Source organism: Anomalospiza imberbis, chromosome 3 (assembly GCF_031753505.1).
Source record: "Anomalospiza imberbis isolate Cuckoo-Finch-1a 21T00152 chromosome 3, ASM3175350v1, whole genome shotgun sequence".
NCBI lineage: Eukaryota > Metazoa > Chordata > Aves > Passeriformes > Viduidae > Anomalospiza > Anomalospiza imberbis.
In genome coordinates this window covers 112,209,714-112,353,892 of record NC_089683.1, presented here as the reverse complement: position 1 = coordinate 112,353,892, position 144,179 = coordinate 112,209,714, and the positions used below count along the sequence as shown (strand labels likewise).

Below are 144,179 nucleotides of genomic sequence, written 5' to 3'. Positions count from 1 at the left end.
AGAGCATAATTTCTCTTATTGACGCTGAGCTGATTATTTCCCAATTCATATTTATGCATTTGATATCTCCCTCTGCAGCGTAGCACTTCATACTTGTCATTAGTGAACTTCATCTTGTTGATCTGAGACCATCTCTTATATTTAGCATTTGGCATTCTCATCCCGCCTGCCAGACTGAGCAAATTTTATAAGTGTACTCTATATTTATCCTGAAAATCACTAATAAAAATATTGACTGAAATCAGTTCTGAAGATCTCTGCACATCTGCTTGGAATGCTCTCTTGAAATTTTCTTCCAGTTTGACATTGAGTCATTGGCAATAATGCTTTGAGAGTTTCTTCATCTATTTGTATACACACTGATAATCATGATTTCACATAAACTGCGTTTTGCTTGCTTATATGTATGAATTCAGGTTATCAGTGCCAAAAGTCTTATTAAATATATTGCCTACTCTTTCTCCCCCTCATCAGTACTTAGAATACAAATATTCAGGTCCTGCTACAAAACTGTGCAGCTATGTTGGAAAAAAGTAATTTTTACCCCTTCCTTCAAAGTTATTAATTTCATTAAATGAGAATTAAGTTTTCTTCTTTAATGAAGGAACTTATGAGGCATAAGCTATTCAAATTATGTTTAGAGTCCAGAGAAAAAAATAATAAAGCTCTGTGCCTTCACATTTCACTTTGTGTGCAGTGTCAGCACAATAAAAATATTTGCTGATGATGTAGATGCTACTTAATAACAGCACATAGGACTGAAATGATGCAAGTGCCTATTAATCCTAAGATAGGATTCCTGGTAAAAGGAGGAAAAAGGGAAAAGTGCTTAATAACCATAACTGTGTCAGTTTTACTGCTAGCACATAATTAGATCAGAAGGAGATGATTTCAAAATGTCCAGAGCATAACTGCTTTTTGCTATTACGATGATCTGTTTCTGAATAAAAAGCTGCAGGTCATCTTATATTTTTAAGTGTAAGAATCTTTTTGGGGCCTATGTCACCAGAGTGGTGGCAGGAGGCTGCTTCTTCCCAGCCTCTGCAGAGTATCTAAAACGAACAAACAAAAAAAAATGTACCATGTTTATAAAGGGTTTTGGATTTTTCCCTGCAAGAAATCTCTCACATGTAATGCCTGGGTTTCTGGCACAGGCTGGAGGATTTTAGGGATGCCACTGATCTGGAACGTAGCATCCGCATGCCAGCCCTCTCAGACAGGTGCTTGGGAAGATGCCAGGAAAAACAGCCCCACAATGGAAACAAAGAAATTACTCAACAACCTCTTCCCATAAAAAACGCGTGTTAAGGGAATGCAATCAAGGAGCCAATCTGGTAAACAGCTTGAGGGACAGGGCCAGCAAAGCCTGACCTGCGCTGCGAGCGGTCAGGAGGCAGGAGGGATTTGGGCGCTGCCCCCCAACAGCCCTGCCGGTTTGGGGGAGGCAGATGGTCACACTGCCTTCCTCTTCTTTTTGAGCTTCCTGCTGGCTTTCCCTGCTGAAGCTGCCCCACTGAGAGCAGCAGTAAATGTCATTTTGGAGGTGTCTGCGAGAGAATAAAAGTGGCCCCAATGCAACCGCCCATGAAAGGCGTAAGTGCAGACAGAGATGAATCACGCCAGCCCCGAGTCAGCTCTCGCACAGAGCCCGTGTAGGTGTTATTGTGACTGTGTCAGCCTTCAAAAGAGTCAACTGCACAAAAGCCAGGCTGGCAGTGGTTCCTGCTAGCAGCAGTTTGGGTAACACTGCTCACATCACCTTCTCACATTACACTCTGTTCCTTAAAGGAGGTTGGGCTGTAAACTCCTCCCGGCTCCACGCTAATTCCAAAGGATAGCATGAGCATCAATTAGGCACTACCGTGACTCAGAAAATGAAATATTGCCCTTGGTGGGAAGTCAAGACCGCGTGTTTTCCCCTGCCCTCACCAGCACACGCTGTCCTACCCACTAGGTGTCCCTGCCAGCCAGGGAAACACAGCGCCGCAGCCGGGGCTGCGTTTGCTTCCTTCACTTGGCGTCAGCTGAAAACATCGAACACAAACAACAACCCAGGAAACATGTCGGAAATAACTTCAATAACTTCTTCTCCTTTTTTCCTTTCTTTTTTTTTTTTTTTAACCCTCCCTTTTTGAAGCAGCTTCAAATTCACGCACAGCGCACAGGATGGAAAAGGCAGCTCTCCATTTTGCTCTGCAGTGTAACAGAAAGTTTTTGGCCCGAGGGAGAATGGTTTCACCTCCTGGGTAGCGAGCAGGTGATGGGCTACTTTAGCCCAAGCATCACCAGCTTAATCCCTCCAGCCTCATCTCTGGCTTCTCTAGGAGCCAGACAAATTGTACTGTAATCCCTCACCTCTATTTGCCCATCTTTAGATGTGCCATTTTGTCTCCTCCACCATGGAGCTGAGAGGATAAATGGTGATAATGTTCTTTCACTTCCCTATTTGAAAAAAAAAATTAAAAAAAAAAATCTGATTACAATCGATGTGTGGATGTTCAAATATCACAAAAAAAAATCCTGATTTGTGGGTAAATAGGGCTAGGTGGATGCAGGTGTTTATAACCTCAACATGGATTAGGCATAACACACACGTGCAGTGGCTGCCTCTGTAAAGAAGAGACCATTTTTCCCCTGCTAAAATTTGCACCAGTAATCCCTGGACAGTTTCCAGAGGTCAGCAGACAGTCGTGGAAGAAAGTGAAGACGTTAAAGGAAGCAGATCTGCAGATGTGGCAGCTTCTGCCAGCCCAAGAAGAGGGAGAGGAAGCAGGGAGGTAAAATCTTGAAGACATGCAGGGAATTTTTTGTCTTGAAAAAGGTTTTGTCTCTTCGTGATACTGAACTGGGGGAGAAGAAAGGGGCAGAAAAAGCCTGTTTGCTATATAAGGCGGAGAAGCTCATTCCACATTTTTGGAGTTCTCTTTCCTGATCTGCCACGGAAAGGCAACAGCATTTCCATGTCTCCTGGTGATGCTGCTTTACGAGCAGCCTGAAATCCTTAGAAAGGAGAAGGAAAACCGCAGTTTTTCTGAACCATCACACATTTTGTGAACCGGCTTTTCTGAACCATCACACAGGACGACTTCTGCCCCGGCAGCCTGCTCTGAGGGCTGTGTGTCCGGGAGCCATCCAGAGGGAGCAGAGCCGACTGTGCAAACACTGCACAAACACCAGGGAGAGCCATCCCTGCCACAAAGGACCTGCTCTCCAAACAGAGACGGCACAGGAAGAATAGCAGGAGGATTAGAAATCAGCTGAAATCAGAGCCCAGAGCTGCACGGTTTGGTGAGAGACAGAAGCCTGGTGTTCTGATTTCCAGCCCAGCAATCTGCTCTGCTGCTTACAGGGCGTTAATGGCACCACAGATAATTGCGTGTGGCTTGGTATTTTTAACTACCGGGAGATTTACATACAGGCACACCCCCCTGAACTTGGTTGCCCCCAAGGACAGTGTCCCCTCCTGGCCCCAAGACAGCTTGGAGGGTGCTCAGATAGGGACTCGAAGGTGACCTTCACAGCAGAAATGCCAGCCAAGCAAAGGGACAGGAGGAGGGTGACAGCTCTTGCAAAATCCTGCTGTTGAAACACGTTCACATCTTGCAACACAAAGCCAAAAAAACTCTTTGTCTTATGGATTTAAGACTAACCATAGGAAGAACTGTGGTTGTCTCATGTTAATCACCTAGGCAACTGGGAAAGCAGAAGTGAGCTTCCCTTTCTGGAGGGCTTTAGAATCTGCCAGTTCATTCACACGCCTTTCTCCGGCACAGCAGAAATACGGGTGGTTCTGCTGCAAAACGGTGCTTTTAGAAGAAAAATTGCACCTCCAAACAATCACTTTGGGTTCGTAGCTTTCCCTTTCCCACAGGTGTTGTCTGCCTGCAAGCCCAGGTAGTTATTTAATGACCCAGGATCTACATTAGAAGTACAGCCTTTTCCCTCATTCTGATTTCTCCTCCCTGGGATCCTCCCACTGGGGCAGCAAGGATTTGTTAGAGACCAAGGAACGGGGCTGGGAAATACCCTCTCCTTTCCCAGTCAGCAAGGGATGGATAAAAGCTGTGAAAGGGGTTTCACGCTTTGAAAGGGGTTTCACTCTTTGAAAGGGGTAGTTGAGGGTAGGAGGATATAGCCCAAAAATGAAGCAATGCCATGCGGGTGCAGAGATGGATAAAAGCTGTGAAAGGGGTTTCACGCTTTGAAAGGGGTAGTTGAGGGTAGGAGGATATAGCCCAAAAATGAAGCAATGCCATGCAGGTGCAGACCTGCAGCTTGTGTCACACTGCTGCAACACAGCTATCAGTAAGTGAATAATCCAACCTGCCACGGGGTCTTGCAGGATTCGAGTCCCAGCTCGTACCTTTATCGTGGGCTGGGGAGGAAAAAGGCAGGAAGGCTGTCTCTTAGCAAGGTTGTATTTTTCCTAGTGGCTCGTTCAAATCTGAAGCTGTTTTTGTGAAAAAATGCTAGCATTAGCATCTGCTATTTTATGGAAACGTGTACAAAAGCATAGGTTGAAAATTCTGTTGAAGTTGGTCTTTTGGCAGAAAACAAGGCTTTCAAAGCAAACAAAAAAAAAAAAAAATCCAAACCAGAAAACCGACAAAACAAAACCCCACAGACAGCTCCTACAGGCCTAAAAAAAAAAAAAAAAAAAAAAAGGTTAATTTTAATTTGATTGTTCCTAATATTGTCCAGATTGCTTTGCTTCTGATAGATTTTGGTAGTTTTTCACGGATTTCTTTATTTCTTAAATGGAAAAAAACATCCTTCCTGGATGGTGCTGTCCTAGAAGAAAAACATGGTTTTGGTAATGTCTTTATTTACATTGTTTCAAAACCTATTTTCCCTGAAAGGAAATGTTTATGAGTTTTGGCTTTTCTCCCTATATTTCCTAGGCAGTTGCTGGGGCTTTGCTCTGCCTGCCTGAGCCCAACATTAACTCCAAATCTTTAGTATTATTTTATCCAGCAGAAAAAAAAATAAATTCAGACTTTTCTAGCTCATCTACAGCTCCACAGAGGGGGTGTGAAGCCCTGATATTTCATTTGGGCAACATTTAGAAAACTTTGTAACGACTTTGCAAAGTTATAAATAATTACACAAAAGGTGCAAGGACTTGCAGAGACAAGCCAAGTTTATGAGGCCCAGAAACTGAGGGAATTAGAAAATTTTCCATCTGCTTGGATGAGTTTTGGTTTAAACACTAGAAAGTCAGATTCATCTGAACATACTGGGTGAATGGAAAAGTTACAGAGCTGTGGACAACATGATGCATTTCACTCCACAGTGGCTGATGAATAAGGCAGAGAGAAGAAAAAACACATGATCAGATTCTCTACCAATATTTTTAGCTAAAGCACAAAGCAAGCAAGAGCAAGAAGGAACTCGGCAACCTGGAATTTATCCCTTTAGAAGGGATAAATTAATGGTGAGGATGAAGGAGAAGCTGTGCCTGTGCTCACAGCACCTGAAGCAGAAGAGAGCAGGGAGCACAACCTGCAGAGCACAGAGTACATAGACAACAGGAAAACTCTCCTACATCCAACATGCAGCCTGCAAGGGTTGGGTTTATTTTGTTTTTTTTTTTTTCCAAGGCCAAGCAGCTGTAAAGGGGAAAGAACTGAAGGCCTGGAAAATTCAGGAAGTGAAAGGACCAGTTTCAATATTTCTTAAGTTTAGAATTAATAGAAGGAGAGCTATACTGCTTAACCACTAAGATGCAATTAAAAATGAAACACTAAAGGTTAATTATTGGTTATTTTCAACAATTGGAATCGGTGAATGAAATTTCTGATCACAATACATCTGTCTTTAAATTTTAACAACGATCATGACACTCACAGGATAAAGCCAAGGGACTGTCAGCACATGATGCTCTAGGAAGAAATGGAATCCAATCACTTGTGTGTGGAATATTTTTTTAACATTTTAAACCAGATAAAGGAAAATGCCATTTATTCATTAAAAAGGATAAACTCTTGAGAGCCTGATACAAGCCTCAGGATCACCAATCTGAAGGGAAGTTGTGTGTGCAGAGCAACTATCATCTTCAAACAGACTTGTTGAACCTGGGCCCAGAAATTATGAATAATTGGGCGGTCTTATGTACAAAGAAAGACTGGCATTAGCAGACAGAAAGTGTTAAAGTGGTGAAATAAAGGAAAGGGACATTGGAATAAAAGGGAGGAATCTGGCAAGGACAGATTCTGTGGCATTGGGATCTGGCTGCAACAAGGCTGAGGGAGGAGGGGATGTCTCCTGTATAGGAAGAAAATAAGTTAAATCTTCAGGTTACAAATGGATGTAATATGAGATAGAAGCCATATGTTGTCATTTCCACTCCCCTGCAAAAGACATCCTCCCTAAAGTCTTGATCAAGGAATGGGCTGTAAATCACAGAAGAGGCAGGATGCAAAGTTCAGTAATTTCCATTATGTGACACAAGGCTAACACTGTAATCGGTAAAAAAGTGGTTTGGGGCAGTCTATTAACTTCTACTCTGCTGCTCATCATTCCCACAAGTTCACAACAGAGTAAAAGGCAGTCAGATACCCAGCTGCCTATTAATAATTGATTTAATGTAATACATGAAGTGTGAGTAATCTGTTTCCTTGTTCCTCTGCTTCATATAATCCATGAATCATGGTGACCAGTAAAGAGGCTGATTGACCACTCAATGCTTTTTTTTTTTTTTTTTTTTTTTTTTTTGCTAATTCCAACTAGTGACTTGCATTTAAGAAAGTTAAATGGCTGCTAAATACTTTGTGGTTATAACAGGAACGCTATGGAAGAGGGGCACAATTAGTCAGTTCATTAGGTAGTGTTTATTTTTGGACAAGATCTTGTAACTCTGCCTTGTGCTGCTTCCAGTAGTCCCAAGTCTGCCCAACATTATAGACTAAAATAATTGTTGTCAAACATAGACCTCTCTCTTTTTGGCCCAGTGTCTTGTCTCTCCCAGACCTAAGAAAAGGTTTAACTTGCAAGCAGAAGTCACTTTTACTCTCACCATATTGCTACAGGTATCAGTATCATGGTATCTACTTACCCCACAGTCACAAAAGATTTCCTATTTTCAGTACCTTTTCAAGGTGAGGAACTGCTACTCTTCCTCTTTTACTGATAGGGAAACAAGGAGCTGAGAGTGTGTCAAGAACCTGGCTTTGCTAATTGTGCTATTTCAGGCACTTCTGCTTGTGAACATATGTGTGTTTTTCACCAATGCCAAGATTTTCACTCACTGAGTGTCACTTCCTTTGTTAGCTCCAAATGTGCAGAGGCTGAAAGGGCATCTTTACTAGTGAAAAATCTCTCAAGAACTCTTATAAATCATTCAAGCTTCTGGTTGAAAATGTTTCCTTTCACACACTTCTTAGTGCCAAATACAGGCCCATCTGGAATCATTATTAATTCTGTTGAACTGTTTAATTCCAAATGGTTCTCTTTTTTTTTTTCTTTTTTTTTTTTTTTTAAGAACGAACTACTTGATTCAGTATTTTATAACCATAATTGGAATAGCACATTAAGACTCAACAGCTCATTTTTTTATTCCAGGAAATGGCAAGCAACACATCTTGCACTCAATCAGTCACATTAATAGAGCAAAGCTAAAAAATCTTGTATCATGCAGCTACCCACTAGTTTAATTCCTCTTACATATTTGTTTGCCATACAAACAGACTAGAATGATCTTTGTGGGCTTAAGAATGCTTCTTAAACAATTTGGAGCACTTCTCTGTGTATGCTTCATTGAGCCCATCAGCCAGAGGACTGGAAGAATAGGTGCTCTGCCACTGAAATGGCTGAGCAAAGTGCAAAGCATGCTCCTCCAGATACAAACTCACATCAACGTAGTTATTTCTGGTTTACCATCAGGACTGAAAAATTAAATTCAGTTTGCAAGCAAAGTCCCATTCACATTTCAAAGAGAAAAGCACCAAAAAAGTAGTGTTTTTGTGCAAACATGCTTATTATTTAACTTGTTTTTGCACTAAACATTGCCTGTAGGATTTGAATGCACGTGTTTAAGGGAAGGGAACTGTGAAATCTTGGTGTCATTTATGTCAGCAGCACAATTCCTGATGACTAACATTCAGGACAGCTGGGAAGTTCTCTGCATAGCTCTCCACATGCAACTGATGTGGGGGACACTCAGGCTGCACGTTTGGCCCTTGACACTTGCCCTGAAGGGCGGTCACAGATCTCCAGACCACTCACAGGCTGCTCAGGGCAGGCAGGCAGGCTGCAAACACAGAGCCAGGGACTGTGGCTGCCCACTGAAGGGCACGGCTTGTATCCCCCACAAGCTGGGGATGAAAGCTCTGGAAGGTTTTCATCCCTAGAAGCTGGTGATTAATGTTAACCGTAGGTATGGAACCAGTCAGGGCTTAGAGCGATACAATTATAAATTCATAGCCAGACTGTCATGATACAAATTAGTCTCAGCATTCATTTTCTTTGGCAAAACTCCCATTCCTCGGATGCCTTTCTGGTGAAATTTACTGTGACATGAAAGATATCCAAAATACAGATAAAAGGAGTAGTTTTCCAAGTGCAAAATCTACTAGAAGCGTTCGCTATAAACTCCCCATAAAATAAGCTGGAAGGCACTTTTCATGTCTGGTCCATACTCCTGCTCAAAATAGGGTCAGCTTTGAAGTGAGATGGCCTTATCCAGATAGGTTTTGAGTATACCCAAGAATGGAGAGCTTACAACCTCTCTGAGCACTTATTCTAGCACTGGATCTTCTTTACCATGAAGTTTTTCTCCTTATATCTAACAGGGATCCACCCTGCTGCAGCTGAGGCTCTCTGCCCCTTGCCTTTCATAGCACACCCCCTAGAGAAGTCTGGCTCCATCTTGGCTGTAATCACTTATTAGGTAGTTTCAGAGAGCAATTAGATATTCCCTGAGCCATCTCTTCTCCAGATGAACAACCAGCTTTCTCAGCCTGTTCTTGTACTCCATATGCTCCAGCAACCTGAGCATCCTCCTGGTTTTTGCTGAACTTGACCCAGTACAGAATCAATCATACAGTGGTTTGAGTTGGAAGGGACCTTAAATGTGACATCATTCCAATCCCCCACCATGGGCAGGGACACCTTCCCTTAGACCAGGTTGCTCAAAGCACCATCCAGCCTAGCCTTGAACGCTGCCAGGGATGGGGCAGCCACAGCTTCTCTGGGCAACCTGTGCCAGTGTGTGGTATTCACATGTCCTCTGAACACAGAGAGACAGCTTTCTCAGGATTTCTCCTGAGAGACGCAGCAAAAAGAGAATCAATTCTTATCTCATTTGCTGCGCCTGTGTTTGTGCACATGTGGAATGTGGTATGGAGATTGTCTACCCAAGGTGATTGCTTGATTGGATTCTGGTGATGGTGTTTTGGATTGAGTGACCCATTAGCTCACAGCTGTGTCAGGACTCAGCAGAGAGTCACGGGTTTTCTGGTTAGTGATAGTTCTTGTTAGTGTAATATAGTGTAATGTAGTTATGGTATAATATAGTATAATAAAGTAATTAATTAGCCTTCTGATATCATGGAGTTCTGCGCATCATTCTTCCCACGTCGGGGATCCCAGCACCGACACCAGTGCCTCACCACCAAACTTGTTGTCTTCCAGGACTCCTGGGTCTTGCCCTGAAAACTGCTTTCTAGCAAGCCCAGCCCGTGCTGTTGTAGGACATTATTCCTTACTGGCTGCAGGTCTTTGCTTTTATTGGACTTGGTGAAGTTTCTCTCGACCCATTTCTCCAGCCAGTTGTCATCCCTCTTCAATGTCCTGGCCGTCAGTGCATTGACCCTTCCACCAGTTCTGGATCATCAGTGAACTTGGAGAGGTTTCATCCCACTCCATTGTCCAGCTTTAATGAAGACATTCGATAACATCGGACCCTGCAGGGAACCCTGAGGAGCACCACCAGTAACCAGTCACTACTTCAACTCTGATCTGCTGCATGGAATACCTGGAGCCCTGTGGTCCAGTCAATCTTCCACTCATCTTGCCCTCCTGCTCGGTGATGGAATCCAAAATGCAGGGAACTCTCAGAACTCCGGGCCTGTAAGCCAAAGCTAGAATTAAACACAGGATTTCATCTGAGACCTTGGAAAAGGCTTCCAAACTTAGGTGCTAGAAGCAAGAATGTGGATTTATAGTTTAAAGCAGAGACATGTTAAGCTAAGTAGAGGAAAGTTTAGAGTTTTAGAGTACAGTACTGTAGGTTTGTGTGCCATAACATGATTGGCTAAGAAAGTTTACACTGTACCATGAATCCATAAGACAAAATATTTAGGGATTAGGTCAAAACCATAAATATCCTTGTTGGCAGTGTTTTATTGGTTAATAAATCCCTAAAAGGTCTTTTAACTGGAGGTCCTGTGATCTTCTGAGCCATGTGGTGAAGCTGTGAGCCAAACTCACCCTTCCTGCCTATGTAGAAGATGAGAAAAATAAATCACATCATCTAAAGGAACTCGGAGGTCCTGTCTCTAACTCATTCAAAATTCCTTCACAAATCCTCACTCTCAGTCCTCTTGTTGCCAGCTCAGCACCCAGGATGCTACAGGAGGCTCTCAAAAGCCTGGTTGAAGTTCAGGTAAACAACACCCGCTGCTCCCCAGTGCCTGCTGAGATGGCCATGCCCCTCTGGCACTGCCCTTTTCAGTGCCCACCGGCAGCACGGCCCACGGTGCTGTCCCCAGGTTTTGCCACAGAGACCATGTGAAAGGATTCTAATGCCATTGATACAGCCACGAGGACTTGATTGAATACCAATGCCAAGAGACAGCAGCAAAGTAAATTTGGTTTGTAAATATTGCTGCAAAGTCATCATATCCATAGAGAAGGGTTTGATGTATTAGTAATCAACTTCCCTGGAATATTCCTGTAATTGTTATGGTTCCTTAGGCATAAGGAAACAATTTTCTGGATTTGGATCACTGTGTTAGTTAGTCTGACAAGCCCAAAATAAAGTACATTTTCACACAACAATCATTAGCATATTTGCCTAAGAAACAGTGTGCAGAATTCATGCAAAATCAACAGCTTATTGAAGTAAATACATATTCATAATTATTCTATGTGAAATATTGCTTTCTGAGTTTATTCAGTGAATGCTAACTACATTCCTAACAAATATACAAAAATAACAGTTCCCCTGTTACTATGGAGAGGGAGAGGAGAAGGTATTGTGCTAGAGGACTAATTGTAAAATCTTTGGAGTAAGGACAAGGTAGTGTGGTTCCCTCAGATACAGTGATAATAATTCAGCAGCCCAAGGTTTTACAGTCAAGGGTTTGGAGGGAGAAATGAGAAGTTGATGATGAGTTGGTCTAGAGATATACTGAAGGGGTGTTTCACGGGAGGGACATTTTCCATCATTCTGAGACACAAGACACAAGAAGGAAAGGTGTAATTCTCAGCTGAAGCGAAACAAACCCAGGACCAGCTTTGCCATTGGCAGCTGTGCTGCATCCGAAATGGATTCGAGCCCGCCGGACACAGCCACCCCTCTCAGAACCCATCCCTCTCCCATCTCCTGCAGCCCAGCTGGCAAAGCCAAGCGAGGACACATATCCTTGCAGGAATCAGCATGCACATGTGTGCACGTACCCACCTGCAGCCACGGGGCCACTCGATACCTCATCTCCATAATGGCATTTGCTAGGCGCAAGCAGAACGCGCTCGCTCTGATGCACCGGGCAAGAGCCAGCATTCCTTTTTTTTTTTTTTTTTTAGTGCCATGGGTGTGGAAGAGCCAGGCTGCGAGCCACGGTGATGAGAGCCAATAAGGCGAAGAAGGCACCCCGCAATATGGAGCGGCACTGCCAGGGATGCAGGGATGGCAGCACTGCCAAGCGTCACTGCAGCGAGGCACGGAGAGCGGCTCAGCGCTGCATCAAAGAGAGGACAAGGACAGGCATGCTACTTTTTACAGGGCAGCTACACGCAGCAATTACACCTCTTTGCCAAAGATTGCAAAGCACTCGGCGCCGATCCCTGACGTTCAGGTTCCCAGAGCCGGTATGTGGTAGTTTTCCATATGGCAGAGGGGCTTTTTCATCCCTAACAGTGCGCTGCACTCATTATTATGCAGTAGATTTTTTTTTTTTTTTTTTTTTGGTTTTGTTTTGTTTTGTTTCTGTACACCAGGCCTGGGATCTTACAAGGAAGTGATTATACTTGCCTAAATAGAGATCCTGGTGACAAGATAATTTACAACGCTCTGTTGCATAATCATTGAGCCAAGGTCAGGGAAACCATTGATGTAGCACAGGCAGGGCAGTTGTAAATAAACCCCACATCACGAAAGGGGCTACTGTCAGTGAGAACAGACGGACAAGAAAGGGCAGAAAAGAAAGAACCTCCAGCTCTCTCACCGTGGTAAATTCTTACTCCCCTCCCTTATCTGCACAGATCCCATGGTTGGCTAATTAAAGAAGGAGGTGTGACTATCAATCTAATCTCACTTGTTCTCAAATTTACCATAATTTCTACACTTGAGAGGCTGGTGAAATGAAACAGCACTACTAGAATTTCCCATTCATCAGCAGGAAGCAGAACAACTCTGGGAATTGGGCTAAAAATAATTAAGAAGCAGGATCAGGTGCTGTGCACATGCTGTACATGGGCATGCAAGCACACAAGTATTTACTGGAGGTAGAAGCAGAAGCACAGGGGGAGATGAGCACCACCAGTAATTTTATCTTAACATATGAATGCTTGCAGATGTACTCACAGCATACTTATTAGAGCAGCAAAAACGCCCAAGAAAACTTCCATCAAATTATGCTACAAACAAAATCGGCTTTTTAAGCAGATAAAACCACCAGCAGTACTTCAGGGGACACTTGGGAGCTGCTGGGGTGGCCACAGCACGCAGGGTGCTCAGCACATGGCCCTTACCCCAGCACACTGTGGGCACAGAGCAGGAAGGCTGACATATTCTGGAAGCATCCATGTTATTTCACATCCTTTGATTTGTTTTTGCACTTGTGCAGTAACACTAGAGCTTTTCAGAAAGTGCTGGGAGTGGCTTTTGCCCCTTCTCCATACAGGCAGGCTGGGAGGGAGATGCTGCCAGGGGCCTTGCTGTGCTCAGCTGGTCCAGGACCTCTCCAAAAGACAGACTGATCAGACACACAGATATCCTGCACCAGCAGAGCTGTTCCTCACAATCCACTTCGATTTCAAAGGGATAGCTGAGAAGGAAGATGTACCTGAGAGGCAGGACTAGGATGGAGGATGTAACTAAATAAGTAGCTCTTACCTGAGGAATCAGCTATCCAGCAAAATGATTTTTGAGAAAGATTTATTACTAGGAAATCTTTACTACTAGTCAGCCTAAACATACAGTCACTTGCCATGTTACAGGAAAAGCCTTTTATCTAGCTTGCAGCTCCTCCAACAAGGGTGTAAGGAGATGGTGATGGGCCAAATCCTCTAGCCAGTGTAAATCAATGCTATTTGTCTGCCTCTGCTGGAAGCCCCACTCTCTATTTCAGTTAAGAGCTAACACACAGCAACTTAATATGCATTTATGTTGATATTTGCACTTTGCAGGGTTTGGTAGGTTGCGTGGCTGGCACATGTCTGGCTGAATTTCACTTCCAAAAGATAGGGGACCTACTGGAAACTGCCATTAAGAGTAGCACCCCTCTGGAAGAGCCTTCCCACCTCAAACACCTCCTTGTGATTAATCTTTCAACTAGACAAGACACATTACTATCTTTAAAAAATTATTTTTTTTAAGGACAGAATGCATTAATGAACAGAGGAAAATGTGAACAAATTAAGCACTGCAAGACACAGGGAAAGGATACATGGACAGAGTGGCAGGGTCCCTTCAGAGACCACAGCAGCAGCTGTGGTGCTTCCTGGCAGCATTACTGCAGCCAGCCCTGGAAGCCAGACTCCATGCCAATCACTCCAGAGCATTACTAAGATGCATGGCATCTTGGTAAAATTCAAATCACAGCTTCTTTCCTGCACGTTGGAGTGGGATAGGTAGCAAAGGTTGCTGTAAAGAATGTGAGCAAGCAGCAATGATGGGGGTTTGTATCACACAAGCTTAATAATAAGCTGGAATAAACACTGTGTGCATTATTGCCTTTCACACTTTATCTGATCTTGCACTGCCAGACAACTTCAACTAAGAGTATCTGGCAGAATTCAAGATCATTTTGCAAAGACTTGTCATTCCCCTTCACCAGATCACTCTCAGTAAGACCTGATGGAGAGGGAGTTGGAATACATCATATTAGATTGAATATAAATGGTAATGATCATGCTCCTCCACAACACTTCCAATTTAAGGAATCAGTTAATTAACCCTGAATTGAACAGGCTTGCCAGTCAGGAATAGAGCAGTTCAATTGATAAGAGCTTCCTGACCCCTACTTCTCAAAGGCAAGATTCAGTAACCCTTATTTATGTTAAACATTAGCTTACCCTGTGAGGAACCTCCAGAAATCAATAGGAATTGCACTACATGAGTAAGGCTGGCAGAATCTGATACCAATTATAAACTCAGATTGGCCCTCAGCTGGGTATTTCTGTCTGCTCCTTTCTTTTTTATTTTTTCTTTCCATATTCCTCCTCCCCCATGTCTGCACCCAAGAAAATACAGAACGTTCCCTCTTATAAAAGGCACTTGAATGACTGTTTCTCCTCTTTCTCTTTAACCCAAAAAAGTATGAATATTTCTTGTTAAAGGAAGGTAATGTTTGACAAAACTTGGCAGATTTAAGTGTATGTCTAAACCTGGAAGGAGCTCAGCCTTTTTGACAAAATGGAAGCCACAATTTGTGACTTATAAATGTGAAGTGGTTTATTTCTTCTTGAAGGAAAAAAGTGTAGCTGAAACCACTAGAGAAAGCATTAAGGGAAGCAATCTGGACTTAAAAAAAAAAAAAAAAAAAAGAGATACAAGATCTACATTTTTTTTTCTTTTACCAAAGCATGTGAGGGAAGAGGTGGATAGAAACAAGGAGACATATTTTCTATTTGCAGTGCCTTTCCCCAAATTTTCCCAGAAGCAGAACAGGCTGTAGCTGGGCAGAGGAACTGAAAGCCTGAAGATACTGGTAAAGAGAAAAATACCCATGTGATGTAAAAGCGAGGTGGGAGAGAAAAATCCTTCAGCCTTTTATTTTGAGTCAGCTCAGAGTTAAATTACATCTTGCTGCGCAGGGAAACCACATCTCCTGAGAGCTGCAGCCTGGGTTTCTGTGTCTCCTCTCTGCTCTGGCCTCCTACGTTGGACTCCTTCTCCCAAAATGCCACTGCCACGCACCACCTACAGCAATCTCCTTGACTCAGCCAAGCCAGAACAGCATGTTTTGCTCTTGGAGCAGTTGTTGGGAATGGGGAGACTGGAGGATGGCAGGGGAGCAATTCAGCCTTCACCCTTCTGGCTCAACAGGCTGAAGGACAGTAAGCTCAGGCTGGGCAACCCTAAATGCAGGACTTTTTTCTTTTTACATCACCTGATGAAAGAGTGGTTAGAGCCTTAGAGGTGCTCATGTGGCAGAAACTGCATTTTTGGTCACAAACATGGTTTTAATGGGAAATTTAAAAGTGGATCTATTCTTACTAAAAAGGAATAGCAAAAAACCCTGGTGGGATCTCAGGAATGAAATCATGCAGAAATCATCCTTCCAACACTGTTGTGCAGGCACAGTGGATGCTGGTGTTTTCTGCTACTGAATGACTGTTGCTCATGCTGCCTTTTTTCCAAGCTGAGTGACAGATTGTGCTGGAATTAGATTGGAGGCATTGCTACCTTGAAGCTGTGTGTTTGTGACTTTATAGCACTGACTAGCTTTAAGTCTCTATTTTCCCTCAGTTTAGTAGGTACTTTTCTGCATGAATTAGATGCTTCCATTTTTTTGAGCTTGTTTTTCACATCAGACAGTGTCTGATTGCCTGAAACTATTGGATACCTAGCAAGCTGGGGAAAGAAAAAATTAAAAAAAAAAAAAAAAGGAGCTGTGTCTGGCTCTGGTATCGTTTTCTGCTCATGTCCTAAAGCCATGTCAGGTTGAAATAAGGTACACAGCATCTCTCCCATCCTCCTTCATTGGCAGCGTCCCAGTTTCTGTGGAAAAGAAAACCTGGAGCATGCACTGACAGGGAATTGCAGCATGGTCAAATAGGTTTCTGATACACAAGAGTGGGGCAGCAAGTCTGCAGGCTCCTCCCTGGCTGCAGAGACAGAGCCAGCAAGCCAGGAGTTCCTTATTTGTTCTGTAGACACAGACAAGAAGATTTACTGCTTAGTGTAGCATTGCCTCTGGGGCTGGAATTGGATTTCTCCCCAAACTGTTACTTCCTTTCAAGCTCCTCTTCTGAGCAGAAAATTTTAGAAGGAAATGCCACTGGATTACACAGCTGCTGTCTGCCTGGGCTTTAAATGTGCCAATTTGCATCAGTCTGTAGGCAGTGCTGAGAACAGGCTGGAAGTGACTGCAGCCTTCCTATGTCACTAGTGGCATCTTACTTGCAAATCTGAAACAATTGAAGGGAAAAGGTGAAGTAGGACTAGAGACAGCCAGCTCTGAGATACAACAAAAACCCTAAATTCTTATTTTCTTCTGAGAAAAGCATGTGTGAAACACAGCACTCTTGAGGGATGCCCTACAAGACATCAGGATGAAGCCTCAGTAACTGATGGAAGCAAAATGAAGTACAAAATGTCCCCATGAAGTAAAAACGTCCCCATTTTTGTAACTGGTCATGCTGGGAATGAAAATCGTCGAGAGCAAACCTGTCACTAAACACACGGAAAAACTTTTAAAGATATATTGTAACAGTATCAGTGCACTACGAGAAAGCTGATTCCTACTTGTTTAGCAGGAATAAATAAATAGGATAAGAGCTCAACTGCAGAAATGCTGGCCAGAAGTGAAGTGCTAAAGCTTTGCAATTACATTTTCTGTTAACAGATAAGCAGGGACATTGTCATGGGAAGCATCACCATGTAGCACCACTACAAAGCCTTCTAATGTTACCTTTACAGTGTGCAAGCAGGCTTCCATCCCTTAGAGAGACCTGCTCTCTTGCTGTTCAGTACTTAGGTTATGCAAGGACTTTGTACCTTGGCAGGCTCAGGAGAAGAGGAGGCAATGTGAACAGCCTGGAATCTGGCTGTCTGCCTTGCTTCTCACTAAAGTAATTCTGCTGTTAGGAGCTGTCACTTGGGAACCAGACAGAGATGTTGGGCTAGGACTCCCACATGAAGGAACTGCCTCGGATGTTGGCTGCACATCCTCAGTTTAGGACTGGGATGTATGTGTGAGTTAAGTGACTCAAATTTAGAACACCCTCAGACTTCTATGCCCAAAGGAAGGCATAAGCATGAGCTAGTGATGCACAAGACACCCAGATGTTAGAAGAAAACTTCAACTTACTGTCACCTACCCTTCTTCATAGGAGAGACTTTTAAAGGATAGAGTACAGGAAAAACCCCTGCATGTGCTCAGTGCTTCCTCAGAGGAGGGTAAATAAACCCTTTAGGCCTTGTTGAACCAAAAAAGCATAAAAACATTTAGTAATCACCATTCTAGGGGTGCCAACCTTTGCTGAACGGTAACTAGCGCTATTTCATTTCTAAACATTTATATCAACAATGTCATGACTGCAATATCAGCTACTTGAGTGCCTCTCTCCTCAATGATATGTGCTCCATTTCAGCTGGCACATTTGAGGACCCGTGCTCAGTATCTTGGGTGAAGAAGCACTTAAAAGGCATTAACTAGTAAATTAACATCCCTGTTTTCAAAGGGATGTGTGAGAGGACGAAAAAGGCAAACTCTCGAGGTAGCACTTAAAAACATAAGTGAAATCATACAGATTTTTTAAAAGAAACTAACTTGGACAGCTGCTGTTATGATTATCTTATGAGATTCATTAAAGCCCTGTTTGACATTCAAATAAGTTCTTGTTTCTGGTGGTAAGAAAGAAGGAGAGTATGTACTTTAAAGAAATTACAGGATTTAGAAATGAAGATGAAAGATTCAGAAATACCTTGTAGTTACTTTCTGATCCCTCTGCCCTCTTATAAACTGGAAATATTATGACAAGAGGCACAGTGACCTCTGATGTACCACACAGGAAAAAATGAGAAATTTAATAGGGGAAGCACCAAATTAGACACCTGAAAGAACAGGATGAATAAGAATATTATATCACTTGTCAGCATGGCATTGCAGAGTCCAACTTCATCTTTTTTCAGATTTCATTAAGGAAATTACTAGATAGGGCTGTTTCTTTCCCAGCCCTGCACAGCCTATCGAAAAGGCTACATTCACTCAGTAGTTGCATGCCAACAATGTGCAAGGCCTAAAGATTATTCCATGATGTTCCTACGGATTTGCAGTGCACCTCTCTCCCCCCATGCTAACTGGGCACAAGTGCTCCATGCAGCTCATTCTGTGAGTGGGACTGAGCCTCCTCAGAGCTGCTTCACAGGCACTCCCACAGCCAAGGCACAGATGCTCCTTGTGCTCCCTACATTAAACACACAAAGCAAAGGGATTTGTATCACCTGAGCTATCCATCTCCATCTCTGGCTCTGCCCCACCCACTCATCCCATGACAGCTCAGAAGATCAGCTACAATTTTCCACTACAGCTTTAGAGCAACTAAAAAATGTGGGTGCGTTCTGCTCCTCATTCATTATCCAGCAGCACTCAGGCTTCAGGTGTGGATCTTCCTGAAGCAAGATCAGAACTTAATACTTGCTTGCAAGTATTAAAAGATGCCGTTAGCCACCCAGGCTTACTCCTCTTGGACTCCCATTTGTTCCTGAATATCTACCAGCCATATACCAGAGTATTTCTTTCCATATGTGGTCTGTAGGAGGTAATGATCAAATACTATGATGATGAAGATGCTCTAAAAATATACAAAATCTAATCTAGTTTAGATTAGACTAAAATAAACATGGACAAGGATATGTTGGGATGTGATCCTTTTACTTGGAGCTTTCACCTTAGTGTGGTAAGAACTAGATTTTTTTCTTTCCTGGCATATTATAAATCTTGTGGTTTCCTTAGGCAAAAAGATGTCTTGAGAACAGCCTAAGTGGGTGAAAAATATAAGAACTGGCAGATTGAAGTGTCATGGATGATGTTCTGCTTTTTATCAGCTTATTAGGTGAGTTTTATATTTGATTATGTGCTGTTTGTGAGCCTGGGAAAAACACATTTTATAAATTAAAAAAATAAAAAATAAACCCAACATATTGCTATATATCTTCACCTGTTATATGCATGTAAATTCTTCTTAGAAACGGGTTCTCACATTCTGAGTGGTTCCTAAGAAATTGGTTTTGACCTTTAAAAGAAGTTTTAGTTATACAGAAGTTTTGAAGTGACAAACATTAAAGATTGAGATGCTCAGATATTGTAGTAGCTGGACTGACTGGCTCAATATCAGAAACCAGTAGGATTTTCCTCTTTCTCTTCAGCTCCTACAGGTTTGTATTGCTTGGCACCTTGCATTAGAATCTAGCTGAAAATAAAGTTCAATGAAAACCCACTTTTATCTTATTCAGGAGAGTGAATTCCAAATGGTTTGGAAGATGATTTGGTATTCAAGTACCTCCATTCCCACAAGCACTCCTTTCTGGAAATAAGAGACTGAGTTTGAAGTTAATTAAACATGAGACAAGATTCTAATTGGTTTGATTTTCTTTCAGAAGGCTTGATCAGCCCTTCACAATTTCTGGGACATGCCCCTAAACAAGGAATATGTCCCATCCCTGTTGCCATGCTGCTCCCGTGGGACTGAACAAGCAAAGCCTTCCAGTTACAAAGGGATGTTCAGCCTAGGCCACCGAATTCCAGTTGTACCTGTATGATCCCACTTGATTTTCCAAAGGCTGCTTCCTTAGATATCTGCTTAACCTGTCTGAAATGACTCACTGGAACCATTCTTAGCATATGCCTTAGGAAAAAAAATGAAAAGAAGAAGCAGAAGAGCGGAAGGAAAATAAAGAGAGAAAAGGTAAAATAACTATTCTGTCTTAGTTAATATCTCAGAGCCTTATTTCATCTTGCATTTAGTCACTGTAAACCTCTCAAGTATTTAATTACTCATTTTTTTCTGGTTTTGTTATTTTTATAGGGACTGTGCAGATTGATCTGGAGGATTTCTATTTTGGATGCCATTAAGTAAGTATTATCTGTTCATTCTGACAGCTGATCTCTGACAAGAAATCTGCTGTAATCATTCCTCTGTCTTTTTCCTGGGTTCAGATGGAAACATTTCACTTGAAATATTCTCACTGCAAATATAAGAATTTTTCTTTACACCTGACATTATCTCATGTATACTGGCTCTCTGAGAAAAAAAAAGCCCCAGGGTCTTTTTTAACACCTTTCATACAGCCTACACTTCAATAAAAATGAAATGTTTATCTCTTCAACTTTTATGCCTGGGACACATCCATGCAACAGGACAGTGCAGTTACAATGCTGCAGCAAGGATATTAAATGCCCACAGACGTGTCATGTCACGAAGACTGATTTAGTTTGGTTAAGGCATTTGATGCTTCCTTTTAATGTGGGGATGCTCCTAAAAGAATGTCCTGAACTTTGGGAACACCCTTATGTGCTATGTGATCTGAATTAATCTTCTCCTATATCACAACCTCTTATTTGCCTTTCCATACTTTCTATTTCTTCTGCTGAAAGTTGCACAGGAAGAAAGAATCACAGTAAGCCTTGTTTCTTTACTTCTTATGAAGGCCACTGTCTCTCTTGGAATCACAATACCATAGTGGAAATCTTCAACTCCTTTTCTTTTAGATACAAGAAACACATGGGCATCCACGTATATTTATCCAAAGATAAAACTCCTTTCCCCATTAAAGCTTATTTCTTAATCTTCTGCAATGACACCAGGAAATGATGCACTGCCCCACACATCCTCCTGGCTTCTCCCCTGCCTTCAGCTACAATTTGCAGTTACAGGGGCTCCAGAGCAGCTACACTTCCACGCAGAGTCACCCTCCTCCCCATCTCCAGGCCTGTGCAACAAGCGCTCCCCATCAGGTCCCTGTTCACTGAAGGGTCACGTCCCTCCCAGGACATTTTGATACCTCAAGCTTCATCTTTGTCTGTCAGGGAAGACTTCAAAGCGCTGCTGGGGTCAGGGTTCAGATCCTTCTCTGGAAAAACAAAAGAAGATTCTAACTGTAGCTTATGAGGAATGATGCAAAGCAACTGATTGCATTTTGTCAAGGAGAATGAACTAAGCCCGGGCTACCCAATAAACAAATCAGTTAAAACAATTTGCAAGTCATATTAACTCCACATTCTTTTAGGGGGTATCCTGAAGGACTTTAGAGAGACATTTACAGAGGAGTTGTACCTACCAGGAGACTGACTGAAACACTGAAAGACTACCAGTGAAATCTAAGCAGTTCCATACTGGAGGGAATTCTCTTCCTTTTCTTGAAATGCAGAAATTTCTAAGTGCTAAAGTGCAAGCAAAGACAACGGGAGTAGAATAGTCTAAATCACTCCTTCAGGAATTCCAGACACAATCTATCATGCAAGTCGGTACCCACACTAAACTGCAGAAAAGAAAAATGTTGCAGAAAAGGAAGGGAAATGCATAAAACTAAATGCTAGCCATATACACTTGTCCATTGTTGAGTTATAATTTATTCACAGTAGTACCAGAAAGTATTATTAATCTATAAACAATCTTGAAAATATGAGGAGAGCTGACCAAGCTTCCAGTTCACAAGCAGACCACCCAATTGTCCCCTGTGCCTGGATGAGATTGAGCAAAGGGAGTACAAAATACCCTGAAGGATGCTAAGATGTTTCAAAGGGTGTTTACCACTTAATAGAACAGAGAGCGGCACAGGCAAAAAGGTTGGTGACACAAGCTGGACCTGAGACAGCTGGGGAGAAAGGTTGGTTTGGGTAAATTTCTCAATGATCCTTCTGATGCCATATGCTTAGAAAAATAAGGAAAGACAACCTGAATTCCTTGGACAAAATCCCTTGCCTTAATGCCAATTTGCTCTAATGACATTAAATCTTGTTTTGAAACAGATGAGGTTATACAGGGTAAGGGCAGAAACTGGATCCCTATCCAGGGAGACGCTTACAGCTCTCCAGAGGATGATCAGTAATAACACGAATGCAGTTCTTGCTCCCTAAACCTGACATCAGTAATGGCAAGCCATTCCCCTTCCCACACTCTATTACAGCTGGTTGTTTTTGCTGTTACTGATAACAGCTGCTCCTGGTGCAGAGGCCTGGAGATGTTCCCTGGGCTCAGCCCCGTGGTGCCGAGGGCTTCACACACACCCAATAAATGGAACTTGCAGCCTCCCCCAGCCCAGGAGCTCAACTTCAACAGCACAAAGCAACCAAGTGGCAGGAGGAGACCGGAGCAAGACGGGAAGGGGATCAGCCAAAGGTCACCTCTTTGTCAGGAGGACAAGCAATGCCAGGCTGTGCTGGCTGCGGGTCTCTGGAGCCCTGGCTGATCTGCTCTGGTTCCTTGGTGCCACTGTCCCAGAGAGCTGACTCTGACCAGGCTGGCTCTTCCACAACAGAACTTACACAAATCCCCAGATTTCTTGTCCCTTACTTGCATTTTGTGATGCAGATGTTTATCTGCCCCTAACAGAGAAGTTAGGTTACCTAAACAAGCTGACTGATTATTTTTCCGCACTGATATTTGGTAAACCATTACTAAGCAATCTGGGCCCATGGTGCCTCTAACCAGGACGGCTTTGGCTCTTTCTCTGCTCCGTGCATCCTCTGCTCTCTCCTGTTATTAGCTGGTCATTGACACAGGCAAACAACTGCTGCTCCCAGCTCCAGCTGAAGGCAGCAAATGCCCAGCACGAGATCCAAAAGCACAAGGAACTACAGCCTGAACATCAGCCTCTGCTGGAAGGAAGGGTCAGCAAAGCACTTTCCAAGACTGATTAAAAGCTCTGCTCAGCTGCAGGAGGGTGGGAAATGGCAGCCAGGCTGACAGCTGGCACATCCTCACTGCAGAAGGATGGAGAGGTGGCAGTTTCTATCAAGGCTAGGAACACAAATCCTCCTTGATACCAGGAGTTATAAAATCTGTAACAGTGAATTAGGAGAGAACAAACACGTTTTGTGCTCTTTTTATTCCTTGAGAGAATTTCAGCTGTTTGTTGCCCATAAAATACACAGAAATAAACTTGAACACCCTGGAAAGAGTTAAAATAAATATATTTCAGGAAATTGAAGCGCTACAACATTTGTACTCCACCCTCCTCTCCCCACCCCCGACCAAAAAAAAAAAAAAAAAAAAACAGAAAAATAATGAATTTTTAAGAGGAGTCAATTATATTTCTTTGGGGATTTTTTTGGCATACACCACTCACATTTTCCAACTTCTCAACTGCAGATGCCAGAACTTACTTTTTTTTTTCCTAGAAAGCGGTATTTGAACATTACTAAATTACAGTTGAAGTGGGAACCAACACAACGCTAAATAAGAACACCAACAGACACAAATGCCAATGCTGGGGATGCAAAAAACCACTAAGCCATTTCATCTGACTAAACAGCATAAGAAACAAAAGCCTTTGAATTGCTAAGAAGCTAAATCACAAATTGTAGGGTTTGCTATTAAGTATGATATACCACAAGAAACTTTATCACAAACTATTAGAGCTGGCATTAATTTGTGCTTGGCTTCCACTGCATAAAGCCCAAGTGCACCCCTGAGAGGGGAAATCCTTGTGCCTGTGGAAAATAACTGCGAACTTTGCCCTGTGGCAAGTTTGTAAGAGGCTGACACAGGAAAAAAGAAGTGAGTGGAAAGGATCTGACTGGAAACACAATAGCAGACTTAAAAGGCTCTGATAAATGAAAAGTCATTCCGAGATTAGGGTCTCATTCAAAAAAATAACAAAGACATTTTCTGGTATGTGGCTGAAAATAGATTCCATATGAAAATGCTCAGTAGGGCTTATCAATACTCTTCATTCTCAGCAGTCTCTGAATACATGCAGCAACTTTTAAAATTAAAATAGCATTTTCAAAACATTCTGTAATTTAGACACAGAAGCTACACAATTAATATCTTCATTTCTTCAAACCAATAATGTAGTTTTAAATATTTTGATCTTACAATTCCTTCACACTTTTTTTCCCCTTCCCTCTGCCTGATCTTGTCCTCACTTCTTGTAAAAACACTACCAGCCAGGAAAAAGAAAACAACTTTCCTTGCCTGAAAACTGAACCTACTTAGAGTCAGTTGATTCCAATGTTCGAGAAGCTTTGCGGAAAATTTAGAGAAAGCACTGAGAAATGTTTATCATTTTCGTACAGTCTCTAGTGTCCAATGAACCTTTAAATCTCTGTTTGCAGGGTATATGTAACATTCTGAACTCTGTAAAGGACTGCTATGGACAGAATTTGTTTTTCTTTTCCGTTAAAAATCAAACCAAACAAAAAACCAAAACAAACAAACAAAAACCAAAACAAACAAACAACAAACCAACCAAACAAAAACAGAACAAAAAACAAAACAAAACAAAACACCCCAAAAAACCAAACTGATGGAATTTTTAAAAGACAAAGCAAATTAAAGTTTTCTCAGGCTGTCTGACATCTGCTCATGGTGCAGCATGTAAGAATTCTTTTATCAGCAAGAGCACACCTGGCGGGCGGGAGGTAAAAAGCCATTATCCTGTTTAATAGTAGCTACGAAGGCAGCACAGAGCTAGGCACAGGCTCAGAGCTCCCACGTTTCTCACGGAGCACACGAACCGGGGGGAAGAGCCGGCCAGCAGCGGCACACGGGCGATGCCCCCGCTCCAGAAAACAACACCCAGGCTCCGCGGAGCGATTTCGCTCAAAAAAATAAAAAAAAATAAAAATAAATTTTAAAAAAAATTCTCTCCGGCCCCGAGCGGGCCAGAGATGCTGCTGTCGAGCTTTGTGGCTCCTTCCACGCTTCCTTTGCAAAGCAAACGCCGGCCGAGCAGCGGGAGCCGCGGCCGGCGCCACCTGGTGCCCGGCGCCCGGGAAGCGTCCCCGGCGAGCGCCACCGCCACCGGCACCGGCACCGGCACCGGCACCCGCGCCCGTCGCTCGGCGTCTCTTTCTCCTTGGAGACGTCTGCGCCGAGCAGCGTTCTCAGCCACGAGGCGGTTCGAGTTTACCTTCGAAGCACTGGGGTTTTGGCTCAATGGATCCTCGCTGTTTTCAACCGCGCGGGTGCGCGGTCGGGATGTGCGCTTCTGTTAAACGCGCGGCGTGGGAATCTGGGAATCCAAACCACCAAAAAGTCAACTCTGCAGCCATGACTCAAGGGAATAATCATGAGGCATCTGCGGGACTACTTCCAGGAGTGGGAAAAGCAGCATATGTCTCCAAAAGTGCTTAGAGCAGTGCAATTCTGCCAATTCTATCGTGTATCTCCTATCTGCTGGTTGAGGATGCAGCTTTGGGAGTCAAGTCCTTCCATCTGAATCTGAATTCTAACCTAAAAAGAAAAACAAATTTTTAACTCTGACAGATAAAAAAGCTTGGGGAAGTGTGAGACATGTGGACTCCCAAAAGCAGATACCACCACAAGTAATAAAGCGGTATAGTTTTAATTTTTTGTGAATACCACCGAGAGACCATGGGCATGGGAGCCTGGAGATGACAAAACTGAACAAACTCTGGAATTTGCTCTTGGATGCAGTGGCTCACTACATTCAGCCTTCCACGAGAGACCATCACCCCCAAACTCCCCAGGGCTTGCACTTCACCTTCTGCCATTGCTGAACAACCCTGTGCAAGAGGCTGGAAAACAGTTCTGAATCACTTAGGGGAGGAAGGGGAAGAAGAGGGGATACTGACAAATCCTATTTAATTTCACAGATCTGTGGCAACAGTGGATAATTACAATTGCATTAATTTACATAAATGGTAACTACAATGTACCTCCTTCACCAGAAAAATCGCCTAAATGCAGATACAGCCACAAAATAACGATGTTCTGTATTACTCCTCTTTGTGCTTTTATTAATAGCTATAAACCAAAACACAAATCTAATTTATGGCTTGTTTCTTCCCATTTCCAAAATGATTCCGGGTTTTCTGCAAGGGTAGAATGAAGCAACCTGAAGTCTGAAATTGGGTTGTATGATACTACAGGAAACTCACTTCACAGTTCTTCTGTTGTGGTTTGCACCCTTATGTGATTTTTTTTTTTCCCTTGCTGTTCAGGCCAGTTTTTATCTTCTAGCAGGAAGTCAGCGTAGCATCTCAACTGCATCTTCAAACAAGACTCTTGCAAGCTGATGCTCACAAGTGGCTCTGTTTACAGGTTTGTTCTTGTGGGGAAGCAGGCAGGTCCTCCTTGTTGCTTCTAAAAGCATCTCTTCACTGCACTTTCCATCTGCACTGGCTTCTGTTTTAATCACTAAGGTCAAGTGTTTGTGGTCTTCCCACTCTGCCTGTTGCATTAGTAGCACTCTGAGACTTTCACTGGATGGGAAGAGTTTGGTGAATTTTTAAATACCATTATTGATTTCACATTAATTTTCTTTATGAACCAGGGAAAGCTCTTATGCAAGGGTGTAACAGCCAAGAAATATTTGACAAGTTGTTTAAAATCTATTGCCTGGAAGAAGCCTGATAGATCAATTAATTTATTTTCCTGATATTTCAGTATATCCTTTGAACATATTTTCACTGATTGCTATTATCCATCCTGAAGTATACAGCACAAAAGCAATCATGCATTGCCTACAGCAGAGGTAGCTACCTCCTGGATCTCTGCCACAAGAGATATGGATATTTTGCCCAAGGCTGGTTTTTTCCTTGCCTTCCATGAAACATGATTAGAACATAATGATTTTGTCTCTGGACCACTCCACACCAACTCTATGGCTTCTGTTTTAGGGCATCAAACCTGTAAAAAGAGCAGATTCTTCTATATATGCAAACTCCTCTACCTGTTACATCAGTTTATTTCACATTCCACCAATGCTCTTTTGGATACAGATCATTGATTGCTCTTTAGTGAATAACTTTTTAGTCATTCTTTGGCCTCAGAAAATTACCTCTGAATGTTTTATGCAAGAGTATTCATTATGAACAATTAATGTACTGAAAATGTCAGCACCTCAAAAAGGCATTATATAAAAGATGAGTAAATTTATGGGAATGCATCATTCAAACTTCCTGCACTTTTCATTCTTTTAAAATTTATGTCTTACATTGTAGTTCAATAGCTTGTAACAATTTGATGACCTGAATGGAATAATGTCAAAAATGTCTTTTTGTGTATTTTAGAAAAATTTTAGAAATTAGGAGTTTTCTCTACCACTATTTTTAGGTATGACATGTCACAGCTTTACAGGAATTCAAAGCATTGACTTTGCAACATCTCTTCACATGCTTTTTAATAAAAAGCAAAAAAATTTGGTTCAGAGGAAGCTTCAGTCTACATAGAGACATTAATAGAAAGTGAGGAAAATCTTTTGTATCAACTGGAGGGTGGAAGGACTACTTGTACCCATTTATATTGATATTTGTTAAGTTTTATAACGTAGAACACCCTGAATTTAAACCTCTTAAACTTCTCCCTTTGATACGTGGAAGGATCTCAGATTGTTTCACTTAATTTAGTAAGCTTTAAGCCTTTAAAATGATGCATGTTTCACACCACTGTCCAAATGCTCTAGAAAAGTATTTTAAGGGTACTGCCAGCTAATTAACCAAATCCAGGAGCAGCAGATTTTAATCTAATTTCCAGTAACACTTGGAGTAACAGTCTCAGTGCAGCTGGTTTGCAGTGCTGGAATGGAGAGGTCACTTTGGGTGATCAGCTAGAGAGGGCAGCACATAGCCCGCTCTTGAGTCACAGCACCACACCTAGGAGAACGTGAGCAGAGGAGCTCAGTGGTTGGCTCCTCTCGGAAAGAACAAAGCTCCCCCCTCAAAAAACCAAAAGAACCTTCAGCTCTGAGCTTTGCAAGTATCAGCTTCCTCCTCTGATTTACACAGTCACTCTTCTAGGTCACGGTACGAGTGCCATCTTTGTACCTTTGTGAGGGAACAGGTACAAGAAGCCTTGGGTTTATGAAAGAAAGGTTTGTTTTTTGAGCTTTATTCATCTCGCAGCTGACAGAGATAAGTGCTAAGTTTAATATTGAGTTAGTACTGAAGAGCTTTGGATTTTAGACAAAAGTCATCAGTTGCAGAAAGATTAGGAATAAATACAATGCCAGTTGACTCTCACTCATACACTACAATAAGGGAAATATTGTTGGAATAGGGTCTGTATTTCAATTCAATTATACTTGGCAGCTCAATTAGAATTGCTCACTATAATAGAGATATTTCCTCTGTCAGTGAACTGTAGTAATGGATATTCTTCCCTTTTTATCTCATATATGAGTGATGAACAGGATGTTTCTAATTAAAACCAACGCCAAACATTCCATTCCCCAATCTTCACCTTTTTATGTTCCTTCACTGACTGCTCTTCCACACCTCCAAAAATTGACTCATAGATTGGACTGCCTCCTTCTTTTTCCACACCTCACAGGCTGAGTATGGAAACCGTACATACACACGGCCCAACAGAGTGTGGTGCAACAGAACCAGTGACCTGTCAAGATGCTCATGCAGGCTGTGGAAACTCTGGGATTGTGAGAGCTGCACCTCCCCTTTCCACCCAAACGCGTTCAGAGCTATGCAAAATTCCAGCACTGAGCTGCCACAGCCCAGTACTGCCCAACACTGACTACTGCACCTGTCGTCATGTTGGAACAAAGCACAGAGAGAGAAAATTAGATTTGATGCTTAAAAAAAAACCCCTGACTGCATATTTTGTTGTGAACAACTATTAATTATTCCATACCCAAAGTGGTTCACAGAAGAAATGCCATCTACACAGATGTAAATGTGAAAAAACCCAACTTGCATCCAAATATGCCTGGTTTTGCCGAGCAGTTTACAAGACAAAGTCATCCATTTAATCACAGACAGTAATAGGATGACCAGCTTGATAAAAAACAAAGACAAGGATCAGCTATTAAGAAATGAAGATTACAAAACAAACAATAAAGGTTAAACATTTATAAACTTCTAGAGTAACAGCTTCTCTACTGATGTTGAACATGAACTTAGAATGACAGTCAGTAATCTGCTTCCATAAAACAGCATAGAGACATCACTTCCCTTTATCCAATTCCTACAAGGAAAATTCTCTAGAATATTACACTAGCCTTATTCAAGTTTTCCTTCTCATCTTAGCTGAGACTTGAAAATATATGATAATCTTGATTTCTCATTTTTCTTTTCTGATTTGCTGTGTAAAAACCATAAAAACTTAAGCAACAAGAAGATTTAAGACTCAGGAACTCAGTGACTCAGTAAATATGAGTTTGTAGTACTGGACACAGCCAAGTGGAGGAAAACCAGATTTTATTTAACATATTTAAATCAGTTGTTCTGTAAGCTGCCCTTACAGTGAATGCACATTTACATATACTATATAAATTTTGTTAAGGCCTAGATCACACTCATGCTCATCACCAAGAGTTGGTGGAGAGGATTTTACAGGGCCATTGATCTCATTTATAAACACGTTCTTCTGAACGGATGATCTATCCTCTCTGTCTGCTTATCAGCATAAAATAAGATAATGATAAGAACCTGACACATCAGGGATTCACCACAGAAACAGGGTCATTGGGGAATCAAAATAATCACTACCAAGCCTTTGATGTGATAAAGATGGGATAGGAAAACTTTCTAGATCTGGAATAACCTAAGATGACAACTGAGTAGACTCAAAAGGGGATACCTGCAGCATGCTATCCTTGAAATCTATTACATTTTGTCAGTTATTCCTGGGAAAACACCTCCTGTTGTTCATTAGCTGACCCTGCTGAGGTATAGGAATGTGTACACGGAAAATGGAGGATAAATAGAAGCAAACACATCATCACCATGTGGATAACTGCACAAACCATGCAGCACTGGAGAAAGTCACCTATAGGTACTGGCCTGTAAGACACTCCTTGCCAATTTATCTGTCACATGCCCTCAGCAGCAGAAGTCCAAAGCTCCTTGAAGGCAACAACAAACATCACCACCACGTGGCAACAGAGAGAAATTAACTGCTTGAAGTCATTACGTAGCTTAAAGTCCCTACTCGCTGCGTGCTCCCGAGGTGGTCACCTCTGAAGTACGTGCTGCCACCGGCCTGGACACACAGCTCAGCCACAGAGCAGAACGCGGGGCTTCAGCAGCAGCACAGCCATGGCTGAGAGCACTCCAATAAAACAGATCTGATTAGGAATGACTTTCACCCACAGGCCCAGGGAAGTACTAAAAGCGTGCTTCCAGGATCACAGTGAGCCAATCTGTCTGCAATCCTCCTCCGTGGAAGGGCCATCCTTTCCCACCGCTGTTCTGCACTACCATTGCCCATGTCTGAAAAACAGCCATGCCTTCAGCTGGACTCATTTGCAGTCATTTTACCTCCTTGACCTGCCTGACTGCTGCAGAAATGCTGGTTGACGGAACAGGGTACAGGGCAGGGGCAGCAAAAACATAAAGACTGTAAAGAGCAGGATTGCTTCCTAAGGGCAACAGCAATTTGGAGCCCAACTGCAAAACACTCTTCAGGGCATCCAAAAATGCTTTTTGATTAAATAGCTCTTGGTCATAAGAGTAATTAGACCTAACCCCCATTTATCAGATAGAGCACATCCAAGAGGTCCACCTGAGACAGGAAGATGGAGAAAAAGGACATAATTTCCTCTTTTCTACCTGCTCAAACTAGAGGAGCAAGATGGCAAGACATGCAATATGCTTGCAAGACATACAATATGCTACACACTTTTTTCCTGGGTGGGTCCAATATTTCTATACAGGGAACTCTTATGGTGGAAAAGGATACAGCTTTGGAGCAGGACATTTAAAATCACATCTGTCTACCAGGCAGCAAAGTGAAAAACTGTAATCTCTCTTTTTTTACCATGAAGAACTTGTTCCCACCAGTTAACAAAAACAGCTGCTGTTAGGGTTAAAACTGTCAGTACCAATAAAACCCACACCCACCTGCTCTCCAGATTTGAAGTGAAGGCAGTTGCATTCATGTGCTGATGGTGAGACGCTTTTATCTTCCTGCCTTCAGGACTGAAGGCAGCATCGCTGCTCACTGCTGACCCCTTTCTGTATGGAGATACCAAATCCCATTTAAGCACCCCACCTTTGGATGCTCTACAATGCTGCCAACTGTTTGACACATTGAAAATGAAGACTGGGATTCCTCATGTTTAGCTGTTCATAACAAAAGTGAAGCAAAGTGTCCACAACTACTCCCGCCTCTCTAGGCCTGTGATAGACCAGCTTCAGGGAACTTAAGTACTTTGTGAAAATGAGGAGCTCAGAATCCCACTGAGATATTTTTAGGGAAGAACCACCCCCTAAACCAGCAAAAAATTTCATAAAGAAGCCATTCTTCTCCTTTGCTAGGTCTAAATCTGGAGCCAGGCCCTCATATAGCTTCAACCTCCTGGTATTAAATGATTGATTTTTCCAGTTGGGAGTATTGGATGTACTTCTTGTAAACATTTCTCATTTGGGACCTGACTCAACTCATTATGTTGAAAGATCTCTTCAGGCTGCATCCTCTCCAAGGCAATATAAATAACACCCACACCAGCCTTACTTGGGGGGCAGAAAACCCCAGCTCTAAAGACAGAACTCATCATATGGACATAATGCTGATGCAATGTGCAAAACAAAAGTAGGCTCCAAGGAATAAAAACTTCCCATATGAAACCCATACTTGATCTCTGTACATGCATGTCTCAAAATGAACAGTGAGAAGCAAACCTTGAGTGAATGAGAACCACCAAGTCAAAATAATATCACCCATAAAAGTATGTGATTTATCTCCAATCTATTTTAGTTAATTAAAAAAAATAAAGCTTTGTATCAGTTCAGACTATCTGAAACACCTAAATTCAATACAATCCAGAGGATCAAGTTTGGGGATTTCATTAGGTACTGTCAGGAAAAATGGGCTGAAAATATAGTATGGATACTTGAAACAGCTCCATACTCCCACTCCCTCTCCCTCCCCTGAACATACTCCCAAAAAATCCAGAAGGCAGCTGTGTAGATATTTATCTAGCTATGAAATTTCTACCAAGACAGCTAATAATACTTTAAAACTCAAACACAATCCCTCCAGGACTTTTTTTAGAAGTTACTTTTATTAAAAAAAAAAAAAATTAATGAGGACTGGAGTACCACTCATGCTTCCAGAGAGCTTTTGTTAGGGCAGAATTAAAATTAACATGTTAGATAAACATGTTGCAACAGTCATGTGAGCTTATAGGAAACAAGACACATTCCCCACCCTGAGGTCTTTATTTTTAGTGCAGAAACCAGGTTGGTATAGCAACAGAAAACATCCCAGCCACAGACATTCACCCAGAAGGCAACCCAGGAAGGTCAGCTAACATCAAGCTGGATTTCAGGAGACATGGATTCCAGGTAAAACGAGGAGAGATTTAAGAGTCTTTTTCTGCAAGAGTGGGAAGATCCTAGCTGCATGAGATGGGTTGTAAAACACAATTAAGAGGAACTGAGGGTCAGAGACATTGCAACAAAATGACATTGGAATTTTTGAGCTGCACAGCAAGCATGTTCAACCAGTTCCAGGTATCATTAGCTATTTCTGAAAGGCCCATATCTTCCAATCTCAGGAGAAACAACCCTCTAAGTTTGAAGAGCTACAAGTCAGAAATTCACACTGGGTCAGTCCCAAATCTTCAATGCAGTATTTTTAGTCTAGGGACATATTAGTAGCATATGAGATGGTTAGAAATAATAGGCAAAATTCTTATACTACTGAAAGCAGTAATATGACACCGTGGAGAAAGCCTTAGGTAAGGACTCCTATACCCTGGGTTCTGTTCATAGCCCTGTTAATAACCTGGAAATGCTCTTGGACCAGTCATCTCAGCCCTTCCTGCTTCACTTTCATCCATACAGAGAGGGAGAGACATGTGGTTCCTTTGCAAAACCACTTGGATCGATTAATAAATACAATAAAAAAATTACTCCTTGTATTTCTTGTTCAAATCCAGAAGCTGTAGGTAAAGACTCTGTATAATTAACTATAACCACGTTCTCAAAATATTTCTTGTTTTCTCACAAGTATTAGGAAGCAAAAGCTAGAGAGAATACTGTGCACTTGACACTTCATTAAAAGCCAGCAATTCAGTGGGGGGGGGTTATTTTTTTTTTTCAATTTTCAAAATTATTGTTTCTGAATAATTTTGAAGTAGAGCTTTAGGCCATCATATACAAGGCTGTCCTTACTTATGTTTTGTGAACCCCTTAGAAGTAATTCACAGATCATAGGTTCATTGACATCTGTTACCCTGGACTTATTTTGATCAACTGTTAAAGCAATACCCACATCTTCAGGGTAAGGATGGATCATGACAACTTAAATGAATCTGTCCCACACTCAAAGCATTTCTAATAGGCTCTGAAGCAAGGCTTTTCAGGTTGCTAGTAGATATATATATTAAATAGAATAAAATAGTGGTGATTCTTGCAGATCACCCTGGCCTCAATCAGCCTTGTTGATTTACCACTTTGCACTGCCCCTTAGTAATTTCCCAATCCTGCTTATTCTGTGACCCCACCACCTCTAATCTCACAGCAATACTCAGATCCTAGAAAAAGAAACACTGATTCACTACCTTGATATTTAAGTTGTTTTAACTGTCTTCACTTTAGACAAAGTCAGCTGACACAACATTACTCTTCTGTCTCTGCACATCACCCTCAGAAACAGGAATCCCCTTCATGAGAACTTGCACTACATCTATGAAGCTACCTCATCTCTAACCATTCTGTGTTAACACATAATTAACAAGTTACTGTTATCATTAAGCACTCTGTGGCATCTCTTCCTCCATGCAGGAAGGAAGGTGATCTCTTCAAAGCAGCAGCCAACTCTTCAAGAAACAGAGAACCAGTTATCATTAACTTTTAAATACACACTCATTTGAAGTTCAGTGCTGCTTAGAAGATGGTCTGAATGTGATGAGCTAGCACTTGACAACTCTGTCCAAACTGCTTGTGCTATAAATGCTCCAAGCAAGCTTTTCACCCAGGTCTTACACCTTCTTCTGTTCATAATGTGAGGCTCTTCAAGGGTCACCAAAAGGTGATTTGTGGCCAACATAACCAGCCCAGCAAGCATTTCTATTGCCGACAATTATGCAAAAAGATCACTGTACAGTTTAGCTCCACTTTCCAGTCCCATTCTTCCCAATTTAAATAAAGAAGAAGCTGTCTTGACAAAGGCAAAATTATCTTGCCAGTATAAATCACACCCACATTCAGGAATGGCTTATTAGCACATCACACAGGATGGCTTAAAGCACCTCCACAGTGGTCAACACAATGAAGCCCAAATTATTAATTTGGGCTTTCAGTGCCATTTCTATCACAGAATGGTGTTTTCCTTCTCAGAGGCTTTACAGCAGCAAGGGAGACACAGGATGGCTGAGTAGAACATTTTAAAGACTGACAAACAAACCTGAAATTATGACCAAGTCCCAAACAGGATACATTTAACAGCTATGAGAAGAGATACAGAATTTTAGCCAATAATGTTCTGATGAGTTTTCAGGCTTTCTACTGTTTGGCCTTCTGAAGTACAGCCAAGAATGTCAGACAAGAGCACTGCAAGTATTTCTTTACTCCATGCCTTATAAGCAAACACTGAATACTTACAGGAATCACTTTTTCTGCACCAGTAATTTATTGAATCAAGTCTGTATAATTCAGCATGAGGTTCTCATTGTATCAACTCAGAGCATTTATCCCAAACTTCTATAGATTGCCCTTAATCTATTTTGGTTGTCACTGAAGGTACACCTTGGACCTTAAGGAGCTAATTACAGAAAGTGTTTTTGTAGGCCAAGAGACCATTCAGTTTCAAACCAGTGCAAGACTTCTTAAGGAAACTTACAGTTTGCTTCAATTAAATAAAGTTTTATTCTAGTATCAGAACTTTTAGATTCTTGAAGGCTCTATGTGAAAATCAGCTTGTCATCCATCCTTGAACAAGCTTTCAAAGACTTAGAGCACTAAAAACTTGGAGTATACATACATTGAGCAATTTCAGGTAATCTTGTGACACCAAGAATTCATTTGCTTGGTGAAGAGAGCACAACTAGAACAGCTGAAGAGAAATGGATTTAAATAGTTGAAATACTCCAGTTTAAAGATTAGAAGTTTCCAGGTGAGGGAGGAAAAAGCCCTTAACCATGACACAGTAAGTTCACCACAATACTTGGGTAGGGTTATTCCTCCCGTTCGAGAGTTAAAGCAGAGTTTCACAATGCTACTACCAAAAATAAAAATACTTAAATGATATTTACATGTAATTATGTAGCTCTACCGAATGTTCAGTACAGTAGCCTAGTAATCATTATGACAGAAAATGCCCCCAAAAAGACTGATGTTTATATTATTTTCCTACAAAGTTCTTCTCACAGGAGCTTAACTTCACTATCTCTTCCCCTAATATCAGGGAAGTTGGCAAGGATCATTCTTCTCAGACATGGAAAAATATCCTCGACTGTTTCTCCAGTCATTCTTTAGGGCAACACAATGTTAAGTCTAAAAAGTGCTCCTTAACAACTACTGAGATTTCTCATACATTTACATTTGGTCTAATATGAACTGAGAATTAGAATTTCACTGTAATTTCCTTTCAAATCCAAGTATAAGTGTTTTTAAAGCTTTTTTTCTTTCTAAAAGCTGCTATTTCCTTTAGCTATATTATACCTTCATTAGTCAGCTTGAAGCAAGCTCCTACCTAATGTCTTTTTAATTACCATAATTTATTTACATTTTCTACCAGATAACACTCTTTTGCTTTTCAGGCATAGACAAGGGCCCTGGTTCCAGAAGCTCCCAGAGCTTAGTTTGAGTAGGACTCCACACAAACCCACCTTCACAACATTAGAAGCAGATTCCTGAGCAACCCCACAAAGAGATGATCTCTTCCTTACTGCTTAGGTTGTGCCATCCATTTTATTAAGTGACTCCTGAAAAGGAAAAAGACCACAGCTAGCGTCGTTTACTTCTTTTCCCTGCTCTGAGGCCATCAGCTGAGCACCAACACAACAAATAGAATAAAGGAGGAAAAGCCTCACGCACTTGTCTAAAGCCCAAACTAAAGAGCGTTATCGTGGTACTAGCAAAAGGCAGCACAAACACGAGTGGGCACACCAGCTGACAAAATATACACAAATCCAGAGGGGAAAAAACGGTTAACAACCCGTCAGGAAACCGAAACAAGCCGGCACCCACAGCACGGCTAATGCAGCCCAGGCAGGGTTACCAAGGCGCACGGCACCACAACAAGGCACCGACGCCAGACGCCCGCCCTCTCTCTCTCCTTCATCACACACGGCCCGAGCGGAGCCCGCCGGACCCCTCTGCTGCCGGCGGGCCCGGCGGCTTCCGGGCTGCCCCGGGCCCGGCTGCCGCGCCGGCTCCGCACGGGCGCCGCCGCCGCCACCACAGCCGGGCCCGAGCGCCGCCATTGCCGCCCCACACGCGCGGCCCCGGCCTTTTATAGGCACCGCGCCGCCCCACCCCGCGCCGCGCCGCCCGCCCGCCCCGCCCCACCCCGCGCACCCATAGTACGGCAGCGCGGATTGGCTGCGCCGGCGGCGGCCGTTTGTGTGGGGCGCGCCGATTGGCGGAACGCGGCCGCCCAACGGCCGCCCGCTCGCGAGCGCGTCCCTGGCGGTGTCAATGGCTCCTCCTGCCACGGAGCAGCGACGGGCCTGAGCCGGGCAGGACCGCGGGATCGCCGGGGGCCGGGACGGGGGGGCGCGGCGCTATCGTCCCCCACAGCAGCGCTGAGAGAGCCGGCGGCTCCTCTGCCTTCGAGCGAGCCGGCAGCGGCGGCGGGACCCGCGCCCGGAGATTTCCCCCCCGCCCTTCCCTGCTGCCCGCGCCTGCGAGGCGGCCGCCCCGGGGCTCCCTCCGAGCGCCCCCGTCCCCGCCGAGGCACCGGTTGCCGGAGGATTCCCCCCCTCCCCTCCCGCCGCCCACACGAGCCGGCAAATGAACTCGGTCCGAGCCGCCAACAGGAGACCCAGGCGAGTGTCCAGGCCGCGCCCGGTGCAGCAGCAGCAGCAGGAGAGGAACAACGCCGCCGCCGCCGCCGCCGCCGGGGATCGGGGTAAGCCGGGCTCGGGGCCCGCCCTGCGCGGGGACCGGCAGGAAAAGCCCAGGCTGCTTCACCCTTGGCTCCCGCTCAGGCCGCGCTTTGTTTGGCTCGGGCTCTGCCCCGGCTCGGGGGGAGGCGGGGGCTCGGCCCCTTCCCCGGCCGGGAAGGGGGGGAGCCGATCGCCCGCGGCCCCTCGGGACAGGACACCCCCCCCGAGCCCCCGCCCCGTCCCCGGGGACCGCGAGCGGGCGAGCCGCCCTCGCCCCCTGGGAACACCGGTGCCTCCCCGCGGGGAGCGGCGGGCCGGGCCCCCGCGGGCCGGGCCGCGGGGGGAGAGCGCCCGGGGGGCTGCGGGGCGGGGGGGAGGCCATGGTGTCGGGCCGCTTGCGGCGGCACCTTCCCCGAAATGGTGTCCGGGGGCGGCGGCCCCGGGTCTGGCCGAGGCTCCGCGGGGCCGGGCCCGCTGCGCCGCGCCTGCTGCGCAGTTCGGGCTCCGGCTCCAGCGCTGGCGGGGGGGCCGCGGCCCATCGGCCATTGATCCCCCCCGGCCACGCCGCCCCCGCGGCCCCGGAGCGGAGCGGGGGGCTCGGGCCGCCCGCGCCCCAGCCCTGCCCGGCCGGGGCCTAGCGTGAAAATGTTGACAATTCGGAGCTAGTGGGGGAAAGCACCATTGTGTGAGGGCATGAGGAAGCGGCGAGGTGGGATTCGCCCCTCATGGAGCCCGGAGCGGGGTGCGGGGGGGCTCGGCGGGGTGGCGGCCCCTCGGGCCTGTCGCTGTCGCCCCAGTGGTGGCTCTGGGGGTGCCAGTGTGCGTGTGCTCCGAATGTGCAGGGCTGGAGGTGGCTGGGCTTTTTTTTTTTTTTTTTTTTTTTTTTTTTTTTAAGGCGAGATGGGGGTGGGATTGTAGGAGACATTTTGCATGTCTTATCTGGTGGATTGGATTTTAATTTTTTATGCGTTACCTGTCACAACTCCGGCGTGATAAAGGAGACTGATCCGTGGTGCGGTCTTAGGTGTACAAATGCCTTTTTTAAATTAAAAAAAAAAAAAAAAAAGGCTTCATTGTCAGCTGAATGTCTTTTGTTTCAATATCTAGGATATCACGTTGAGAACAAGGTATTTTAACCACGGAGATGCGTCGCGATAAATATTTTAGTGCATTTTATGCAATCAGAACATTTTAAGTAAATGAAGTAAAGAAAATTTAATCTGAGGAAGTATTTTTAATTCTCCATTCCTCCCCCTCCCCTCCCTCCCCTTCCTTCCCCCGCCCCCCCTCGCACACATTGGTCAGAGCAAAGAATGTTACCCAGACCAGATTGCTGTGTATATAACCAGAGGATGTGATGTCTTATGCCCAATTATGGGTCTTGTGTAAACCTTCCAAAATCTTCGGTAATTATATGATTAAAATGACTTCTCTGGTATACTGACATTTAAAAGAAAAACAACAACACGGAAAATAAAGCAAAACAACAACAAAAAAAAGAACTTCTTCCTCTCAAAGACGTGCGCTGAGGGTTTTCATCATCGATGTTCCATATGGAGAATATAGGGATTTTTTCAACCCCATGGCTTACTTTGACTTTTAAACAGATGAAAATACAACTTATAAAATGCATCCAGAATGATGTGCTTATGGATTAAATGCAGTGATTATTCAGTTTTACGTTGGATTGCCACTATTCATATGTTACTAATTTGCTAAAGATACAGACAGAAACTTTCTCTATTAAAATGTGAGACCGCAGTGTGTTTGTATTACTCTGACATTTCTGGAACTCTGGACTCACCTAATTTTATTTTTTTTTCCACATTGTTCTGTGCTGTTGACCACTCAGTGGTGATGAAATTATAACAAAAATCAAATTCCATGGTTTGTGGAAATTACCGTTCCATGTGGATCACTGCTAGCTTTTTCCTTGCAGTTTTGAAGGTCAGTTGTGCTAGGTCTCACTTGACCAAAAATGTATCAACAGCACTAAGGTTTTTTTGTCATTAGTGTTCCATTTGCATTTGGGGTGTCTCTAGTGCAGCTTCTGTTCTATCTCAGGATTTGCAAGGTCTGATCCACTATATCTGGAAGGTAATTTCAGTTTTACCTGTGACTTTGATCACTTTGTGCAGGGCTATTGCAGTAAAGGCTGATGAATAATGCTACTAAATTAAAAGCCAATATGCTGGGGTTAGACTATACCATGCAAATCAGTGTTGATTTTTTCACCTTTATTCCCTAGCAATGTAGGTCATCCTAAAAATAGCTGTACAAAAGAATCAGTATAAGTTATTAGGAAAGGGTTTCTATTGAACTCAGATTTAAATTTGTTAAAACAAACCTCTTAATACTGTGAGTGCAGCTGTGACTGAACAGAAATTATTTTTTGTTAATTTCTTTCCTCTTTCATACAACAGCTCTGTACTTAAAGGCACAGATATCATGGGACAGAGTTGATAATACAGCTCACAGTTAATCTTTGGAACTTCTTGTTTCATATCATTAGATTGCTTAGTAAAACATGTACTAGGTCTTGAGCTTTATTTATTATTTAATGCTGCGTAAGTAGACAGTGTTTTACAACTGAGTAACAGCTGTTACATGTTCACTGCTGGGTGAAAATCAAGTTATGATGCCTATTGTTAATAAATAGATCACTGGGAAAAAATGCTTTTATAAAAATCCTTCCTCAAAGGTTCCTTGTAAGAATTTAAAAATCATACAAAGCTATGCTTTAAACTGAAGTGATTTTCATTTTATGTGTGTAGTAGGAACAAATCTAATGAATATGTAACCATGCTGTCTATGATACACATCGATGAACAATACCTATGTACCTGTGTTCTGATTAGTGGGGAAGGGAGATCATAAATGATTGCAGATAAAAACATTTTCTCCCCCAGACTCACTGTGTTGTACAGCCAAGATAAGATGTCATCAGGATACACTTCCCAAGATGTTTTGCCTTATGCTCTGCTGTTCACACCTCCCTCCATCTAAGTTAGCCACTCTGGGTACACTGTGCCACTTCTGTTCTACCTTCCCTCCTGATCTCTCCCCGGTCACCAGTGGGGTTACCAGTGGTTTATTCAGTGGTTTTGCAATTCTGCATGAATGATATAGAATAGATGTGTCCTTTTATTTTCTTTAGGACAAAGGTCTGCCCAAAAGAAGATTTGGACTTGGCAATGTTTGTGATTACATATTCCCATGTTTGCTTATAGTGCTGGTTTTTTCTTCCTTGAGTGTATAGGTTTGGCTAGTTTTGCTAGGAAGGTTATACACTTACTTTAAAAGACCAAAGATCTTGTCCACAATGCAGTTGAAATTGTCAACCTCAGAGCTGTCATATGAATATTTTTTTCTTATTTCTGTTCTTCTCAAAATAATAACTCATTAGTGCATATGTGCCTCTGTAAAACCAGCACATCCCTAGCTGTGGTACTAATGAGGTTCTGAGCTGCATGTCCAGAATTAAGTGCTCTTAGGGTCGGCTCCTGTGTGCTGATAAGTAGCCAGCTGCATCTGCCACGGGGCTGTGTGCCGCTGGGCCGTGGTGGTGGTGTCCATGTGACAAGGCAGGGAGCTGCCTGCGAGCTGCCTGCGCCAAACGCTGCCTTTTTTTTTTTTTCCCAGGTTGATTTTTGGCACGAGTGCTGCTACAAGGGAAGGGATAGCACTGAACGCCTGTGGGTGTGGTGGGACTGTGGCAGCTCCATTTTAGATTGGGTTAAGCTGGGTCAATAATTTTGGAGCTGAGCAAATAATTTTGCTAATTTTGAGCAAAATTTAATACATGCGTGCTGTAAACCTACCTTGCAAGTTTGCTTCCACTCCTCGCCCCAATCTATTTTCCAGCAAAAACAAGATACATACACCCATATAGTCTGTGTGTCACTCTGCAACTTCTGAACTTGTTGGCTCGTTTAAACCAAAGTTGACAAAGGGGTGTGAAGTTAAGTTTTGTGTCTGGGAACAGGATGAAGACAATGAGGGAAAGACATTTATAACTCACCCTTTCTACCCATGCCAAGAAGTAGCAACCAGCTGGCCTGTCAGCACACAAGGTAATTGAATTAGTCATTTGTCTGTACAGGGGACACGAGGGCTTGACGGACTGGGAAAAAGAGTGGGTTAGGCAGTGTAAAACAAACATGTAGAAACTAAACTCCAGTAGAGTTCTTGCTCACAACATTTGAATTTTGTAATGTTGAGATAAATATCTTAGGAAAGGTAAGGAGTCTTTATTTGGCTCTGTTTCAAGTGTATGTGTGTAAGCACGTGCATGATTATATATTATTTTTTTTAGTATGTGCACCAAAAGGCTAATTTGGTGAGTGCAGGGCAGGAACAGTAACTGAATTAAATTAGTCTTATTCTGAAACAAATGCACAGACTTGCATCAAAGCACCTAAATGGGTTTCAGTTTTTGTAGGGTCATCTCTTAGGGCAAGAAGTCAAGTTGGGCATCAGTTGCTCCACGTGGAAAGAAATCTAGTTAAGGCTTTTCTCTTATTTTTTAAAAGTGAGTCATGGGCTGGGAAAAGATATATTCACATATGAGAATATAATTCTTGGTTTTGAGTGAAAAGTTTCCAAAGTCTACCTTACAGATAAAAGTTTAGACTCTATAAACTTGGTTCTTCAAGAACAATTTCTGTTTCCCAAAGCCTCATTCTGCATTGGGAGTACAAAGGAGTATCTGTGTACCTTTTTTGTCCTTCATATGTGCCTAAACCTATGCTAAAGCTTTCTATTTCATTTGGAGAGATCAAAATCAAGTGTGTTTGTTCTTGGCATACACAGTAGTGTTCATTGCCTATAGTCTTGGTATACTTTAGTCAATCATAAGACTATGAACATCAGTTATAGTTTCCCAGAAACATCAAAACTTTTTTTACTTTCTGTGTTACAAAACTTGGAGCCCAGTGGTTTAAGAGATAATGAAGCCTCTTCCATAGGTCTATTTTATATCTTTGGGCTTTGGGGAAGGTTATGCTCTGTGCCCTTGCTCTGGTGCTTCCTGGGACAATCACAGCTGCAGAGTAGACCAAAGCTGTGCAGTGTATGTCAGGCTTTTACTGCAGGTGTGCAGGCATGAAGCATCTCATTTGTTGAGCATAAATAAACATTCTGTGCACTGGATATGAGGCTTTGATGTGTATGCATAGAATTGGAGCAGTAGGAATGCTCTGTCAGGCCAGCAGCTGCCTGGGAAGGTCAGGCTGGCAGCCTGCTTTCATGGGCAGCTCCCTCAGCAGCGTGGTGAGCCCGGTGTGCCTCGCGAGTGCTGAATGTGCAGCGCCTGTGCAGAGCCACTGCTGTGTCGTGTGTTTGCTCAGCACACTGAGCTCACACACAGAGGTGGCATCCCAGGGGCTGCCACTGCAGCCAGGACAACTCCTTTGGCCCTCTCTCCTCTGGGTCACTGGGGTGTTTGGAAGGAGGATGCTCCAGGTGCATTGTTACCGTGCATCACCTGTGGCAACACTTAAACTTCCTCTTGCAGGCTATGCCTGTAAACTGTTTGGTCTGTTAGGAAGAGGAGGTAGTGTGCTTCTGTAAGGTTTCTAAGTTGCATTGATTAGTGATTAAATGTATTTAGTCTTACACGTTACAACAAATGCAATAGGAAAATTAATCCAGAGCTGCACAACATATGGATAAAAAAAAAAAAAAAAGCAGAGGTGAACTGACTGAACTAACAGGAATTGAGAAAATGGAAGGTTTGTTCAGTTGAATTTGTCATTACCTAATCTTTTCATGGTTTCAGATTATTAGGTATTTTTTTTTTTCTTACTTGTGCAATGCTTCTGCATTCAGACCTTGAATTGGCAAGGAAGCAAAACTTGGTGATTCTTGCTCATGGTACTAAGCTGTAGTATCTGAATATAATCTAGGCTTTTAGTCTGAGTCCTTCATTTCTTGTGAAACGGGGGCCAAGGACGGGGGAGGGAAAGCAAATTAAAACATGCAATGAAATTACAGAGCATCAAAAGTCGACTTTTGTAGTATATTATTGCTTTTAAATTTTTCAGAAGAGTAAGTTCTAGATGTAGGTTCCTGAGTAAAGAAGATGCTCTAGCGGCATCTTCTATTATGTGCCTTGTACTTCCTACTAGAAAGTTTAATGAACTTTTCTTGAGGTGATTTAAATCTATGAATCTGGAATCCATTGTAAAAGATAGCTTGAATAGTAGTTATTGTGGTTCCTCTCAATAACAGTTTTCCTGATTATACTGCTGCCTGTTGTTAAAATTATTATTCATTTGTGGGTAGAAGCTAGGATAAACAGGCAATGAACACTTATAAAACGCGGAGTTCTTTCAGTAGGCATTTGGGGACTATTTTTTGTCCTCTCCTCTGAGGTACTTCCTTTACTTGCATTTTTCCAAGAGAGCTAAGTAATTGTAGAGCCTTAGAGGTTTGTTAGAGAACGAGGTTGTCCTGGTTCTCCTGCTTCTAACTTCATGCTCAGCCTTTGCCTTGCTTTAATACTCTTAGTTCCCTGAACCATATCACCACAGAAACCAAGCTGCCAAAACACTGAGTAGTTACCTGCTGGTTTAGCTGTTGGAGCTGTAACTGCAGGGTAGGGCGAGTGCGTGAGAGAATTGGCCATCAGTGAGACTGGCCCTTGCCCTCGCAGGTCGCCCTCAGATCAGCTTGGCAGTCGTGTGGGATTGGAGCTTTCCCCAGTGCCTGGTGCCAGTCCTGTGTATTTGAGAGGAGCTGTTGCAATGCTGCTGGGGCTCTGTGCTCTGCTCCGTGCTGTGGGACATACAATGAAATCTACTGTTCGTTGTAACAGAAACCTGCACTTTCCATTCCGTTGCCAGGTTTGTCAGGTTCCTCTGATGTCTTGTATGTGAGAGTTCAGGCACTGCTTTGTTCTGGGAGCTCAAACTGCTGCATAGTTGAGCTCTGCCTGGAAACCTTGTCACTCAGGCTCCTAGGTTTGTTTCTGTTGATCAGCTCTACCTTGATTCTATGTAGGTTATTCCACAGAAGTCTGTATAGATACGCTTCCCATACATACCGGATATCGCTGGTATTGCAGTATCAAAATAATAGTAGTGTTTATCTTCTTGCCCAACCAGTTCTGTGTTCCAAAAAACTGATTCAGCTGTACCATGTGAGTGCCAGTCTAGTGCTGGTAGAGCCTATAGAGCTTTTCCTCACTTTTTCTGAGCTGACTTGACTGCATTGAGTTTGGTAGGTACACACAGCATAGAGAGGTGAGCACTCCTGAGAGTTGAGAGAGATTGGGAAATAAAAGCTTGGGTTTTGTCCTACTTTGAATTGCCACTACATGGCAATAAGGCCAAATCAACAACTGTACTTGGAGTTCCTATACTTATTTTAAATAACCACTGTCCACACCAGCAGAAGAGCTGAATTTGCAGTCTCATGGTCATCGTGCTGTGTGTTTGCTTTTATACTGGTTAGCATTAATAGGTCATGTTACAGTAACTATTTCCTTTTGGTAATCCCAGTTTGTAGTATTTGGAAACAGCCTGTTTACCTTAAGGGCTCTCATTTGTGGGTTCTCTTCTGTTGCGTGTTTTCAGCTTACACATCCAGAAGTAAAGGTTCCAGGGTTTAGTGTCTTGCTGTCTGAATAGGGGTGAGTTGTAGCTCTGCAGCAGGTCTAAATTTCAAGCTATCTTTGTCTTTGGACAGGTTATTGTAGGATGACAGGTTACCATATGTCAGCTGATCTGTGGTGTCTGATTCACAGTAATTGTTCGTGTGTATGCTCTTAGCCTGTGGCAAATGGAAGGTAATTTGAGTTAGCTTGACCCTCTTTCATTATGCTCTTGCAAGGCACTCCCTTCTCCATGTGGATTGTTAGACCTACTGAAGAGCCTTGGCTAAAACAATAATGCAGTTTCTGTCTCTCAGCTAGTTTGGCTGTATCTGTACAACAGCAGGATGAGGACTTCACCAACTTCCTGTATCGTTGCGGTTTTGAGACCATACCTTGCTGAAGAAATAAATCCTACAAAGATGCTATCCTGAAAACCGGTCAGATGTTACAATTGCCAGGTGTGGTTTTCTTCAGCAGAACATACAAAGCTTTATTAGTGCATTTATAAACACATAAACAAGTTGTTTATTTCATAGTATCTTGGTATACTTCTTTCTTCTTTTGGAAGAAGTACGTTTTACTGTGATTTCTCTCAGATGATGCTTGGTAATTGAAATAATTCAAATACCGCAGTAACAATTTTTTGATGTTCTCATTCAAAGCCTATTGAAATCCTGGCTAACTGAAAAATTCCCATTTGCTACAAATGGCACTTGAATTTGATCTGAAATGACATGAAAGGTAAAACAATTGATTTTCTTTTTAGTGCCTAGTTCTTATTTGAAATTCGATTTTGCAACAGCAAATCCAGTTCAGTCTGGTTCATCAATAATTGTTAAAAACCTAAAATACTACTTAAATGCTTATGGGAAAACATTTTTTCAGTAATGTGATACAGCCATCCTGTCTTGCTGCCTTACTGAATTCTTAAGGCTCACAAAGAGAAATTCAGAACTGTCTCTTGAATCTATTCCATTTCCTCTTCCAACACAGATTAATGTCCTTATTTAATTACTGCATTACTGATCCTGTGTGTATATAAACTATCCTTCCTATTTTTTTTCTTATATGGTCAATAAGTGTTTTTTCTAGGAGATAATTGGGTAAAATTTACAGTTCCCAAGCTTCTTGTACTTGGAAAAGTCATAGGAAATGTGTAAATTTCTTCTTTAATTGGAATTTGAGACATAGGTCTTGGTGCAGACTTATTGTAGTCCTGTGAGAAATAAATAGTTGGGGAGTTTATCAACATACCTTTAAAAAGTTACGTTTGTCAACCTACCTTTAGAAAGAACATTATGCTGCAGAAGCATGGGAAAACTTCAGATTTTAATAATTGTTTCTAAGAGCTGAGGACAAAATTGAATGCTTTTTTGTCTAAATAAGCCTTTCCTGACAATTGGGAAAGCAGGAGACCAGAAAGGTGACCCAAATGCTGTTGGGTCATCAATGTAAATTGTGTGTAGTGGCTGCTCAAATTAGTGTTTACTATTTCCTTCAGTTGTTGCTGTCTTGACAGAAGAACTACAGCTCTTAGATGGTTGTTACATTAATCATTGTCAATATGTGATGCCTCACCTTTCTCTGAAGGTGGTAGGATTTGTGACCATGTTCTTGGACATTCATCCACAGTCTTTGAAGAGCAGCTATTCAAAATAAACCAGAGTTTACTCTGAAGTTTTGTGCGCTCTGTTTGGACCTGTGTTGGCTGCAGCTGTCCAAGATGAGACTGTGGGTAGGGACAAGAGATAGCTGAGCTCCATCTGTTATGACCTTGGAAGAGTGAAGGTCCAGGGCAATTGCCATGTATGAAAGTGTGTGGTGGTTTTTCCATCACAAAAGAATCACTTTTCATGGAAAAAATCACACACTGTTTTGGGTTGGAAGAGACCTTAAAAATAATCTGATTTCACCCCTCTTGTATTGAGATCCATTTGGAGCTTCCTCTAGTTCCATTTTTAAGTCTCTGCAAAGCTCTACAATAATTGAGCCTCTAAGGTACATGACTTGGATTGCTGTTGAGAGAACCTCCTTCAACACAAGTTGTTCGGCCAGCTAAGCATCAGTGGGAGGAGAGAGGATTAGTGCTTTGGGCTACTGTTGCTGTCAGGATGACTAGAAGAATGGGTGTGATTGTGATAAAGGGTGATACCTGAGCAACTTCAAGTGGCCTTTGATAACAAGTTTAGAAGCTTTCATATCTTGCCAAATATCTTCTCATTGATCAGCGGTTTGTGATTAATAATCTGCTGATACACTTGACAGTATCAGTATGGTTGTTAGTCATTGTCAAATTTTAGCTGAATTTGAAAGGTTTAAGTAACTGAAAAAGGCATATCCCAGTGGGTTCAGTGGGTGTCTGTCTAGTGAAGCTCTGTTCTGAAGATCAGTTCATCACAGTACTTGTCAATATGATGTTGGATCTCCCATTTTGTCTAAATAATGCTTGAACGTCTGAGCTTGTTAACTTTAAAAGTCTAAACAGGAAATAATGTTTACTAACAGCCCCATCTCCTCCAAAACTGTTTTTTAAATGCCAGAAGAGAAGAGGAGGTGAAATTACTCTGATTTTTCAGTTACAGACAACCTAACTTTAATACATAAGTTTAAAGGAAAATGTATTGGTCATACTAACGTTGAAATCTGTACCTTTGTAAAAATGTGGGGAAAAGAGAAAGAGCAGAAAATTTGTTTCAAACAATTTTTTATTTTAAAATTTCAGTCTCAATAGTATGTGGTGTTCCAGTTCAAGACCAATTTTCATTAATTCATTTCAAAAATTCATTAATTTTTCAGCCAGTATTTTTCTGGATAACTTTTTTTAGAAACTGAAGCTTGGAGTTTTCTCTCTGCTGTGGGTTGCTCATATACTGATTAATACAATGGAAGTTAATAGTAGGTAGTGTGTGGAAAAAGCATGATTTTTAACGCCTCTCTTTCCTTATACCTGCCAAACAATACCTGTTATCCATTGGTGCTGAGAGTGTTTTGCCATGTTCTTGGGTAAATCCCAGCAGACTGAGTGCACAGTTTTTCATTAATTTCACTTGACTCAATGACCAGTATCACAAAGACTGCAACAAGCTGCCAGTATATTTTTGTGTGTGTGTGTGTGTAAGATCTGAAATGTTGCACAATTGTGTGGAATCAAGAATGTTACCTGAATCGTGTTGAGTTGGGCACAGTGATTTTTCAGACTAAATACGCTTTAGGTGTTACTGCAGTGTTTTTTCCCTATCAGTAACGTTTGCCCTGAGCATTCCTCTGGGCTATCACTGTTAGCAAACAGGTAGTCTGCTGAAGTGGTTCTGTAATGGCTGTGAAAGGCAGAAATTTTCAACTCTTTATGTCACTTGCATGGTAGAAATAATTACCACTTTCATAATGAGCAAGTTTTAAATAGTAAAACAGACAATTTCTTTTTCTTACTATCTTTGTGATGTTTTGCTGCAGATGTAGTCAGTAAAATTATCTATATACTGAGTATTTAGCATTAACTAAAATTTATTTCTTGTAACATGCGTAGGGTCCTGTTGGCAGAAAGATTATGTTTTGCAATATTATAAATGCTGTGTGCATTATGGTGGCTGGGGTAACTGCTTGAGCCTGGTTAAGATTTCCTTGAGATTTCTGGGACATATTTTGTCTTTTCCCCAAATTCAAAAGTACTACAGAAATGGCCAAATACATTACAGAAAATGAATTTTAATTCGTCTAGCTTTTGAAATCTGTATATGGTTTGAGAAAGGGCAAAGGAATCAGAAGAGCAGCATTTAAGAATGTGGTATCCTGCTTGTGTTGATTTTTTTCTCAGTTAAAAAAAAATAACCTGCTTTTTAAAATTAAAACAGATAAGTGATATATTTCCTCCCAAGCCTTGCCTCTTCCTCCCCCCGTCAGGTATTTTTCACTAGAGACAATTCTTAAGTATCCCATTCTGCAAACCTAGCTGGCAAAAATCTCCCCATCTAGATAAAATTTCACTTAGAGACAATCACTGTAGTAGAATTAATGACCTTAAGAGTTTAATTGAAATAAATTTCTTTTAAGAGTAGATTTGTATACATGTGTGCATATTTAATTTTTAAAGTGAGAGGACCAATTCAGTGGTTCTTTGTTTCCTCTTTTAGTATTTCTAGTAACAGCACTGCAGTGGGTGGAGTAAGACTAATGAGCAGTTTCTAGTCCAGAAGGTTCCTGACTTACTGATCTTTTCACAGAAATCATTATTTTTGTATATGCTCAGAGTTTACTTGGGAAAGAGCTGTTCAAGCATTCAGTGATGTAAAAAGAATACTAATCAGTGTACTCAACTTTAATCCTTCCCTTCTGCCTGAAGGTCTTGTGTTGGAGTTGCAGTAAACATGGGGGAATATCTGTTATTCTGTCACTAGTGATTGCCTGGAGTAATTTCAGCTACTGGTAAAGGTTCCCCTTTGTTTTACTAATTTGGATATTTGTACTGCAGAACTCAGGTGTCTTGCAGACCTTCAGTCATGTCTGTAGCTGTCATATCACACCTGGGATGTTCTGATCTACCATTGTTCTGACATCAGCAGTGGGAAACGAAAGCATGAGGAAATGGCAAGACTTGCCCAAAGCCGCCAGGGAAGTCTGTAGGCACAGTTTCACTGATATTTTAAGCAGTGTTTGCAAATGGCTACCAAAAGGGATTTTCTCAATGCTTTGCTTCTTCCTTCCTTTGTTTTAATGACTGTGTACCTGTACAATCATCCCACTGTGTGTGGGAGCTGGTGGGAAAAGGTCTGCACCCTCGTTTCTGGCAGTATTACACACTTAAATTGTTTTATCTTTATCATGGAACCACATCTGTGGCAAAGCACAGAATTGAACGTGATGTGTTTGGGCTCTTGTGGCTGGTACTCCAGTTGTGAACCCCATGCTGTCTCTCAGTGCAATACCTGTTTTCTTTTTGGACTTAAGTTAGTGCTCAGCTTGTGCCAGGCTAAAATCTGGATGGGTGTACTGGGAGTTGTTGGTCTCAGTTGTCCTTTGTCCTGTGCTCCCAGCTGATCCTTGTTCAAGACAGGGATCACTGAATGGCTCAGAATATGGCTGTGGTGGTGCTTTACTCTTTCAGGGCAGCATATGAAGGTAAAGGAGAATTGCATTTGGTTGGCTTAATTATGCTGGGCTGAAAACTGGAGCTGCTCTTGCAGTGCCATGTGAGCTGTATGGCCATCTGTCATTGGGGCAACAACTTACATTCTAAGGGGCAGCTGGCAGGGTTGAGGCTTGCTTTGCCTGGCAGACTTTTTTTTTTCTTTATTTGCCAATGTGTGTGTCAGTCAAAGCCCTTATTTTTGGGCAAGGCAGAGAGTAAGGCTTGTTTTAACTGTTTGTGCAATTAACTTTAAAAAAATCCCAAGAGGAACAGTGGGCATTTCTGTGAGAACAAATAATGTTCTTATAACTTGCATTCTGTGCCCTTATACATGCTTTTTTGTGCTTTTGAGATACAACATTGTGACAGTTGTGAAGCCCTAGGTGTGCCTGCGGGTGCACTGAACCATACGTATGGCACAAGAAAATTACACATTCCTACTAAAATGCAGTGTGACATTGTGAAAGCACAAATACCAAAGGAAGTGCATTGAGAGATGACCTACAGCTCATGCAGAAGATTTAAACTCCGAGATTTTGCTCTGGTTCTTCAGAAACTTTATCACAGGCTTCTGAGTAGGGATGTGAGAACTCCTAATGGTATTGATCATATTGGCACATTGCTGTGAACAGAAAGAGAAAAAAACAGTGGTAACATTTCATCTGAGGAAGACTGTGAGTTTATAAGAGGTAATTGTTGAGAAAATAAGTAGTTGGAGAAAACACTGCAGTTGGCATTCAAAGAGTATGTGGCTTTTAATTTGAAAAGCTTTGAATATTTTTATCAGAAGGGGAAGTACTGCTCCCTCTCTTTTTGTTTGGTGGTTGCCGCTTTTGTTTTTTCAAGACTAGGCATGAATTAATAGTTTAGTGGTTCTGGAAACTCTTAGCAAGTCCAGCATTTACATTGGCTCTACCTGCTATAACTTGGCCATGCCACAGGGCCCTCTGATGTGCTGGGGGGAGAGGCTAGGAAGCAAGGTAACTTAAATAATGGATTCCTAGTACTCTGTGGTAATCTGGTCTGCTACTGCTGCTGTTCTGCTCTGTCTTGAACCTGCTACTGGCTGCCCTAAAAGGACCTTTATAGATGGTACCTGGCATATGGGTGCTTTATCCACTTCTGTCCACTTCTCCATCCATTGGACCAGAGATTTTAAAGCTTAATATGTGCAACATGCATTTATTGACTTTGCACTGGTATGAATCCATAGTTTGGTCTCAGAATCTGTCACAGTGTTGATTGTGCCTTTCACAATCATGTCTAGGAGTAAGTAGTAGGGCTTCCAGCCTGTTAAGGTTGAAGTCTTATGAACGTGCAATAGAACGTGTCTGAGACATCCCATCATTGCTAAATGTAGCTCAGAAAACAGTCTGGAATTTAAATTTTCCTTATATCTGTCCTACTAAATCATGTTGTTTGCTAGAGGAAAGCAATTGTTTGTTTGTTTGTTTGTTTTTTCTTGTAGATGTAGTGGAAACATTTGACTTTAATAATTACTTCAGATTTGTAGGAAACTATATTTAGTTCTCAGTACTTTTCAAAGTTGATTTAAAAAATAAAGTTGTAATGACTTGGGACAAAATGTTAAAACTGTCCAGAAAGGGCACTGACAAAGTCTTGTACTCGTTTGTACTGGCAAAATGAAGTTAAGTGGCACTTTCAAAATTACTTCCAGTGTAACTATTTCTGATAAAGAGCTTGACTGATACTGTCTGTATTTTGAGATGTTCAAGTCCATGACTTAGTTGCCTTGCTTTTGATCTTTACATGGGCACGGTGCTCCCCAGTAGGTACACATCAGAGACAACTTTATGTAGGGACCTCCTCTCTGAGCTTGTCCCATTGCAGGGGAGTATTAGTATTTATTAGTGTTTTTTTAGTGTTTTTGTGTTTTAATACATACGTGTGTCCAGTCTCCAGTGGCATTTGTGATCAAGTGGGGAGGAATGTGGTGGTGGGGCTCTGTCCCTCCTTTATATCTCAAGTCCGTTCTTTGTTGAGAAACCAGAAGTCTTCTGTGTTTACAGTGAGCAACTTGACAGTAAGGTTCGGCTTTATAAAAAATGAAAATTAATTTTGAACTGATCTGTACTGAAGATAACTGCATCTCTGTATTTGTCCACTAAGGGCACAAACCAGATCTTTTTTTCACTTGTGTCATTGACAGTTTTATTGCTGTGTTTGTTCTAGAATTTTTCACTTTGTAAGATTTTCTTCCCAACACTGTCATAGCTGAAGGTTTTCAGGACTTCAGCCACAATTGATTACTTTTCATTAAGGGAAAACGTCTCTTTTTTCCATTTATTTCCTAAAGAACATAAAATATTTTAATAAGGGTTGTTATAGGTAAAAATTGACCCAGCCGAATCAAAAAAGAAAAAAATAATTTTTATCATAAAGATCAAATTCTATCTGAGCCAGCCACAAAGGACAGTGCCGAGCCCATATCGGCACTGGGTGAGACACAGGTTCCACCACTCTAGCAGAGGGTCTCCTATGCTTCACCCCATCCCTTCTGCTCCAGCAGTTTTTATACAGTTTATTTTGCTTGAGGCCAGGGTTTCGGCGAGCAGCCTTTTCTTTCCATTCAAAGTCCCACATACTCATAAAGTCTCTTCTCGCGCCGGGTTGAACAATCCGAGGTCCGGGAAGCGATGTACATCGATGCTGGAGTTACGGAACCCGGCGTAGAGGTGCATCCTGCGAGGTTCCAGAGATCCCAGAGATCCCAGTCTGGGCAGTTGTCGGGATGATCATCAGAATTCCTAGATTATCTTGAGAAATGGCCCATCTCCCAGCGAGCCACATGTATTAACTTGTAAATGAAGCCTTGTCAAAACGGTTTCGACATACATGAGGCAGCCCCCCCTTGTCCTGGTCTGCTTGCTTTGTGTCTATATTTTAATCATAAAAAACTCCTACCCGTGTATCACTTTATAGGCGCGAATTATGCCTATTACACATAACAGGGTTTACTTTTGTCTTAAACTCTAAGCTTAAATAGCCAAACTGCATTTTGATTTTGAGATGCACATGACTTCTTTTATTTTTCTTCTTAAGTTTGAAGGCTCTGGTTTTCAAGTGTGAAATGTTATTAACAAAATTTTCAGAACCTGTCATTTCATAGCTCTTCATGCTGTCCCTAGGAATGATGACATTTTTGACTAATAGATGGCACTATGTATAGCATGGATGGTTCTTGCCCTTGGAATACAGAAGACTCAGCTGCTGTTAAAGATGGTTTTAGTCTTTCACCTAAGTGCTGCTCTTTAAGTCTTGTTAGTGTAATAATGATTTTGTGTCCTTAATTACATACATTCAGCAGTTTACTGCCTGGCAACAAATCTAGTCTGAGCTCTAAAGATGACTTTTACTCTCTCAGTCTAGGTTGCTATAAATGTTTAATTTTTTTTTCATTCTGATAACTGCATTTGACTAGTGCACTTGATCAGAAAGTATCTAATTTGTTATTTCTGTACACTATTTCTACCAAGGCTCAATCTGGTCCTGCATGATTTACTTCTCTGTATGTTTAATTAAGAGGAACAGGTGTATGTTGCTTATAGGGGCCACCAGCCTCTTGCCTGGAGGCATGGAGTTGCTTGTGGACTTTTCCTTCTGGAGAGTGCCTATGTTTTTTGAGGAATATGGATTGCTAGATTGCTCATTTCAATTAAGGTAAAAGTTCTCAGAAGCAGCACTTTTTCCTACCAAAATACTACTTTGTGAAGTTGTGAACAAAACCTCAGTAATGAACTAAACCTCAGAAAGTGAACCCAAACCACCATATTTACAGCATCTGGATGTAGGATGGATGTTGGTATATGTGGAGGAAAATAAGTAAAGGTTGCTGTAGGTAACTTCTTGATTAAATTCAGAATGGTGAGACATAATGCAGTATTTTAAAGAATTACTCTTAAAATATGTATTCTGTGTAAAATAATCATAAAATTGCATGTGAACAAATTATTTCAATAAATACACTAGCATTTTTTGTATAAGTTTATTCATTCAACCTAGAGAATATGAACAGTTTGTTTTTAAAATTAGCCATAGTTTGAGAATAAACATGTCAAAAATTCAATCTGACAGTTGCTTAGAATACATCTTAAGACAATTTTTTAGCTATGTTGAACATGAATATAACAAAGATGACTAATACTCCGTGGGCTCAACCAAAATACAAGGGGAACATGGCAAAGCTCAATGCACTTATAAACTATCATTGATACATATCAGAACATGGAGAATATCCCAATTTTGCTTCTAGAGACACAGTTTTGCCTCTAGAACAGAGATGTAAGAATGCTGTACTTGATGCAGTATAATTAATAATTGACAAGTATTGTATGTTTTAGTTCAGTGAGGGAAAATACCCATTTATTTAGTAGGCTGGATTTAACTGTGTTCATGACCCTTGTGGCATACTTGAAGTTGAGTGCACAAAATATATTTCACTTCCTAGAAATGTTTTGAATGCTTGTGATTTAAGAACAACTCATGAAGGATTCTTTTCTTTTTAGACTGGTGATACCAAATCTGCTTGTGTCTGTGCTGGCACTTCAAATCTGACAGACTACATAAATGTAGTTGTGTAATGGGGGGCTTTTTGTGCTTGCAGATTGACAGCGTCTTGCTCATTCTACATATGCAGGATTTGAAACTCACTGTGATTTGTTGTTCTGAGTTTGCATCTATGGTCTTGCTATCCCATGGTAGGCGTTGGTGTGTGAAGGAGGTGTATGTGGAGTGACTGTGTAAAGACAGGATCATTAGTCTGTAGCTGCTTTGCATGCAAGGTTTTCCTCTAGGAACATGTGGACACTTCAGAGGCTGCCTTCAAGGTAAAGATGCTAGATTGTCAATAAAAAACCTCTTGTGTTTAGAAGTGATGTTTAGTACTAGATTGGTGCTGAATTGTTGGCATTGACCTGTGTTCCCCGAAGCACTGCAGTTCTCCGGGATTAAATTATACAGGAAACATGAAAAGACAGGAGCAGAATGAAGTGGTTCTGACTCTTATTCTTCTAAGTATTTAAGGTTGGTTCTTACTTTGTTTTTAATTAGCTAGTGTATGTATGAACACATGCATAGCTCTTGCTATGTGACAAGAGTCTTGAACTTTCCTCCACCAAAGACAGGATCTCCTGTAAGTCCTTTGAGAGTCTGAGATATAAAGTAGAATATCTTTTTCTGGAAATATTTTCCTACATGTGGCAAATGAGGGGCATCTGTTAAGGGAAGTTAATCTCTACGGTGATGTCTCAGCTTTGTTTACTTGTTGATTTTTGGTTATAACTGGACATTCCAACTACCATAATATTTTCCCAGAATATCACTGTAGATAGTGCAGTGCATCCATCTGCTACAAGTGTCTATTATCTATCATATGGAAGTAAAAATTCATTCCATCATAGTTCAGTCACCGGCCTGTTTCTCATCTTGTGCCAGTATCAGAAATGCACAAGAACTGGCATGAAATAATTCACTGACTGTTAAGTACTACACTTCAAAGATAGCAGCCTGATTTGATGTCAGGCTTCATAGTTTTTCAGCCATGGTTTGACTGATGCACCAAAATTTCTTTGTGTTCCTTACTTGTTAGTCATCAGTGGTGGCATATGCTCTGACATCTAAAGAAAAAAACATTGTCAAGCAGCTCCTTGTGACAGTGACAGGCTTCTTCAAGGTGTATTTCTCTGTTCTAGTTGTGCTGGGTGCAAGCTTTTTGATACATGGGGTTTGGATAATGCCCACTTCTCCAGCCCTTACCTGGGAGTATAGAAGCCATGGGCTGTGTGTTTTCTTCCCAGTTTAACTGCTACCCAAAGCCCTTTTGGGAGTGGTGTTTCAGAAGCACAGGAGTGGCATTGAGGTGGTTTTGGTACCTTTGGGTTTGAGGGAGGAGGTGGCTGCTCTATGAAAATTTCAGTTGCACAGTAACAGGTGTGACTGTATAGTTGTCCAGTTCAGTAAGGAAAAATATGGGATAAGTGTGGTTAATGAAATTAAGGGCTTTGGGTACTGAATTGATCTCCTAATAAGTGCTAACACAAAGTAAAGTAATTCCAATCAAACACTGGAAACTGGTTCACTAGATTCTACTTTATTTTCACCAGTAATTTGCAGTAGTATTTAAATTCAAATGAGTGCACAGAAAATACTTTTTCTACCCTTGCTTTACAGTAGTGATGTCTGAAGGAGTCAGCAGGTGAAAGAACATAAGCAGCAATGTCTTTTAAATCCTCCCCACCTACTTTTGAAAGATGTTAGTCCTCTAACTCACGAATCTGGTGGAGCACGCAAGATGGCAGCAGCCAGTTCTGGTTTGGCTCCAGCAGTTTCAAGTAAATTTCTGAGTGTAGAGTTCTTCAACAATGTGCCATCATCTCATCCGAGATTATCAGTTAGGAGAAGGAATGGCTGTAAGCAAACCAGCAGGGAAAGAGATGTGAACACTGTTCATGTAACTCCAAAGCACTGCAAGGAAAACACGCCAGTGAAAACAAGCTCACCGTGCCTCTCTGTTTTCTTACTGTCTCCTGTTCTAGCCTTGCTTGCAGCTGTGCCCATGAGCTCTTCAGGGTAAGTTTGGGTTTTTTTCCCCTCTGCTGGAAATGTTTGAAGTGACTGCCCTGGCCACGTCTCCAGGTGCTCCTGCACATTAATAACAGTGGAACATTTGAGTAGTTTGCAGGTGTGTCAGATTGGTAAATTCAGAACAGGTGAAACTGTGACAGGATGACTTGATGAAGGAAGCTGAAACTGAGGTGACGATTACAAAGACTGACAGAAAATAGGGCCTGGAAAATAAATTCAATTTGCTGATGTTATATAACCATCTTAGTGCAGCCTGTAGATTCATTAGTTTGGGAACATACTTTGTAAGGGAGAGTGATTGTGTGTGGCTTTTCTTTTAGCAAATTGACTGTAATTTAGAGTGAAGGTGTAGGAGGTAGAATATATTAATATTCTGACTTTCTAGCTGGTGTGATCTTGTCTAGCAGGTGAGTTTTTCAGCGTGCTCAACCAGCATGTGTTCCAGCATACTTCAATTTACAGCTGCAAAGGTCCTTGAAACCATGAATTGGCACAGTAGCACTTCTTGATTTAAAAAAAAAAAAAATATTTTTGTAACTGCTGAGAGCTTAATAATATGGAGAAAGAATGGTGCTTCTCTTTCTGTACCAGCAGCATTCACAGGATTGTCAAAGATGGTGTACAGTAATAGTGTAAGTATTACCTCATTCCAGGTGAAAGACATGGGGGTGGGGGTTAGATACTATTTTGACAATCACCCTTAAGTAGGTAGTGCTGGTATGTCATTCCTCCTGGTGTGAGCAGAAATGACTGGAAGAGCATGAGATGGGGAGAGGAGGAGTGGGAAGGGAGCTCAGCTTGCTGCAGATACCCAGAGTCCTTTCTGAGCCTCAGCAGAGCTCACCAGGCACAGCCCAGGGGTTCCTGCCTGGCAGGACCATGGCTTCTGCTCAGCTCACTGTGCCTCGGAGGCTTCACTTCTGAACAGAGGTGGGGGTTACCCCTGCTCTGCTGCCACCCTAGAAGTGCAGATTTTGAAATCTTAATGCTCTTAAACAAAGGTTTGATGGATGTATTGGAGTTTGTCTTCCCTTCTTTCTCAGCTCTAGCAGTAAGGGATTAATCTTCTCCTGTAGCTCTGTAATCAAAGCTTTTATTTCAGTTATAACCACGTTTGAGCAGTGTAAACAAGATCACACAGTCAGGCAGTAGTTTGTTTACTTCATGCTGGTCTTCCAGGTAAACACTAATACCTCATTACCTTTTGGTCTTTAGTGTGGAAAGGTGAGGAGAGAAGCAGCTTGAGTCCTCCTCTAAAATTTCTGCACATTGGCTTTGAGACTGACCTCTTTGGATTTTTGTTTTTCTGTAGATATAATGAAAGACATTAAAAAGGAAGGATGTTTCTACTCATCAGCATTCAACTTCATAGAAATGTTGCTACTTCTCTAAAACAGCTTTTTATTACTAATACCTTATCAGTTGCTCTCCCTTTACAAAACCACTGTTTATTTAAAAACAAATGGATAAAAACTTGGTGATGTTCCACTTGCCTGGTCAAGTGTATAGAAGGGCCATGGGATGTTTTACAGCCTAACTCTGGGTCCAAATGCACAGCACCGGTGTTTTTCTGCTCTCAAACCTTTGGACCAGGATGATGATGAAATGAAACTTGAGTCTGACAGTTGGGAAGGAATGATGTAGTGTATGTATTATGGAAATCCAAGAGAAGGAGGTAGTTCCTATTTCTTTAACAAGTTATATTTTAGTAGTTCTAATCAAATCTTCAAAATGGAGCTCTGAGGATGCTTTAACTTAAAATAATATTTCTTTGTAATAGATTTTTGTTGACAAAATATGTTTTGATACAGATTATTTGACAGCTTAACATAGTAACACTGATGTTGAAAATACCCACATTCATGTAGCAGTGTAGTTTTACGTGTGTATGGTTGAAAATAGTACAGTCTGTCTTCCTGTCCTAATGTCACCATGTCTGGGATTTTTAGAAGTGTGGAGTACTCAGCAGAATTAAAATGGGCTGAGATTTTGAGATGCTGAAGTACTACAAACTTACATTTTACAGCGAAACAGTTGGATTGGAGCTTCAGTGAAGGCCGGTGGTAAGGCCTTGTAAAAGAAATCTGGAGGGTAAATACTTCAGGTCTTGGTATGTTAAGCAGGAATGGGAGAACCTACCTGATGAGAATGCTGCAGTCAGGCAGTGATTGAATTGTTCTCCGATGGTGCCTTCTGCCTTAGACACATTAACAAAGCCATGGCCATCTTGGAAAGGGCTCACATAGTTTGGAGACTCCACAAACTTCAGGTGACCTGTGCTGCTGCTTAGTCACCCTCACAGTCAAAAAAAGTCTCCTTATGGAAATCTTTTTCTGATGTCCTTCCAGTGCTTCGATGCTTTTTCACCTTATTTGTGTACAGCTGTAAACTCAGGGAACTTCTACAGTGCTTTGGGCCAAGGAAGTCTTTGTTTTTAGTTTCAATAGTTAAGCAGTTTGTCCTGCAGAAGAGATAATTATCTATAAGATTATTTGTCATAAAGAACTTGTCTGAAGGTTTGTTGGCCATCTGTCTTGTTTGTAATTTGGTGTTCCTTCTTAACATTAATGCTCTTTATTCCTGCAGCTTTTTAAGGATATAGTCAGATGACCTAAAAACCATAATAAATTAGTACTGTGAAATGGCAGCCCTCTTCAACCAAGGTATTGTGACTCACATAGTCTGTTGATGCATGAAGTAAAATTAGTTTGGCTAAACAAGGAGCGTTTATCTGTTCTGGTGGATCAGTGTGTTCGGAACTGTTTCAGGTCTGCACACCTGTGACTCTTCTCTCACAGTGTGTTTTTATGTATATATCAAATTTGTCTCCAGAAGAATGCTTTGACAGCTCTGCTTACACACACAGCTACATTTCTATTTTGTACATGTTAACTTTTCATCAACACTAAAAATTATTGAAAGGGACAAGATCAAACTGTGTAGGCTTGTTGGGGATGTGAGGGTGAAGGGATAGTCAGCACTAGTCAAGGCATGAAGGGGGACCTCACCATGAGGCAGCTGTCCTGCCACATCCTGACATCTTTGAATACTTTCTAATCAATCTTACAATTTCTTTGAGTCTTTCTTTGGAAAAAAACTTGGGAAATGTAGGTAAAATAACCAAAAAAATAAGTTTATTGATTCTCTTTTTTTCTGCATGTGTTTTGTCCACTGACTCTCCAAAGTGCCCTGGCCTGTAAATATACTGCTTGGTGTAGGTGGCCAAGAGGAAACATTTGAGGTCAATGATAATGAGAGAACTATGCAGACATGAAAAGAGAAAATTGACCATCTTAATGTGCGACTTCTAGATTATCTTGGATTTTTTGGCATAGTGAGAAAGAACATTCCTCTTAAAACCTCTTTAGGTTCTTGTGGCCTTTTAGTGTAGGGTTTGTTTTTTGATGGCTGTTTCAATGGCTTTCAGTGGCTCCCAACACAGGATTACTGTGTGTATTGAAGGGCTTTGAGAGTCTGGATGGAAGGGGCTGTTACTGGGCTCTTCTTCAACCATACTGTTTCCCTATTGCTCTTTGCTGCATGTGTTCAAGCATCTTTTACACTTAATGCACATGATCTAAAAACACTTTTTTGAATAGAAATTTACTATACTGAGGCATAACAGATTTGTAGGAAGTATGGTGGCTCAGACCTTCAAAATGGAGACAGAATAAATGGCAAAACCCACCTTCTGTCTGGTCTTAAAATGAGTGACTATCCAGAATTTGGGAAACTAAAATGGGAGTTCAGGTGCATGAGAAGGAGGACCTGTTTAAGAAATGAAAAGTTCAGGATTCTGCTGTAGATATACAAAAGGACTAGACATAAAAAGACTGTGGAAGAACAAAAACAACCCTATTGAAAACTGTCAGTATTTCTGGTCTATTTTGACAAAACCAAAAAAAAATTAGTAGTTTCTTTCCATTTTGTGACTTATGCTTGCTCTTAGGTAACCAAGCTTACTCTGCCTGCTTGAACATTATTTCCTCTTAATGTTCTTAAGAATAAATTTGAAATGGAAATAATAAACTTCTACTTTTGGCAAGGAGGAATATATAAGGCCATTTTTTTAGATGGGCATTTCCATATTGTTTAATGTAACAGAGCTGTAGTCAATTTGGGACCATAAGAAAAACAGTTGAGAGATACTAAGAAAATAAGCTAGATTTATTTTTAAATGAAATTATCAGTAAATGAAAATAGTTCATCATATACAGGACATCATATGTGGTTTTAAACTTGAGAGTGTTCACTGCAAAAAGTCTCATTCTGGAAACTCTTAAATTATGCAACCATTACATTTAACTTCAGCATTTATCAGGAAAAATGTATCTGCAATTAGTGTAATTAATTATCAAAAGACATAATTAACAGCCAAAACCACAGATTTTTGCCCTCCTCCACCACCAACACACCTTGACAGTTTTTAGTCGCTGAAGTTTTACCAAAAGCAGAAATCAAAATCAGTTGTTTTTCATTAAAAACATGTTTCTGAAGTTTGAATGTACATATATCTATATATACAGCTGTTAGATATATGTGTAGAGATATATGTATCTAACAGCTCCTCACGATATGAAATGACAGTGTTAATAGGAAATACTAATGGAAATTTAATGGCTACTTAAAAAAAGCTTATAGCAGTTCATTGATGCAGCATTTCATGCATGAGACTGCTTTTAATGGCAAAGATACATCATCAGTCAGCATCTGACAGCCTGTTCTCCTTGCAGCTGAAAACAGGAAAGTTAAAACCAGCTGAGTGTCGAGGGATGGTTGCTTATGCAGTGCTGTGGAATGGGCTGGATAACTTAATGTGTGCAGAATTCACACAGTGAAAAAAGAAGTGTATGTCTGTAAAAATAAACCTGGTTTAAAAAAACATTCTATTTAAAGACAGAGGAAAACCGGTGAACACTTGATTAATGTATCAAAACTGTACCATTTGGTTTTCTAATAAAATGAGGACGTAATTTTATTTTTTTTTCCTCTCCAGATATCCAAGAGCAGTAACTTCTGGACTGAGGTCTTTAGGACATCCTTTAGTCTACAGGGCAAGGAAGAACAGAGTGTTCTCCCTGTGCTGCAATATCCTTGAACATATAATACAAAACCTTCTTTCCAGCTTTCCTCATGTTTGTTTTGCAACACATGTTGGCAGTGGAAAACAGATGATCCTGTTCTTCCAATTTGTATTTAAATCATGTATTGATACAGTAAAACTTGGTAGAAAAGGTATTTAGCCTTTATCTTCCAGAACAGGTTTGAATAATGTTGTTCTCTGTGTAGGATTTACTTTTTCTCAAAGCAGCTTGAGTTTAGGTAGGCCCTTAATCCTACAGTCTTTGGTGTTGTCAGCAGTTTCTTATTTTTGCTGTAGCTCTTAACAAATTTAGTTTTGAATCAGATGTTGACTACTGCAGTTGTGTTTTATAGTTCGATGACAGATTTCTTAACCCATCTTAATAACATATATGCTGGCAAATAAGTATTTCCCTCCTGCACCCTGACGATACTTGGCACTTAGTATGGTTCCACACGTTGTTTTCTCAGTTATTTCCCTGAAGCTAAACAGAACCCTGCCTTCCTGCTCTTGACAGGCACCTCAGAGTTGGTAATTTAAGGAATAGAATAATAGGAGCAGTCATTGAGAAGTTTTCAGAGTAAGGATCAGATAAGTGACTGCATGTAAGCCTTGCCACAGTTAGGCTCGTAAAATTCAGCCTTACTATGACATGTGTTAGATACAACATATTTTTGACTAATTCAAGGATAAGAAATGCTTCCTTTCCTTTTTTTTTTTGTGTGTGCGTGTTTCTGGCATAATAACACACATGCATATATTATTTTCATTAAATAGCCTCTCTTGAAAGGTTAAAAATAACTACGTCTTATGACAAGGGGTCTCTTTGGTGAATTAAAGAGCAATAATTTGGCAGGAACTAATGATTTTTAATTTTTTTTCTTCTCCAGTGTAATGTATTTATGTTTCCAGGCTACTGTTGTTAGTTATAGTGTTCTTATGGTGGTATTTCACTTTCTTTGGGGGGTGTATGTGCTGGAGTTTCTTTTAGGCTTTGTTTGTTTTTTTTTCATTTCAGCTGTAACATTTGAAATTCTAAATAAGTGTTGATTGTAGTACTAGGGCAGCAGGAAAATTCAGTGTGCTTGTTTAATATCAGTGTAATAGTAAAGGGAAATAGCCAAAAAAGGTAGCAGAATTAATAGTTTTTTTTTTCCTTTTGCAGTTTGCACAGTTGTCTTTTTCTAGAGACATGCTCTTGAACATCCAAAATTGTGAGGAGTGTTAGCACAAGGTGTGTTTTCCTCCCAGCTATCTGTCAAGGTTACATGGTCCATAGTTTTTTCCTCTGGACTGTTTGCTGTTTCTCTGCTTCTTCATAGCCTAGTGGTCAGCTTGGAAACTTTGCTTGGTACAGTAGGGAAGAAAGCCATATTATTAATATAGTTTTCCTTCTCTTGGTTCTTTCTTAGAGGACATGATAATGACTATGCCCCTTGGAATCCAGCACACAAAAAGAACTGTCTGGCCTTTCATCTTGGTTGGTTTTTTCCTTAGCCTTTTTGCCACTGCAAGACAGATGCCTGACTGCCTTGCCTTGTCATGCTAGGCATTTCAGAAGCTCTTTTAATTCTGAAGCCCTGAACCAGGAATTTCCTAGGCTTCATCAAAACTGCTCTTTGATGTCATGAGGTTTCAGCTGGGCCAATGTATTGATAGATGTCACTTACTTCTCATGGAGAGTCCACAGAAGGCAGATGGCTTTGCATGGCAAGTATCTCCAAATCTGCTACTACACTTAGTAGCAGGAGATAAGTTTTTTGGGGTTTTTTTCTGCCTGTGTTACAACAGTGTTCTGCAGATGTGGCTCATGATGGCAAAATCTGTGGGAGGCTTTCATTTCCTGAAAATTGAGTGAAATGATTGTGCCCTGAGATGGTGTTTTACAGGGGTTATGCTTGAATAGCTGCAATAGTGTTAATTCATAGTGAGACTTGTGAATTGTTTTATTGCTCTTTCAAGTGGAGCCATGTTTCTCTTGTTTTCCTATGGATCAATGAAAAATTCTGTAAATGGATCAATCGTGGAGTGTAGAAAACTTGCAAGTGTAAATTGAGGATGCATTAAGTGAAATCTCTGCATTCTCATTGAATTTACTCATTCCTAGACTGTGGGTTTGCCCCAGATTTTTTCAAAGATACCAGAAGCTCAGCTAGAGAAGAAATGAATAGTGTCTTGCTCCTTCTTGAGTTCAGCAGTGCTAAAGGAGGTGAGGCTGCAAATAATTGCTGCCAGAAGTTAATGCAAAGAGGAAATCACAAACTTCTAATTATTTTTGTGTAGTTATTGGTATCAAGGATATCCAGACTTAGTCTAATTAAAGAAGGTAAGGCTTCTGCTTCATAGTTCAGGTTCTCTCTGCTTATTAGAAATAATCTGTCCTCACAAATAAATATCTCTTATTAATTTTACATATTAGAATATTTTCCTCCTGAGTTTTGGAGGCTGGTTTTCATCCTGTTAATGTCCAGTGATTTGACTGACATCGTTGTTCAGGGAAGTGAGTTCTCTGAGTTTGGTAATATATTTTTTTTGGGTGGTTTGTTTATTTGGTTTGTATGTTTTGGTGGGGGTTGTGTTTGCCTTTTTTTTTTTTTTTTTTTAAAGTACCAGTGAGTGATTCCACAATTCCTGTGTTTACATGTTCTGGTGACTTTGGCGTTGCTATTGGAGAATCTGTAATTCTTTCCTGTCTGAGTGACGCTTTACTTCCTGGTAAAATGGGAATTTGGAATTTTTTGTAGGCCCCAAGGGTATGGTCACAGGGTTCCATTCTCACCTCTTTGTTCTGGCACCTTAAAGGTACCGCCTGAAGTTAGAGGATTGATCAGAAACATCTTTTTGGTCAGAATAAAGTGGCAGTACTTGAACATTTTTCAGTGTTTTTTATTGTTCTCACTGGCTGTGCTTTTCTAATGAGATGAAAGTTGCTGTATTTCAGCCAGAGAGGGAAGCTGACCTTTGAGACTGGTAATCTGACTGCCCTAACAAATGAAGTGATATGGCCAGGTAGAAATTTTAATTGGTCCTACTTGGAATCTTGAGTATAATCATCACAATAGACAAAAAAAAAATCAGCTTGTAGTGATAGTCTATTTTATTTAGTGTCATGCAGACATATAACAGTGAAAGGCTCTTAGTACTGTACTTCTGAACCTTAAAATCTACTTGGTCAGCTTTTTCACTGTAGCATCAAGGAACCATGCAGCAATGCCACAGCACTGAAAGTGTTGCTTTCTTAATGAGGAATGCACCCAAAAAGGGTTCCTTGTCCCTTCTCAATGAAAGCTTGTCAGAGCAGAAGTCAAGCTGCCTATTAAGCAGGGAGGGAAGTTCCCTTAATACTTGCACAGCAGCCACCTGGAGAGTTGTTTATTACTTTGCTAAATGTTATAGATGGTGCTATAATACAGTTATCATCAGTCTGGGAAAACAATGTAATTTGAAAAAAAAAAAAAAACCACAGAAAATAAAATTGGTCTTCTAGTTTATCAGTTCTACATGCTACTGCTGATCATTAGAGTGCTTGTTCTAAGAAAAAGGCTTTTTTCTGCTCTAAAATGAGTTTTTTAACAATTAGCTCAAGTATGCAGGTACTTGCACAATTATTCTATGTGTCTTAATAAAAATGTGCATGTTAATGATTTTTTTTTTTTTAAGAAATGCAGTCTTTAACTAGATGTTAAATATCTCTTTTGGGGGCATGGTTATGGAAAGAAACCATAATTTTTCATCAAATCCTCATTTTCGCTTTTTGATTCTGGCTTTTGGAAAGGAATATATTCTTCATAGTAGTTGGAGGGTTTTTTAACTGGTGTTAACACATGTTTTTTGTGCTAGGTGGTTTTGGACTGTGAGCTCCCTAGGGAATGATGTGTGAAGATGTGAATAGCTATTTGTGACTGTTGGTAATTTTTTAAGAAATATAGATGAGGACAAGTTTTGGGCTTGCAGCCAGTGTATCTTTCCCAGTTGTCTCCTTTTCTATTAGTCTGTTTTGTGTCAGCTCTAAGAACTGAAGTTTTTGCTTTGCTGTGTAAACCATGCTTCCCTCTGCAGCATTTTGGGGGTGCCAGCTGACCTAGCAGACCTTTGAGGGAGTGTTGTCTCTGGCTGGTTTGAGTGACTTGTGTGAAGATTGCTGTAGTGGGCTTCACAATGTGCTGAGGAGGAGAAAAGATCAGATTCTTGGGATCTCATGAAATTTAACTTTTATCTAAGAATAACACTGAGAAATAATGTCAGCTTTAAGAAACTCTCTATGTAGCTAGAAGTAGTTGCTTTTCTTCTTTTAGAAAATACTTCTAAATATGTTGTAAAATTAACATGAGCTTCTGGATAAATACATTTAGAGTTTGAGCGTCTGATCTATTCTTACTCTTTTTAGGCCATTGTGACTGCACGACCTATTTCCAGAGAGAGTAATAAGATGTCTTATTTAGGTGTTGATGTTTAAAAGCTTAAAATGTAAATGCACAAAAAGTGCTGTTTGATTTTTTTTTTTTTTTTTTTTTTTTTTTTTGGGGGGCGTGGAAGGTGGTGTGGTGTGTGTGTGTTTCTTAAATTTTGCTCTATACAACTACTGTGACTTACAGTTTAAGCATAATTTCCCCCCCCCTCCCTTTCAATTTAAGTAATAAATTTAATACAGGAAAATTTCAAAGTATTCCACACAATTTTTGTTTATTTGATAAACTGTTACAAGCTACAGAGTGCTTTCCATATTTTTGTATATCTTTGGTTTATTGCCAGTAAGAAATTGTATGTATATTTAAAATATTCTAGTAGTCAGTAATGGTTATTGTGTCTGCTTGTTGCTTCCCAGAAGGCAGAATCTCTTTATTCCATATGGCATTCAGGAAGTCTGGTCTTTCTGTAGACTTTAAGAAAGTATACATTTTTAATGTCAGGTCTGTCCTCTTTCCAATCTGAGAGCCTGCTACTCTGAGTAGCAGTTCTGACTCAGAATCTTTTCCTTGCAGGGTCTCTTCCAGTTCCAAACAGCTTTGTCTTCAGTCAGAGTTTAATCCTTCTCACTGACCAGTGCCATCAGAACCTGATACAAAATACTACTTTTTAGATTTTACCTTTTTGTGAGCTGAGCTGCTCTGGATAATGCTTGAAAAATACTGCAGGATTTCTTTCTATAATAATTTAAAAATATATCACAGTATTTATTAAAGTCTCTGATAATAGTAGCAAATGACTTTGCAGCTACTTCTTTTAATACCATGTTTTTGACATTTCAGCATAAAATAGAGTATCTGTATATATGCCTTCTGTTTTTTATGGACCTTTTTTTTTTCAAGTCTACTGTGGTGAAGTGGAATTTGATTGTAAAGGACCAGCACAATGCTCCTGCCTTTAGGACATGTTGGATCTGACCTCTGTGAACTTTGCATGTCATCTTTCTCCGTTTTGTAGGGGTTTTGTTTGCTTTGGGTGGGAGTTTCTGGGGGTGCACTTGCTTTTTTTGGTTGTGGTATTCCTAGCTAGTGTTTTTTTTTTTTCTCTTCAGAGAGGTCCTCAGATAGCTCTCAAAAGAAAATGGTCTCCATTTCAAAAGCAACCTTAAGCCATCCATAATTGAAACTAATCCTTAAATGCTGCCTGGAATCAACATTTCTCTGCTGGTGTGAGGAACCTTTGCTCTGGGATACAGAGTAGTATGTGCAAATTCTGTATGCAGTATCTGCTTTCAGGTGTCAGCCACTTATTAGGAATGTTTTTCAAGGACACGGGATGAGTGTCAGTCCCACTACTGATACATGCATTTATTTAACAGCTCACTGCCAGAGACTTGCTCCTTAAAGAAGAATGGTGGGTGAGTGCGTTTGCTTGTTTTTTTGGGGCAGCAGTTTGTTGCAGAGATGTTGCTGGAAGTGCAAATACAGAACGGCATTGAATTTCTGTTCTGTAAGTTATGTGCCTTCATTGTTAGCACTCTTGGGGGTTCCTTCCTCTCTACTCCCTTAAATTTGTGTCATCCTCTCTTCTCCGTTGGAATTTAGAGCTAATCCAGAAGTGGATGCAGTCAAGTAGTTGGGGCTGTCATCTCACAGGCTGGCAGGATGCTTGATAGGGGTATTGCCAGATTTATGGAAGATGAGTTTAATCCAGAGCAAATGAGCTGTATCAGTTAACACCTTAGTTGCTTAATTTGTGTTTTCTTCTAGTTATAAAGATGGACAGTGTTGGAATTTTTTTGTTTTAATAATTTATTATTTTGTTCTGAAGTACTGGTTCTACTTAAAACACTGTTTAATGATCTCTTCCTGTTAAAATTTAGTTTGATAGGCAAGATGAATCATGGCTTCATTCAAATAGGTTCAGTATGGATTAACTTTATTTTTCAGAGCTGCTCTTCTAGATCTACTCTCACTTTGATACGGATTTTCCTGTCTGAAAACTGGTTGGTTAGATTTCTCACCAGATTTTCCCCCAGCTTGCAAGAGCAATTTCAGTGCTGTGTCTGTGTGGAAATACCTGCCACGCCCAGGATTCTGCTTCCCTTGACTACGAATCTTTGTGGTTGGTTGATTTTGCTCCTCCTGCCCCGTTTGGGGGAGGTAGAGAAAACCAGCACAAAAGTGGGATGTTGTAGAGTAAAAACTTAAGTGATCAAACCCTACAGATTAGTGTATGAGCTGCCTTCCTTGGGACCCTCTCCCCCCTTTTTCTTTTTTATGATGAGTCTGTTGGGGGAATTTAAAGCATTTTTCCTTTTTATTTGAAAGAATTTATCAACCTTACAGCTGTCAATTATATTAACAGTGTTTTTTGGAAATATTATCTGAACACATATAAGGTAGAAACGAAACCATGTGCATGTGTTTTGGAACATGATAAGTTTTCTCTAGAAGTGACCTAGGTGTGTATATTTTTTAACAAATAGCTCTTGACAACTCTTTGTTACTTCTCTGTAACTTAAGTCTTCGTGAAACAAAATAAATCAATTGTATATTTTTTTCTTTATTTTAATGTACTCACTTCCACAGCATCTGTGGAAATACAAAGCACTCTTGACAGTAGGTGCTAGAATGGCAAATTTTTGTTCTTTTCATCCTGGAAGTATTTGTCCTTTTTGGTCTTCTGTGGGTCTTAAATCTTACAGTGTTACAGTTCAGGTTCATAAGTTGTTTCGAACTATCAGACGAGAGAATTCTTAATTTAAATTTAGATTTTGACCTGTCAGGGTCATGAAGTTCAGTAAACATGATTTTTTGACATAATTATTTGAAATTATTTTATCTTACTGTACAATATAATTGGTGTAAAATATTCGGGTAAATATTTTTATTTGAGAGCAGACTCAGCTTAATTTAATCTCTTAAAAACTGCAAACATACTGACTTGGTTGAAACTGTGACAGCATCTGGCAGTCATTTCAGCAGGTGTTTGTATGATGATATTAATATTACACACACACTCTTCCAAATTTGTTTATTGACTTTTATGCTTCTATCATCAACAAATGTGATTATAATGCTTTTTATGAATGTTACTGCCTGATACTGTTACCTTTTAAAATAGGGTTTTGCAAAATATTTTGGAGGTACTGTATTTTAAAACAGATATTTCTGCTTTAAAGCAAGTGTACGTTGAAGTGTTTTTTAGGGAAGGATTTTCAAAATACAGCTCTTGCAGTCTGGTTTAAGAGTTTTCTTGCTCAGGGAAGGGCAGTGTGCAGTGTTGAAGAAGAATTACTTTGTGAGCAGCATCTCTCTGAAGGCTCCCAGTGTAGCTGCTTTAATCTGCTCAGGGCTTTCAGGGAGCATCTGGAAGGCTGAATCCAAGCACCAAGGCTGCTGCTTGAAGAGGTCACTCAAGACCTTCAGGTTTCCTGGCACTGTTTCACTTGGCAGTAACTACACAGGATGCATCTGGCAAAAGAGGATCAGTTGTTACTCCTGAAGTGTCAGAAATCCATGCAGAAGCCCCTCAGAAGTGTGGCAAAATCTGCTGGTGAGAGACATCATGGTACCCTTCCCTCGTCTTCCTTGGTGTTCAGCTGGAAAAAGGAAGATTTTAATTCTTCTGATACTTGCTGTGAGTGTGTGCATATCCCTTAATGCCATCTGTGCTGGAAGAGCAATCTTATAGTAGGACTCCTGCCATTTTCCTCAACACACTGCAAGAAAATGAATATATTTCTGTTCTGCTTAGCCAGTCCTTCAGTGTTTCAACCAAACTGACCTTTCCTTCCATTTTACCCCACAGGCTTCTGCTGTCTCTTTCCAGCAGTAATATGTTCTGTCCTTTGTGGCCTCCATGGGTGGTGTTCTGCAGACCTCAGTGGGGTTTATCAGAGATTGAAATTCTCTGCTTTGCTTTCTATTTTTCCCCCTGTTATCTTTGCTTCTTTTGCTGTTGCTGTGTTTCACATGGCAATTTTGAACCATTGTACTGACCGTCCAGAACAGGGGGAAAAACCCAGCTGTTCTGACAGTCATCTTGTGTCTTCAATGCAAAATAGGGGAGCAGGGGCGGCTTGAGACACCATGCTCAAGTCCCCAGGTAGTTTCTGGGGATATTAGTGACAGTAGTCATAGTTACTGTATCAAATCTAAAACGGACACCAGGGCTGCAAAATGGATCCCTGCTGCAGTGTCAGAGTACATTTGGGTGTTTTGCTGTGGGGAGCCGTGGGGCTGGTGGTGGTGCCCGAATTCCTCCTGGCAGGGCCTGCTTCACACCCACGGCTGCTTTGCTGCTCTGGCGTGCCAGGGAAAGGCTGGGAGCTCTACTGTAGCAGCTTCTGTCTTCTGCCTACCTTGTTAAATTGAGAGGGTGTTTTCCATCAGTGAGGCAAAGAAACGGGTAAAACCAAGTGACTGAACCATGAGTGTGCATTGAGTCTGCTCTGAGGTCACTGACCTCCCACAGGCAGTGATCCCCACCGGGCCAGACACGCCTTCACAGGAAAACTCACTACAGTTCATCTATCAATGTCCTTTAGGCTTTTTGCATAATTCATAAATACTTAGCCTTCCTCGGCAGTGAAGTGGTCAGATGCGAGGTGTGCCTGGGAAGCAGCAGACAGGGAGCGTGAGCCAGCTTCTAGCTGAAGTTTCGGAGGTGGCTCTCTTTTAAAAAGTGGTGTGTCCTGATAGAAATTCCACAGTTGGCTTCTGTCCTTAAAAACCCGTGCTGTTGGTGGTTCTTCCCAGTCGTGCGGTCTTGTGGCTGTGCTGGGCTGGCTGAAGGCTGATCATGGAAGTACTTGCAGGTTAATTTTCAGGTGGATTAATGAGCTGATGAAGCTCTCCTCTATTGCTCTGAGGAGTCTGTGTGGAGGTGTGCACGTCGCCAGTGAACTTCATCTTTGCACAGCTTCTGTCCTCTGTTTGGATGTTGTGCTCTCTAATGGTACGTGCTGAGGTTGCCATTTATAAATATCTGCTAAGGAAGGGGAAAAATAGTTTGGGGTTTTGGTGGTTTTTTTCACTGATGTAGCAGCTCAGGTTGCATGGTATGTATAATCCAATATAAGCACAATGTTTTGTAATTTATGTCAAAAAACCCCAAACCAGGAACCCTTAGGAAAATCATGAGAATAAGATTTTGAAATGTGAGTGAGTCACTTCAGAATTGCATTGCTTTGTTTTTTAAACAGACTACTGTAGTATTGGAAGAGTAGGGAAGTTTTATTGGTGGCATATTGTGTTCTTTTTATGTTGTGTTGATTTTTTTTTTTTTTTTTTACATTAGTCTCTTCAACCTAATATATTCAGGAAAACTGCTGGCTCTGTGGCATTGCTTTTATTTTCACATTTTGCCCAATTTAAGAAGAAAAAGGCAATTAAAATGAAAAGGAAATGCAAAATTGTTTTCTCACAGTTAAGCATCTGCAGAAAGTATATATTTCTCTTAAGTGGAGTTGGTTTTAATTTATTTTCTAGATGCTTTTTGTTCTGCCTTTTTAAAATTTTGCAGCTTTATAATGTAATGTTAGTTATAGGGCATGCAGTGATGAGTAATTATTTCTTGCTTGTTTCAAGTACGTTCCATAAATATATGAACAGGGAAAATTGAAACTAATGAATCAAAACCTTTAGAATTATACTCATGACACTTTCTGCACTTCTTTTTTAAAGGGCAGGGAGAAAATCTGCTCTTATTTTTTCAAGTGTAGTTTAGGTAAAGAGAATGTATGTATTTAAAGCTTCCTCCATTTTACAGAAGGTTTTGTGTGATGGCCTGAGCTATTCCCAAAATGTTTGAGGAAAACTCAGTCTTGAGTTTAGTACTAAGTGCTATGTTTACTAAAGGATTTCTTGATAACATGTAGTTAATAATTGACACTTCAGTGTTCCTCATTCTGCTGATAGTGTTGGGTAAAAAATTTGAAGTAATGAGGTGATTGAATTAGCATAGTGAATTAAATGCTTGCAGATAAACCAGAAGCCTAGGTTTTTGCATTTTCTTAAGCTGCTTTTGGTGTAGCTTCTGTGTGTGTTTGGCGAAAGTACACATGAAGGAACTTGGATTTGTGATATTCTGACCTTTTTTTTTTCACTAGAAGTACTCTGCTCTCTAGCACTTCCTCCCCACCCTTCTGACTATGTACTTACCTGGAAATTTCTGTAGCTTTTCCCTGGTATAAAGCAAAACTACAATTCAAATTACTGAATTTCTTTTTTTGTTTGCAGATGATGATGTACCTGCAGATATGGTTGCAGAAGAATCAGGTCCTGGTGCACAAAACAGCCCATACCAGCTTCGCAGAAAAACTCTTCTACCTAAAAGAACAGCTTGTCCTACAAAGAGCAGTATGGAGGTAACTTCTTTGGGTTTAATTGTAAAGGAAATGTTACTGTTTCAAGAATATGAAACTAGTTAGTATTTTTCTTAAGTTAGCTAATGACAGAACTAATTCTTATTTATTTCATTAAAGGGTGCCTCTACTTCAGCTACTGAAAACTTTGGTCACCGAGCAAAACGTGCTAGAGTATCTGGGAAATCCCAGGATTTATCAGGTAATAACTTTTGTACAAAAAAGGGGCAAGGGATAAGGAGTTAGAGACATTTTAACGTCACACATTCTCCCACACAGATTGTCCTCAAACTGTTTTTCTGTGTATTCTCCAGCTAAGAAACAGTAGTGGGGAAAAAATGCCAAAACAAAACTACAGGCTTGTTCTGATCTTCAAATTTGGTGGCATGATTTTAATCAGAATTTTTAGAATCTGATCCTCCGTTCTGTCTGCTTCACTGCAGGCATGTTTTGGTTGTTTTTTATTCTCACAGTGCTATGTAGTTGAATCTAAGCTGCTGTTAGGAGCAATAATACTGCAATGTTTAATTACCATTTCTCATATTGATGGCATTGTTCTATTGCATTTTTAGGGGCAGTTTGGGTATGTCATCATAGCACTTCATTGTGGAGAGAGGGAGAGACTTGGTGTGTTTGTAGATAAAAACCAGATACTCCTGCATACATAATGTACATAGATTTTTGCACAAATCTATGGTAAATGTGCATTGTATTATAAACACATATCCAATACCTCTGTGTATAACTGTATCGTGTGTCTGTTTTATTTGTGTGCACACATTTTATACAGGCACACACCCCCTGCTTGTTCTCTTTTCTGTGTAGTTTTTCAATCTCTCTGCTTCAATTCTTTTTGTCTCCTGACACACTCTCCAGTTCCAGGAGATCTGCTGTCACTTGTGCCTGGAAAATCAACACCAGCACTTGCCAACTCCCATCAATGTGGTTTCCCCTGCTTTTCTTGCTTCTGTTTTTTTAGTGCATGTCTCCCTTAATATTGCGAATTAAAGCTGAGCAGCTGGCACAAGACTTTGGGTCCGTTTTCTTGTCTTCTGTTGAGGTCTGCTCTTTCTGGCTTCTTATTTTCTCCATAGCATAGTTTTTTGTCTTTTTTTGTCCTTTCCCCCCTTTGTTTTATTCTCCCCCTCTTGGACCAGCTCTCTAATTTCAGCAGCTGTTTAAGAACCATTTAACTCCAGATTTATATTTTTGAAATAGCCAGAACCAATTGGACAGAATTCTGTGTAATTTTGCATTGATTTATTTCCTGATTGGTTCTCTGGAGCCTTGTGTAGAGTTGTCTTGTCACAGTCTCTGCTTCTCTTGACAATTCTTAGTTTTTCTTCCATTTCTTTCACTCTTTGCTGTGTTTGTCATTGTGCTTTTACTCTCCCCCTTTGTTTAGTGAGAGTGTGTAACTTTCCAACATGAATGACACTGATTTCTTGAGGAATTCTCCACGCTTTCACTGCACATTCCATTTGTTAGATTCTTGAGCTCATGTGGGGAAAGTACCAGGATTATGGAGGCTTCTCCAGCATGGAATTAACAGAGGACTCACTGTAAACAGTGATTTTACAATTTTACTTTTAAGACCGTGTTCAGACCAGTTGCAATGAAAGAAAGGCGTGTCCTCCTCAAACCATTTTTATTAATCTCTTTCCCAGTATGGGTGATGGTTATTTTTTTATTCTCCCTGCTGAGTTTCTAAGAGATTCCTCTAAATTTTTACAAATATTGATTCTGGTGAGATTTATTTTAGCACGCAGTCCTCTTCACCTCATGTTTTTTGTTGGCATAGGTAATGGTAGCTGTTGTAACCAAGTTGTAGATGTGAGACTTCTTGGATTGTCATGAGTGGTGACTGTGTATTGTCCTCTGGGCTGTACAGGTGTTTGTTTTAGAACTGTCGACGAAATGATGGCATGGGACTAGAAATACAGGAGAATTTCTTGGTGGAAAACCATTCCTTATTGTACAGACTGAGTGGAGGAAAATTCAGTGAAGTTGAAAGGAGAAATGCCAGTCAACTAGAGTTTCCAACTGGAGTGAAACCAGGAGTTGGAAAAACATGTATTTTAATACTGATTTCAGTGTTAGTTCTGCTGGGAGTGTTGCTATTTTAAATTTCTCTTTTCTCTGAACTATGGATTTGCAGTACATTCTGAGACTTGAGGTTACTGGCTCACTCACTGATTGTTCTGTACACTAAGAGCATGCATAAGTTTACAGAACTTACTGACTTTTTAAATTGATTTTTTTCTTTTCCTATTGATTTCCTAAGATACTTTCCCAAGAACAACACATGCTATGTTTCTGGCATGTTTCTGCTTTTTAACAAGAAAAGATTTTTACTAAATACGTTCCCTATGGAGCAAAAGCTATTTGTCTCCATCTTCTCCACTAAAATGGACAAAAAAGGCAACATATAAGACATAATTTGTAATTTTGGATTCTTGGGATGGCATTCTTGGACTTTGTACAAAGAAGGGAATTCACTTTCAGGCTGCTTTCCCTGCTCTTTGTCATGGTATTACTTCGCTAGTCCCTATCAGTTAAATGATCAAAAGTGAAACTGAATTAGCTTTGTGAATATCCTGTGGAAACCGAATGACATAACTAGCTGTGTTTCTAACTTTCAGGTGTGCAGTATATTAAAGCTTACTAAATCATAAATAGTTCAATTGTCAGCTTACATTAGGGCAAAGATGAAGATTGGTGATGACCTCTCACACTTCATTTTTATTTTTATTCTTGTCTGGTTTTGACAATTATTTGGCAAACTGTTTGGAAAACTCTTTTAATATGAGTATGCATTTTGTACACTACCTTGACTTCATCAATAGGCATGAAATTGTCAGGAGTAGGAAGGAGCATATGAATGCTTTTGATCTGGTGGCCAGACAAGCCTTTTAAAACTGTTTTGGCTCATTTTTGTAAACTGAGAGGAAGAACACATTGATTACATCCTTGCTTTGACACACAGATAAAAGATACCCAAGATGTGAAGTGTGGATTTATAGAACAAAAGCATGTAGGTCTTTCTTGGATACAGAGAAGTCTTCACATTAAGAAGCAAATTAGCTTTTTCAAATTATACTGGAGAATTTCACCTGGTAATCACTGTATCAGTGATTTGAGTGGAGAAATCTCAAATCAAGCCCTGCTTAATTGAGCAGAAGGGCAATTTAAATTAAATTGCTCACTTCTACAGGATTTTGAATAAAGCTGAGTGAGGATAGCAAACACCTGTAAAATCATCTTCATTTTGAAAGCACTGCCTAAGTTTCCAAGTAAATTCAACTTGAAAAATTGCAGGGGCAAGAAGGTTAATTGAGGCTTTAAAACTTTTATTATTATTTTTATTTCAAGTGTATTGACACTTTCTCAAAGTTGCTCCTTGTCCCCTGCAGTAAGGAAACACATCTGGATTTCAATTTTAATTTTGAAATCGAGCATAGGGAGGAAAACAGGAGTATGAACTTCGGAGCAGTGGGAGGGCTCTGTGTTAGTGAGCTTCTCCATTCAATAAAAAATTATTCAAGGTCTTAACAGAGATAAAGGAAGAAAAAAACGGTGCAGTTTGTTTATGGAAGTAACTGTTTAAATTGTATGCCTCAGGGATTAGTGTGTTAAAAGGAGAAGACAGGTTGTGGAAAACTTGGGAAGATTTACTGTCTTGCATCTGCAGTATAACATTTCAGCTTTCAGTAAGACAGTAGAAGACTACTTCTAACTGGAAAGCTACCAGAAAAAGATTAATTCAGAAGCAATGTCCAATTATCCTGTGATGCATTTCAAGAGTAATTAGGACTGTAGAAGGAACTGCTCCTGCCTGTTGACACAGGAAGGACCCTTTATATCTCCAGTGGAAAAAAATCTTTTTAAAAACCAGCATTGATAGTGCATGTAACATTTTTTGGTGATGCCCAGCCATGTTCCCCTTACAGGCTGCTTTTAAGCTCTTCAGGCTCCTCAGGTGTCTCTTGAGCCTTTCCAGACTACTTGCATTTCATAAGTTTTACCAACTTACTGGCTTCAGCCTGGCTCATAAAGCTTTGCTTTGTTTTTTCTTGAATAAAAATAATTTTGTAATCTGCCATTAATGCCATTGCAGAAGAGAACTTGGCCAATTTCTGGGCATGCATTCCTGTTTCTTTCCTTGTGTCCCATGCTAGCAATTCTGTAGCTTGCAATGGACTACAGGAAGGAGCTGATCATAAAAAAAATGCTGGAGGAGGTTAGGATACTGTAGGAGCAGATAGCTGTGGGTATGTGGAATGATGGCACTTAGCACTTTGGCACAGCATAGATCTTTGTTGGGCTGAAGTGGCATGTACCTTTAGTTTATGGCTGTAAACTGTGGTACTTCTGTGAGCAGCTGTCAACTGCATAAATACATGAAATGCATCTCTGGCATCTGAGATTAAATTGGTACTCTGGAATCACTTAAGGGGACATTCATACGATGGCACAATAAGGAACACTTTCAGGGAAGGTGCTGCAATCTCGGGAGTATTTCAGAATTCCTACTACCTGGTCTGATCAGAGGTGTAAGCATGGCACCATGGAAAAATCACTTCTGTCACAGTACACAAGTTCTGGTGATGTGGTCTGCAGACCCCAGTTTAAGGTGAGGTAAAAAAGACACAGTTTGGTGGCTGCACTTCCTGTTTTCTCCATCTAACAGCTGGAAATAACACATTTCTTGATGCTGTCTTGCCCAAGGGAATCCTGGGGCAGTTTTTTTTGTTGATATGTGAAATCTCACATGGATATTATTTTTCAGAATGCTATTCCTTTATATTTAGTTGGTCATCTTTCTTAAGGTCACTTCAGTTGGCTTCTTGTAGTAGCCAAAATGACAATCCTGTTGCTCCTTAGGCTCAGATGTTCTAAGGAAATATAATGTGAGGGGCATTACATGGATGTAATTGTGCTGTGAATTTAGCAGGCACAAACTTTGAACACCTTGCATACAAATCCTCTAAACTTTGGAAGCTGCTCTGTGTGGTTGTGCCCTTTAGGATCGTAGAGAGGATCCTGAAGGCATTAGCCAAAGAAGTGACCTTTGCAAGCAGAACTTGCCTGCTTTGAGGAGCCCTGCCCCACGAGGGTCTGGTGAGAGCACAGACTGCAGCAGGGCTTTCCCAAAGGAATTTGTGTTGTATGTGGAGTGTCCATGTGCCCATGAACAGGGTTTAACAGAGTGCACTCCTGTCTCCACACAATGGTATGGGAATACAACTTTCTCCAGCCTCTGAAGAAATGCATCTGGCAAGACTAATACTTCTTCTGGTTTAGATTTTTCATTTCAAAAGGAAGAACATAAACGGGAGTAAGTGGAAGGAGGAGACTTGGGCATTATTGATGGCTGTTGATTTCCTACATCCCAGATGTCTTCTTTCCCTAATGTGTTCATTGTGGGAGAACAAGGAAGTCTTCCTAGTAGTTTTTCCAGAGAATGACTATTTCTGATTAAATTGTTTTGTGTTTGAAAACATTTGCAGACATTTTGGCTTTGGGACTGCATTATTATTATTGTATAGATAATGTGGGTTAATTGAACCACAATGAAGCTAATAGCAGTGAGAAGCCAGCATTTCTGGAACATGCACAGTAGCCTGCTTAACATCTGCACTTGTTTGCAGAATGATTCCTCCAACAGAAAAGGTGAAATAAGAAGTTTGGAAAGAAGACTTGAAGTCTGTAACTTCTGTCAGATATTTTGCCTTTGGTTTTAGAAGAAACAAGCTTTAAACAGAAGGCTGCCTTGAGATAATTGACATTTTAAAAGGGAATCTTTCAAGTGACAAGTTGGTAATCTTTTTGCAGTCAGAATTTTAACTCACTAGATATGTCAATAACCTTGTATTGATTACTGTTTAATAGCAGCACCTGCAGAACAGTATCTTCAGGAGAAGTTGCCAGATGAAGTGGTTCTAAAGATCTTCTCCTACCTGCTGGAGCAGGATCTCTGTAGAGCAGCTTGTGTGTGCAAACGCTTCAGTGAGCTGGCTAATGATCCAATTTTGTGGTAAGTGAAAAGCTATTCCTCATTATCTTGAGAAATACTAGATGTGCTGCTCAAGATGCCAGTACAATAGAAAAATTGAAATACTGGTTACAATTAGTTGAAGGAAAACCACTTGTATTTTATTATGTCTGGTTTAGTTAAGCATCATTTTTGTATTATAGGTATTAAACAGTAAAACTTGATTCTCTAGTAGTGTAGATACTAGTTAACAATGCCTTTTTAAAAAAATCTGTTCCTTCAGTTGCCATTCCTTCTTCCCCCTTTAAGCTTTTTTAGGCTACTATGTGGATTGTGTTCCTTCATACAGAAGGAAGAACACATTTCTTCAACTTAGATGTGAGCTTTGTCTAGTGTTACTTAAATGGAGTTTTTGTTTGGTGTGAATTTTGCTTGCTTTGTTTAATGGCTGGGTACCTGGGCTCTTTTCCCCCATATGAGTCTGCTCTACCCCTGGGTTACTGAGAGTTTTAATAAATGAGAACTAAATTTGTAATTTTTTATAAGGGAAAAAACCAACATATTTCTTGAGCTGCTTTGTTTTAAAAGTAAAGATTAAGACTAAAAGACAAATAAAATAACATCACAGAACTACCCCATTTTCCTGTCCTAAAGACAGCTTTGGGGATGCCTTGTCAGATGAATTACAACTTCTGTGATTCAGTGTCATCCTGTAAGTCTGGGCTTAATATCAGCAGGCTCAGACACTGCAATTATTTGCATTCTGGCACTAATGAAAAGAATCCAACTGCTGTGTGCCGTTTTCTTCTTTTTAAACCACTATAATTTGCTCACTGATGAACTCTTTCTGGAATACAGTGCATCACTTGTTCTCAATGAATGCATTTTTCAGTCTTTTTTTGGCAAGGTGAGGAAGAGGTGGTGACACGCTTGGTCTTAAGTTTTGTTACACTTGTGCTACTAGATTTTTAAATGTTAGTGCTGCAGTTAATGTACAGTTTGATTCACAAATAGTGTATGTAACTGCTTAAGTATCATCATGAAAATTGCATGTTCAGATTTTTTCTCTTGGTTTATGAAACACATACAGATTTTTGTCAGAAAAACACAAAAGTCAGTACAACAAAAAAAATTGATTTTTAAGCGGTAGGTGCTGATATTGGTCATATTCACTGTCACTGGCAAATTCTGTTAAAAAAAAATCCTGGGTTTTAGCCTTTGGTTTTATATTAAAATGAAAAAGTAATCAGAAACACATTAATTTTCTCTTCTGCTCAGGAAAAGATTGTATATGGAAGTATTTGAGTACACTCGTCCGATGATGCATCCTGAACCTGGTAAATTTTATCAGATTAATCCAGAAGAATATGAACATCCAAATCCCTGGAAAGAAAGCTTCCAGCAGCTGGTAACAGTTTTATTCATTTATATTCAAATCCATGGGTATTTATAAAAGTAAAAACACCAACTTCTGAAATGTGGCTGACAACAGTAATTATCTTGAGTTTAGACTTTAAGATCCTTGTGGTGTTGTGCAGTAGGGGGAATTCAGAACTTATTTCCTGTTTTGAGGCACACTTCAGGGAGACACCACATGGTAAAGTGGAGTCCTCAAATATTCAGCTCTGCTGTGTTGGGGTTTGCATCACTGAAATTTTCTGTACGAGATTGTCATGGTCTGAGATTCACAATGTGAAAGATGCTGTTGCCATATCTCACTAAACCAGTGTGTGTGTGCTGGTTATCAGATTTGTGTGCATCTTCCTCTGGTTAACCAAACACATACTGGTAATATCACTTGGGCTAAATAGTGATTGCAGCTGGCCTGACTGGAGGTAAAAAAAATCTCCTTTAAGGAATGTGATTGCACCTCTAATCCAACATTTCAAAGGTATTGAATCAATGGCTGGGCATGGTACTAGGAAAACATAAGGGAAATAAACATCCATGTGAGTGTATCACACAATGCCATGTGTTGTTGATTAATGAGTTTCTGAAGTGCATTGAGGACAAATGCTTGACTTGGCTTCTTAGTTTAGTATTCAATCACTAGTGAAGGTATGGGGTTCTCTTTTCCTCACCATATAAATGCAATTTTTGTGGCAAGCTGCTAGAGAATCAAGAGATGGAAGTAAGGACAGCTCTTGTGGAATGTTTCACGTGTATGAAGCTTTTCAGTCAGTTTTGAGGCTTCTGGCTGTGTAAGTAGTTGGACTCTTGGCTTAGTTAATCATTCCCTTAGGCTCAGATATTTTTTGGTGTTGTCATTTCAAATTGTGTGCCTAGAGTGGAAGGTCAGTATATAATCCTTACTTCCTGGGACAAACTGGTATCAGTAAATGGCTTATTAATTAGGGAATTGGTAGATCCCTGTCCGTGCATTCAGGCCCACCTGTCTGCAAACTTCTCACAAACTCTCTTCCTTGTTTCAGTACAAAGGAGCACATGTAAAGCCAGGTTTTGCTGAACACTTCTACAGTAATCCTGCAAGATACAAAGGAAGAGAAAATATGTTGGTATGTTTATAAAGCAGTTCTTAAAATATTTATATACCTATATAAATGGTAATGGACATTACTCTAAATCTGTTCCTTTTCTTCTAGTATTATGATACCATTGAGGATGCTCTTGGTGGAGTTCAAGAAGCTCATTTTGATGGACTTATCTTTGTTCACTCTGGTATATATACTGATGAATGGATATATATAGAGTCTCCAATTACCATGATTGGTGCAGGTATGTAAACTGGGAGCATCACTGTCTCAAACTTGTGTTAATGACCATGTTAATTACCATGATACTCAGGTGTATTAAATATCCAGTATAAATGCCCATCTTCCTTCATCTTCCTAGCAAATAAGTGGTTTTTGTACAAGCATCTCTAACTCAAAAGTAGCTGATGCTTCAGGCTGAAGTGCTGTTGTCTGCTTGCTAGTTCTCAGAATAACAATTTATCTTTTCATTCCATTATGAGAAAAAAATGGAATTTGTCAGAAAGCTTATTCAGTAATAGGACTGCAGTTGAAACTTTTACATACACACACACACACACACATATATACATATATATATAAAACCCATCTCCAGAGTAGAAGCCAGCAGTGGCAACAAGCCTAAATTAGTATCTGTCCCATTTTCTTCAGTATCATAATTCCATCTTGAGGAAGGAAATGAGAGCATCCAGCAGAAAGATTCTGAGACTAGAGATTCTTCCTCTGTTCTCTGCCAACTGTTCCTCTGAACAGGAACCTTTATGGAGAAGGAAATAAGACTTGAGGAATAGGAAAGGTTTAGGAAGTTAATATAATATACCAGGCTGCAAATTGTGATACTTGTGGAGCTGCTTGCTTTTTGTGTCACTACTAGGAGCATACTAATTCCCAGTAGCATGGAACTGGTAGGAATTCAGGCTGTATTACTGTCCAGAAGAGATTCTGGTTAAGGAGTCTCAGACCTCTTGCTCCTGTGGTGATCTACAAGTGAATTACCTGCTGTCTTGTGTTTTTGAGAAGCTGTTTGTCGAGGTTGGTTGGGTTTACTTGGTTGTGGGTTTTATTGAGGGTGATGGGTTTGGGTTTTTTTGTTTGTTTGTTAGGGTGGGGTTTTTTTTTCATTTTGGTGGGTGTATTTCCTATGGATATGTTTTTTTGTTTTGCAAAGTCTCTCTTTTTGGGTATTTAACTGTTCTTCATACCAACTGTTTTGTTCTTGGGTGAGACTGTTCTGGCACTTCTTGCCTGGGTTTTGCAGCCTTGGCAGGGAGAATGGTTTTGAGCAATGCAGTCAGATTGTTCCAGTGTTATTCTGAAAAATTGTCCCCACAGATCTGCAAGATGTGGCTGTGTTAGTATGTGAGTTTGTCAGTTTGTGACTACATTTCTGGAGCTAACATTCTGAACATGCCCACTTACAGTGCTTTGGTCTGTGTTGTGGAGAGCTTTTGGAGCACAAACTGGATTCCTTTTGGATGAGACTAATTTAAGAGACATGTTCCTGGAATACTCTTACTGCCCAGAGTGTGTTCAGTCAGAGGGACCTGCTGAGGACTAGTGCAAAGTCAGTCCCTTCTCCCCTCCCTGTCCTGCAGCGTGTGCTGGGGGTGGCTGATCCTCAGCACTGGTTCCCTCTGTGGTACCACTCCTGTGTTAGGCTGCAGTGCTTGCTAATGGAGATGTGGCCACAGACAAATAACCCCTGGCTTCCGTTGTACAGGAGAAAGGATTATAGTAAAAATAGGGCAGGTCATATTCATGAAGTGTTTAAAATCCAGAGAAACTGGATCAGCACTGTCCTAAGATATAAGATTTCCCAGGCACTTCATGACACTTGAAATGATATTGTGAATATCTGGGTAAACTTCTGCATGTTCTTTGTCTCCTTTCCAGTTTTGAAAAGCCATCTGCTTTCCCTTCCTCTGGAATTAACCTAAGTTATTCAGAAAAACAGTTATCTTAAGTACAGTCCTTTAAAAGCCAGGGATCTGTATTGTGTATTTTTGTAACAGAATAGCTGTCTTGGGGAACAAAACCTCCAAGAGAAATCCAGCAATGCTAGATGTATTTATATTTCAATTTTTGGCACTGCTGACTTCACTTCCTCAGACTTTCTCTACTGAATGGTGAGTGACATTGTAGAGAGAGTCAATTTTCATTTGACTGGAAAAGAAAACAAATTAAAGTGAACCACTAAGCCTTGGAGAACTACCTCTTCTCTGTTCAGTCTGGCATGCTTTTCAGAATGGTAGGATTAAGGCAGCACCAAATCTCTCTGCATTTCTACTCCAATTTCTTTAATAGTTTATTCTTCTGGCTTCAGAAGAAGCACAACATTATTAGAAAGGCAGCTTAACATACCTTGAGCTTGGAAGAAGCTTCTGCTTGGTCACATAAGCAAAATGTGCTTCAGAATAATGTCTGGTTTTCTGAGTTTTTTGTTCTGTTTAATTTTGGGGTTATTTCTTCCCCTAAATCTGAGGGAAGGAGTTGGTTCAAAAGGAAGGCTTTGGAAGTATTACTTTTACTCTGGCATATCTGAATTGCCAAGAAAGAAGCCAGAGGAGAGGTTCCATAAGAAAACTGTTGATTCTGGTTCAGCAGACAGAAATACCTTTGAATTTTTTAAAATAGTTCTATTTTCCAGGGTTGGAGAGGAGGGTGTGTTTGCTGTGGGAATAGGAGCCTTCCATGGAGTGCTCATCTCACTCAAGACACAAAATCTCCCAATTGCTGGGTTTCAGCAGTTGTACAGACATGTCCTGATCTGAGACTCTTCACTTAATGTGCATTTTCAGAGTTACAGCTTTCATTATTTCCCTTCATTTTCCATTTGATTTAAATAATATGCAAGTAAGTGAAAATGGATTATCAAAAGATTCTTCAGTCAAGAAAAAAATTATTAAAACCAATAGGAATTGTTATTGTCATTTTAAGGGTGGAAAAATCTAAAACTAAGAACGCTATTATAATTGGATGTTGTTTTACTTCAGAGTGCAAGAGTACTTTCACATGTCTGAGTTCTTCAAATACCCATTCTGCAGCTTTGAGTTGAAGGTTTTATTTGGGACTGGTTTAGGTCTTTGTGGTTTAAATCTGTGAGATCTAAAAGAGTATCTGGTTTTTGCTTGGTACAGTTGGACAGGGTCACAGTTAGTTCCTGCAGAAGGTAGTGATTTTTTGTCTTCTAATGCAGGGAAAAGTGAAATTGTTTTATTCCTTATGAGGAATTAAGTAATTCTGAGGCAATATCCAGTCAATGTATATTTCTTTAGACAGTCCCTTTCTGTAGGTTTTGCGTTCCATTATTTCTAAATGGTCTATCCATGGTCCTTAAGCTGAGCATGAATTCTGATCCTGGGGAACATGACTCTCTTAGGTTTCAGTAAACTGAATTCTTGGGAGCTGTATTTGGCTTGATTACAAAATAAATGGCACTTTTCTTCCATTTCCAATTCTAGCACTGGTTTCTTTATTCTAAAGTGGCCTAAGCCAAAAGCTGAAATAGATATATTTCTCTGAATGATGATTTCACAAAGATTAAGTAGAATGTTGCAGAGAATTTCATTGATGCATTTGGAATGAAACTAACGCTTAAGGAAGTCTTTGCTGTTTTCCTAGGGAGATCTAAGTGCAGCGATCTTACTAACTGGCATGTTCCATGATGGGCATTCTGGGACCTTCCCAGCTCAGAAGTTATTCCCTGTGTAGGAGCTCGTGTGATGAGAGGAAGGTGTCTGTAGAGAACATGATCCAAGTGCTTTGCAAACAATTCCACAAATCTGTTTGATAGTTTCAGCGCATCCAATGTGAAGTGCAATTTTTTTGTGCCACCCTGAAAGTTCTGATACTGAGTTATGGCTCTCATATCCTCCTAGGGGCTCTGTTTATTTCCTGGGTTTGGTTTGCCTGCAGTACTGTGGTGCTGTTCCTTTCTGTGTGCTGAAACACACAGATTTGTTTATGCCACTGCATTTGCACCATGGTGAATATATAGAAATGTTATGAAACCACGGAAAAATGTTTTGTATGGTGACACAACTCCACATCAAAGCCTCTTTTAGTTGTTATCTAGTACTTAGTGAATAGTGGTGTAGAGGAGAGCCAGTCTACTTTAAAATATTTGCAGCTCTGCAGTAATGAAAGCGGAGATTGGGCCTTTAGATAGTGAGAACAAGCTGGATAATAATGTAAATGTTGCCTCATTCTGACTGACATCTTTCTGCCAGAGTGATAAAGAACAGGACATACCGCTTGTCTGTACTAATGTCACCAGACAACAGAAAAGGATCTGCTCCTGAGGAATCCTGTGTGGAGGCTTTTCAGTAAAATGCAGAATTTAGGACAAATACCTGCTCACGTTTGTGTTGAGTTGGGAACAGTTTAAAATGCTATCAGATAAGTTACCTGCTATAGTATGTGAAACTTCCACCTTTATATTTGGTGTATTGAGGGAGGGCGGCTTCTGGCTTGCATGTTTAATGTGCAGGTTTGAATCAGACAAGCGATCTTCCTTGTGAATGAGCGTCATTGAATTTATTCCAGTGGGTGGCTGAGGTTAACCGGTGCTCCCTCTGCTGGCTTGTGCCATCCCAACGTAAACATCACCTGCCTTTGGATTAAGGGTAAAGAATCGAGCAGAGCCTCACTGGTAACACAGGAAATCAAACGACACATTATACTTTTTACAAGGGAACCACTTCATAACCTTTTGTACATACTGCCAGTAGTATAGATCAATCTAACTCAGTAAGTTTTGGTTTTGTTAGTTTTTGTTTTGTTTTTTTTTTTTTTTTTCCTAAAGAATAATGAGGCTATCAATTCAAAACTCTGAATCCTACTTTTAAGAAGTGTGGGGAGGTCACGTGTAGGTCATGAGTAGATTAGTAAATAGTGGTTCATGTCAGTGATGGAATGTATGTTTTTAGCATCAGTAAAATGGTTTGGAATACCAGAAGAAATTGTACTTGGAGCAGAGTTAAACTGCCTCTAGCCTGGTACCCATGTTTAAGCTGTTCATTCAGTTCATTGTAAGTAGTAATCAGAAACTAGCTCTGTAAAAGAGGAGGTTTTTCTCACAGTACTAGATATTAGTAAATTGGTGTCAGATTGTCTTAGTTAAAGACTAGTTTCTTCATTGTCTTTGAAACTTCCTTTTTTAAGATCCTTTTGACAGGAAGGCTATTTATGTGCCAACAATAGTGTTAATTTTCCTTTGTTGCTTCAAACAGAATTCTGTAAGTATGTTGAGGATTTTTTTCAGCAGCATAAGCTAAGACTTTTTAATTGTTTTCTTTGCAGCACCTGGAAAAGTAGCAGATAAAGTTATAATAGAAAACACTAGAGATTCCACCTTCGTTTTTATGGAGGGTTCTGAAGATGCCTATGTTGGATATATGACAATCAGGGTAAGAATCTCACCCATAAGCAGATCTTTAAAAAATTTATTTTAATGCCTGAGCAGTTAAATACAGCATTTCTGTTTTCTTCTTTTTCAGTTCAACCCTGATGACAAATCTGCTCAGCACCACAATGCACACCACTGCTTAGAGATTACCGTGAACTGCAGTCCAATTATAGATCACTGTATTATCCGAAGTACTTGTACAGGTTAGTGGGCTTTTTATTGTTTGAAGAAACACAACAAGTTGAGTATGATTACTATTGGCATGTCTTTATTTTTTGATGCGGGTACTCAATACAGGTCTGCAAGCCTTAATTGCCTTGGAGCATCACTGTTAGAGTGACTTCTTTGTGTCCAAAACCTCTGTGATAATGTGTACTTGGTTTTCTGTTTGAATCTGTGTGGACTCTTGGGGCAGTTGGTTTGAAATAGAGAAGTGACAGTTAAATAAACATACCTGGGTTTGGTGTATGGTTGTAGCTGGCAGGATGGGGCATTTGAAAGGGTTACACATGGCAGTTGTTCATTGGGTTTGCTCTGATATTCAGTATTGGGATTGATGGCATTGAACTGTCACTAGATATAACTGCTAAGCTCAGCTCACTTCTGAGTGGAATGATTTGACGTGTTCAGAGGATGAGTAGTAGCTCTACAGGCAGAAGTGTTGAAAGACTCACTTCACCATCAGAGACAATCAGGAATTTATACTACCTCATTTGGGGAAAATTAGTAGTCTAGGTTGAGGAAAGAAGGAATCATAGTCTGGAAGTGAGGAGCTGGATGGCCATTTAGTCACCAGCAGGAAGACATGGCAGTTTGTAGTCACTGGACACAAGACATGGCAAGCTGAACATCTTTGAACACAGCCAGATGAAGTGGAGTTGGAGTGTCAGGAAGAAGAGGTTCAGGAGAATTAAGATAGTGAGCTGTCGTGTGGAAATGGCCATGTGAATTTCCCCAAGGTCAGCTAGGGAGAGGGAATGGATGTGTGCAGCAGGCTGTGTATGGAGGTTGCTCAGCTCAACATAAAGGCAAGGAAAAAGAAGAGTTCTTCCAGCTAGATATAAAAATTACATTTTTCTGGTCATGCCTGTGAAGAATACTGCAGGGAACCATGATGAGGATGGTAGGATTCCTGGTGTGTGCCTTCTAGAGGAAGATGAGCTTTCTTGAAGGTTTTGAGCTATAAACCCCTGCTCTTGGTCAAGGCAGTTCTCTGCTTTGCAGCTCTGTGCTTTGCATCACCATGTCTTTTATTGGAGACACATCAGTAAATACTTTAGAAGTGTTAAAAATTACAAAAGAGGAGCAAAGGACAGCGAGCTGCTCCCAGTATCCCAGTTATCCCAGTGTTAATGCTAATACTGGGAAATCAAAATATTCAAAGAAAAGGTGTTCTGGAACTTATCATATACCAGTATTTGGGACCCTGACAACCAGTGAGAGGAATTAGATAAGACCGCATTCAGATTGAATATTAAAGTAGTTGGAAGAGCTGCATGATTTCATATGGAAACATGCTTATATAAGCTACTAAATCCTGATATTTTTGTGAATGTTATTTATGAAAATTAAGTTTTGATCATTTTTTTCATGACCACTTTCCATTTCTGAGAATTTTGAAGTTTTGTTGTCACCAGAGGACACAAAAACGACGCACCATGGCTGTGGTCACGATGAAGAGACTAATTTATTTCCTATGACTCCAATCATTTATAGTTCTCAAAAGGTGCCAGTGGATTGGGAGGGTGAATGTGCCACCTCTACAATGACACTGGACAAGCTACCAGTCTATCAAATTTCTCCACCTCTGTGAAAGAATGCAAAACAATAGGTTGTTTACAGAAAGTTGCGTGAGAAAGTTCTCTACGAGAATGTAAACTCAGAAGGCTTTAGAAAATCTTAAAAAAATCAGGGCGACATCTTGTTCCCTCCAAAACTCTGGATTTCTGAACGTTTACTGTATTGAATTGTTGATTCTCTTCTCCGAAATTAAAATTTCTGTTCAGTTTTGGAGGCTGTGTGTAGGCTATACTGTCATCACTCATCGATTATCAAGTTTTAGTGGCTTTTTAATCCTACCAAGCCTTGCTATTACCTACTCAGGAAGTACTGAGTTTGTGTAAAAAGGGAGGAAGAATGGCAGTCTGCCAGAAAAGGCATTTACTGTTTCCAGATAATTGACATCTCTGAAGTATTGATCCATAGGCGTTCAAAACCTCTTTCCTAGCACATGCTTGATATCCTTTGTGTAGATCTCCAAGTTGCATTAAAGCATATTTCTACATTATGTCATATGTAAAGTTCTTAATGTATGTCATATGTAAAGATGGGAGCTATGTAAGTGCAAATGCATTAAGCTGGAGGTTCCTGCTGACAGTCCAAAGGATCTTTTGAAATATTTTCAAATAAAGTTTAAATGGCAAGAGTCTAGAGGTTTTGTTGCATCCATTGTAGAAGAAATCTATGTTAGCCCTTACCTTGATGGATAAAAGTAGTAGTGGATGGCAATGTTCCTTTTTTTAAAATATTAATATTGCTGAAGTGTGTGCAATCATTATATTCTGAGTAAACAAAATAAAGCTTAAACCACTACTACATGTGCTTTGTACTCCAAAAGGACCAATTTCATACAATCAATACTCAAGTCCAGTGAAGTGAGTCAGAATAGAGATTGCTTTCATTTAAATAAGCAACATGTGATAGAAGTATGCTTTTAGAACATCACACTGGGTTCCAAAAATCCATAGCTCCTCAGTGTCAGAAACAGATAGAGGAAGGGGAGTGAAAGCAGTTATGAAATGCAAGAAAGAAGTTGTTATTAACAGTTAATACAAATAGGAAATTAGCAATTGAAGGAAACTGTGGGGCATCCCTCCAAAATAAAAACACACCATTTTACTGCCACAAATAACTTGATAAACAAGAGAAGATGCAGCATCTCTCTCGAAGAGACAGTGCTTGTGTCTTAATTTGGGGAACAAAGCAGTGATGCTGATCCATCATAGAATGGAAAATTTTGAATGGCAAAGTGTTGTGTAATTTTTGTTCCATATTTAATGAGAATAGGCAGGAATGATAAATGCCCTCATCCCCTAGAGGGATAATGAAACACATTCCACTCTTGACAGTAACTGTGGATGAGGTTAAACAGCTGTAAAAATAGACATTCTAAAATAATGCAGGAGTTTAGAAAGAACGGGCCAAGATATTCTCTGGCTTCCCATTGTGTATCAATGGTAACTTGAAACCTCGATGAGATGGTCTTTGTCCCTGGGGGAGGTGGGAGGGGAGAGACTACCCAGGATGAAGTATGGCAGGAGTACTGCCTGTTGATCCTGGGTAAAATGATGAGGTGTAAATGCAGGGGTTTGGTCAGTCAAGAATTTAAAATTTAGGATGAATCAAATTAGTGTGTATTTACAGAAAGTTATAATGGTTGCATGACACTGTTGGCATTTTTGATTACTTTCTTTGACCAAAAGAAGGCAACGCTCCCAGTATAATTACACAGCTCCTTGAAAAATGTTTGACATCAACACACAGTGCCTTAAAATATTAGAGTTCTACAGAATGCCTAGAGCCTACACCAAATAGATGAAAAATAACTTTCAGGGTAACTGTAATGGCTTTTTTTTTTTCTTTTTTGTGGTTATTTCAAAGATGACTTCTTGACTTGAAGAAATAAGATCCATATTAATGAGACCTGTAGACTTTACTATAGAGTATTATAGATACAATATGAATGTAATATAACTACAGTCTTAAAAATGACCAGGAGGATGGGTTGCTATGACCTTCCTGGTAGGTGGACTGTCAAACACCACTCAACATTAGTCTGACAAAGTGCAAGCTGTGTTACACACAACTTGATTTTGTTCCTGTTTCTAAGTGCTAAACCCCTCTCCTGGAAAGCTGGGAAAAGCTTAAAGAGTCACTGTGGATAAAGTGCTAAATGTGAGCCCTCATGTAGTCAAGTGGCCAAAAGAACTGATGTGCTCCTTAGTTACACCTGTGGGAATACCGAGTAGAAGTAGAGAGACTGTGTTCATGTTAACGCCTCTGCTTGGTCCTGCTTCAGAATAAAGTGCTCTTTTCTGGTGTCCATAGCAACATGTTGGAAAATTTAGAAACTGTTCAATGAAAAGTCATATAAGGTAAAGCAGAAAACTTTGGTTGTAGTGAAAAACACAGTGACTGCAGTTTGTTACTTTATTAAGGAGGACGCTGAAGGAGCAAATTGCTTGCACTGAATGTGTGTGTGCATAGGGTATGGCATACACTGGTACAAAGAGAACTGGGTGCCAAAGCTGGAAGAATTCAGATGAGCAATTAAAGTGTAAATTAAAAGGACAGCAGCCCTCTAGCCAGCTAACAAGCTTTATGCTGGTTTCTCAGTTGCTGGAAATTATAAAGTTATCAAAATTTAAATATGTTTCTACAAGATATGTGCTGAAGTTCCTACTACTAGAATTGAAGCAGGACTTAATTCAGGGAATTAGTATAGCCTGTATTATTCATAAGGTCAGACTAGACAATCAAAATAATTTCTTTAGGAATTAAAAAAGAATAAGTTCTCTGTAAATGAGTCTGTGAATTATTTAAGCATAGTCTTTGTGATGCTTTGTTAGAAAGATATGTGAAAACTGACTAACAGAGCAGGTACTGGCTTGCTTATTAAGTGGTGTTTAATTGTGGGGAACATGTGTTACGTAGGCCAGGTTCCCTGAGATGAGCTCTTACCTTTCAGAAATCACTGTTGAATTTAGTGGCTGCAGAATTTCATTTTGTCACACTTCATGGAGTTCAGGGAATTGAGCTGATATGCTGAAGTCCTGAGCAGTCTGAGTCCTAGTTTCCTGGAAAATGTTTCTTTTCTGGGTTATGGTATGGCAGCTGAAATCATTCAGGGAGTTCTGTAATTCAACTGGGTAGAGACCTGTTGGTTTCTGATGTTTATTCTGTACTCGAGATTGTGTGTCTGTGTCCTGCTGAGTATTGGGTAGACAGTGTGTCTTTGTATGCTACAAAATTCTTGTTTGGCCTCTTTGAAGTACTGAGTTGTGAAAATTTAAAGGGAAGCACAACAAGGCAGTAATTAGCAGAGAATTTTGTTAGATTTCTGTTGTGCTCTGCTGTGAACAGTCAGTATACAGTGGGCCTAACACAGGCAAATAAATGAGTGAGGACTTTCATAAGCATGAATTATTATATAAACCATTGTCCTGGCAGCTGTTTAACCTTGGCAGGATGATTTTAAAGTGACTCCTACCGTGGTTTTTGCATCTACAAAATGATGACATTAGTGTTTTTCTGCCAGTGGCTTGCAATGCTTTGGCTCTGTGCACACCAAATCTCTTTTAAATATCAGTTCACACTAACTTTTCTTGCAAAAGCACTGCCAGACTATTTATAAATACACTATGCTTTGAAGCTATGGTAACTGTACTGTTTTCTTCCAGTTGGCTCTGCAGTATGTGTTAGTGGCCAGGGAGCTTGTCCTACTATTAAACACTGTAACATCAGCGACTGTGAAAATGTTGGACTTTATATTACAGACCACGCACAGGTAATTTTCCATATTAATTTCTTTACTTGGATAAAGTTGTCTACTGTTTTGAATCCTGTCTTAATTTACACTTTTATTTCCCAGGGAATATACGAGGACAATGAGATCTCCAATAATGCGTTAGCAGGGATTTGGGTTAAAAACCATGGAAATCCCATTATCAGACGGAATCACATTCACCACGGACGTGACGTTGGCGTTTTCACTTTTGACCACGGAATGGTAACCTATATGTTTTCTTTTGAAGAAAAAAAATACAGATGGCGTAGAACTGAAATCTGCACATTTTGCCTGTCATTGGAGAAATGTTTCTTAAAAAAAATTTATTTAGTCATGAGCAGATACTTTAAAATATGCCTGCTGTTGTTCTCTTGCCTTTAAGTGGGAGACTTCACTTTAAAGACAATTTTAGCTGAAAGAGGTTTCGGCAAGCTTTTGCAATTGATTGGCAGCCTATTACATTGTATTATATTGCAGTGACAAAATACCTCTTGAAACAGGATGTAAACCGTAGGCTTTCATTTATACTTCATTCTTTTCCCTTTGAAATTGAACAAAAATAAGGTGCTGGATGATTTAGAAATGAAAAAAAAAAAAGCTTTGTGGAGACTTAGCCTTATTTTAATGTTAAAACTCTGAAATAGGTTATGTACGTATTCTCTGGGAAGAGGACTTTTGTAGCAGGGAATTAGTTGTGGAATTTTAACACAGAATTTCATATCAGAGTTCAGGCCTTCTTTCATAAATACGTTTATTTGTGTGGGGTGAAGCTCATCAATTCCAAGTACATGTACAGTAGTGAAAAATGACATTCATAGCCCTTGAAATAGAATGGATTTTTGTCTCTGAAATAGAAGATTATTTGCTGACTTATTTTAGGAAAATGTTCTGCATGTCTTCAAGGAGTGCCAAATCATTGTTTTTCCTGTTTGAATGACAAAGTCCCAATTCCCCACGCCCAGCTGGCAAAACAAGCAGTTTTCTTTTAGCCACTCTCAAAATGGCAGATCTCTAAGGATGCTTTCCATAGAGTGCAAAAGCTCTTGATCCCCAGATGTAAAGGAATCAGGAAAGGAAGGCAAGAGACCTGCTGGGTTGAGACTAAAGGGCAAGAAGGAAGTGGAAGCAGGGACAGGTGACCTGGGAAAAGTCCAGGGACACTGTCCAGTTGTGTAGGGATGGTGTCAGGAAGGCCAGGGCATGGATGGAGCTGAACTTGGCAAGGCATGCAAGGAATGACAGGGACAGCTTCTACAGGTATGTCTTTCAGAAAAGGAATGGCAGAGAAGAAGCACATCACCCCACCCCCTCCATGAGTAACAGCAGTGACAAGAGAGGAGGAGAGGGCTGAGGTGCTCAACAGCATTTTGCCTCAGTTTTTACTGGCAGTCTGTCTTCCCACACCTCTTTATTGGATGGAGCACAAGGCAGGGACAGTGGGAGCAAGTCACTCGCTCTGTAAGAGAAGATCACGTTTGTGACTGCCTGAGGAGCCTGAATGTACAAAAGTCTATGGAGCCCAGTGAGATGCATCCCAGAGTCCTGAGGGAATTGGCTGATGTAGGGTCCAAGCCACTCTCCATGACTTTGGGAAAGTCATGGCAGTCAGGTGAAGTCCCTGGTGACTGGGAAAAGGGAAACATTGCACCCATTTTCAGTAAAGGGCACAAAGGAGGACCCTGGCAGGTACTGACCTGTCAGCCTCACCTCTGTGCCTGGGAAGATCATGGAACAGCTCCTCCTGGAAGCTGTGCTAAGGCTCACAGAGGACAGGGAGGTGGCTGGGGACAGCCAGCACGGCTTCACCAAGGACAAGTCCTGCCTGACCAACCCAGTGACCTTGTCTGGTGGAGTGACTGCCTCAGTGGAGAAAGAAAGGGCCGTGGATGTCATGTATGTGGAGTCCTGGAAGGCCTTGACACACTCCCCTACAACATCCTTCTCCCTAAGTGGTAAAGATGTGGATTTGATGGAGAGACTGTTTGGTGGATGAGGAATTGTATGGATAGTTGCATCCAGAGGGTAGATGCCAGTGGCTAAATCATGTCCCCCAGTGGTCTGCACTGGGACCAGTACCATTCATCAGTGATACAGACAGTGGGATCAATGCACCCTCAGCAAATTCTGAACCAGAACTAGTCGGCAAGTCCTACTCGGGTTTTTGGTGAGAGTTGGCAGACTGTAAATAGCATTAACAGGAAATCCACCGTGGGTACAATCTAGTGAGCCTTTCTCCTCTTTGCCCAGGTTGCTGAGGGGCAGAAATAAAGGACAGAGGCAGTGCTAGCTGTAGCTGTTGGATTTATGGTTTTCTGGTTTCAGTAGAAGGCAAACAGGTCACAGGGCTGCTGCTTTTGCTGCCTGCATAAAATCTTGCCAGTGGAGGTGAAACCCCCACATGGTGGGATTCTGCCGGTAGGTGCCTCTTCTCCACTCTGATAGTCACATCCTAAGGACTAGTTCTACGTTGGGCAAGATTGCACCAACGGAGAATGCCCTGCTGGCAGCCCTCTTCTGATGGATGGCTTTCCATCATTTTCTGTCCTTTAGAGATGATGTTGTTTGGCTGGTTTGCAAAGAGTGGTGGCAGATGTCTTTGGTTTATATTATCTCATTGTTTGGACTGCATTAAGCTGTGTTAACATACTGTACAAGCACTTCTGATCCACTTCAGTGGATGCATACATCCCTTCAAGACTTAAACAGGCTTGGAAACATGGAATGAAGTGATTTCAGCTATAGAAAAACTGGTAAAGGAAAGTACTTCAGCAGCTCTTGCAGGGGAGGTGCCTGTGTAGGCTTGAGGGTTAATTGGAAAGTCTGGGTAGGAGCTACTTCTTGTTTAAGTACTGAAGTATAAATATTAAATATATTAGTACTGAAATATTAAAAAAATTAAAAAGCCAGGCTGAATTCACTTGATTAATTTTAAATAAAAGTGTATTTGATCTTTTTTCTTACCAATGAAATGTCTGTTTCAGAGCTGTGATCAGTGTGGTATCACAAGCAAAATGGAATAGAAATAAATGTTTCCCTTTTGTTTAAGGGAAACAGTAGCACATTAAAGAGAATGTGTGAATAATATTTATCTCAGCTGCAAATATTTTTGAAGTATTTCCTAGTCATAAACTCTTTTGAAAGATTCGGTCCCTTCATGTCTCAAAGTCTGCTTTAGCAGCATCTTCTGCTTTTGCATCATGTCTAGTGATAGAGTCAGTGAAGTGACATCATTGGCAATGTTTATATGCTCGTTACGTGACAAAGTGACGTGGTATCCTTCAGATGCAAATCCTGTAGTCCTAAACAAATCAACGGATTTTGTATTTTGGCTTCTCTCACTTCTGTTACTTTCTGTAATTTTTTTTATATTGCTTGTGACTGTGAACTGGGACAAGTGGATTCCAGTGCTGAATTCCTACCCTACACGTTCTTTTCCCGTGGGTTTCTGTGCTGGAGCGCTGTCTCCAAAAGGTTCAAGAGTGCTTTGTTTTTCAGTTTCATGTTCTCAAATGTTCTTTGTGTTTTGATACTTGTAGAAACTTTCACCTCTTCTTTCTGAACTGGCAATATCCCGACGTTTTCCTTAGTGCTCTGACAAATACGTAACGAGCTGGCATTAAAAATGCAGTGTGGCATTGACAGCCCTGGGTGCCTTATCCTGACCTCTCGGGTGCCTGAGATGAGTTACAGGCATCTGTCAGAAATTGTATTTGTTGTTTTATGCACACAATGGAGAAGTTCTAATTTAATGTAAGAATAAGCCTGATTTTACAGTTTAAAGCTGAGCTCTAGGCAAAACAGTTTTCATTTTCATGGCTCCCAAATGAGAAGCCTGGGGGGGGTTTCTTTCTGATGAAATAAAAATGTAGCAGCATGTGTCTAAGTTGGGTGATCATGCCTAGTTTATTTCTCTGTCTTCAAAATACTACAAATCAGACCATTTTTAAAAAATGTGTATATAAAGTCCAAAAATAAATTAAGCATATGCCAGATTCTATACAGACTACATTAAAAACTCAATTGCATTTTGCTGTGAATAAAAATAAAGGGTTTGTTTTGCATCTTGGATGTGATTTTGTTGCATTTGAATTTTCGTGAAATGCGCTAACTCTCAAATAAGGACCCTTCCAGGGTTTAGGAGGCACATTTTTATAACCATAGGCAGTTACTCTTTTTCTAGAAAGGTTTTCTGTTGTCTTTTTCTTAAAGTTTGGTTTTCTTTTTTTTTTTCCTACCCGATTGGGAATCCCAGAGTCAATAAATATTTGGGAAATGTTAAATCTTACACAATTATATATTTTTTGCTTTTAATACATGTGTTGTTCAAACAGTAATAAATACCTCTGTGTTTCTGTAATGTTGTAGTCTTCAAGACAGAGAAAGAAAAAAAGCCCTTTTAGAAATAAAGGGGGTAGAAGTCCTCAGAGAAGAAAAGCAGCAAGAAAATCCCATCAGTTGAAAGTTTTAACTCTAAAGCATTTCAGAGCCATGTTTGTTATACTGGACAATATGCAGAAAGAAAAAAGCATCCAAGTTCAATCACTGAGCTAATCTTGATATAAAAAGGCTTGAGTTTTTCCAGCTGTGTAAGATCCAATCTTTGTGATCACATTTTTTTCTGTACACTATGTGCCAGGTGGGAATATCAGCATTATCGGTGCTGTGGTGTTTGTTTCTGATTCCTTCACCTGCTCAGATCTTACTAGACTGCAGCAGTGTTCTTGCCCACACATGCTGTCAGTGTAGCTGTCATTTTGTGTCCACAGCTAATGCTCTGCCTGGGATTGTAAATAAATTTGATGTACAGAGCTGCTTTTTAATATTTGGGATTTTCAAGCAGTAAGCTACTTGGTAGTTTTGTGTGAGATTGTAATACTTTTTCTACATGCATCCTCTCTTCCTTCTTACTAATCATAGGGGCCTCTTTTCCCTTAGCAATCCTGGCACTGTCTGGTGCTGTCCCCTCCAGGTTCTTCTTCTGTTAGCTGTTGAATTATAACCAGAAACCCCCACAAAGCCCAAGTCAAGCACCCAGCACACTTGAAAAACCATTCTTAGAAGGAGGTGGAGGCAATATAAGGCTTGCACTCCCTCTGTGCAGACTTCCTGACCTCAATAAACTGAGCTGCCAAACATCTGGACAGAGCATAAGGGTTGGGCAGCTGAGTGTGCTGAGAGGAGCAGCTGTGTCTGATGGTGGTACCTTGTAGCTGGAGCTGGCAGTGAGCTTTGTGTATAGCAGTGTTGGTGGACCCTGTGGATAAACAAACAAACTCCATACTTAGAAACACAGTTTCCGTTTAAAAAAAATACTCCCTAATGTTCCAAAGAAAAAGTGTTGCCTGAAGCCATGTGTGATTTGGGATCCACAAGTTCATCACCAGACCTCTTTGAGGGGCTGAAGTTCAAAGGCACAGTAATGCCTGTTGAACTCTGGTGGCTGAAAAGACACCAGGGATTGCCTGGGGGCATCTTAAAGACTGAAGTCAGTATTAGCCCTTTCTCGGGAGTGAATTTGGGGCCAAAAAAGTTGTTGTTATCAACAGAGAACGTCCTGGGAAACAGAGGGATAGGAAATAGGAAGTCTGGGATGAGGTGGTTGCTCAGAATGGTGGAATTGCCTGTGTTTCTGACAAACAGCAGCTCTGTTGGTGTAGCTGACTCGAGTTGAACAGTGATGCACACAGGTGATGGTCAGACTTGGTCTCAACAGATGCAGAAATACACTGGGTTTAACTGCATCAACTCAAAGCCAGCCCTTCAGCTTAAGCTGACTGATTCAGGAGGAATGGGCTCTTTAATGCAGTTTCTCTTCATGGATATTGAATGTTACAGGATCTTACTTGGCAGAAAACCTTGACTTTCCAACCCACTAGTCAGGCTTATAAAGGAATCTGAGATACAGATTTATTTTGTTTCATTCCCCCTCTTTGAAGGAGCATTGCCTTCACAGAGGCTTGCAGCAAATTCCCACTTTCTTCTGAATCAACAGTCCAACATTTTTCAAGTTAAATACTGGTGCTTGCTGAAACTTGTGGAGCTCCTGCAGGCCACATGAGAAAAACTCAGTTTATTTGCAACTTCTTCCTGGAATCCAAAATGCTTTGATGAAGCACACCTGAAATACCCCTTTTCTTTCATCATAGTGCTGTAGTCAAAAGCATTTTTGGCACTCAGAGAATAATGTGTGAAGTAATTAAAAATATGTCAAACCATGTTTAGTAATATTTTAACTGAAATTGTATATTCCATCAGGAGAATCAGGCTTGCCTTTTATATACCAAATTGTCACTTTAGGTAAGTTTCTCTGAGAGCTTCATTTTAAGTGTAAATTAGGGGGGAGGGGGAAGTGATATCTTTCAAGATAAGAAGTCAAAAGGCTGCTTGTTGGCATGAAGGCATATTTCTGAGGAGATCTTTGGATTCCCCTGTCTGTTAGTGTGTAGCTTCCTTGAGAACTCTGAAACCATATTGACTCACTTAGGATTGTATTTCTTCAAAGTTCTTGAAAAAAATCATACTCTGAATATCTACAGAATGTGTCTTCCATTTGACTTTTATTTGTTACCCAGTGGAGTCTGAGGAGCCAAGCTGTGCATATGGATAGCACTTTTTTGGAGAATCTTTAATCCACGTACTGCCTTTCTTGACTGCAATCCTCAGAGTAGGGAGAAGAGCATGCTGCCTTGATTTCCTTGTTAAACTGGATGTATTTCTGGTTTTTTGTAGCCGGTGTTTGATGGAGTCCCATAGCAATTCACAGCACAGTGAAACAGGGTGTTGACTGCCTAGGCTGGCAGTAAATTGAATAATTTCCACGTGATAGGTAGTAGTAACTCCAGGTCTGACACATTCCTGGTGGTAGATCATGTGAGCCTGGAATCCAGTTACTCTGGGCAGTAGCAGGAATTGTGTGTGTGTGGGGGGGGGGTGTTTTGTTTTATTTTTGGTTTTTTAATTGTTTGGTTTGGTTTGGTTTTGGAGTTGGTTTGTTTGTTTGTTGTTTGGGTTTCTTGTAGTGCACAAGTATAACAAGTTTCATGATGAGCAAGTTGAAATAGCTAACTTCAGTGGCTACAGGAAAAATTGTGCCTGCTGGAGACAGTCTTGTGTTGGAGCATTCAGGAGCTTGCATCTAAGCCATCCACAAATTACAGCACATAATTTGGTGGTGGTTTACCATTTCCAATAAGAGATGCTTCCTGTCTTTCAGTTTAGTTTCTATTTTTCTGGTTGGGCATGAAATACCATTGAAGTTCACCTTAAGAATGGGTTGAATTTGAATATTAAAATGTTCTAGGAAAATGTCAGGAAAATGCTGTGAAAGGGCTGACACAGTTACTCAGCAAGGCCCTGGAAGTAGAATCAGAGAAATCATCGGGCAGGAATCCATTATATTGCCAGATGAATTTTCAGGTGGGCCGGTCCATGGTGCTGCTCCGTGGTTGGCGTGGAAGGAGCATGCCTGGGATGGCTTTGTGCAGTGGCCTTTTCTTTCCCTGCCCACAGCAATACTGTTTATAATGCTCTTGTTTACATACAGTTGTGTTGTGTTGTAGGTCTGCTGCTGCTGTTACAGTGTCTCAGTGTAGACTGTTTAAAAAAGGGGAAAAGTAAAAAATTGTACCACTTGGCCACTCAGACCAATCCAGCCCTGGAAAAATTACTGAATTCGCACATTCGTATTATTTATTTTGATCAGTGGTTCCAAAGAAATTTAGCACACTTCTTCCTAAAGAAACCATATTTTTGCCAAATGGATATAGTTCCTGGTCTGAAAACAAGCAGGTGGTTTCTCCATAGTACTTTCCTTCCTGTGTTGGGCCTGTGGACTTTATGGCCTTTGAAAGGAGTCTGATTCTTAGGAGCTGCTGAGGAAACCTGATACTGAGTCCTATTCAATGTGCTATATCTAGAGTTGCCATTTTTTCTTGGTATTCCATGAGTAGTCATAAATAGCAATGCAAACACAGTGTCTTTGAAGCAGTATTTTATTTTTGGAAAAATTAAATTATATGGTGTCAGTAGTTGTTTTAATTAGCTATATAAGTACTTACATGGTGTCAATTTTGGTACTGTTTCCTTTTAAATGAGGATTGGATTTAAAGGGGAGGGAGGGGAGGGAATAACCTTCATTTAAAAAAGGACTTTTACAGGAAACTGCATGTTTTATGTCTTAAGGGTTATTTTGAAAGCTGCAACATCCACAGAAACAGGATAGCAGGCTTTGAAGTGAAAGCATATGCCAACCCAACCGTGGTGCGGTGTGAAATCCATCACGGCCAGACTGGAGGAATCTATGTGCATGAAAAGGGAAGAGGACAATTCATAGAGAACAAAATCTATGCAAACAACTTTGCAGGTGTTTGGATTACCTCAAACAGTGACCCGACAATAAGGTATTGTTTTCCTCATTATTATTTCACTACATAGAAGAGATCTGATGGGGATGGGATAAGTGCACTTTAATTTAATTTAATTATGGGGAGCTGTAAATACTCTTGTATATGTAGCAATGAAATTTCTGTCTGTATTCAGTTGAACTCCATTTTTAATTTGTGTGTGCACTTAGAGGTAGGTCTTTCTCAAAGTAACGGAAAGTAAGTATTTTAAATCTGAATGGGATACAGTCCTGGCCACTATCTACATATGTAGTATTGTACAATGTATTAGAATTACTTCATAATGTTGATTTTTTTTTCTTAGGGGCAATGCAATTTTTAATGGGAATCAAGGTGGTGTTTATATCTTTGGTGATGGAAGAGGCCTTATTGAAGGAAATGACATTTATGGTAAGCTGATTTGCTTGCTGCATATTGATTTCTGAGAAAAATCAATGTGTAAGTTGTATTAAATGACACTTTTGTTGACAGGTAATGCATTAGCAGGAATACAGATTCGAACAAACAGCTGTCCTATCGTTCGACACAACAAGATTCATGATGGTCAACATGGAGGAATTTATGTAGTAAGTGCAGCCTAGGACAGGCACAGACTTGGGTTCTGTTTTAGAAATGTAAGGGGGAGAAGTACCCTATGTGAAATGTTTGTGCTTACAATGCTTGAGCTTCTTATGTTAGAAACCAGGTTCATGGTAAGCAACTGAAGCTGGTGCTGGTATTTAAAGATGAAGGTTTTTATAAATGCCACTAAATTATTCTTATTACAGAGTAAAATATTTAAAATGGGGTAGATTATAGAATTTTATGGTTGCATGGTTGAAAGCTTTTTGAAAAGACTTAGTTTTCATAGTAGTATGTCATCATTTAAAAAAAAAGTCTGTTCAGCTCTTTCGGAGTGCAATGTGTTTACCACTAACCTCAGAGAAGATTTTTTTTACTGCCTTCAGGATGATAGAAATTGCAATGGTTGCCTTGAAAAAGTGGGAAATAAAGCCCAATTCCCAACGTGTGCGAGGGCTCTGCTAACTGAACTGAAAGAGCTGTCAGGTTCCCTTAAGCAATACCAGATTTTGAGAAATACGTGTCTGTCTTTCTGCCAAAGGTTACCTAAGGTCCAGCTAATGCTGCAAGTGTGCAGCTTCATCTCTTCATTGAGTAAATTTAACCAGAACAGCTTCCTCCCCTGACTGAGAAAACTGTTGTTTGACCTCTGAGCCCAGACATGTGGTGACCTTCAGATCCATGCCAGCTTTTTGTCCATTTTGGGGACAGAGCTGGGTGTAGGTTTAAGAACCACGAGCCATGGCTTTCATGTGAGTGTACTGCACTGGGGAGGCACTTCTCCTGCCAACAACCAGCAGACATTTACAAATACTGCAGAGCCTTGAAACAGAATGATTTACATGCAGGATGTTCTTTGATTCATGGCAAATATTCAAAATCATGATATGCCGTTATTAAAAAAAAAAAAAAAAAAGAGCAAAAAAAGCTTACTCAAATGGAAAGGAATTACTTTGCTGCAGTAAAGAAGCCAGGGGTGGGAGGGATGGATACAGCAGGAAAAAGAGTATTGGTGTTTAGCAGGTTTTCTTAACTCTTAAACCATCTTGCATTTAGCATGAAAAAGGACAAGGTGTGATTGAGGAAAACGAAGTTTACAGCAATACATTGGCTGGAGTCTGGGTGACAACAGGGAGCACTCCAGTCTTGAGGAGAAACAGAATACACAGTGGGAAACAAGTGAGTTTTGCTCTGTGGTTACAAGAGGGCCACAGAAAGGAAAGTCCTGTGGTTTTATGCCTCATTACTTTGGAACTAATAATATAATTCTTGATGTGTTAGGTTGGAGTTTATTTTTATGACAATGGACATGGCGTGTTAGAAGACAATGACATCTATAATCACATGTACTCAGGGGTTCAGATAAGGTAACATTTATTCTGATTTTCTGCCAAAACAGACATAGCTTGTTATGTGCTCTATTGTGTCTTTTTAGCTGTTCTTGTCATTTTGTTTATAAAAATAACTTTTTTTGAAATCCAGTATGTCTGAATACCCTCTGCTTTAACCTACAAGAAAGTTACCAAAAATACAGCCTGGGTATTGACTGGAATATGTGGCCCTTGAAGTCTGTAAAGCTAAATTATGTTTGCATGTTTGGAAAGAACTGTATTTTACTAAGATTTTTAAGCAGAGAGATCCATGGGGCACTTCTTTAGAAGTATTTGAGATGTTTGGCCTTGGGATATAGTAAATGACTATAAATGACTTACTTTTAATGACTTTTAAATGACTTCTTTGTTTACATTTCACTCTAGAACTGGAAGCAACCCCAAAATCAGACGCAACAAGATCTGGGGTGGTCAGAATGGTGGTATTCTTGTCTACAATTCTGGTAGGTTTGTTTTTCATGTTTATCCAGAATTGCTTGTGTTCTGTGATGTTATATTCTCATTTATTACACTTTTTGATTTTACTTTTTTCCACCCTTCCTTCAATTTTAGGGCTTGGATTTATAGAAGACAATGAAATTTTTGATAATGCAATGGCTGGTGTATGGATTAAAACAGACAGTAATCCTACACTAAGAAGAAATAAAATCCATGATGGAAGAGATGGAGGCATCTGTATATTTAATGGAGGAAGAGGTAACTTTTTCCCTTGCTGTTTTTCGCTGAATGTTCTGGATAAGAGTTAAATTTCAGTTTCAGCGGTGTTCTTTTTAAAGTGCTCTTTAGAAACACAGCTCTTGTCTTCTGAAGTGATAAAATAGTTATAGCGAACATACCCTAATGCTTTTTAGCCTTAATTACATTAGTAATACTGAAATCTGTGGGAGGCAGAGAGGTAATTAATCTCATCCAAGATAACTGTTAGATTGCTGCTTAGGACAGTCCTTTTATCCCATTTGCTTTTGTAAGCTTTGCCATTTGACTGAAACACAGTGTTGGATTCAAGTCACGTAGTCAAAATCATGCACATGAGCTGTTTAGGTTCTGCCAGAGTGTCCAAGATTCAGGGGAAAAAAACCCACAGGTCTTTAAGGAATCTTTTGTACACTTGTAAATTCAGAAGTGGTCCCTGTCTGAAATCCCCTGACTGCTGTGTGTCCTGATATCAGCTTCTAATACTCTGTAGATAATCACTTGCTCTAAGTGAGCTTTAATTTTAACTCAGCATTTTAAAGTCATCCTGTCCTATAACAAAAAAATGCTTGGCTTTTGCAGTCTGTTCATTTTAGAAGACAAGAAGAGAGAGGTGTTAGAAAAATCAAAGAAAAAGTTGGAAAGCAGAAAGACTTAGTTTTCTGCAGTGGTGCCTATGATGGCAAATTCCATGCTGTGTACTGAAAAAATACACTTCCAAAATTATACACTGAGAGCTACTTTTAACTGGTGTCATTGATGCCAGTGCTACTGGTGCATATTCTCCAAATGAAAGGAGTTATTAACAGGATTGTGACACATAAGATCCTTTGAAAATATTTTATAGAAAGGTTACAGGTCAGGAAATGCTCCCAAGCTCAAATGTAACATTTGTTGGTCTGTCACAGGTCTTCTGGAAGAGAATGATATCTTCAGGAATGCTCAAGCTGGTGTTCTTATCAGCACCAATAGCCACCCTGTGCTAAGGAAAAACCGAATATTCGATGGCTTTGCTGCAGGTTTGTGCTGTTTAAATCAAATTTGGAAGCTTGGAGTGAGCTCTTCACAAAGCTTACTCTAGGTTTCTTTACCCCATGGTATTTAGATGTTTTAAAAGCGACTGGGATATCCTTCAGTGTATTCTAAAAGTCATTTGAGAATTCAGAATTGTAGTCAGGGTGTATTTCACAGCATGTTGGGAAATGACACATATTCTGTCTTGTCATTTTTTTGTGAAATACTTCTCGTTATTTTATTTTAGAAGCAACTGGTAAAGTTGTCTAGGATACATTTGTAGTTGATGTGCTGGATGCTCGTATGAATATCTTATCGCTGCTTTAAAACCTAGGAAACGGAGCAAATATACATTTAAAGAGATTTGAATTGCATCTCAAGTTCAACTTTCACACTCCACAAAGCTGAAAAATTGTAAAAATGAGCATTTCTTTCTCCAAAAGAGATGAAGAATGTTTAACAGTGATTTTTTGCAATTTTACTGTTTAATCATCACAGTTGCATACATCTTGCATTCCATTCCATTTCAACTAAAATTACATTCTTGAGTTTTCTCCCATCTTTCTTTCAGAAGAAGCAAGTTTTCTGAGAAGAGCCTCTAAAGGTGTTGTTTCAGTGTGGTGGGGGGGAAGGATAGGTTGCTGTCAAGAGCAGTCCTGGACAAATGACTTGGAAGACACAGGTTACTGATAAAAGCTAAGAATTAAAGAAATTAAATTTAGGTGCCCATCTTGAGAACTTTTTTTAAAAGATATTTTTAAAAGGGTAAGGTATGTGCGCAAGAACTTTCAAATGTACATGAAGATGACAGCTCTAAGTGCCCAAAAATCATATCCCCTTTGAAAATAAACATGGTGATGGTACCATTTTATTATCAGATAAACTAGTAGTGTGTTGTCCTCCCAGAAGCCATGCATGCCAGCTGTAGCTCTTTGAAAGGATTCAACAGCAGCATTTTAACCTCAGTTTTATAACAAATTACAGTGCAGTTTTGTAGCTGTGTCATTTTTCTTTCTTCCCCTTGAGTTTATGATGGCTTAAAAAAAAAAAACCAACCAACCAAGCTGTAGGTGACAAGAGAGATACAAATGTACAACCAGCAGGGATTTAACTTTGCCACTCTCTTTTCTCTCCTTTGTTCCCCTGACCCACTGAAGGTATTGAAATAACAAATCATGCGACTGCAACATTAGAAGGCAATCAGATTTTCAACAACCGCTTTGGAGGTTTATTTCTAGCATCTGGTGTCAATGTCACGATGAAAGGTGAGCCCGAGTCCTCCTGGCCTGTGTTTGGTCACTTGTTTGGTGCTGCTGGGTCTTTGGCTTACTGCACCCTGTGTGGCTCACAGCTGGTACCACCTTAAGCAGAGTTGTGACTAAGTTTCAGCTGAAGGTAATGAGCCACATTAAGCTGTGTTAAGATTTTTAGACAAACAGGTGGGTTCAAAGATAACTTAAGGTTTTGCTGTTACATTAAAACTGTGATCAGCTCTTTTGTCTCAAAATCACTTCTGAACCAGTTCCTGATCTTTGGCCCATCTCAGACTCCATTTCTGATGTAGTACAATGGAAAGTCTTTTTCCTACATATCCAAAAACGTGTTTCCAGTAAAGAAACACGCCTCAGTTGGCTTTTAGGATCTAAAAGCGTGAACATTCTCAATCCCGAACATGTTTTTTCATAAAATATGAACCGTTCACATATATAAAATTCCCTTGTATAGTGGAGAAAGTGTGCATGAGACAGGATCCTCTTGGACAAGATGGGAATGATGGTTTGAATGCCAGACAGCTCCAGGAGGCTTTTGAGGATGAAAAAGGTTCAGTTTGCAGGAGTTTTACATAGTTGCCTGTAGCTGTTAAACCCTTTCCTGTGGATGATTTGTGCCTCTTAAAACACAGGCTCTGGCTCCCTGCTTCCCAGCACCGGGGTTTTGTGATGACATCACTCGGTGCTCTGATGCTGCTGGGAGTGGGCAGAACTTCTTGAGGTGCACTTTGGCACTAGACAGAAGATCAGGTAGTTGAGTAACAGAGGGGATTATCAAACTCACTGTGCCTTGGGCACATCTTTGAAGTACTGGAGCTGGTCAGACCTAATTTCCACTTCCGTTGCGTTGGAAAGTACTTTATTCCTAAACTCTGCTGGGGCAAGAGCCATCCTTTTCCTCTTTCTAAGGGATGTGTAAAAGGCCTTATGGTAAATGAGAGGCTTTCAAACATTGGGTTTCAGGCTCCTCAGCAGAAAACCTACACCTGCTAGGAAGGCTTGTGTGTCTCTAAGCATTTATTAACAGCCAGGTTTAAAAAGAGTATTTAAATGGAGGCTGTCAGGTATTTCATGCCATGTGTGCAAAGAGGAACAAGTGTTTCTTGCTTCAGGAGTGCATGGTACTCTGGGCATGGGCTTTGAGGATTTTATATTCTTAAATGTCAGAGTTGAAATGCAGGTATAGAACTAATTGTTCCTAATGGGCCCTTTGCTTCAATGCCTCAAGGGAAAAAAAAAAAAAAAAAAAAAAAAAAAAAAGAGTCATTGATCCAGATGTGATTAGTTCTGGATTTTTTTCCCCCCAACAGATAACAAAATAATGAACAATCAAGATGCCATAGAGAAAGCTGTCAGTAGAGGCCAGTGTTTATATAAGATCTCGAGCTACACCAGCTACCCGATGCATGACTTCTACAGGTAACAGCTCCTTCCCATCACCTACGGCAAGGCTTTCCAAGAAACCCCCTTTCTCTTCCTGCAAGGCCCCTAGAACAGTTGCTGGGTGTGAGTGAACACACAGATGTGTGCTCTTCCTCAGCTGCAACAGAAGAGGATTTAATAAGTTCCCATTTTCTGGAATTGACTTTGGGCTTGAGGAAAACAGAGATTATTTCTGTGAACCTGAGCCCAGGGCGTTGCCCAGCACGACTGTGTTGGTGGCACAAGTTACAAAAAGTGTGCTGTGAAATCCAAGTTTGTGTAAAATTCTCAAACTTCACAGTCCTGTGCACCCTCTTTCCTTCAGTGCATTTCTGGCCCTCCAGCCTCCTGGAGCACTTCCCTTGAGAGCTGGTCAGGTTTTGGCTCCTGCCTAACGTGCTGCTTTTCCCTCCAGATGTCACACCTGCAACACCACAGACCGTAACGCCATCTGTGTGAACTGCATCAAGAAGTGCCATCAAGGACACGACGTAGAATTCATTAGACACGACAGGTACGTTTCCAGAGGGCGTGGGGCTGCTCCCAGAGCAGGAGGGCATGGCCACTAAGCTGTCTCTCTGTGTTGTAGGTTTTTCTGTGACTGTGGTGCTGGAACACTGTCCAATCCTTGTACGCTCGCCGGAGAGCCTACGCACGACACAGATACACTATATGACTCTGCTCCACCTATAGAATCTAATACATTGCAGCACAACTGAATTCCTTTTCAGAAAGAAAGTCCTGCCATTCTAATGTCATAACTATTAAAACTTTTTTTTTGGAGGAAGTTACACTTGCCCATTTCTGCAGAAAGAGACTGTATTAAAGCGGATGTGTGAGGTGTTGACACTATGGAGCTCAACCTACCAAAAAAGAAAGTGGCAATATGTTGACTCAGGATAACAGAACTGGGCGTTTTAGCATTACTGTGTAAACAAAGACTTTGAAGGGACAGAAGTGAAGAAAAATAAGCTGCAATTTTGTACAGATACCAACTTCTGAGAGCTGGTGTTTTTACAAGTAGCATTGAAACGCAGTCCAATTTGCAGTAGTACTATTCTGTAGACAAGCAGCATTCTTTGTTGCTGCCTTTATGGACATGGGTACCAATCGCTTTTGTAACATGGTAAAAATGTGAGCTAGCACTTCTGCATTTCTTTTGATTTTTTAACATTTATTCAGATTGAGAAATACGAATTTAATGCTTTAATCTCATGTAGTTTGTTTCTAATTTCAAGCAAAAAATCTTATTGTACTTGAATGTGTCCTGTTTTGTTAGCACACCTAGACTTGCTGTAACTGTACTCATGTCCCAGTATGTACCTTCTTTCTATGAAAGAGAAAACACTAATCTTAAATTATATCCAGCAATTTTTCTGGTGTCCTCTGAAGTTAAAATAATCTCCTCCCCTGCCCCAGCAATAGTCTGTACTCAAACCACCCTAACAAAAGAAAGAAAAGCGAGTGTTTTAATGAGACTTCCTAGACTATAATGCACTATAAAACAAAGTACCCATGTAACTAAGTTTTGTGAAAGAAATTTTACTATGTTTTAAAGTACACAGTAGAAAGTCTCCTCAAAACAGTCTTGTACTTTTACTCTGTTCATAGTTTTTTTTGAACAGTCTGGACATTACTTACATAACCTGCTGGAAATCACAGCAATTTCCTGCTCTAATGAAGCTGAGACAAGTATATATACAGCCCTATACAGTTTCATAGCTTTTTTCCATTTATGTGTATTGGTGACAGTGGGTAATCAACAGCCTGAAAGTGTATGCATGTACCATAACATCTAGACTTAATATATTGTGGAGTACTCAATAACCATTATGTAGAGGGTAGGTATGAATTAAAGGGTTTAATTTCCTAGGAAAGACAATGGAAAAATGGTCATTTTTAAAAAATAAAGTTTATTAGATCATAATGTTGTCTGCTCACACCTTCTTGCGTAACCTGTGCGAGTTGCTAAAGCCGGTCGACCATCGCCAAGAGTTTCCGAACCGCGTTTGCGTCACAAGTTGTTCCATCCAGCACCTGGCACAGGTACCTGAGTGAGGGAAATAACCACCTTTACTGACAGGGACACTGAGGGGCAGAGCTTAAGGTTGCCGTTCCTGCAACAGCTTTAGGAGACACGGATGCTGGGCCTGGTCTAAAGGCTGCCAGTGGCACTCCCCCAGCACCTGTGTGTGCAAATTCAGACTGGCACAGTGACCCAAGGCTCAAGATACTGCTTATCATCTCTGCCCTCCCACAGCACCTCCCTCCCAACAGGTTCACAGAAGTAGTTGTAACTGCCCCTCGTGCTGTAACTGAGCAAAAGCCACTGCCCAAATATTAAGATGGGCTCCTATAAGCCATTTGCAACTTAGATACAGAAACCCAGGGCCTTACCTAAATATTCTCAGTGAGATGGTTGTTTTTTCAAACTCTTTGGCTTTTCTGTGCCCCTTCTGAATGACTTCCTCTGGAATATCTGCAAGTCTTGCCGCGTTGAAGCCGTAGCTCTTTGGGCAGGCTCCTTCAATGAACTTGTACAGGAACGTAATTGTTTCCTGGCTTGGATCCTCACTCTCATTTTCAACCATGCATGCCTGGGAAGAGCACAAGTTAGAGTTTGCAGTATTGACCTGCAGCCTAAGAAACGCGTGGGACATGAGGTCCTGTTCCCAGAACACCCGTTTCTCGGGGCAGAAGAGCACAGAAAAGCAGGAGAAACGCCAGCAGGGAAAACCCCACCCTGGCACACGTACCATGTGGCCCAGGCGCACGGCCCCGCTGTGGGAATAGTCCTCCACCAGGGAGTGGTAGTGAGTGGAGAACAGCGTCCGGCACCGGATCCTCTCCGCCAGCTCCTGCACCACGGCGCTCGCTATGGCTGTTCCGTCAAACGTGGCCGTGCCTCTGCCTGGGGACACAAGGGGACAGCTCTGGCACACTCGGGAACGCAAGGGGCACAGTAAAGTCAGTCCACAGTTCACGTGCTGCTGGAGACAGACACCCTACAGATGAACGCAGCAATGCATTTGCAGAGTGTGTTTGTTCCCCTCCCCGCTGTGTGCAAGACAAACAAACAGCAGTGAGGGGTGAGAGCCACCAGCACCAGGGGAAGGTGACCTGGCTGTTGGCCCCATAACTATCACCCTCTTCTGCACTGCAGAAACAAGATGTTTCTGCTCTCCTGAGGTTTGCTGCAAGTAATTATGCAAAGCAAAAGCAGGAAACCGCAGCTGGAAATAGAGTACCGATGACTGGGAGTGGGAGGTGGTGATGAGTTCCCAGGGCACCCAGGATGTGGTCATGCTGGAGAGGCTGAGACACCAGTTCAACACCAGCATCACTGTGATGAAACTGGCCCCGTGGACTTGGCTGCCATTCAGACAGCCCAAAAACCTTGCAGCCAGTCTTTCATCCCTCAGATTTAGCTTTCATCTATTACAAAATAGTCTGATTACCCAGTTCATCCACGAGAACAAGGGAATGCACTGTTGCATGCTGCAGAATGCTGGAAGTCTCACTCAATTCAACAAAGAAGGTACTTTCACCTTTAAAGGAAATGACAAAAAAAAAAAAAAAGCCATGAAGTAGTCAAAGATTTGAGAACCACAACTAAAACCTCATTTAATCTGCACTAGAATCTTGGTTAAGCTAAAGTGAAACTCAGTAGCAAACTGAAGATGAACAAAAACATGACACTTTTTTCCCAGTGTGAAAACAGCAGGTTCCCATTCACCAGAAAAAAAACAAGTTTTGGTTCCTGTAGAGTACAGGTACAGGCACAAGCACAATTAATTAAGTTTTCAGGGCAACACACCTGATTACTTTCAATAGCACCAGTCAAAAGTAACAGCTGGACAAAAAGTGGGGCACAAAGGCTACAATGGGGAGAATTTTTGTGCCTTTCTTGCTCTGAATGCACAGGACAAGCCAAAGGGTATGTGTGGCTTTCCAGTAAAAAAAAAACAAGCAGAAAATCAAAGACTGAGAGACTGGAATTACTGGTTTGGTTGCAATGTCAGGAGGGAACTATTTGGATAATAAAGGCTTTATTTGTACGTTCTGTCCTCGAATGAAGTATGACAAAAGCAATATTCTGCTGCTAAGGCTCAAGGATCTCATGGGAGTTTCAGCAACCCAGATAATACCAGGCCTGAAATTTACACCTGAAATTTGTTTTAGCAGATTATGAGCAGAAGTACACAATTATTCACAACCTTCCACATGATAAACCCACACTTACGAAGTTGGGATTTACTTGTTCTTTGTGCAGATCATTACAAATAACCACAAGTAGCAGCAATTAATGCAATTTATTCCATTAAAGGCAAGCCTTTATTTCCTGTACACATGCTGCATGAGCACTGCTTTGCTCTAAGATAAGTTTTCTAACATGAATTATTAAGCAGCGTCCACCAATCCGTATTTTCTGCGCTTATTTAAAGAAAGTACCAGGATTTAACATTTTAAACAATATTTACGAATAACCATTCATTCAGAAAATAAACTCCTAAAATTTTATTACGGAAAAAATTAGCTTCATAAAAGTCCTGCTGACATCCATTACAAAGTGACTGCCGTGGAACAACTTCTTCTCTGCTTTCCTATCTACACTGTGCAAACAAATGCATCAAGAACAGATTTCAAAGCTCCTTCTTGCAGTGTTCACCCCTCCTCACAATGTGAAATGTCAAATCAGAAGTACAGTTCTCAGGTAATTTAAAAAAAATTGAAAATGCTACATTTTGCTAGACCATCCTTCATGAAGGAAGGGCCCTTCTCATCTCTACCATAAGCCTTTAGGTATTCTGCCACACACACTTTTGATTCCTTCCTGTACTGAAATTAAACAAAAGGGAGATGAGCTGGGCAAAGAAAGCCTTAATAACATTCTCTAGCTGTGAAGAAAAGCCTTGATTTGGGGAAGTGTAAATATTTTTTTTAATTAAGAACTTGGAATGATTAATTTCCAAATTCCTTCTGTGCAACAAGTTCAGTGGGCTTAACTCCTTTCATATGCACTGACCCATATTTTTCAGCAGAGAGATCACAGAAAACCTGTGCCCTCCTTAATGAGCAGTGATACTGCTCTTACCACAACAATCATTTTATTTTTCTAGCCCAGTGGCACTTTGCCCATCACCGCTGGCAGACTTTACCATTCCACTTGTCGTGTCATCCTCCACTTGTGTCTTCCTCTCCATTAAAGGAACAAAATACTCCAAGAACTGTCAACTACTACTTCCAAGAAGGACATCTGCCTCTCTTGCTCACCAGAAGAAATCAGATTTCAAACATAAAGCATTCTGATTGAAACAAGGGACTTCTATAGACCTTACAAGGCACAAAAACAACTCCTGTGCAACAGCTGCCCCAACATCACTGTCCTATTTCAGAACACTTACAAAAAGGTATCAGTGAGAGTAGAATATAATCAATTCTAAAAAAAGATGTTCCTCAGACTTGCATCCAGCTGGGAGTTAGGCTTTTAATATTAAAATTCATTAGGAAGTGATCCCGTGCGCCTGTCAAAAATCGAACGCACACATGAAAAAAATAACGCCCAAGTACAATCCTGTCTCCACTCTGAACAACAAAAGAGTGACCAGCTCTCCCTGCGAAATACTGTCCCCTTCCCAGCTTGCCACTCGAAGCAAGAGCAGAAAGTTGGTGCCAGCAGCCCTCTGTGCAGCTGTGTGTCAGGCACTCACCAGCCATGATCCTGTCGGAGGCGCCGAGCCGCGTGAACACGCGGTCGATGGGCGTGAGCCTGCAGGCTTCCGCGGGCACGTAGCACCCCAGCTGGGCCATGACCACCAGGAGACCAGCCTGCACAGCAAACAGGGACATGCACATTGGCACTCGTGCTTGCAGTTTCAGTTCCACACACACATCGAGGGCACGAAGCTGTGTTTCCCCTAAAACAGGGACTGGAGTACATAAAGCTTCCCGCTGCTTTAACAGCTCCAGGCTGCAGCAGCATCATCTCTGGCAGAACTGAACTACTCTGAAAGCCTTCAAAACACAAATTATCACAGCAAGCAGTGTTTATAAAGCAACCTCCCTGCTGATCTCTAGTTTCATCTTGTTCAACCTGCAGAAGCATCTTTTACTAGCTGATGCCAAGTCCTGGGTAAGTCCCTTAAAAAAGAGAAACTATCACTTCTTCCCAACCAGCTCTCCTAGGACAAATAAAACTTACCCCTCCCTAAAGCAGAAAACCTCTCTGAACATGAGCACTTTCTACCAGCCTGTGCAATTGCTGCACACCCTGAAGGCCACTTCTGGGACCTCCGGTGACACCCATGACAGCCAGGCCCTGTAATTCCCTTAGCCAAGCCCCAGAGGTACCGTGGGACACGTGACAATCACCTGTCTCATCAGCGTAGATTTGCCACCCATGTTGGGGCCAGTTACCAGCACACAGGAGGCCTCACTGCTGCTGCCTTCATCCTTGATGCCTATCACGATGTCGTTGGGAATAAAATCATCCCCAAAGAAAGTTTTTGTGATGCACGGATGGCGGGAATTTCTAAGTTCCAGGAAGGGAGGAGCATTATCCCCAGGCAGCAGGATTTCAGGTCGGCACAGAGGTCCATCACCACCTTGACTGTAGTGAGCAAGGGACATCAAGACATCTAAAAAATTAAGAGAAATTCCAGTCAGTCACACTTTCAAATTTCTTCATACACTGGAATTCATTTACTCATTGAACAGCAATTTTGTAGAAACAGTTTTCTATTTTACTCCATTTTCCTCATGAGGGAAATACCCACAAAAGGACTCCAGAACAAGTAAAAGGTGGGAATATTTACAGTGTCTTTCCTCACTCCTTCCAGATTTCTACAGATGTCATTATGAAAGTGCTCCTCTATAGTTTTTTAGTTCAGAAGTCTTTAAAATCCATATAATTTCATTTCAAAAGTACATGTATACAATACTACTCTATTGCATTGGTTTTTCATTTAGAACAAGGAGGAAATCAGCTTTGACAGTGACAGTGAATTACTTTGTGAAGAATCCCAATTCTGCTTCAAAGTTGCCCGAGAAAACTGTATAAATATTAAAACTCAGTGTGTCCAGCAGGAAACAGCAGCACAAGACCGCTCAGTTAGCTGAGCCCCGAGGTTCTGAAAGCTGATCACCTACATAATGAGACTGTTCATGATTAGAGGCTTTATGTACACACATTACAGCTGAGCCTGGACACTGAATTCCTCTCTGCTGGGAACCAATTCAGCACTTGCCCTGAGCTGTGGTGTAGCTGATGTGACTGTTCCCAGCTCTCCCAGTAAATCCATTCCCAGCCAACACTCCCTGCCTGCCTGCCCTCCCTTTTCTGCTCTAGTGGCATTCACAGAGTGCTTTCATTTTTCCCTGGAACAAAGACATCCCAGAGTGCCTCATCTTAGCAGAAAATCCACAGGACAGAAGTATGCCAGTCCTGAGAAGGGAATACAGGAGATTGTTCTATCCCAGAAATTTAAGGAGGATTTGGGGAAGCCTTCTTAGTAGACTACCTTCTTCAAGGCTTGACACTGAGCACTTTTATTTTTAAAGGATGGCCAGAAAGCATCCTGCTCAGATGGAAAGGAACTTACCAGCAGGTTAGATTTTTACACCTCCATTTAATAAGAAGCTACTAATCCACACACAAGGCTCTGGAAGCAGTGAGGCCCACCAGGCTACACCGAACTGGGAAAAACACTTGGCTGCACATCTACAGCCACGCAACAGGAATGAAGAAATAGCTTGCAAACATCACAAGGCCCAGCAACTGTCCTGCTATTTAGCAACAGGAAGGAAAGAAGGGAATCAGTGTGTTAATTCTCAAAGCCATTACCACAATCAGGAGCTTTCAAAGGACAAGTCAAGAGCTGGACCGAGCTTCCCCAGATCAGATTTCATCAGCACAAGGGGTAGTTTTACTGCGTGTCAGGAGGAGGCAGAGCTCTTACCCAGCACAGCAATGCACTCCACAGCTGTCTGCCAGTCCTTGCTGTTCTTGTCGAAGTTGTAGAAGAGGCGCCTCATGCAGTCCTTGAGGGCGGCGTCGCGGCGCTCCTCGGCGCTCACCATCGCAGCCAGCATCTTCTCGATCTCCTTGGTCCAGTAGCGCTTGTAGCCCTTCCTGCTGGACCTCAGCTCGTATTCCTCGGGCAGGTTACGGGACACGACACTTTCTGGGATTTCCATCTGGTACCGGTTCTTGCCTGTCCCCCAGTACTGCACGGATTTGGACCCAAGCAGCTTGCGTTGCTTATCCAGGTACTTCCGAAGATCCTCCTCGAGACCTCTGATATCCTCTAGTGCTCCGTCATAATCGGGGTCAAAACCTAGCTTGGGGGTGATCACCCCTGTCTTCCGGGCCTGGTTGTGATCAAAGGCAGTGTCCCACCTTGTGAGCTCTGCACTCAGGTCTGGGAAGCGGCCATCGGGATTTTTGGCTTTGCAGGTGACCAGCTGCTTCAGGACTCTGGATTTGAAGTCACTGGCAAACTCCTCCATGAATTTGACTATTTCATTCATTACTTTGAATCCCTCCAGGGTAGACAGAAAGTCGGCGATTTTTTTTTTGCTGTATTTGAGTTCTTCATAGAAGATGGCCCTGCTGTCAGGATGGTTCTGACTTTTGAGTGGTGACCCAATGCTGTGAATTTTGCTGAGCAGTCTTTCAAGGTCAGGCAGTTTCTTGAGGTACTCACTGACTTCAGACATTTTATCTGGCACTGCCAGGAGGTCCTCGACAGCATCCAAACGATCATTGATGGATTTAGGGTTACAAAGCGGAGCGCAGAGCCACTGTTTCAGGAGTCGCTTCCCGAACGGTGTACAGCAAGAATCGATCCTCTCCAACAAAGTACCTTCTGTGCTTCCATTGGTTCCATTCTGCAGGACTTCCAGGTTCATCAGGGTGACTCCATCCAGCACCATCCGCTGGCCTGTTCTGGCAAACAAACTACTGGAACTCACGGTTTTGGCAGTAGCAATATCCACAGGGACATATTCCTCGAAGTTTGCCTGTGATAACAGCTCCTGATCAATCAGACATTTTTTGAGATAGAAGACACATCCCCCAAGAGCTGACAAAGCTAATTCACTGTTTTCACCAGGAGTTAATCCCAGGGAGTCACTCTCTGAAGTCAGAGATTTGATTACAGGGGGCAAAGAACATCCATTTTCAGAATTCTGCTTCTCCTTGAAATATCCTTCCTCAAGAAGGACTTTTAGTGTTTTAGATGCATTCCAGAACTGAGAACCCGAGGTCAGCCCTTCCTGAATGCAAGAAACAAGTGATCCCTTCAGTATCTTCTGCGTGTCCACAGACAGGTTGCCCTTCTCAAACAGCACCTGCACAGGGGTGTAGTGAGCTACCAAAGTCCTAAACCTGGAGCAGTGGCGGTCGTCTGGGAACTGGCCAACGTGGAACTTCCCCATGGAGGTGTCGACGAAGCAGACCCCGTAGACACGCGTCCCGGCCGAGTCCTCCTTCTCCTTCACGCACAGCAGGAACTTGCTGTGGTTCTCGGAGGGGTCGCAGTCCATGACGCTGTAGGTCTGGGTCCCCTTGGTGATGATCCTGCAGATCTCCCGGCGCACCACCTTGTCAAACTTGGTGGAGCGGCCCTCGGACTTGCAGCGCGCTTCCATCATTTCGGGCGTTTCCGTCTGCTCCACGCGCGCCACCTTGTAGCCCTTCTGCACCAGGACATCGGAGAATCGGCCAAACGCAGTTTCTGGAAAACCTGAGTGGGCCCAGGTGCCCTTCATGAAGATGAGGCCCAGCTCATTGACGCCAGTGACTGCGTCCATGTGGTACAGCTCATAGAACTTTCCGACCTTGTAGCAAATCACAGCATCAAAGTTTTGGCTCTTGAGCTGCCACCACCTGCGCACGCCCGGCGTGCACTTGTTGAGGTAATCCTCGGGCACATACAGCGTACAGGGGTCGTAATCGGGGTCACCCTGACGCCTCCTGTGCGCATCTCTCCTCTTCCCTTCTTGCAGCCAGTCAAGCTTTTCGTGCTCCCACACTGAGAAGCCACCAGTGCCTCCACTGCAAGCATTTGCTTGAGAGTCAAAACTTTCAGGTGCTGCAAACGATGTCAGCCTAGACTTGGCTTCTGAAGAGACTGTTGCTGCTCTTTTGGGTGTCTCAGAACATTCATTTCCCAAGCTACTCCTTTTAGCAGGCTTTTTCACCTCTCTTCTCTTTCGTTTAGAAGGGACTTTTATGGGGCTCTCTGCAACACTCTCTGCCTCCGTCTCTGTGTCAGAAGACTCATTTTCATCCACCCCACTACTGGCGTCCTCGCTGCTTGCTGCTTCTTTCCCATCAGGCTTGAACTCCACATCAGAGCCATCGTGGTCACTGTCAGAATCCAACACTCTCCTCCTCTTGGTTTTTACAGCTCTTTCCCTGCTCATCACTCGCTTATTGCTTTTCACGTCCTCCTCACTATTGCAGTCTTCACTGTTGCCTGATGCGTTTTCACTCATCTCCTGGAAAAATAAATTATTTTGTCTGTAGATCATTCTGGCTACAAAGATACTGCTGCACAAAGAAGTGCAAAAATGTGCAGTAACGCAGTACTTATGATGCTTCAAGCAAGAGACAGCAGAGCCACAGCCAATTCCATCTTAACAGATCTCAGGTTTTTTCTGGATAACTAACTGCTACTGGCCAGTGGCATAATTACTCTTATTTGTGTTCTTTAGAGACTCATTCGTTACTGTGCTTATGTGATGCTGATGAACAAAGCATTTAAACTACACAAAAAAGAATATGGCACATGTAGGAGAAAGAAAAGCAACTCCATTATTTGCCTTTTCAGCCTCAAACTTTAATGGAAAGCCAGCAGTGGAGGGACTGTAGTGAGTACAAAGTGCCACTGCACACAACGCCTGGAGTGGCACCGTCACACTGGAGACTGAGTAGATGAGCTAAGAGAAACCACCACCCCACTGACAGTTTCCTCATACCATTCCTCTCCAAAGAAATCCATCCCAAGGCATAGGGTGCTACTGAAATAACAGCTGAATCAAGACAACATGAATACAACACAATATAACATCACTTTTTAGTTACTCCACCAAGACTGCTGTTAACAGTGCAAGGACTGGTATTTTAGTACTGCTCCACAAGATGAGGGTGGGCTCCAAAAATTCAACTTAATGCCTCAGATGAAGAGTCATAAAGCGATAAATTTATACATTAACACACCCTAAAACTTCAGATCAAACTTAGGGCAACTTGGACTATGAATAGCAGATAGAGAAGACAAAATGATGCATGAGAAAAAAGCATTTCTCAGTGAAACAGTAGGTCACCAGGAGGTGATGAGTGAAGAGAGTCAGAGAAGTTAAGTAGATTCTGAGGTCAGTCCTTACCATACAGAACACCAAAGAGACTTGTCTTTCCAACTAGAAAAGATGAGAGACCAGCATATGACCTGACAACACAGAAGCAGTACAAAAAAAGACAAATGGATACATACATGTGCATGATTAACAAGGAGATAAGCTGTGATTACTGTACCAGAGAACTGCAGGATATTCCATGCTTAGCTCCAGGTCACAGCTTTTAAGTTCTAGCAATATTTCTGAAAATGACAGCAATTAAGAAACATTTTACCTCCATTTCTTCCTCTTCCTCCTCTGTGTCTGAAGGCTCATTGCATACTGCCAGTTCAAGCCTCTTGGTTTTATCTTTGCTCATGGCATCATCTGCCAGCACCATGGCTCTTTTAATTTCAGGCTTTGTGCTGTAAAACATACCTCCCTTCATCGTCTCCCCATCTGATGAACCTGTAAAAAACACAGATTTATTAAGAACAAATGCTAAATGCTAGACTTATCATTTGTTAAGTCTAGAATTTAGCCAGTGCTCATAGTTCACTTTTAAATGTATTCAGACAACGAGCATTCATATTCAGGTAAGTAAACTTCTGTGCTGCTACCACTCATTCCCACCACATCTTAAATACAGCAACCTATCACTCCTTCATCCTGACACCCCCGGGGAAAGAACACACATTCACAAATGAAATGCCTATCTACATGAACACTTGAAGAATTGCTTCTATTTCTGTAACTCATTAGCACATGTGAGCACTCCTAGGCTGAGCTCTGACTCACACTGACTGCAGTTAGTACTGAATTTAACGCTGGCAGAGCAGCAGACAGACCTGACTGAGACCACAGGGCTGTTTTAGCAACGGCAGGTAAGTTCAGCCAGAGTTATCTTCACTTTCTAGGCACAAGCCAGCTATGGCACAGACCTCAAGGCTCTGCTGGCCTCCAAACTGCTGCTCTAAGTGCAGCCAGGCTCCCAGCCCCAGCCCATTAGCCAGATTAGCTGATGGCCAATCATGCTGGCCACTCAGCCTGACACTGCAGGGCAGTGAACAAAGCCTAGGGCTATTAATAACTGCTCCATGCCCTCCTCCTCCTGCCACCACCTGCACACAACACAAACCCAAAGCCAACCAATCCACTGACTGATTTCAGATCCTCTTCCCCACTCTTGTCAATCCCGTCACTGACTGAAGCTTCAGCTCTAAACCAGCGGCAGACAAAGGCAGCAGACTTGGAGGAGACCAAACACCCCAGAAACAACTCAAAACTACAACCTTACTCACAATCAACTCCGAGTTTGCAGTAGCAAAGCAGGGAGTTACAAGTAGCTGCTTCTACCGCACAATGGCAACACATTAACAATCCACATTTCCCTTTTGGTTTTCCAAATGCAAGGAGGCAGTCTAAAAGTATTTTGCATTAATATTAAATGCGACTGAACATCGGAAGAAAAATCAATACTTCTCCTGTGATGGATCTGTGTATCTGTGCTTAAACTTCTTTTTGGCGATTTTCTTTTGGTAAACAAATTCCCCTTAGCAGTATTTGCTTCTAAGTGCAACTACAAGCTCTCAGAATATTTTGATTGTTTTCAAATACTTTTGGGAAAGACACATATAACCATGGACCAATTTACTTGCAATAAATTATGCTAACACTCATGGCAATAACATTACCATTTCATTTTAAAACTAGGGCTGATGTGCAGTACACTGAAGTATAGAGGAGACAAAAACGTGGCCACACGATCATGAGATGGAACTCTGACTCTAAAAAGGGAGAAACTAATTAAATTCAGTTTTTTTCAGTGACACAAGCAAATCCTGCGGGGCATCAGAAATACTATATTACATATGAAGTATCTGACTAACAAGACAGCTTACAGCTAATGATTTAGTTTTCAGCAACAGTAAAATTATGAAAAAAAGGGGAAAACAGATTATGTTTATTAAAAAGGTGAGATTTATAATGCAAAAAACGTTAACTCCTGATTACATTTGATTTTCACTAGTTAGCCATGCCATTTCTTCAGTATGACAAACATCAACTCTGATCTGTAACTACAAGCACTGCTCTCACCAACACTCAATTCTCAAGTTATATCTTTCATTTACAAAACTGCTGCACTGCTAAGAAGCAACACTTCTGCAGCAGAATTAATTTTATTAATTTTATTTACCCAATATCCTGGGCCTAGCCTTTTAATTCTGGACATACTGCAGTTCCTAAACAGCTGCTTAAAAACTGAGTTTGACACTCCTAATATTTTTAAGGATATTAGGGCTAAAAGTGGAAATACTGGATTTATCTTTTACATCATTTTTATACTGAAATAAAGGAAATATCTCCAAAATTAGCAAGCTTTAAGTTTGCTTAATTAGTTGTTCTAATCCAATAAACAAAAGGGCTTAATGCTCTATGTTTCAATAATTGCATAAACATAAATGTACCTGTAACCCTCAAAAACTTGTCGCTTACAAAGCACAAAGCTTGCTCAATTCTACTCTTGGTTTTTGCTGCTCATTCTCTGTGGAGAATAATACATCCTATATTCCAAGCCTGTAATTCCAAAACAAGTGGCATATTTCCATTTCAAGCAGTTTTGTTTCTATCTCTTACCTTTATAAGGCTTCAGGTATTTAACACTGATCCAACCCCTTGTAGGGCTGTCATCAAAGAACTGCACGTGGACACGAGTGGATTTTCCTTTTCCTCTGAGTATTGTTCCTTCAGTGGGGTGGTTGTATATGAGACACGGCCACCAGGGATAGCCTTCCATCTTGGCCCACACCAAGTCCCCGGGAGAATACTCACAGGAGACACTGCAGAGACAACAAATGTGTCGTTCAAGGAACACAAACATTTGGAACAGCTCTCTTCATAAATGTCGCTGCACACTGCTGCTGAGCCTTCTGCCCTCTGATGGTCTTTGGAAGCCTCCCGGGGGTGCAACCTGGATTACACAGGTCCTCCATACCCCCACCAATGCTTGTCCTAAACTTTTTTGATTTGCTCCTCCAAGTTCTGCTGGATTCCCACAGGGACAGAGGTTTATCACTGGACGGTTTGGGTTCAAAGGGACCCTAAAGATCCCCTAGTCCTAGCCCCCTGCCACACACAGGGACACCTTTCTCTAGACCAGGTTGCTCAGAGCCCCATCCTGCCTGGCCTTGAACACTTCCAGGGATGAGGCATCCACAGCTTCTCTGGACAACCTGTGCCAGTGGCTCACCAGCCTCACAGTGAAGAATTTCTTCCTAATACCTAATTCGACCTACTCTCTTTCAGTCTAAAGCCATTCCCCCTCGCTCTGTCACTCATGCCCTTTTCCTGTAGAAACTAATTTTCAACCAGGCACTTAATGAAAAGAGTAAGACTTAAAAACCCCTCAGGCTACAAAAAAATGAATAAATAAAAAACTCTACCTGCACTGCAAAGCACCTGATGCAGCTTTTATTTGCTCTCTCCTCCTTCCCACAGATTTCACCCCAGCCACTGCCACACTCCCACAGATGATGGCTGGGGACACTCTTGCAGGCTGTGGCCCAACAACCAGTGACACTCAGTTTGCTAATAGGTGGCACGCTTGCCATGTCTTCAGCACAAGAGACCCATGGAGCTCTTGGAGCGGGTCCAGCAGAGGGCAACAAAGATGATTATGGGAATGGAGCATCTCTCTTCAGAGGAAAGGCTGAGGGAGCTGGGCCTGTTCAGCCCCGAGGAGAGAGGGCTGAGAGGGGACTTCATCAATATGTATAAATAGCTAAATGAGGGGGTGCCAAGAAGACGGAGCCAGGCTTTCCTTGGCAATACCAAGCATTAGGACATGAGACAAAGGGCACAAAGTTCCACCAGACCACAAGGAAGAACTTCTGGACTGCGTGTGTGACTGGGCACTGGAACTGACTGGCCAGAGAGGTGGAGTCCCCCTCACCGGAGACATTCAAAGCCGTCTGAATACGGTCCTGTGCCATGTGCTCCGCGATGGTGCTGCTCGAGCAGGGAGGCTGGGCCAGATGCCCCACTGTGGCCCCTTCCAGCGCGACCCGCTGTGTCATTCTACGACACAGCACGGAGCGCAAGTTTAAAACACAACGCTACTTCCGAACAGCACAACCCGACCGCACGGCCCCGGCCCCGCAGGTGTCCCACCGTCGCGCCCGCCCGGGCCCGCGGGGAGCACAGGCCGGGCCGGGCCCGGGCTCCGCAGCCAGGGAACCCCGGCGACTGCGGCGGCGACCACACGGACACCCCGAGGGTCCCGCTCCGACCGCCGGCGGCCGCAGCTCCGTCCCGCCTCCCCTCCCGCGGGCCGCGCCCCGCGGCCTCCCCCGTCCCCGCCGGTACCTGGGGGCCTTGGCGGCCGCGCCGCCCCCCGCGCCCTTCTCGCCGCGCCGCGCCGCCGCTCGGCCCGCGCCGCCCGGGGGGCTGCCGGCGGCCTGCAGGCCGTTCCGCTCGCCCGAGGCGCGGCGGGGCTCGCTGCGGGGCTCGCTGCGGGGCTCGGTGCCGGCCGCCGGCGGCGGGGCGGCCTTGGAGAAGAAGCGGAGCAGGGTGCTCTGCCGAGACATGGCCGCGGCGGGAAGCGCGGGCCGCCCGGCGCGCCAAACGCGCGCGAAACCCGCGCGCCGGGCCCCGCCCCGCCCCGCCCCGCAGCTTTGGCGGGAAGCGCGGAGGCACGGCCCGGCCCCGCTGGCCCTTTTGGCCCTAACTGGTGCAGAACGTGGGACATCTGGGAATCCCCGAGAGAAAGGACGTTCGGTGATGTCTGATCTTGGCGTGCTTCCAGCCCTAATCAACAGCGAAGGGGGTTTAACCCGAGAAACAGCAGCTGGCGGGCGATGGCTGAGCGACATCCGGGACGAATTTTAAAAAGGCAAATTACTTGTGGGTAGGGTTGCCTTGTGAAGGTTTAGGGCTCAAGGTGATCTCCCACCTCAGAGGAGGTTAACAAAGCCTGGGGAGGAGGATGTGCAGCTGATAGTGGACACAAGGAATGCAGAATTTATGGGCCACAAGGACATTTGGCAGGACCCCAAAGATAAGAAACTAATAAAGACAACTCAGCAACTGTGCTGAACCAGCTCCAATTGGGTAAAATGTAATTCTGGCAGGCGGAGATGGTGACTGTCGTCTCACCAAGTCACGGACCCAAGAAACCCACTGACCCCAAAGAAGAGAAAGACTGAGTATGGGACTAGTCAGCAGAAGAGTGACAGAATCATTAATATCCAGAAGATAGAATGCTAATTAATAAGAGAACTATGTAACTTTTGGCCAGTGGGCATTAGTGCCTTTGTTTACTAGAATGTATAAATATTAAAAAGTATTGGTAGTTTTTGTGCTGGCATCGTGGCTTTGCCACCCAGCACCCTTTTCTGTGCAGAACTGTGAATAAATCAAATACCTCAACTCTGTGTGTGGATTGGCTTCTCACATACCAAGTCAAAGAACCTATTTTGGGACAACAGCTACTGCCCCCAAACCCCTTTCCCTGCCTGCCATGGGGCCACAGTGCTTGTGCCACAGGATCTCTTCCCATGGTTTTGGGTTTGTTTCTTTTTTTTTTTTTTTCCATATTAATTGGTGAGGCTATGTCCTTTAAAAGCAATTTTCTGATGCATTATAACACATGGTGCACGTGGTGTGACTCTTGGGGCTGTCCTGTGCGGGGCCAGGAGCTGGAGCTCGATGATCCACCTGGGTCCCTTCCAGCTGGGAGTATTCTGTGGTTCTGTGACTCTGTAAGACAATTCCATTCCATGGTTCTTGGCTGGTATGCTTGAGATACAGGAGCTCCAACCAAAAAGAACAACTTATTTTTATAAGCTTAAATCTACAGAAGAATTATTGGCTTATTATTATTTTGCAAATATTATTATAAAAACTGTGTTACCCCAAATAATATTTGCAAATATTATTATAAAATTAATCCTTATTTGCTTATTATTATTTTGCAAATTATTGTTTGCCTCCAGATGCCAGTTAGCACAGCTTTTCCTTTCACTAACTTTGCTGCTTGACATTTCAAGTCAAAGCCTCTCCTTCCCTGCTGCTGAGCTGTAGGAGAAAAAGCCACAGGTGCACCTCCCACCGCCAGAAAAACGTGGGACTGCAAGTTAGGGCTTTAACCACAAGAGGTCCTGCAAATCCAGCCGATGTGGGAGGATTTTGAAAGGCTGGTCCTTCTAAAAGAACTATTTCCTTTTAACATCAGAGCATAACTTCCATTTAATTTGTCATCCACTGCATTCAGAAACAATCTGATGTGGTCTCTGCCTCAAACTGAAGTACAAAAGCGAAGGCATTTATTTTCCTGAGAAAAGTGCAGCAGATTCCCCTGCACGTGGCCTGCGGAGTGCTTGGAAGTGGAACATGCTGCAGGATAACCCCCTCAGCAGGGGTTGCTGTTCCTATCAAAAACACTCACCAGTACCAGTACCCCCACAAGTGTTTGGGTGGCTCTTTTCTGTCAATTTTTTTTTTTTTGCTGTAAATAGTCAACACAATCTAAATTTTTCTGGAAAATGACAGTGATCATCCATCTGGCAGGTAGAAGGAGGGAGATGGCAAGAGGCAGGAAGGGGAAAAACTTGGGTGAATGCTGAAAGCAGGCCCAGTTTTAAAGATAAAGACTGCTTTGAACAGACTCCTGATAGATTCTCCCTGGAGATTACTCTTGTCTGGTGATATGAGGAACGGAGCAGACAGGGAAACATGAAGGGCCATCTGAATTTGGTGGCCTCCTGAGCCAAGCTGGTATGAGTGCCACAGAAGTCATTTTATTGCTGGGGTCAAGTTTGGTGGCCCTGGGGTGAGATAGTTACCCCCGCAGCCCCCTGGAGTTACAAGGCTAGCCCAGATCTGAGAGAGCTTTGGGGGAAATATTTCAGGGTTAAGGCAAAAGATTCCAAAAGAGGCTCTAACCCCTGATGTGGTCCAAGACGTTTATTCCTGGAGGTTTCCAGGGGAGAAAGAAGGAAAGAGAGCGAACAAGGAAGGAACAGGGCGTTATCTAGACTCCTGCTCGGGAAGAGATAATTGACTCCCAGCCAGTTGGGTCCATAAAGGAAGGAAGGGTTAGACTGACATGGTTACAGCTACAGGGGTCTCTGGGGGTGAGAAAAACCATTTCCCAGAGCGATGCAACACCGGGGTTTCTTCAGGCTGGGAGGAGCATGAGTCAGTCCTGGTGACTCTGCTAGACGAGGGACAGGTCACTGATTTGGCAACACTGTAAATGTCTCAGGAAGAGACTGTGATCCCTAAACTTCACAGACCAAGTGGTCCAAAAGCTTGGGTGAGGAACCTGCCAACTTTTTAATTTGTCCCATTCCACGATACCAGTTCTCCAGGTCTGGGGTGTCCCTGTGTCCGTGTCTGGGCATGCCTCTGTTTATGGTGACAGCCACCTGAAAAATGTCACACTGGAAACATACCTAGGTCTGTAATTTAGAAAGTCTGGATCCAACATCGGACATCCTTGCTAAGGTGATATCCACAAAAACGTAGAAATTTAAATTTGCAATATTGGGTTGTTGTATATCCCCTTTTCTCTGGGATCAGGCTGGGGGAAACAGGGAACACAACGGCATTTATTAGATATCTTTTGTTATGCTGTTATTAATAGCAGGGGACTCATTTCACACTGCATTCATTTATTCCCTCATGTGGTTCACAAACATCTGCCCTGACGGGTGGAGCAGGAGTTGGGAGACCAACCCCAGCTGGTTACTTAGAAGCAGAGGTGTGTGTTGATCTGTCAGGATGTCATCAGGAAGTCCCTCCAGATCATTCTGTTTCATCATTTTTATATGTGTGTGTGTGTGTGTGTGTGGTTTACATATTCATGTCCATAGATAGATAGATAGACAGACAATCTTGTAGTTTTGCATATAAGCAGCCTTCATGGATGTTGCCGGCGTTGTGCAACACCCATGGCTGATGCCAGTGGGTTTGGGCAGATTTGGCAGAGTTTAAACTGTGCTCAGTTTATCAGTTTTTGTGGATTCAGCAGGACTGTGAAGTCTCTGCAGAGCTCAGATGCTACTGCTTGGCACACACGTCCCCTCTCTTCAGCCTGCTTGTTCCTGGTGCCAATTTCTCCATCCACACTCGTGCCTGGTAGAGCCATTCACACTAACTGAAGCTGAGGAGCTTTTTAGGACAGGGTCTTTGTCGTCTCCCTAGTAAAAGACATAATTCTAGCTGGTTTTCTGCCAATCTCAGCAGGGAAGGTTCTAGAATAGTTAAAATATGGAAGTCTGGAGTTGTTTGATAGGAGGTTACAAAAGATGTTATTACTGAAAACTCTACAAACTACTCTGTCCTCTTCCCTTTTCTAAAAATTTCCTAGTTTTGAAGAGAAAGCCATTGGGAATTATAAAGTTGCTGTAGTGCAGACTTCACACGAAACTCATCTGAACACCAAAAATTGCTGTATTTATCATAATTCTTTTCCTTTCTTTCCCCCTGACAATGCATGCACATATACTCCCACACAGCCCTCAACCAAGCTTTTTAGCTCCTGAAGTGGTTCTGTACATTTTCCATTCTAGAAACAATGGAAATGGCAAGGATTTGTCTTTTTTTCAAGGTAATACCTCAACATTTTTGAAATGAAACAACTTTGGCTACACCTAGCTTTTCTAGGTTATTCAATGACCCTCTGCTATACATAGGCCTTCATCCAGAGTTTAGAATAATTCATTTCTATGTTGTTAGTTGCTGGAATAAGGAATAGGCTAGAAGGTAATTTTGAGGTCTTTCTGGAAAAAAAATGAAGTAATGTATATCAAGAAGGATGCTTAAAACAATAACTAAAACAGAAAAGTGCTCTTGAAGCCAGGTGCCTGGTTGTTTATCTTTTGTACTGTTTGCTACCTCTCAATATTCTTTGGAAGATACATTTAACAGGAAGGAAAAGTCATTCCTTGGGTCAGGGGTCTTGCTCTTGAAGTTGCCAGGTGCAGTCAAGAGCAAATTGGTGAGGCTTAGGGAGCAGCAGGAGCAAGGCTGCTCCTGGCAGAGGCAGAGCCTTTGCTGACCCAGCTGATGCAGACCCCCAGCATCTGAATCACAGAATGGCCTGGGCTGGAAGGGACAACATTCCATTTTTCATCCACCAGAATCCCCAGGTCCTTCATGGCAGGGCTGCTCTCAACCCCTTCATCCCCCAGCCGGTGTTGCCCTGACCTCTGTGCAGGACCTTGCACTTGGTCTTGCTGATCTTCATGTGACTCTCATGGGCCTCAAGCCTGTCCAGGTCCCCCTGGAAGTCACCCTGTCCCTCAAGTAATGCTTTTTCTCTTCAAGCCAGGTCTTATAAGCTCTCAGAGATAAGCATTATACCCTTGATAGCTCAGCTACCTCAGGTGGCTTAAAGGAAGCAGGATAGCTCCTGTGACAGTGTTGGAAACAAAAAGTTTTAATAAAAGGCAAAATAAAAAAGCTCTTTACAGAGAAAAAGCAAGCCAGGGCAAGAGGTTCTTGCTCCTGCTAAAACACTTCACAAAAGCAATTAACTTCTTTTGTTCTCTTCTTTTTCTAGGGAATTGCTTAGGCGGGACTTTTTGGCTCCTGTCCAGTTCAGTATCCTTAAGTTTGAGGTGAAGTCCCCAAGGTCCTATGAGGTGTCTTTTAACCAAACTGAGGAGAGAACCTTCTGGGCTTTTTTCCTTTTTAAGGAGACAAAGGGTAACTTGTTTACTCCGTCAACAGGAGGCACATTCCTACACTCAGGCACATCAACTGCACCACTTGGCTCAGTGTCACCTGCAAATTTGCTGCTGCTGCACTTGATCTCACTGTCCATGTCCCTGCTGAAGGTATTAAATACCACTGGTGCCAGTCTGGGGGACACCACTCACTCCTGGTTCCCACATGGACATTGAGCTGTGTGGGCGGCATGGGGGCTGCTCACCACAACAGCCCCAGACAAGGGGAGGTCATGGATCAGGTCCAGGGTCAATCCAGGGGGAAGGGCTGCAGGCAGGCACGGCTGCAGGGAGCGTCGCTCAGGCAGGGGCTGGGTCCTCAAGGCAAACAAAAAATGTTGCTATCTGCACCCCGGGATGCAACAGATACCAAACTTTTGAAAGCTCTTCAGAAGAAATTTGCTAAGAGAGTTTCATCTGTGAGAATTAAGTGTCAAGAGCAGTCTAGGAAATTTCATTTTGGTGTGTGTTTGAAGCACCAGCTGTGTGCACTACCCCTCTCTATGTGTCTGCTAAGCTGAGTGACAAATTTGCTTCCAGAGCTAACAGAAAGCTCTTAAAGTGAGGGAAAAAAAAAACCTCCAAAGCTATTTTCGGTGGAATTTTCTCATTTTGAACTAAACTGTTACGATTTTATTATCCCAATATTTTGCAGTTGTCCCACTGTGACAAATGTAATGATTTTCACTTTTCTCTTTTATTATATACACATTTTCTCAAGAATTTTTTATATATTTTGTATTCATTTTTGGCACAAGAAATGACTGTGGACAAAAATCATGGGATTTAACTGGTTTTACAGGGCTGCTGCAAACACCTAGTAACTATTAAAAAAAAAAAAGTGAAATCACTCTGGCATGCAAATAGCCTCTGGGGAGTGGGAAGAGGAGTCCACTGCTTCATTTGATTAATGCGTGTCTTTTCTCTGAGGCTGACTTGAGCTGCTTTGGTCTCCACAGAGGTGAGGTGATCAGAGGTAACCTAAGTGAGGTAAAGCAGGCTTTACCTCAGTGACAGAGGCTGCCAGGCCAATCTTAGACTGTGAGGTGGAACAATTCACAGGAACAGTCTCATCAATGACTCCCGGGTGAACAAAGATCCCCTGGTGGGTGACATTAGATCTCCCCACAAGCAGCGCGCCCAGTCCCTGTCCCAAAGGTCCGAACATGTCCAAAGGAACCTTATGCTCACAACAGGATTCTAAGATGACTGCGCCGGCGGTACGTATATCCACGCCAGCGGAGCCGTGGGTGATGCCTCCGAGCTGGCCGGGCAAACCTGAGCCAGCGCCGTGCTCTGAGGAATCACTTGTGTCAGGGTGCAATTCCCCTGTACGCTCATCTTCCTGTTTCCCAGGCCTACCAAAGGGTGGCCTTTAGCGTGAAATTTGCATTGGTTTGAATAATGACCTTTCTTTGGGCATCTAGAGCGCAAGAAGATGGCACCTGTACCCATTGGCTTGGGTGTACCTTGCTTTATTGCCCTTATTTTTGTTCCTCTTCCATTGTCTGCCCCCTAAGGGTACCTGGCCTGGCTGTGTAGCAACCGCCCGAGTGGACGCCCTGTGGTCTACAGCACCCATCTTGACACGTGCATCGACCATGTCTGCCACCGACGGGTCACCTAGAAGAACATCTATGATCCTCCGGCACTCACTGTTCAGGTTGAACCGGACCGATTGCTTGCATAAGGTTTCCCTTAAGGCAACATCTTCAACCTGTCTCTTCAGGGCAGCAGCAAGCTTCTCGGCAAATGGCTAAAATGTCTCACCTGGTCCCTGAATTATCATTGTACTTTGTGGCCCAGGGAAGGCCGCCTCAATGGTCTTCAACAATGCACCAAATCCTGCACTTTGACACTGCTCAAGAGCAGCAGAGTCCCAGGCAGCCTGAAAGTCAGGATTGAAAAAGGCCTGCTCCCTGAGGAGAGCATCCACCCCCACACCATACCTAGGGTCACCCTGAGGAAGAAGCCTGTTGCTTGCTGCCACGTTTGCAGCAGCCTGTGTCCAGTACTTCATAAAAATCGCATATTGCACAGGCTGGAACGGTGCCCGAGCAATACGTTTAATATCAAATGGAGCAAGCAGGTCAGAGGCTATCACTCTGAGAGCCTGCATGACGTGCTCAGAGCAAAGGCCATGTTTCGCAGCCTGGTCTTGCAGATCCTGTATCACCCACCAGGCAATCACACCATGTTTGGCGGCGTGTCCTGAATTTGGGACAGCTTTACACACAGGAAGATCTTGCACCTCGCCTTGTGGCAGGGCATGGTCCTCCTGAACCACCCGTGCCCCTCCCTCAGATGTCGGACAAGCCACTTGACCAACACCTGTGGCCCCACTCCCCGAGGCAAGTGTGTGTCATCAGCTGTACATCGTGGCCTTTTCGCCCCTCCCAACAGATCCCCATCCCCAACTTTGGAAGCTCTCGCCTTAACTGCGTCCCAAAAGCCACAGGGATTCTTGGGACGCACGGTCACCCAACAGGGAGGCAAAGTCCAGGGATTACAGGTGGACGATGATTCCACCTGTCGGTGCCAGCGGTCTACCACCGGGGCACACCCCCGCCGGGGGACTGGCCACTGGCTGTCATCGCAGTCCGGGTCCCCATCTGGGGCTGGGGAGACAGCCAGTGGGTAACAGGGGGTGGGGGATCAGCTCAAGGGTCCGGATTCAAGAGAGCGTGGGCTGAGAGACCAAAGGCCTAGTTACAAGCCCAGATGCAGGGGGAATGTAAAAGACATTAAGTCAACCAAGTTGGCCAGGATGAGGAGGAGGCAGCTGCCCCTCAATCAAAGGTAGGGGAATAAAAGGAGACACAGACCCCGCTGAGTGATTCACCGTTCAGAGAGACAGTGTCTGAGCCACGGTCACAGTCGCTGCCGCCTGAGCAGGCACCATGGAAAAGGAGGGGGAAACTGGCCAGGGACGTGACGTCAGATGGAACAGACACTCGCCGACAGGCATCAACGATGGGCTTGGCCGGTACAGCCGCGCAGGTCCCATGGCTGACGGTAAGGGAGCGACCAGTGTTTTCTTGGCGACCGCTGATGCCGGAGCTGACCCCACCCCCTCCCGTGATCTGGGGGGTGAATTTTGGGCCAGGAACTGTGGCTCCTACCGTCTGCGAGAAAGTCGCTCCTCGGTGTGCAGGGGGAGGAAAAGGCGGGGGCGATCACCGCAGTCACCCCCTGGCCACTTTTCACAGGAAGGGGGAGAACTGACCCGCCGGGGACGGGGGGATCGAAAGCAGTGCAGGCAGACAACCGCCATCTCCCCGGTGTGGCCGAGATGTGGCTATCGCTCTCGGTGGCGTTGATGTCGTAGAAAGAGCAGACGGCCACCTCCCAAAAACATAGGGACCAGGGCTTGTCTATGGAACACAATCTCCAGGCAAAAGATGGGTTCTGCGGGGAGTCCCCACGCCTCCCGCCAGCCCACATGGAGTCGGAGAGAAGCTGGCGGCTGGGGAGAAACTGGCAGCTGGCCGGTCTGACGACCTTCCCCCCAAAGTGCCAGTATCATCCCCACCCTTTGAGCTCCCCCTCTCCGATGCACTGTCCCAGGCCGGGATGGCATCAAACAAGGGTTCCCACACAGCCAGGAGTCGAGGCACAGTGAAATCCCCTCCAGAAAACTCTTCCGTGAGCCGGTTGCCCAACGCCTCCCACAGGGCTCGACTAAAAGCAGCGTTCAGACCCGCCAGGAAATCATGAGCCTCGGCCCATACTAACAAATCGCAGAGTGAATCATCCGACACGGAGAGTCCCCTAAAAGAAATCAGGTTCCTCCACACGGAGAAAACCACGGCCTCGTCTTTAGAAGCGTGGTTTTCCATCATGGAAACACTGGCACCCACCCCCAGCAAAGCACGAACTGTCCGCCATGCTGGGGGATTCGTCCCCGCCCGCTGGTCCAAGCTATCAGGACAAAACCCACAGACCCAGTCTCTTTCAGAAGGACGCGGGGAAAGGTCGTTACCTCTCTGGGGAAACAGAGGGTGTCTGAACACGAGCGCACCACGGGGGGGTCCCTGCGGGGGTCCCGGGCGTCACCATCTGCCCCGCGATCCACGAGGGGCTGATCGGTGAAACACACGTCGCTGGCTACCAGATGTTGCCGTTGAACAAGAAATGACACGGATTCACCAGAAGGCTGGTTTGCACAACAGCAGCTTTAATGCAAAAACCTCTCCTCCTTTATAGACACCTTCAAGACATTCTACTTGATTGGCTAATTTACAAAAAGATCTTTCTCACAAACAGTCCTTGAGAAGAACAGGAAAACAGAATAGGAAAACACCACCTGTAGGTTGTTTATACTAACAAGTTATCATAGTTTCTCTACAGCTCTCTAATAAATCTCACAAGTCCACTGTGAGAAAAAGGATCTCATTTTCTCGCTCTCTGACCAGGCTGAAACATCCACAGCATAGTCCTGGAAAAATGTAGCATGTTTTAAAAGTGTGTTTAAAGGGCATTTTTTCCCAAGCGTTGGGTTCATCACTTGTCAGCATCCAGCATATGTAAATCACAGAATTCATGCAGTAACTCACTGTCCTCTAATTGGGTTGAGAAACCACCTTTATTTTAGTAGCAGAGGATGATTAATTTCCTCTTTGCTTGCTTTTTTGCATATCTGCAGACAGGCAGATTCCTTGTACTAGTTTTAGAAGAGCTTGTACAGCAGTGAGAAATGAAGCAAGAACTGCATGTTTATTTAGGGTTCTTTTAATGTCACTGTATGACTAAAACCTTTCAAATTTTTTTTTTTTACAAGACAAAGCACCAAAAAGAAGAGATGGAACTGTAAAATTTCTGAATACATGGCATTTTAGGATGCTTTGCTTATATTGTGCCTTCTCATAGATGCAGATCTGAAGTGAGATGAGAGCTGTTGGAACAGCATGCAGCAGAACTACCAGAAACAGGAGTTCAAAAATCAAGAAGAGTCTAAACATAACCTGTGAAATTAATTCTCAACCAGAACTGCACACAGACTGCATCTCCAATTCAGAAGTTTTTCATGTGATATGGTATAGATCTGTGCATAATTATAGAATGTCCTAAAAAAAAAAAAAAAAAAAAAAAAAAACAGAAAGGAAAAAAAAAGGCAGGAATCAAAATAAAAATGGGCCAGGGCTGAAGATGATCAAACTCTTCTCCATGATTCCATCCTGCTCCCACAGAACAGAAACATTCATCTGCTGATTTTGTTGGGTTCAAGATGCTCCTGCTATTTCAAAGTGTAGTAGCTACCCACAGTTATCCTGTTTCCTGCCTTCTGTTTTATTGTGCTTCTATTAACAGTATGATCACTTGTGGATTTTTCACTGATACAGTTTGATAATTTCAATTTGCAAGGAAAAAATAACTTGCAAATCCAGAGAAAAACCCAGCTGTAATCAAACAGTCTGACCTGTATAGCACCTGGCACTGAATTTCCCTGAGTCAATCCCTGTTTAAATCAGATGATCTCTTGTGGAAAACAAAGAGTTTTGATTTTAAGGTTTGCAAAGACTGATAATGCCAATGGTCTGTTAAAAAAGTACCATGAGATATTTGCAGCTGTCAGGGCAGGGGACATAAATTTGAGCTGGATGGATAGGGTTAAACGAGTTCCAAGCTTTTTCCCAGCACTGAATCGGTAAATCGGAGTTGCAAAAAGAAATTATTTGTATTTTGCATTCCTGATGTCCTCTTGTTTCAGAGTTGTCACCTGTCAGCATTGGTGATGCATGAGAGAGGCAACTGGGAAGCAGCCTGGTGATGAAGAACCAGAATGCTCACATTAAATGCTTCACTCCTGCATCCCTGCCAGATACTGCTCAGAGAGCTGAAGGAAGATTGGTTCCCACTAATTAAAATGTGGCAAAAAAAACAAGAGGAGTCTTCTTTATTTCCTTTTTAAATCTATAACTTTATTCCTTATGTGGAGCTGATCTATTGCCAAGTGACTTTGGCACTAAATCTGGGGAAATGGCTTCCAAAAGTTGTTTTTCTGATGCGGGTGCAGGCTGGGACAAGGGCGAGGTGACATGGGGAGAGGTGGCTTGTTCTGCTGTCACATGATGCTCTGAGTTTCACACCGGAGGAGTGTTGTGCCCAGTGAGCCCTGTCCACACGAGATCCATCCTCTGACTCAGACCTCAGGTGATAACCGGTTTTCCTAGCAAGAGAGAGAGTTTAACTATGAGCCTTTTCTGAATGAGTATGCTTTTCGAAGGAAATGGTAACCAGTCATCCTAGTGGAAATGAATAGCTCATTAGAAGTACTACTCTGAGCCCTTTATTGCAGACTTCTTTGTGCAGATGCTCTGAGAGGTCTCTTTCCTGAAGCTTCTGTTTTGTTAGAAGCTTTGTATTTGTGTAGCTTCATCTTTAAGCATGCATACACTGAGCTTGTGACAGTCGAGAGCTCAGTGATTGAAGTGAGTCTAGAAATGAATTTTCCCCATCATGGCCAGGTTAGTTCTTGTGAAGCAGCACAGAGGGCACAAGGGCAGAGGTACTCACAACATGATTTGAAATGCTTAATGGGAGGTTTTTTTTCCCATGGAATTCACTGCCTGTGTGCTTGTAGGTGCACTAGGGAGCTGGTTCAATACTCGTTTCTCTAGCCTGGCAGCTCACTCTGTAAGATGCCCCAGTTTTATAACACGGCTATTTTAATGCAGCTTGGTTTTCACCATCACGTTATCTTTCAGCAGATGGGCTCGGGAGCCACATAACACGAATCTTCCAGGGAGACAGGGCTCGAGGTCTCCGAGGTGGCACTAATGACCTGTCCTTGGAATAAGTCAAGCTTTGCCCAAGGTAGAGCAGGGATCCTTCCCTGCTGTGTGTGGTAGAATATAAACCAGGGGCAAGGTGGAGGCTGAGAGCTCACCATGGAATTACCAGGGCTTTCATGCTGCTCATCTCCATGGTGGTAAATCTGTTCTCCGTCCTGTACATGGCAGCGCTCTGTGTGTCACTTCACTTGCTCCTGTCCATACCATTTTTGCCACCCCTCACAAGTGCAGGATGCTCTCTGTGGTTGCCTCCCTTTTTTTTGCTGCATACAACGTATCTCTCTTTACATGCTACAGACACAAGGTTTCCCATTATTTAATTTTTCCTGCAACTCTTACTTTTCTCTACAGCCTTCTCCAGTCCCTGCCAAGAGCTCCTCTTGGAGCTGCTTTTCTTTTTTTTTTTTTTTTCTCATTGAGAAGGAAGCCATGCAGGGTGCTAATATTATGTTCTCCACCAAGCTGCTGTTCGCAGACGTGAGGACAATGTTATGCTGTAAGGTGTTGATCTGTAGGTGGTTATCAATCTGTCCTCATTCCCCTCCTTCTTTTCACAAAGTTTTGACCACCATAACTGAGCAGAAACAGCAGCAAAACCTGCAGACAAATACCACCACATTTTAATATAAATTCCAGCTCATTATTTTTTAATACTGCTTTAATATTTGGAAAAATATCGAAGCATCAAATACTAAAGCTGGCACTTCTAGGGGCTCCCTAATAATTATTGTTGAAAACAGTTGCTGGTATAATTGTTTTGGTACATAGTAAGTTCTATTAAAACCTGCAATCAGTTTCATAATCTCCTATTGTAGTGGTAAAAAGAAAATAAAAATACATGAGGTGTACGTGGATGGCAGCTGTTTCATGATATGGCAATTAAGCAGGCTGGGGAGGCAGTGAGGCAAGGAGTGACACGGGGACAATTTGCCTAAAGTACAGAATTGTTGGATCTATTTGTGCAGCTGGCATCCACCCTTTGGGGAGGCAGAGAATTTAAAACTGAATTCATTTCTCGTAAGGACAAATTAGGGACAGTGCCAAATACACTAATCCTTTCCATAGGTCAGCTCTAAAAATTATTTTCTTTCTCAAGAAAGTTTCTATTTTAATTAAAAAAAAACCCTAAGATTGATTGATATTTAAAATAAGCTAATAAAAAAAGATCTCCTCCTCCAGCCCTTCCTTTAGCTGCCTGCTAAAGCCAACAATCCAGCCACAATCCAGTGACATTTGTATTACCATGGAACTCTGCAGTCCTACACTGACAGTTGCAGCCCTGGTGGTCTGCACTGAGCAAAAACCTTATTTCAAGCTTCATTTTTAGGATCCCTGCAGCATTTTCTTCTCTGTTTTCCTGTGGAGAATTTGGAAGAGACACGTGTCAGGCTTTTTGCCAGGACAGAGCAGGTAGCCTGCTGTGTGAAATCTTGAGAAGGATGTGCAGCCAGTCCTGACGTGCTCACCCTGAGGCTGACATTCAGGCAGCCCCTTGGTGTGATGCAGACCCCACACAGGCTGCTCTGCCCCTCAAATACTGGATGACCCTGCTGGAGCTCTTCCTCATCCAAGGAGCAGTCCCCATAGCTCCTATGGGCTTCCTACGTGGCTCTGCAGAGCCCACTCCAGCTCACCCTGATGGCACAGCATAGCTGGGTGTTAAAAAATGATGGGCACCTCCTCTGTTCATTGTATGTATGACACAGGTGCCAAAAACATACAAAGTATATCGTTCTGGAAAAAAAAATTGCAGGGTTTTAGATGTTTTTCCTGAATTGTAGGGGGATAATTATCTCTCTGTGAGCAGAACTGCTGCAGCCATGAATGATAAGTATCTTGTCTATGGGACTCCATAACCTGTGAACTGTGATTTTCATCAGAAATGGGAGTTCATGTGTCTGTGCCAGACAGCAAATATCTATATTTCTCCTTTTCACAAATTTGACAGAGTGGCTGGGAGGTTACATGGCAAGTCTGCTGCCGTCAGTGCTGCCTGAACTTCAGAAGTTAAAGCTTATAGTTGTGACATTCATTCACGCATAATTTAAGGTATAATCTCTATCACTAAATTTGACTTTTCCACAGGGTTACCAGGAAACAAGGCCTCATTTTTACACACTTCCTTTTCATTACTATTTTTTTCAGCTTCACATTTAATGGTCTTCTGTTTGACACATTCTCTTTTATTCCTGGTTTCAGGAAGGCAACTTCAGCCGGAAGACTCCCACGTCACTGCTTGACTTGTCTGTTACCACGTGTCTTGAACATCCTGTGTTCATAGTAATAATGCAGTGCAGGTTTTGTATTAATAGAAGTACACCTAAATCATTTTCACTAGTCTCTGAGCATCTGCTGTCTCCTCCTACATTCTTCCTTAAATCTTAACACAGGGTCTCTTAGAGAAAATCCTGCTTCACACTTAAACGAGCTCATTGAATTGGTACTTTTTAATGCATATATTTTTACATGTCTTTTTTTTCTGTGCATGGAAAATGCATTTCATTAGTTTGAAGCATTTTGTGTTGGAAAAATGACTAAATAGATGCAGTAAAATCTGATAATTTTCTGGGTGAAGTTTTTGCTCACTGTCTTTTTCTCGGCCCTCAGGTGGTGGCTTACTTACCTCACAGCCAATTACAGCTGGGCAGCACTTGCAACAGAGATTTGTAATTTTAGAAGAAACTCTTTGGTAACAGATGGCCCCATTTTTTTTTTTTTAAGGACTGCTGAAGTCCTTTAGTATCTAATTTAGGTAAAATCTGTGAGCTGACAACAGACTTATGCTACATTGCCAACTCTGGGCATTAAAAAATAACTAGTCTTTAAAATATAATGAGCTTTTAAATTTCCCTGGTGATTTTTCAGTCCAAGGCGCTGAGTGGTCTAATTTTCAAATATTTCCCTGGAAAAATGAAAGTCAAGAACTTGCCTTCCTTTCAAAGAAATTGTCATGTAATCCTGGGGATTTTAAAAACAAGGTTTCACAGAAGGTGTCATCTGTTGTGAATCTCATGGGGGAGGGAAAAAAAAAAAAAAACAAACAACAAAAAGTCTCTTTTTTGAGACTTGCAACTGTGCAGCTGGCAGTGCACAACAGGAGAGCCCTGCACCCTCCTGGCGTGCATCTACTGCGTGTGCCCAGGGGTATGGGTTAGTGTCTGTACACTCAGACACCCGGCGTTAAATTCAGGAAGTTCTCTTTCCCAAAAAGGGATCAGCTTTCCAGGGATGGGCAAAGGAGAGTCTGTCTCCATTAACTCTCCACCGAGCTGTGGAAAGTACCTGTAGGCAGGGAGAGCCTGAGGGGGCAGATGAACATCATCCAATGGGCCTGCCTGGAGGGGCTGGGAAGGGCACAAGAGCTCAGTGCTCACAGTCATCCACCAGCTGGATGGCTGTTACCTTCTGCACCTGCTTCAGATGGACGTGATCCACACCACTGCCAGTTATTTCCACCACACAGGCAGGTGCGAGCTCAAATCACAGATGTTCACCGATAGTGCCGAGATCAGAGCAGCAGCACCTCCGCAGCATCGCTCTGCTGCAGCAGAGAGACCAAGCAGTGACCTCCTGAGCAAGCACTACAGTCACTCCAGGGCCTGCAAAGCAGGTCTGAATTTACTGCTTCATCTCAAGCAGGTCTGCCTAAAGTGCGTGCCAATTGCCATTCAGCCATTCCCCACATCAATTCTCAATGCAGCCCCCAGCCCTCATCCCTTGCTTCCACCTGATGGACTGGGAGCAGCCCAGCTTGGTGTAGGACAGGGATGTGGCATCAGGTCACACTGATGTCACGCCACACTGAGATGGGGCACGTGTAGAAGCACAGATCTGCCCCAGCATCCTTCCTCCCATGGTGGTGTGGGTGGAGGAATGTGGTTAATGCTTAATTGTCACGGTGTTGGTGACGGGCACCGCCTCTGTTCATTGCATGTATGACACAGGTGCCAAAAACATACAAAGTATATCGTTCTGAAAAAAAAATAAGTTGCAGGGTTTTAGATATTTTTGCTGAATTGTAGTGGGACTGTAACAATGCAGCATCAGGATGCTGAATCCGTTTCCTTTTGGGCTGCCAGTGCATATTTCTCCACTTTAAGGATTTTGTGGCAGTGGTCTATGCTATCGTCAGAAAAAAAAAACAACTCCTTTCCAAGCATTTTGGCATATAAAGAAGTAGTGAGACAAAAAGATCAAAAAGAATAAACCCAAAATAATAAAGCAGGGGGAGAACCCCAACACACACAAAATGAGGCAAGAGGAATCAGGACATACAAGAGAAAAAGAAAAGGAGTTGAACAAAGGAAGATTAATCAGTGGAAGCAGGAGGAAAAGCAATCTTAAGACATGATTCTGGGGGAATACCCCATCTCTTCTTAAGGTACCTCCCTGCCTCAAAAGGAGCCACAAGGCAACAGCTGCACCTGAATCTCTTTTAAGCAGAGTGTCTGTGTCTTCCTGCCAGCCCTGCTGCCTGAAATGAGTCTTTGTGACTTGCTCCAGAGAATCATAAAGCTATTTCTGAGTGAGCAGAAGTCTACTGGTGTCGTGTTTGGTCGGTTTGTTTTTTATTTAGGAGGACTGCTTCTGTTCTCCCACAGCCAAGCCAGGAACCGAGGCAGGGACCAGCAACACCATCCAGGATACTGCAGTAGAGGGAGCCCCACCATCACCATCCCTCACTGATCCTGTAGGTACAGTGTCCTTCAGTAATATATATTATTTTTTATTATTATTGTCCAAGAGCTGGACTTCTAAACACATTTAAGAATAAAAAAAAATAGAAAAAAAGTTGGGAAAATATAGACTTTTTTTTTGTCCTTTACACGATATTATAAACCGTGTTTTCTCGTATCACTGTGTAACACATTGAGACTACCAGTTAGCCTGATTGCTCAATATTCCCCCTCTTCCAGAGCTTTGTTAAAAAAAGAAAGATTTTGTGAGTCACACTAAAACGGTAATATTGCAGATTTTTGTAATCTTTTTTTAGGAAAATTACAAGTTTATATAGTACTGTAAAGAAGTTTGCAGGAGGAGCATCCCTCTCGTGGTGTTTTCAAATCCTGCCAGTAAGCACAGTCGGTAGTGGGTTTTTCTAAATGTTTTTCAGTTTTTCTATGCTGAAATTGTCTTTATTTTCCCTGTTTACACATTTTGACACCCTTAACTTTTTGTCCCCACTTTCCCTAGTCTTTTTGCTGTTGGTAAAAGTTAATCCAGTTAATATCTCTACTGTTCAATATATCCCCAAATTGCTGTGTGATAAACAAGAGCTCCCCTACCAACACTAAAAATGTTTTAAAATGAATTTGTATTAAGTAAAAATGTTAGATGATTGTTCATTTTGAATTGTAGTGCGAGGTAATAGGAAAAAAAAAGAAGCTAAGAAAAATTCTGCCTGACTGAGAAATGGTATTCCCTAGGTTTGCTAAGTAGCACATTAATGATGCATATGGATTATTAAATTCTGAAGAGTACATCACTGGCATGCAAATTTCCCTTAGGCATGTGGTTAGATCACTAAGTACCTGCATTTGTCTTCTGAAAGAGAGATTCTTACATAGTTGATTGTGATTTCATACCACACTTACACCCTGTGCAAATCCCTCTTTCTGACTGACTCTTTGATTTGAGCATCAATGGTAACCCCTTGTAACTTGGATTTCCAAGATGTTATAAGTAAAAATTTTCAAAATTTAGATGTAGTGTGAGGTATATTCAGAGGTGACACTCCAGGGATTTTCAGATTTAAGGACAGGAAAACAATTATGGCACAAAACAGGTCTGGCTTTTAAGAGGATTGATATCTAAAAATTAATTACTGCAAATCCATGGAATGATAGAGTGGTTTGAGTTGGAAGGAACCTCAAAGATCACCCAGTTCCAACATCCCATGGCAGGGCCATCTTCTACCAGGTTGCTCAGAGCCCCAGCCAACCTGGCCCTGAGCCTTTCCAGGGATGGAGCATCCCCAGCTTCTCTTGGCAACCTGTGCCAGTGCCTCACCAGCCTGACAGTAAAGAATTTCTCCTCATATCTAACCTAAACCTACTCTCTTTCAGTTTGAAGCCGTTCCCCCTGTCCTGTCACTCCATGCCCTTGTGAAAAGTCCCTCTCCAGCTCTCTTGTAGCCTCCTTTAGGTACTGGAGGTGCTCTGAGGTCTCCCCAGAACTTCTCCAAGCGGAACAAGCCCAGCTCTCTCAGCCTGTCTCCACAGGAGAGGGGCTCCAGCCCTCTGGGCATCAAATCAGCAACTTAGCTCAGTTTGGTACCATGGATCAGCATGAGCAAGGTGTCAGTGAGGGTGTGAGAGTCTGATTTATACAGTTTGGAGAGGAAGAAGTGTGAATTGCTTTCCAACAAGGCTTCTCTGTGCATGAATTACAACACTGTGGTTTGATATTCAGTCAGAACACGTGATATTGTAGTACACAGAATTTTGTTTGTGATTACAAACGGGGAGATCTGTACATAAAGTTTGCTGAAATTCTTCATACCAAAAATTCATTTGCTGATAAAGCACTTTTGGATCAACTGGAATTATTTGTAAATCCAGACCAGAATTTGGCCAGTAAGCTTCATCAACAAATACAGAAAACATCCTAAAATTTTTAGAAGTTTATTTTAATACAATATATTTTAATGAGATGTGCCTTGAAGTTATCTATTTAAGATGGCATGAAAGTATATTAATATCCCACAAAATAATGGTATTTGATTTCAAAACAATATCATTTGACCTAAAATCATTGTTACTTTCTGTTTTGATCAGCATGAAACCCCAGATTTTTCCTTTGACTAGACTTTAAATAATCACCCCTTAAGCCCCATATATTTGTTCCACTTCTTAATTTAAATAAAGAATGTATTTGCTTCTTTAGGTCTCATTTTAGAAAATCTCTGAGCTGCCAATAAACAAATGAGGCTCTGTCACTCACCTTCTGCTTGCAGTGCATCATGTGGGAGGGGAGCCTGGACTATTCCTTGCACAGTGGAATTGAGAAATAAAAGTATACAAGTTAATTGTAATTAAGTTGTATTGTAATTCTGTAATTCTAAAACCAAGTGGATTTAGTTCTCATGTGGCAACCCTGTGTGTTGATGACTTACAAGGACAAGGAGGGTTTTGTGAATTACAGGAAAGATTGTTAGTAGACACGATATGCTTGGGTTTTCAAAAAGCCTTTGGCAAGACTCCTCATTAAAAGGTATTTAAAAAATGAGGTTTCCATGGGATTGGAGGAGACGTGCTTTTATGGTTCGAAGTCTGATTATGGGGTAAGAAGCAAAAAGGAAAGGCAAAACTTTCATTTTCAGGGCAGAGAAGGGTCAACACCAGTTCTCTCAGAAACTGGATGTGAGGCAGACTTTATTCAACATCTCAACCTGTGCAGGCTGGTGGAATGAATATCCCCAGGTTTGTGGAGATTAGCAGTCAAGCAAGGCCCTGAAGGTCAAGCAGGTGGTAGATGATGAAAGTCAAAAAGGTGGCAGATATGCTTCAGAGCAGATAAAAGTATATTTTGTATATCTAAGTCACTCTCACATAAAACTGAGCTCCAAAGAGGCAGTTAGAGCCCTTGGGAAAGTGCTCCTGCAGCCACCACTGGCAGGGCACTGAAATCCTTGGCTCAGGACACAGCAACAGCCAGAAAAGCAACAAAACACCATCAGAAAGGGTCCTGGAAACAGAACTGATGGCACCTGGGTGCCTTCACAAAGGAGCAGGACAAACCCACAGCCTGTGCTCTGCCTGCTGGCAGATCTGGTCCCAGCACCTCAACGTGGGCAGAGAGACACTGGACACAGCAACGAGGTTTTCAAAGGATGGAGCCGCTGCCTTGCACGGAAAGATCAAAAAGGGGCTGTTTGGTGTAGAAAGGAGAAGGAGGAGTGGGATGTAGGTGAGGTTTACAAAGTCACTAAGCTGGACACGGAGCTGTTACTCAGCAAGTTGTGCAGTGTGGGGGCTGAGGGACACTAACTGAAAATAACAGGAGGTGGGATTAAAAGAGATGAAAGATGTACTGCTCTCCATAGCAAGGTCTGAACTAGAAAGTAAGACTTTTAGGTTAAGAACAGTTTAATATCTGAAAACAAATTAAAATAGTAAATAATAATGATTGAAAAATTGAAGAAAAAAAAACCAACAAGTGATGCACAATAAAGTTGCTCACCACTCACTGACTGATGCCACATCCCATTCCTGAACTCACATCATTCCCTTTTCTGGGTAACTCCCCTAGTTCATATTCTGGGCATTATGTTTGGTGTGGAATACCCCTTTGGCCAGTCTGGATCTCCTATCCCAGCTATGCCCCCTCACAGGTTTTTTCTTTTCCATACCGCCTCCCTGGCAGAGCATGGGGAAAAAAAAAAAAAAAAAAAAAAAAAAAAGTCCTTGACTTAGGATAAACATGACTTAGCAAAAACCAAAACATCAGTGTGTTATCACAATTATTCTCCTTCTCAATCCAAAACACAGCCCTGTAGCAGTCATTGAGAAGAAGTTAATTCTATCCTAACTGAAACCAGGACAGCCCCCAGTCCAGCTGAGGGAATGTGCTGCAAAACGTGCCCAAGCTCAGGTACTTTCCTCTGAGGGTCTCTCCTCGTGCCACTGCTGGAGACACGGCATTTGGTCTGGATGGTCCCAGCAGCTGGACCCAGCCAGGAGGTTCTCCTGTTCCTGTGTTCCACATCTTCAGTAAAGTCTGGGCTGGGCAATCCCTACAGTACTACGGGTAGCTCAGTAGAGCAGTCACCCCAGTGCAGGTGGGCTCAGTACCAGACTAAGGGGTTTTTAGAGTGGGGAGAATTGTAGCTGCTCATCCTCACAGGTTTCCTGGGCACAGTCTAAAGTTTTCTCATGTTACCTTTATTTTATAGAGGCGAGAGCACGCTTTTTACTTGTGTGTGAAAGTCATGAAATGACAGGGAGTAGTCACTTCTCAGAAGTCTCTTCTCACAGACAGTGACAGCCCCTTCTGTGGAGCTTTTTAAAATACAGAATAAACTGTGAATTAGCAAAGAGACACTTCTGTCTGAGTCACCAGCCCAGTCCAAATGACATCTCAAAGCTGTGTTGTGCTGGAAAGGCTCATAACTGTGGAAGCCAATTTGAAAAGTACTCATTCTTAATAAAAAACAAGGAGTAACTCCAGCAGAAAAGAACTGGGCTGGCACAAGACTCCTTCCCTCTTGGTGTAAAAGTCAACCCACAATGTCAAATGCTTTGACTGCCTATGGGGTGCCAATACTGCCTGTAAGAGATAAAAAGCAAGTCTGCTTTGAAGGCACAATAATATGGAGGACTAAGCTACAGTCTTTATATAAGACATTCAAAACTAATCCACAAGCCTGCAAAAAAGGACAGAAACCCCCTAGGGTTTATGATGAGAAATGCGTGTTAAAGGCTTGGGGATCTAATGTGCCTCGCTTTTCTACCATAAAGATTTTTTGTGAGATTTCTGGAACATGAAGTCAGATGCTGCTGCCAAATCTGCAGCCACAGGGGGCTCTCAAGTCATGAAAAACAGCTCTTTATTCCCTCAACTTATTTGGATTTATAGGATTACTGTGCTGAGGACTAGCTCGATGCAAAGCACCCTCCCACATTTCAACTGGCTCTTGAGAGAACACTCAGCAGTTGTTTTTCCCAC

General features: G+C 41.9%; 2 protein-coding genes and 1 long non-coding RNA gene across 5 annotated transcripts; 2 read left to right on the top strand and 1 right to left on the bottom strand.

Moving 5' to 3' along the window:
* Positions 1-36,813: 36,813 nt before the first annotated feature.
* FBXO11 (F-box protein 11) lies at positions 36,814-108,575 on the top strand. 3 transcript variants are annotated; one of them, XM_068186535.1, is made up of 23 exons: positions 36,814-37,272; positions 72,310-72,437; positions 72,555-72,636; positions 78,330-78,471; positions 79,708-79,837; positions 80,862-80,945; positions 81,033-81,165; positions 86,223-86,329; positions 86,420-86,531; positions 91,788-91,894; positions 91,979-92,116; positions 100,076-100,293; positions 100,601-100,686; positions 100,768-100,862; positions 101,914-102,036; positions 102,139-102,224; positions 102,615-102,691; positions 102,801-102,944; positions 103,850-103,960; positions 105,113-105,220; positions 106,537-106,645; positions 107,064-107,162; positions 107,238-108,575. In XM_068186535.1, the coding sequence occupies exons 1-23, from the start codon at positions 37,155-37,157 to the stop codon at positions 107,365-107,367; spliced, it is 2,667 nt and encodes an 888-aa protein (XP_068042636.1). In that variant the 5' UTR covers positions 36,814-37,154; the 3' UTR covers positions 107,368-108,575. The 3 variants fall into 3 exon arrangements, with proteins under 3 accessions (XP_068042636.1, XP_068042635.1, XP_068042637.1); XM_068186534.1 differs by having other exon boundaries at positions 36,815-37,272; positions 78,327-78,471; XM_068186536.1 differs by lacking the exon at positions 36,814-37,272 and adding an exon at positions 42,762-42,981 and having other exon boundaries at positions 78,327-78,471.
* Positions 108,542-122,594, bottom strand: MSH6 (mutS homolog 6). Its single transcript, XM_068186533.1, has 10 exons — positions 122,354-122,594; positions 120,626-120,828; positions 118,284-118,456; positions 114,607-117,151; positions 113,021-113,286; positions 112,360-112,477; positions 110,107-110,196; positions 109,405-109,559; positions 109,046-109,245; positions 108,542-108,698 (listed from the first exon to the last, which is right to left on the bottom strand). The coding sequence occupies exons 1-10, from the start codon at positions 122,572-122,574 to the stop codon at positions 108,617-108,619; spliced, it is 4,053 nt and encodes a 1,350-aa protein (XP_068042634.1). The 5' UTR covers positions 122,575-122,594; the 3' UTR covers positions 108,542-108,616.
* A 4,176-nt stretch (positions 122,595-126,770) lies between these two features.
* LOC137471893 (uncharacterized) lies at positions 126,771-133,399 on the top strand. The gene is made up of 2 exons (XR_010997916.1): positions 126,771-126,940; positions 132,595-133,399. It is a non-coding gene; the product is annotated as an uncharacterized lncRNA (long non-coding RNA).
* The last annotated feature ends 10,780 nt before the right edge of the window (positions 133,400-144,179 follow it).

Bases quoted from the DNA above. Each gene is read 5' to 3' on its own strand.
- FBXO11 (XM_068186534.1), top strand. From the start codon at position 37,155: ATGAACTCGGTCCGAGCCGCCAACAGGAGACCCAGGCGAGTGTCCAGG. The intron at 37,273-72,309 runs GTAAGCCGGGCT...TTTTGTTTGCAG, and splicing joins CGCCGCCGCCGGGGATCGGG to ATGATGATGTACCTGCAGAT. The intron at 100,687-100,767 runs GTAAGCTGATTT...TTTTGTTGACAG, and splicing joins TGAAGGAAATGACATTTATG to GTAATGCATTAGCAGGAATA.
- MSH6 (XM_068186533.1), bottom strand. From the start codon at position 122,574: ATGTCTCGGCAGAGCACCCTGCTCCGCTTCTTCTCCAAGGCCGCCCCG. The intron at 118,457-120,625 runs GTAAGAGATAGA...TGTTTTTTACAG, and splicing joins ATACCTGAAGCCTTATAAAG to GTTCATCAGATGGGGAGACG. The intron at 117,152-118,283 runs GTAAAATGTTTC...TTATTTTTCCAG, and splicing joins AGGAAGAGGAAGAAATGGAG to GAGATGAGTGAAAACGCATC.